A 144,179-nucleotide genomic window follows, 5' to 3' on the forward strand; every position below is an offset into this window, starting at 1 on the left:
GACATATAGATACTTTTGCAAGGGGTTTCTTGAAGTTGGTGATGTGATTATGTTGGTGACGAGGCATTGGCTACCTTAAGAGAGTCATAGTGCTTCCTGCCAGTTGCTCACCCAACTACACATTTTTAGATACTGTGGCCCGTCTGCCTGAAGCGATACGCCACTAGTTGTGTATCTTAAGAGAAACATCGTTACACTTGCCAGCGTTTTCTTGACTTTGAAGATGTGATTATACTGGTGACGAGATATTGGCTACCCTAAGAGAGTCACAGTGTTTCCTGCCAGTTGCTCACCCAAATACACATTCTTTAGATACTGTTTCCAGTGTGCCTGAAGAGATACGCCACTAGTTGTGTATCTTAAGGGACATATAGATACTTTTGCAAGGGGTTTCTTGAAGTTGGTGATGTGATTATGTTGGTGACGAGGCATTGGCTACCTTAAGAGAGTCATAGTGCTTCCTGCCAGTTGCTCACCCAAATACACATTTTTAGATACTGTGGCCAGTCTGCCTGAAGCGATACGCCACTAGTTGTGTATCTTAAGAGAAACATCGTTACTCTTGCCATGCGTTTTCTTGACTTTGAAGATGTGATTATACTGGTGACGAGATATTGGCTACCCCAAGAGAGTCACAGTGTTTCCTGCCAGTTGCTCACCCAAATACACATTCTTTAGATACTGTTTCCAGTGTGCCTGAAGAGATACGCCACTAGTTGTGTATCTTAAGGGACATATAGATACTTTTGCAAGGGGTTTCTTGAAGTTGGTGATGTGATTATGTTGGTGACGAGGCATTGGCTACCTTAAGAGAGTCATAGTGCTTCCTGCCAGTTGCTCACCCAAATACACATTTTTAGATACTGTGGCCAGTCTGCCTGAAGCGATACGCCACTAGTTGTGTATCTTAAGAGAAACATCGTTACTCTTGCCAGCGTTTTCTTGACTTTGAAGATGTGATTATACTGGTGACGAGATATTGGCTACCCTAAGAGAGTCACAGTTTTTCCTGCCAGTTGCTCACCCAAATACACATTCTTTAGATACTGTTTCCAGTGTGCCTGAAGAGATACGCCACTAGTTGTGTATCTTAAGGGACATATAGATACATTTGCAAGGGGTTTCTTGAAGTTGGTGATGTGATTATGTTGGTGACGAGGCATTGACTACCTTAAGAGAGTCATAGTGCTTCCTGCCAGTTGCTCACCCAAATACACATTTTTAGATACTGTGGCCAGTCTGCCTGAAGCGATACGCCACTAGTTGTGTAAACATCGTTACTCTTTCCAGCGTTTTCTTGACTTTGAAGATGTGATTATACTGGTGACGAGATATTGGCTACCCTAAGAGAGTCACAGTGTTTCCTGCCAGTTGCTCACCCAAATACACATTCTTTAGATACTGTTTCCAGTGTGCCTGAAGAGATACGCCACTAGTTGTGTATCTTAAGGGACATATAGATACTTTTGCAAGGGGTTTCTTGAAGTTGGTGATGTGATTATGTTGGTGACGAGGCATTGGCTACCTTAAGAGAGTCATAGTGCTTCCTGCCAGTTGCTCACCCAACTACACATTTTTAGATACTGTGGCCCGTCTGCCTGAAGCGATACGCCACTAGTTGTGTATCTTAAGAGAAACATCGTTACTCTTGCCAGCGTTTTCTTGACTTTGAAGATGTGATTATACTGGTGACGAGATATTGGCTACCCTAAGAGAGTCACAGTGTTTCCTGCCAGTTGCTCACCCAAATACACATTCTTTAGATACTGTTTCCACTGTGCCTGAAGAGATACGCCACTAGTTGTGTATCTTAAGGGACATATAGATACTTTTGCAAGGGGTTTCTTGAAGTTGGTGATGTGATTATATGGTGACGAGGCATTGGCTACCTTAAGAGAGTCATAGTGCTTCCTGCCAGTTGCTCACCCAAATACACATTTTTAGATACTGTGGCCAGTCTGCCTGAAGCGATACGCCACTAGTTGTGTATCTTAAGAGAAACATCGTTACTCTTGCCAGCGTTTTCTTGACTTTGAAGATGTGATTATACTGGTGACGAGATATTGGCTACCCTAAGAGAGTCACAGTGTTTCCTGCCAGTTGCTCACCCAAATACACATTCTTTAGATACCGTTTCCAGTGTGCCTGAAGAGATACGCCACTAGTTGTGTATCTTAAGGGACATATAGATACTTTTGCAAGGGGTTTCTTGAAGTTGGTGATGTGATTATGTTGGTGACGAGGCATTGGCTACCTTAAGAGAGTCATAGTGCTTCCTGCCAGTTGCTCACCCAAATACACATTTTTAGATACTGTGGCCAGTCTGCCTGAAGCGATACGCCACTAGTTGTGTATCTTAAGAGAAACATCGTTACTCTTTCCAGCGTTTTCTTGACTTTGAAGATGTGATTATACTGGTGACGAGATATTGGCTACCCTAAGAGAGTCACAGTGTTTCCTGCCAGTTGCTCACCCAAATACACATTCTTTAGATACTGTTTCCAGTGTGCCTGAAGAGATACGCCACTAGTTGTGTATCTTAAGGGACATATAGATACTTTTGCAAGGGGTTTCTTGAAGTTGGTGATGTGATTATGTTGGTGACGAGGCATTGGCTACCTTAAGAGAGTCATAGTGCTTCCTGCCAGTTGCTCACCCAACTACACATTTTTAGATACTGTGGCCCGTCTGCCTGAAGCGATACGCCACTAGTTGTGTATCTTAAGAGAAACATCGTTACTCTTGCCAGCGTTTTCTTGACTTTGAAGATGTGATTATACTGGTGACGAGATATTGGCTACCCTAAGAGAGTCACAGTGTTTCCTGCCAGTTGCTCACCCAAATACACATTCTTTAGATACTGTTTCCAGTGTGCCTGAAGAGATACGCCACTAGTTGTGTATCTTAAGGGACATATAGATACTTTTGCAAGGGGTTTCTTGAAGTTGGTGATGTGATTATGTTGGTGACGAGGCATTGGCTACCTTAAGAGAGTCATAGTGCTTCCTGCCAGTTGCTCACCCAAATACACATTTTTAGATACTGTGGCCAGTCTGCCTGAAGCGATACGCCACTAGTTGTGTATCTTAAGAGAAACATCGTTACTCTTGCCATGCGTTTTCTTGACTTTGAAGATGTGATTATACTGGTGACGAGATATTGGCTACCCTAAGAGAGTCACAGTGTTTCCTGCCAGTTGCTCACCCAAATACACATTCTTTAGATACTGTTTCCAGTGTGCCTGAAGAGATACGCCACTAGTTGTGTATCTTAAGGGACATATAGATACTTTTGCAAGGGGTTTCTTGAAGTTGGTGATGTGATTATGTTGGTGACGAGGCATTGGCTACCTTAAGAGAGTCATAGTGCTTCCTGCCAGTTGCTCACCCAAATACACATTTTTAGATACTGTGGCCAGTCTGCCTGAAGCGATACGCCACTAGTTGTGTATCTTAAGAGAAACATCGTTACTCTTTCCAGCGTTTTCTTGACTTTGAAGATGTGATTATACTGGTGACGAGATATTGGCTACCCTAAGAGAGTCACAGTGTTTCCTGCCAGTTGCTCACCCAAATACACATTCTTTAGATACTGTTTCCAGTGTGCCTGAAGAGATACGCCACTAGTTGTGTATCTTAAGGGACATATAGATACTTTTGCAAGGGGTTTCTTGAAGTTGGTGATGTGATTATGTTGGTGACGAGGCATTGGCTACCTTAAGAGAGTCATAGTGCTTCCTGCCAGTTGCTCACCCAACTACACATTTTTAGATACTGTGGCCCGTCTGCCTGAAGCGATACGCCACTAGTTGTGTATCTTAAGAGAAACATCGTTACACTTGCCAGCGTTTTCTTGACTTTGAAGATGTGATTATACTGGTGACGAGATATTGGCTACCCTAAGAGAGTCACAGTGTTTCCTGCCAGTTGCTCACCCAAATACACATTCTTTAGATACTGTTTCCAGTGTGCCTGAAGAGATACGCCACTAGTTGTGTATCTTAAGGGACATATAGATACTTTTGCAAGGGGTTTCTTGAAGTTGGTGATGTGATTATGTTGGTGACGAGGCATTGGCTACCTTAAGAGAGTCATAGTGCTTCCTGCCAGTTGCTCACCCAAATACACATTTTTAGATACTGTGGCCAGTCTGCCTGAAGCGATACGCCACTAGTTGTGTATCTTAAGAGAAACATCGTTACTCTTGCCATGCGTTTTCTTGACTTTGAAGATGTGATTATACTGGTGACGAGATATTGGCTACCCCAAGAGAGTCACAGTGTTTCCTGCCAGTTGCTCACCCAAATACACATTCTTTAGATACTGTTTCCAGTGTGCCTGAAGAGATACGCCACTAGTTGTGTATCTTAAGGGACATATAGATACTTTTGCAAGGGGTTTCTTGAAGTTGGTGATGTGATTATGTTGGTGACGAGGCATTGGCTACCTTAAGAGAGTCATAGTGCTTCCTGCCAGTTGCTCACCCAAATACACATTTTTAGATACTGTGGCCAGTCTGCCTGAAGCGATACGCCACTAGTTGTGTATCTTAAGAGAAACATCGTTACTCTTGCCAGCGTTTTCTTGACTTTGAAGATGTGATTATACTGGTGACGAGATATTGGCTACCCTAAGAGAGTCACAGTTTTTCCTGCCAGTTGCTCACCCAAATACACATTCTTTAGATACTGTTTCCAGTGTGCCTGAAGAGATACGCCACTAGTTGTGTATCTTAAGGGACATATAGATACATTTGCAAGGGGTTTCTTGAAGTTGGTGATGTGATTATGTTGGTGACGAGGCATTGACTACCTTAAGAGAGTCATAGTGCTTCCTGCCAGTTGCTCACCCAAATACACATTTTTAGATACTGTGGCCAGTCTGCCTGAAGCGATACGCCACTAGTTGTGTAAACATCGTTACTCTTTCCAGCGTTTTCTTGACTTTGAAGATGTGATTATACTGGTGACGAGATATTGGCTACCCTAAGAGAGTCACAGTGTTTCCTGCCAGTTGCTCACCCAAATACACATTCTTTAGATACTGTTTCCAGTGTGCCTGAAGAGATACGCCACTAGTTGTGTATCTTAAGGGACATATAGATACTTTTGCAAGGGGTTTCTTGAAGTTGGTGATGTGATTATGTTGGTGACGAGGCATTGGCTACCTTAAGAGAGTCATAGTGCTTCCTGCCAGTTGCTCACCCAACTACACATTTTTAGATACTGTGGCCCGTCTGCCTGAAGCGATACGCCACTAGTTGTGTATCTTAAGAGAAACATCGTTACTCTTGCCAGCGTTTTCTTGACTTTGAAGATGTGATTATACTGGTGACGAGATATTGGCTACCCTAAGAGAGTCACAGTGTTTCCTGCCAGTTGCTCACCCAAATACACATTCTTTAGATACTGTTTCCACTGTGCCTGAAGAGATACGCCACTAGTTGTGTATCTTAAGGGACATATAGATACTTTTGCAAGGGGTTTCTTGAAGTTGGTGATGTGATTATATGGTGACGAGGCATTGGCTACCTTAAGAGAGTCATAGTGCTTCCTGCCAGTTGCTCACCCAAATACACATTTTTAGATACTGTGGCCAGTCTGCCTGAAGCGATACGCCACTAGTTGTGTATCTTAAGAGAAACATCGTTACTCTTGCCAGCGTTTTCTTGACTTTGAAGATGTGATTATACTGGTGACGAGATATTGGCTACCCTAAGAGAGTCACAGTGTTTCCTGCCAGTTGCTCACCCAAATACACATTCTTTAGATACCGTTTCCAGTGTGCCTGAAGAGATACGCCACTAGTTGTGTATCTTAAGGGACATATAGATACTTTTGCAAGGGGTTTCTTGAAGTTGGTGATGTGATTATGTTGGTGACGAGGCATTGGCTACCTTAAGAGAGTCATAGTGCTTCCTGCCAGTTGCTCACCCAAATACACATTTTTAGATACTGTGGCCAGTCTGCCTGAAGCGATACGCCACTAGTTGTGTATCTTAAGAGAAACATCGTTACTCTTTCCAGCGTTTTCTTGACTTTGAAGATGTGATTATACTGGTGACGAGATATTGGCTACCCTAAGAGAGTCACAGTGTTTCCTGCCAGTTGCTCACCCAAATACACATTCTTTAGATACTGTTTCCAGTGTGCCTGAAGAGATACGCCACTAGTTGTGTATCTTAAGGGACATATAGATACTTTTGCAAGGGGTTTCTTGAAGTTGGTGATGTGATTATGTTGGTGACGAGGCATTGGCTACCTTAAGAGAGTCATAGTGCTTCCTGCCAGTTGCTCACCCAACTACACATTTTTAGATACTGTGGCCCGTCTGCCTGAAGCGATACGCCACTAGTTGTGTATCTTAAGAGAAACATCGTTACTCTTGCCAGCGTTTTCTTGACTTTGAAGATGTGATTATACTGGTGACGAGATATTGGCTACCCTAAGAGAGTCACAGTGTTTCCTGCCAGTTGCTCACCCAAATACACATTCTTTAGATACTGTTTCCAGTGTGCCTGAAGAGATACGCCACTAGTTGTGTATCTTAAGGGACATATAGATACTTTTGCAAGGGGTTTCTTGAAGTTGGTGATGTGATTATGTTGGTGACGAGGCATTGGCTACCTTAAGAGAGTCATAGTGCTTCCTGCCAGTTGCTCACCCAAATACACATTTTTAGATACTGTGGCCAGTCTGCCTGAAGCGATACGCCACTAGTTGTGTATCTTAAGAGAAACATCGTTACTCTTGCCATGCGTTTTCTTGACTTTGAAGATGTGATTATACTGGTGACGAGATATTGGCTACCCCAAGAGAGTCACAGTGTTTCCTGCCAGTTGCTCACCCAAATACACATTCTTTAGATACTGTTTCCAGTGTGCCTGAAGAGATACGCCACTAGTTGTGTATCTTAAGGGACATATAGATACTTTTGCAAGGGGTTTCTTGAAGTTGGTGATGTGATTATGTTGGTGACGAGGCATTGGCTACCTTAAGAGAGTCATAGTGCTTCCTGCCAGTTGCTCACCCAAATACACATTTTTAGATACTGTGGCCAGTCTGCCTGAAGCGATACGCCACTAGTTGTGTATCTTAAGAGAAACATCGTTACTCTTGCCAGCGTTTTCTTGACTTTGAAGATGTGATTATACTGGTGACGAGATATTGGCTACCCTAAGAGAGTCACAGTTTTTCCTGCCAGTTGCTCACCCAAATACACATTCTTTAGATACTGTTTCCAGTGTGCCTGAAGAGATACGCCACTAGTTGTGTATCTTAAGGGACATATAGATACATTTGCAAGGGGTTTCTTGAAGTTGGTGATGTGATTATGTTGGTGACGAGGCATTGGCTACCTTAAGAGAGTCATAGTGCTTCCTGCCAGTTGCTCACGCAAATACACATTCTTTAGATACTGTTTCCAGTGTGCCTGAAGAGATACGCCACTAGTTGTGTATCTTAAGGGACATATAGATACTTTTGCAAGGGGTTTCTTGAAGTTGGTGATGTGATTATATGGTGACGAGGCATTGGCTACCTTAAGAGAGTCATAGTGCTTCCTGCCAGTTGCTCACCCAAATACACATTTTTAGATACTGTGGCCAGTCTGCCTGAAGCGATACGCCACTAGTTGTGTATCTTAAGAGAAACATCGTTACTCTTGCCAGCGTTTTCTTGACTTTGAAGATGTGATTATACTGGTGACGAGATATTGGCTACCCTAAGAGAGTCACAGTGTTTCCTGCCAGTTGCTCACCCAAATACACATTCTTTAGATATTGTTTCCAGTGTGCCTGAAGAGATACGCCACTAGTTGTGTATCTTAAGGGACATATAGATACTTTTGCAAGGGGTTTCTTGAAGTTGGTGATGTGATTATGTTGGTGACGAGGCATTGGCTACCTTAAGAGAGTCATAGTGCTTCCTGCCAGTTGCTCACCCAAATACACATTTTTAGATACTGTGGCCAGTCTGCCTGAAGCGATACGCCACTAGTTGTGTATCTTAAGAGAAACATCGTTACTCTTTCCAGCGTTTTCTTGACTTTGAAGATGTGATTATACTGGTGACGAGATATTGGCTACCCTAAGAGAGTCACAGTGTTTCCTGCCAGTTGCTCACCCAAATACACATTCTTTAGATACTGTTTCCAGTGTGCCTGAAGAGATACGCCACTAGTTGTGTATCTTAAGGGACATATAGATACTTTTGCAAGGGGTTTCTTGAAGTTGGTGATGTGATTATGTTGGTGACGAGGCATTGGCTACCTTAAGAGAGTCATAGTGCTTCCTGCCAGTTGCTCACCCAACTACACATTTTTAGATACTGTGGCCCGTCTGCCTGAAGCGATACGCCACTAGTTGTGTATCTTAAGAGAAACATCGTTACTCTTGCCAGCGTTTTCTTGACTTTGAAGATGTGATTATACTGGTGACGAGATATTGGCTACCCTAAGAGAGTCACAGTGTTTCCTGCCAGTTGCTCACCCAAATACACATTCTTTAGATACTGTTTCCAGTGTGCCTGAAGAGATACGCCACTAGTTGTGTATCTTAAGGGACATATAGATACTTTTGCAAGGGGTTTCTTGAAGTTGGTGATGTGATTATGTTGGTGACGAGGCATTGGCTACCTTAAGAGAGTCATAGTGCTTCCTGCCAGTTGCTCACCCAAATACACATTTTTAGATACTGTGGCCAGTCTGCCTGAAGCGATACGCCACTAGTTGTGTATCTTAAGAGAAACATCGTTACTCTTGCCATGCGTTTTCTTGACTTTGAAGATGTGATTATACTGGTGACGAGATATTGGCTACCCTAAGAGAGTCACAGTGTTTCCTGCCAGTTGCTCACCCAAATACACATTCTTTAGATACTGTTTCCAGTGTGCCTGAAGAGATACGCCACTAGTTGTGTATCTTAAGGGACATATAGATACTTTTGCAAGGGGTTTCTTGAAGTTGGTGATGTGATTATGTTGGTGACGAGGCATTGGCTACCTTAAGAGAGTCATAGTGCTTCCTGCCAGTTGCTCACCCAAATACACATTTTTAGATACTGTGGCCAGTCTGCCTGAAGCGATACGCCACTAGTTGTGTATCTTAAGAGAAACATCGTTACTCTTTCCAGCGTTTTCTTGACTTTGAAGATGTGATTATACTGGTGACGAGATATTGGCTACCCTAAGAGAGTCACAGTGTTTCCTGCCAGTTGCTCACCCAAATACACATTCTTTAGATACTGTTTCCAGTGTGCCTGAAGAGATACGCCACTAGTTGTGTATCTTAAGGGACATATAGATACTTTTGCAAGGGGTTTCTTGAAGTTGGTGATGTGATTATGTTGGTGACGAGGCATTGGCTACCTTAAGAGAGTCATAGTGCTTCCTGCCAGTTGCTCACCCAACTACACATTTTTAGATACTGTGGCCCGTCTGCCTGAAGCGATACGCCACTAGTTGTGTATCTTAAGAGAAACATCGTTACACTTGCCAGCGTTTTCTTGACTTTGAAGATGTGATTATACTGGTGACGAGATATTGGCTACCCTAAGAGAGTCACAGTGTTTCCTGCCAGTTGCTCACCCAAATACACATTCTTTAGATACTGTTTCCAGTGTGCCTGAAGAGATACGCCACTAGTTGTGTATCTTAAGGGACATATAGATACTTTTGCAAGGGGTTTCTTGAAGTTGGTGATGTGATTATGTTGGTGACGAGGCATTGGCTACCTTAAGAGAGTCATAGTGCTTCCTGCCAGTTGCTCACCCAAATACACATTTTTAGATACTGTGGCCAGTCTGCCTGAAGCGATACGCCACTAGTTGTGTATCTTAAGAGAAACATCGTTACTCTTGCCATGCGTTTTCTTGACTTTGAAGATGTGATTATACTGGTGACGAGATATTGGCTACCCCAAGAGAGTCACAGTGTTTCCTGCCAGTTGCTCACCCAAATACACATTCTTTAGATACTGTTTCCAGTGTGCCTGAAGAGATACGCCACTAGTTGTGTATCTTAAGGGACATATAGATACTTTTGCAAGGGGTTTCTTGAAGTTGGTGATGTGATTATGTTGGTGACGAGGCATTGGCTACCTTAAGAGAGTCATAGTGCTTCCTGCCAGTTGCTCACCCAAATACACATTTTTAGATACTGTGGCCAGTCTGCCTGAAGCGATACGCCACTAGTTGTGTATCTTAAGAGAAACATCGTTACTCTTGCCAGCGTTTTCTTGACTTTGAAGATGTGATTATACTGGTGACGAGATATTGGCTACCCTAAGAGAGTCACAGTTTTTCCTGCCAGTTGCTCACCCAAATACACATTCTTTAGATACTGTTTCCAGTGTGCCTGAAGAGATACGCCACTAGTTGTGTATCTTAAGGGACATATAGATACATTTGCAAGGGGTTTCTTGAAGTTGGTGATGTGATTATGTTGGTGACGAGGCATTGACTACCTTAAGAGAGTCATAGTGCTTCCTGCCAGTTGCTCACCCAAATACACATTTTTAGATACTGTGGCCAGTCTGCCTGAAGCGATACGCCACTAGTTGTGTAAACATCGTTACTCTTTCCAGCGTTTTCTTGACTTTGAAGATGTGATTATACTGGTGACGAGATATTGGCTACCCTAAGAGAGTCACAGTGTTTCCTGCCAGTTGCTCACCCAAATACACATTCTTTAGATACTGTTTCCAGTGTGCCTGAAGAGATACGCCACTAGTTGTGTATCTTAAGGGACATATAGATACTTTTGCAAGGGGTTTCTTGAAGTTGGTGATGTGATTATGTTGGTGACGAGGCATTGGCTACCTTAAGAGAGTCATAGTGCTTCCTGCCAGTTGCTCACCCAACTACACATTTTTAGATACTGTGGCCCGTCTGCCTGAAGCGATACGCCACTAGTTGTGTATCTTAAGAGAAACATCGTTACTCTTGCCAGCGTTTTCTTGACTTTGAAGATGTGATTATACTGGTGACGAGATATTGGCTACCCTAAGAGAGTCACAGTGTTTCCTGCCAGTTGCTCACCCAAATACACATTCTTTAGATACTGTTTCCAGTGTGCCTGAAGAGATACGCCACTAGTTGTGTATCTTAAGGGACATATAGATACTTTTGCAAGGGGTTTCTTGAAGTTGGTGATGTGATTATATGGTGACGAGGCATTGGCTACCTTAAGAGAGTCATAGTGCTTCCTGCCAGTTGCTCACCCAAATACACATTTTTAGATACTGTGGCCAGTCTGCCTGAAGCGATACGCCACTAGTTGTGTATCTTAAGAGAAACATCGTTACTCTTGCCAGCGTTTTCTTGACTTTGAAGATGTGATTATACTGGTGACGAGATATTGGCTACCCTAAGAGAGTCACAGTGTTTCCTGCCAGTTGCTCACCCAAATACACATTCTTTAGATACCGTTTCCAGTGTGCCTGAAGAGATACGCCACTAGTTGTGTATCTTAAGGGACATATAGATACTTTTGCAAGGGGTTTCTTGAAGTTGGTGATGTGATTATGTTGGTGACGAGGCATTGGCTACCTTAAGAGAGTCATAGTGCTTCCTGCCAGTTGCTCACCCAAATACACATTTTTAGATACTGTGGCCAGTCTGCCTGAAGCGATACGCCACTAGTTGTGTATCTTAAGAGAAACATCGTTACTCTTTCCAGCGTTTTCTTGACTTTGAAGATGTGATTATACTGGTGACGAGATATTGGCTACCCTAAGAGAGTCACAGTGTTTCCTGCCAGTTGCTCACCCAAATACACATTCTTTAGATACTGTTTCCAGTGTGCCTGAAGAGATACGCCACTAGTTGTGTATCTTAAGGGACATATAGATACTTTTGCAAGGGGTTTCTTGAAGTTGGTGATGTGATTATGTTGGTGACGAGGCATTGGCTACCTTAAGAGAGTCATAGTGCTTCCTGCCAGTTGCTCACCCAACTACACATTTTTAGATACTGTGGCCCGTCTGCCTGAAGCGATACGCCACTAGTTGTGTATCTTAAGAGAAACATCGTTACTCTTGCCAGCGTTTTCTTGACTTTGAAGATGTGATTATACTGGTGACGAGATATTGGCTACCCTAAGAGAGTCACAGTGTTTCCTGCCAGTTGCTCACCCAAATACACATTCTTTAGATACTGTTTCCAGTGTGCCTGAAGAGATACGCCACTAGTTGTGTATCTTAAGGGACATATAGATACTTTTGCAAGGGGTTTCTTGAAGTTGGTGATGTGATTATGTTGGTGACGAGGCATTGGCTACCTTAAGAGAGTCATAGTGCTTCCTGCCAGTTGCTCACCCAAATACACATTTTTAGATACTGTGGCCAGTCTGCCTGAAGCGATACGCCACTAGTTGTGTATCTTAAGAGAAACATCGTTACTCTTGCCATGCGTTTTCTTGACTTTGAAGATGTGATTATACTGGTGACGAGATATTGGCTACCCCAAGAGAGTCACAGTGTTTCCTGCCAGTTGCTCACCCAAATACACATTCTTTAGATACTGTTTCCAGTGTGCCTGAAGAGATACGCCACTAGTTGTGTATCTTAAGGGACATATAGATACTTTTGCAAGGGGTTTCTTGAAGTTGGTGATGTGATTATGTTGGTGACGAGGCATTGGCTACCTTAAGAGAGTCATAGTGCTTCCTGCCAGTTGCTCACCCAAATACACATTTTTAGATACTGTGGCCAGTCTGCCTGAAGCGATACGCCACTAGTTGTGTATCTTAAGAGAAACATCGTTACTCTTGCCAGCGTTTTCTTGACTTTGAAGATGTGATTATACTGGTGACGAGATATTGGCTACCCTAAGAGAGTCACAGTTTTTCCTGCCAGTTGCTCACCCAAATACACATTCTTTAGATACTGTTTCCAGTGTGCCTGAAGAGATACGCCACTAGTTGTGTATCTTAAGGGACATATAGATACATTTGCAAGGGGTTTCTTGAAGTTGGTGATGTGATTATGTTGGTGACGAGGCATTGGCTACCTTAAGAGAGTCATAGTGCTTCCTGCCAGTTGCTCACGCAAATACACATTCTTTAGATACTGTTTCCAGTGTGCCTGAAGAGATACGCCACTAGTTGTGTATCTTAAGGGACATATAGATACTTTTGCAAGGGGTTTCTTGAAGTTGGTGATGTGATTATATGGTGACGAGGCATTGGCTACCTTAAGAGAGTCATAGTGCTTCCTGCCAGTTGCTCACCCAAATACACATTTTTAGATACTGTGGCCAGTCTGCCTGAAGCGATACGCCACTAGTTGTGTATCTTAAGAGAAACATCGTTACTCTTGCCAGCGTTTTCTTGACTTTGAAGATGTGATTATACTGGTGACGAGATATTGGCTACCCTAAGAGAGTCACAGTGTTTCCTGCCAGTTGCTCACCCAAATACACATTCTTTAGATATTGTTTCCAGTGTGCCTGAAGAGATACGCCACTAGTTGTGTATCTTAAGGGACATATAGATACTTTTGCAAGGGGTTTCTTGAAGTTGGTGATGTGATTATGTTGGTGACGAGGCATTGGCTACCTTAAGAGAGTCATAGTGCTTCCTGCCAGTTGCTCACCCAAATACACATTTTTAGATACTGTGGCCAGTCTGCCTGAAGCGATACGCCACTAGTTGTGTATCTTAAGAGAAACATCGTTACTCTTTCCAGCGTTTTCTTGACTTTGAAGATGTGATTATACTGGTGACGAGATATTGGCTACCCTAAGAGAGTCACAGTGTTTCCTGCCAGTTGCTCACCCAAATACACATTCTTTAGATACTGTTTCCAGTGTGCCTGAAGAGATACGCCACTAGTTGTGTATCTTAAGGGACATATAGATACTTTTGCAAGGGGTTTCTTGAAGTTGGTGATGTGATTATGTTGGTGACGAGGCATTGGCTACCTTAAGAGAGTCATAGTGCTTCCTGCCAGTTGCTCACCCAACTACACATTTTTAGATACTGTGGCCCGTCTGCCTGAAGCGATACGCCACTAGTTGTGTATCTTAAGAGAAACATCGTTACTCTTGCCAGCGTTTTCTTGACTTTGAAGATGTGATTATACTGGTGACGAGATATTGGCTACCCTAAGAGAGTCACAGTGTTTCCTGCCAGTTGCTCACCCAAATACACATTCTTTAGATACTGTTTCCAGTGTGCCTGAAGAGATACGCCACTAGTTGTGTATCTTAAGGGACATATAGATACTTTTGCAAGGGGTTTCTTGAAGTTGGTGATGTGATTATGTTGGTGACGAGGCATTGGCTACCTTAAGAGAGTCATAGTGCTTCCTGCCAGTTGCTCACCCAAATACACATTTTTAGATACTGTGGCCAGTCTGCCTGAAGCGATACGCCACTAGTTGTGTATCTTAAGAGAAACATCGTTACTCTTGCCATGCGTTTTCTTGACTTTGAAGATGTGATTATACTGGTGACGAGATATTGGCTACCCTAAGAGAGTCACAGTGTTTCCTGCCAGTTGCTCACCCAAATACACATTCTTTAGATACTGTTTCCAGTGTGCCTGAAGAGATACGCCACTAGTTGTGTATCTTAAGGGACATATAGATACTTTTGCAAGGGGTTTCTTGAAGTTGGTGATGTGATTATGTTGGTGACGAGGCATTGGCTACCTTAAGAGAGTCATAGTGCTTCCTGCCAGTTGCTCACCCAAATACACATTTTTAGATACTGTGGCCAGTCTGCCTGAAGCGATACGCCACTAGTTGTGTATCTTAAGAGAAACATCGTTACTCTTGCCAGCGTTTTCTTGACTTTGAAGATGTGATTATACTGGTGACGAGATATTGGCTACCCTAAGAGAGTCACAGTTTTTCCTGCCAGTTGCTCACCCAAATACACATTCTTTAGATACTGTTTCCAGTGTGCCTGAAGAGATACGCCACTAGTTGTGTATCTTAAGGGACATATAGATACATTTGCAAGGGGTTTCTTGAAGTTGGTGATGTGATTATGTTGGTGACGAGGCATTGGCTACCTTAAGAGAGTCATAGTGTTTCCTGCCAGTTGCTCACCCAAATACACATTCTTTAGATACTGTTTCCAGTGTGCCTGAAGAGATACGCCACTAGTTGTGTATCTTAAGGGACATATAGATACTTTTGCAAGGGGTTTCTTGAAGTTGGTGATGTGATTATGTTGGTGACGAGGCATTGGCTACCTTAAGAGAGTCATAGTGGTTCCTGCCAGTTGCTCACCCAAATACACATTTTTAGATACTGTGGCCAGTCTGCCTGAAGCGATACGCCACTAGTTGCGTATCTTAAGAGAAACATCGTTACTCTTGCCAGCGTTTTCTTGACTTTGAAGATGTGATTATACTGGTGACGAGATATTGGCTACCCTAAGAGAGTCACAGTTTTTCCTGCAAGTTGCTCACCCAAATACACATTCTTTAGATACTGTTTCCTGTGTGCCTGAAGAGATACGCCACTAGTTGTGTATCTTAAGGGACATATAGATACATTTGCAAGGGGTTTCTTGAAGTTGGTGATGTGATTATGTTGGTGACGAGGCATTGGCTACCTTAAGAGAGTCATAGTGCTTCCTGCCAGTTGCTCACGCAAATACACATTCTTTAGATACTGTTTCCAGTGTGCCTGAAGAGATACGCCACTAGTTGTGTATCTTAAGGGACATATAGATACTTTTGCAAGGGGTTTCTTGAAGTTGGTGATGTGATTATATGGTGACGAGGCATTGGCTACCTTAAGAGAGTCATAGTGCTTCCTGCCAGTTGCTCACCCAAATACACATTTTTAGATACTGTGGCCAGTCTGCCTGAAGCGATACGCCACTAGTTGTGTATCTTAAGAGAAACATCGTTACTCTTGCCAGCGTTTTCTTGACTTTGAAGATGTGATTATACTGGTGACGAGATATTGGCTACCCTAAGAGAGTCACAGTGTTTCCTGCCAGTTGCTCACCCAAATACACATTCTTTAGATACTGTTTCCAGTGTGCCTGAAGAGATACGCCACTAGTTGTGTATCTTAAGGGACATATAGATACTTTTGCAAGGGGTTTCTTGAAGTTGGTGATGTGATTATGTTGGTGACGAGGCATTGGCTACCTTAAGAGAGTCATAGTGCTTCCTGCCAGTTGCTCACCCAAATACACATTTTTAGATACTGTGGCCAGTCTGCCTGAAGCGATACGCCACTAGTTGTGTATATTAAGAGAAACATCGTTACTCTTTCCAGCGTTTTCTTGACTTTGAAGATGTGATTATACTGGTGACGAGATATTGGCTACCCTAAGAGAGTCACAGTGTTTCCTGCCAGTTGCTCACCCAAATACACATTCTTTAGATACTGTTTCCAGTGTGCCTGAAGAGATACGCCACTAGTTGTGTATCTTAAGGGACATATAGATACTTTTGCAAGGGGTTTCTTGAAGTTGGTGATGTGATTATGTTGGTGACGAGGCATTGGCTACCTTAAGAGAGTCATAGTGCTTCCTGCCAGTTGCTCACCCAACTACACATTTTTAGATACTGTGGCCCGTCTGCCTGAAGCGATACGCCACTAGTTGTGTATCTTAAGAGAAACATCGTTACTCTTGCCAGCGTTTTCTTGACTTTGAAGATGTGATTATACTGGTGACGAGATATTGGCTACCCTAAGAGAGTCACAGTGTTTCCTGCCAGTTGCTCACCCAAATACACATTCTTTAGATACTGTTTCCAGTGTGCCTGAAGAGATACGCCACTAGTTGTGTATCTTAAGGGACATATAGATACTTTTGCAAGGGGTTTCTTGAAGTTGGTGATGTGATTATGTTGGTGACGAGGCATTGGCTACCTTAAGAGAGTCATAGTGCTTCCTGCCAGTTGCTCACCCAAATACACATTTTTAGATACTGTGGCGTCTGCCTGAAGCGATACGCCACTAGTTGTGTATCTTAAGAGAAACATCGTTACTCTTGCCATGCGTTTTCTTGACTTTGAAGATGTGATTATACTGGTGACGAGATATTGGCTACCCTAAGAGAGTCACAGTGTTTCCTGCCAGTTGCTCACCCAAATACACATTCTTTAGATACTGTTTCCAGTGTGCCTGAAGAGATACGCCACTAGTTGTGTATCTTAAGGGACATATAGATACTTTTGCAAGGGGTTTCTTGAAGTTGGTGATGTGATTATGTTGGTGACGAGGCATTGGCTACCTTAAGAGAGTCATAGTGCTTCCTGCCAGTTGCTCACCCAAATACACATTTTTAGATACTGTGGCCAGTCTGCCTGAAGCGATACGCCACTAGTTGTGTATCTTAAGAGAAACATCGTTACTCTTGCCAGCGTTTTCTTGACTTTGAAGATGTGATTATACTGGTGACGAGATATTGGCTACCCTAAGAGAGTCACAGTTTTTCCTGCCAGTTGCTCACCCAAATACACATTCTTTAGATACTGTTTCCAGTGTGCCTGAAGAGATACGCCACTAGTTGTGTATCTTAAGGGACATATAGATACATTTGCAAGGGGTTTCTTGAAGTTGGTGATGTGATTATGTTGGTGACGAGGCATTGGCTACCTTAAGAGAGTCATAGTGTTTCCTGCCAGTTGCTCACCCAAATACACATTCTTTAGATACTGTTTCCAGTGTGCCTGAAGAGATACGCCACTAGTTGTGTATCTTAAGGGACATATAGATACTTTTGCAAGGGGTTTCTTGAAGTTGGTGATGTGATTATGTTGGTGACGAGGCATTGGCTACCTTAAGAGAGTCATAGTGCTTCCTGCCAGTTGCTCACCCAAATACACATTTTTAGATACTGTGGCCTGTCTGCCTGAAGCGATACGCCACTAGTTGCGTATCTTAAGAGAAACATCGTTACTCTTGCCAGCGTTTTCTTGACTTTGAAGATGTGATTATACTGGTGACGAGATATTGGCTACCCTAAGAGAGTCACAGTTTTTCCTGCAAGTTGCTCACCCAAATACACATTCTTTAGATACTGTTTCCTGTGTGCCTGAAGAGATACGCCACTAGTTGTGTATCTTAAGGGACATATAGATACATTTGCAAGGGGTTTCTTGAAGTTGGTGATGTGATTATGTTGGTGACGAGGCATTGGCTACCTTAAGAGAGTCATAGTGCTTCCTGCCAGTTGCTCACGCAAATACACATTCTTTAGATACTGTTTCCAGTGTGCCTGAAGAGATACGCCACTAGTTGTGTATCTTAAGGGACATATAGATACTTTTGCAAGGGGTTTCTTGAAGTTGGTGATGTGATTATATGGTGACGAGGCATTGGCTACCTTAAGAGAGTCATAGTGCTTCCTGCCAGTTGCTCACCCAAATACACATTTTTAGATACTGTGGCGTCTGCCTGAAGCGATACGCCACTAGTTGTGTATCTTAAGAGAAACATCGTTACTCTTGCCATGCGTTTTCTTGACTTTGAAGATGTGATTATACTGGTGACGAGATATTGGCTACCCTAAGAGAGTCACAGTGTTTCCTGCCAGTTGCTCACCCAAATACACATTCTTTAGATACTGTTTCCAGTGTGCCTGAAGAGATACGCCACTAGTTGTGTATCTTAAGGGACATATAGATACTTTTGCAAGGGGTTTCTTGAAGTTGGTGATGTGATTATGTTGGTGACGAGGCATTGGCTACCTTAAGAGAGTCATAGTGCTTCCTGCCAGTTGCTCACCCAAATACACATTTTTAGATACTGTGGCCAGTCTGCCTGAAGCGATACGCCACTAGTTGTGTATCTTAAGAGAAACATCGTTACTCTTGCCAGCGTTTTCTTGACTTTGAAGATGTGATTATACTGGTGACGAGATATTGGCTACCCTAAGAGAGTCACAGTTTTTCCTGCCAGTTGCTCACCCAAATACACATTCTTTAGATACTGTTTCCAGTGTGCCTGAAGAGATACGCCACTAGTTGTGTATCTTAAGGGACATATAGATACATTTGCAAGGGGTTTCTTGAAGTTGGTGATGTGATTATGTTGGTGACGTGGCATTGGCTACCTTAAGAGAGTCATAGTGTTTCCTGCCAGTTGCTCACCCAAATACACATTCTTTAGATACTGTTTCCAGTGTGCCTGAAGAGATACGCCACTAGTTGTGTATCTTAAGGGACATATAGATACTTTTGCAAGGGGTTTCTTGAAGTTGGTGATGTGATTATGTTGGTGACGAGGCATTGGCTACCTTAAGAGAGTCATAGTGCTTCCTGCCAGTTGCTCACCCAAATACACATTTTTAGATACTGTGGCCTGTCTGCCTGAAGCGATACGCCACTAGTTGCGTATCTTAAGAGAAACATCGTTACTCTTGCCAGCGTTTTCTTGACTTTGAAGATGTGATTATACTGGTGACGAGATATTGGCTACCCTAAGAGAGTCACAGTTTTTCCTGCAAGTTGCTCACCCAAATACACATTCTTTAGATACTGTTTCCTGTGTGCCTGAAGAGATACGCCACTAGTTGTGTATCTTAAGGGACATATAGATACATTTGCAAGGGGTTTCTTGAAGTTGGTGATGTGATTATGTTGGTGACGAGGCATTGGCTACCTTAAGAGAGTCATAGTGCTTCCTGCCAGTTGCTCACGCAAATACACATTCTTTAGATACTGTTTCCAGTGTGCCTGAAGAGATACGCCACTAGTTGTGTATCTTAAGGGACATATAGATACTTTTGCAAGGGGTTTCTTGAAGTTGGTGATGTGATTATATGGTGACGAGGCATTGGCTACCTTAAGAGAGTCATAGTGCTTCCTGCCAGTTGCTCACCCAAATACACATTTTTAGATACTGTGGCCAGTCTGCCTGAAGCGATACGCCACTAGTTGTGTATCTTAAGAGAAACATCGTTACTCTTGAGAGGCGTTTTCTTGACTTTGAAGATGTGATTATACTGGTGACGAGATATTGGCTACCCTAAGAGAGTCACAGTGTTTCCTGCCAGTTGCTCACCCAAATACACATTCTTTAGATACTGTTTCCAGTGTGCCTGAAGAGATACGCCACTAGTTGTGTATCTTAAGGGACATATAGATACTTTTGCAAGGGGTTTCTTGAAGTTGGTGATGTGATTATGTTGGTGACGAGGCATTGGCTACCTTAAGAGAGTCATAGTGCTTCCTGCCAGTTGCTCACCCAAATACACATTTTTAGATACTGTGGCCAGTCTGCCTGAAGCGATACGCCACTAGTTGTGTATCTTAAGAGAAACATCGTTACTCTTGCCAGCGTTTTCTTGACTTTGAAGATGTGATTATACTGGTGACGAGATATTGGCTACCCTAAGAGAGTCACAGTTTTTCCTGCCAGTTGCTCACCCAAATACACATTCTTTAGATACTGTTTCCAGTGTGCCTGAAGAGATACGCCACTAGTTGTGTATCTTAAGGGACATATAGATACATTTGCAAGGGGTTTCTTGAAGTTGGTGATGTGATTATGTTGGTGACGAGGCATTGGCTACCTTAAGAGAGTCATAGTGTTTCCTGCCAGTTGCTCACCCAAATACACATTCTTTAGATACTGTTTCCAGTGTGCCTGAAGAGATACGCCACTAGTTGTGTATCTTAAGGGACATATAGATACTTTTGCAAGGGGTTTCTTGAAGTTGGTGATGTGATTATGTTGGTGACGAGGCATTGGCTACCTTAAGAGAGTCATAGTGCTTCCTGCCAGTTGCTCACCCAAATACACATTTTTAGATACTGTGGCCAGTCTGCCTGAAGCGATACGCCACTAGTTGCGTATCTTAAGAGAAACATCGTTACTCTTGCCAGCGTTTTCTTGACTTTGAAGATGTGATTATACTGGTGACGAGATATTGGCTACCCTAAGAGAGTCACAGTTTTTCCTGCCAGTTGCTCACCCAAATACACATTCTTTAGATACTGTTTCCAGTGTGCCTGAAGAGATACGCCACTAGTTGTGTATCTTAAGGGACATATAGATACATTTGCAAGGGGTTTCTTGAAGTTGGTGATGTGATTATGTTGGTGACGAGGCATTGGCTACCTTAAGAGAGTCATAGTGCTTCCTGCCAGTTGCTCACGCAAATACACATTCTTTAGATACTGTTTCCAGTGTGCCTGAAGAGATACGCCACTAGTTGTGTATCTTAAGGGACATATAGATACTTTTGCAAGGGGTTTCTTGAAGTTGGTGATGTGATTATATGGTGACGAGGCATTGGCTACCTTAAGAGAGTCATAGTGCTTCCTGCCAGTTGCTCACCCAAATACACATTTTTAGATACTGTGGCCAGTCTGCCTGAAGCGATACGCCACTAGTTGTGTATCTTAAGAGAAACATCGTTACTCTTGCCAGCGTTTTCTTGACTTTGAAGATGTGATTATACTGGTGACGAGATATTGGCTACCCTAAGAGAGTCACAGTGTTTCCTGCCAGTTGCTCACCCAAATACACATTCTTTAGATACTGTTTCCAGTGTGCCTGAAGAGATACGCCACTAGTTGTGTATCTTAAGGGACATATAGATACTTTTGCAAGGGGTTTCTTGAAGTTGGTGATGTGATTATGTTGGTGACGAGGCATTGGCTACCTTAAGAGAGTCATAGTGCTTCCTGCCAGTTGCTCACCCAAATACACATTTTTAGATACTGTGGCCAGTCTGCCTGAAGCGATACGCCACTAGTTGTGTATCTTAAGAGAAACATCGTTACTCTTGCCAGCGTTTTCTTGACTTTGAAGATGTGATTATACTGGTGACGAGATATTGGCTACCCTAAGAGAGTCACAGTGTTTCCTGCCAGTTGCTCACCCAAATACACATTCTTTAGATACTGTTTCCAGTGTGCCTGAAGAGATACGCCACTAGTTGTGTATCTTAAGGGACATAAGATACTTTTGCAAGGGGTTTCTTGAAGTTGGTGATGTGATTATGTTGGTGACGAGGCATTGGCTACCTTAAGAGAGTCATAGTGCTTCCTGCCAGTTGCTCACCCAACTACAAATTTTTAGATACTGTGGCCCGTCTGCCTGAAGCGATACGCCACTAGTTGTGTATCTTAAGAGAAACATCGTTACTCTTGCCAGCGTTTTCTTGACTTTGAAGATGTGATTATACTGGTGACGAGATATTGGCTACCCTAAGAGAGTCACAGTGTTTCCTGCCAGTTGCTCACCCAAATACACATTCTTTAGATACTGTTTCCAGTGTGCCTGAAGAGATACGCCACTAGTTGTGTATCTTAAGGGACATATAGATACTTTTGCAAGGGGTTTCTTGAAGTTGGTGATGTGATTATGTTGGTGACGAGGCATTGGCTACCTTAAGAGAGTCATAGTGCTTCCTGCCAGTTGCTCACCCAAATACACATTTTTAGATACTGTGGCCAGTCTGCCTGAAGCGATACGCCACTAGTTGTGTATCTTAAGAGAAACATCGTTACTCTTGCCATGCGTTTTCTTGGCTTTGAAGATGTGATTATACTGGTGACGAGATATTGGCTACCCTAAGAGAGTCACAGTGTTTCCTGCCAGTTGCTCACCCAAATACACATTCTTTAGATACTGTTTCCAGTGTGCCTGAAGAGATACGCCACTAGTTGTGTATCTTAAGGGACATATAGATACTTTTGCAAGGGGTTTCTTGAAGTTGGTGATGTGATTATGTTGGTGACGAGGCATTGGCTACCTTAAGAGAGTCATAGTGCTTCCTGCCAGTTGCTCACCCAAATACACATTTTTAGATACTGTGGCCAGTCTGCCTGAAGCGATACGCCACTAGTTGTGTATCTTAAGAGAAACATCGTTACTCTTGCCAGCGTTTTCTTGACTTTGAAGATGTGATTATACTGGTGACGAGATATTGGCTACCCTAAGAGAGTCACAGTTTTTCCTGCCAGTTGCTCACCCAAATACACATTCTTTAGATACTGTTTCCAGTGTGCCTGAAGAGATACGCCACTAGTTGTGTATCTTAAGGGACATATAGATACATTTGCAAGGGGTTTCTTGAAGTTGGTGATGTGATTATGTTGGTGACGAGGCATTGGCTACCTTAAGAGAGTCATAGTGCTTCCTGCCAGTTGCTCACGCAAATACACATTCTTTAGATACTGTTTCCAGTGTGCCTGAAGAGATACGCCACTAGTTGTGTATCTTAAGGGACATATAGATACTTTTGCAAGGGGTTTCTTGAAGTTGGTGATGTGATTATGTTGGTGACGAGGCATTGGCTACCTTAAGAGAGTCATAGTGCTTCCTGCCAGTTGCTCACCCTAATACACATTTTTAGATACTGTGGCCAGTCTGCCTGAAGCGATACGCCACTAGTTGTGTATCTTAAGAGAAACATCGTTACTCTTGCCAGCGTTTTCTTGACTTTGAAGATGTGATTATACTGGTGACGAGATATTGGCTACCCTAAGAGAGTCACAGTGTTTCCTGCCAGTTGCTCACCCAAATACACATTCTTTAGATACTGTTTCCAGTGTGCCTGAAGAGATACGCCACTAGTTGTGTATCTTAAGGGACATATAGATACTTTTGCAAGGGGTTTCTTGAAGTTGGTGATGTGATTATGTTGGTGACGAGGCATTGGCTACCTTAAGAGAGTCATAGTGCTTCCTGCCAGTTGCTCACACAAATACACATTTTTAAATACTGTGGCCAGTCTGCCTGAAGCGATACGCCACTAGTTGTGTATCTTAAGAGAAACATCGTTACTCTTGCCAGGGTTTTCATGACATTGAAGATGTGATTATACTGGTGACGAGATATTGGCTACCCTAAGAGAGTCACAGTGTTTCCTGCCAGTTGCTCACCCAAATACACATTCTTTAGATACTGTTTCCAGTGTGCCTGAAGAGATACGTTACTAGTTGTGTATCTTAAGGGACATATAGATACTTTTGCAAGGGGTTTCTTGAAGTTGGTGATGTGATTATGTTGGTGACGAGGCATTGGCTACCTTAAGAGAGTCATAGTGCTTCCTGCCAGTTGCTCACCCAAATACACATTTTTAGATACTGTGGCCAGTCTGCCTGAAGCGATACGCCACTAGTTGTGTATCTTAAGAGAAACATCGTTACTCTTGCCATGCGTTTTCTTGACTTTGAAGATGTGATTATACTGGTGACGAGATATTGGCTACCCTAAGAGAGTCACAGTGTTTCCTGCCAGTTGCTCACCCAAATACACATTCTTTAGATACTGTTTCCAGTGTGCCTGAAGAGATACGCCACTAGTTGTGTATCTTAAGGGACATATAGATACTTTTGCAAGGGGTTTCTTGAAGTTGGTGATGTGATTATGTTGGTGACGAGGCATTGGCTACCTTAAGAGAGTCATAGTGCTTCCTGCCAGTTGCTCACCCAAATACACATTTTTAGATACTGTGGCCAGTCTGCCTGAAGCGATACGCCACTAGTTGTGTATCTTAAGAGAAACATCGTTACTCTTGCCAGCGTTTTCTTGACTTTGAAGATGTGATTATACTGGTGACGAGATATTGGCTACCCTAAGAGAGTCACAGTTTTTCCTGCCAGTTGCTCACCCAAATACACATTCTTTAGATACTGTTTCCAGTGTGCCTGAAGAGATACGCCACTAGTTGTGTATCTTAAGGGACATATAGATACATTTGCAAGGGGTTTCTTGAAGTTGGTGATGTGATTATGTTGGTGACGAGGCATTGGCTACCTTAAGAGAGTCATAGTGCTTCCTGCCAGTTGCTCACGCAAATACACATTCTTTAGATACTGTTTCCAGTGTGCCTGAAGAGATACGCCACTAGTTGTGTATCTTAAGGGACATATAGATACTTTTGCAAGGGGTTTCTTGAAGTTGGTGATGTGATTATGTTGGTGACGAGGCATTGGCTACCTTAAGAGAGTCATAGTGCTTCCTGCCAGTTGCTCACCCTAATACACATTTTTAGATACTGTGGCCAGTCTGCCTGAAGCGATACGCCACTAGTTGTGTATCTTAAGAGAAACATCGTTACTCTTGCCAGCGTTTTCTTGACTTTGAAGAAGTGATTATACTGGTGACGAGATATTGGCTACCCTAAGAGAGTCACAGTGTTTCCTGCCAGTTGCTCACCCAAATACACATTCTTTAGATACTGTTTCCAGTGTGCCTGAAGAGATACGCCACTAGTTGTGTATCTTAAGGGACATATAGATACTTTTGCAAGGGGTTTCTTGAAGTTGGTGATGTGATTATGTTGGTGACGAGGCATTGGCTACCTTAAGAGAGTCATAGTGCTTCCTGCCAGTTGCTCACACAAATACACATTTTTAAATACTGTGGCCAGTCTGCCTGAAGCGATACGCCACTAGTTGTGTATCTTAAGAGAAACATCGTTACTCTTGCCAGGGTTTTCATGACATTGAAGATGTGATTATACTGGTGACGAGATATTGGCTACCCTAAGAGAGTCACAGTGTTTCCTGCCAGTTGCTCACCCAAATACACATTCTTTAGATACTGTTTCCAGTGTGCCTGAAGAGATACGCCACTAGTTGTGTATCTTAAGGGACATATAGATACTTTTGCAAGGGGTTTCTTGAAGTTGGTGATGTGATTATGTTGGTGACGAGGCATTGGCTACCTTAAGAGAGTCATAGTGCTTCCTGCCAGTTGCTCACACAAATACACATTTTTAAATACTGTGGCCAGTCTGCCTGAAGCGATACGCCACTAGTTGTGTATCTTAAGAGAAACATCGTTACTCTTGCCAGGGTTTTCATGACTTTGAAGATGTGTTTATACTGGTGACGAGATATTGGCTACCCTAAGAGAGTCACAGTGTTTCCTGCCAGTTGCTCACCCAAATACACATTCTTTAGATACTGTTTCCAGTGTGCCTGAAGAGATACGCCACTAGTTGTGTATCTTAAGGGACATATAGACACATTTGCAAGGGGTTTCTTGAAGTTGGTGATGTGATTATGTTGGTGACGAGGCATTGGCTACCTTAAGAGAGTCATAGTGCTTCCTGCCAGTTGCTCACCCAAATACACATTCTTTAGATACTGTTTCCAGTGTGCCTGAAGAGATACGCCACTAGTTGTGTATCTTAAGGGACATATAGATACTTTTGCAAGGGGTTTCTTGAAGTTGCTGATGTGATTCTGCTGGTGACGATTTATTGGCTACCTTAAGAGAGTCATAGTGGTTCCTGCCAGTTGCTCACCCAAATACACATTTTTAGATACTGTGGCCAGTCTGCCTGAAGCGATACGCCACTAGTTGTGTATCTTAAGAGAAACATCGTTACTCCTGCCAGCGTTTTCTTGACTTTGAAGATGTGATTATACTGGTGACGAGATATTGGCTACCCTAAGAGAGTCACAGTGTTTCCTGCCAGTTGCTCACCCAAATACACATTTTTAGATACTGTTTCCAGTGTGCCTGAAGAGATACGCCACTAGTTGTGTATCTTAAGGGACATATAGATACTTTTGCAAGGGGTTTCTTGAAGTTGGTGATGTGATTATGTTGGTGACGAGGCATTGGCTACCTTAAGAGAGTCATAGTGCTTCCTGCCAGTTGCTCACCCAAATACACATTTTTAGATACTGTGGCCAGTCTGCCTGAAGCGATACGCCACTAGTTGTGTATCTTAAGAGAAACATCGTTACTCTTGCCAGCGTTTTCTTGACTTTGAAGATGTGATTATACTGGTGACGAGATATTGGCTACCCTAAGAGAGTCACAGTGTTTCCTGCCAGTTGCTCACCCAAATACACATTCTTTAGATACTGTTTCCAGTGTGCCTGAAGAGATACGCCACTAGTTGTGTATCTTAAGGGACATATAGACACATTTGCAAGGGGTTTCTTGAAGTTGGTGATGTGATTATGTTGGTGACGAGGCATTGGCTACCTTAAGAGAGTCATAGTGCTTCCTGCCAGTTGCTCACCCAAATACACATTCTTTAGATACTGTTTCCAGTGTGCCTGAAGAGATACGCCACTAGTTGTGTATCTTAAGGGACATATAGATACTTTTGCAAGGGGTTTCTTGAAGTTGCTGATGTGATTCTGCTGGTGACGATTTATTGGCTACCTTAAGAGAGTCATAGTGGTTCCTGCCAGTTGCTCACCCAAATACACATTTTTAGATACTGTGGCCAGTCTGCCTGAAGCGATACGCCACTAGTTGTGTATCTTAAGAGAAACATCGTTACTCCTGCCAGCGTTTTCTTGACTTTGAAGATGTGATTATACTGGTGACGAGATATTGGCTACCCTAAGAGAGTCACAGTGTTTCCTGCCAGTTGCTCACCCAAATACACATTTTTAGATACTGTTTCCAGTGTGCCTGAAGAGATACGCCACTAGTTGTGTATCTTAAGGGACATATAGATACTTTTGCAAGGGGTTTCTTGAAGTTGGTGATGTGATTATGTTGGTGACGAGGCATTGGCTACCTTAAGAGAGTCATAGTGCTTCCTGCCAGTTGCTCACACAAATACACATTTTTAAATACTGTGGCCAGTCTGCCTGAAGCGATACGCCACTAGTTGTGTATCTTAAGAGAAACATCGTTACTCTTGCCAGGGTTTTCATGACATTGAAGATGTGATTATACTGGTGACGAGATATTGGCTACCCTAAGAGAGTCACAGTGTTTCCTGCCAGTTGCTCACCCAAATACACATTCTTTAGATACTGTTTCCAGTGTGCCTGAAGAGATACGCCACTAGTTGTGTATCTTAAGGGACATATAGATACTTTTGCAAGGGGTTTCTTGAAGTTGGTGATGTGATTATGTTGGTGACGAGGCATTGGCTACCTTAAGAGAGTCATAGTGCTTCCTGCCAGTTGCTCACCCAAATACACATTTTTAGATACTGTGGCCAGTCTGCCTGAAGCGATACGCCACTAGTTGTGTATCTTAAGAGAAACATCGTTACTCTTGCCAGCGTTTTCTTGACTTTGAAGATGTGATTATACTGGTGACGAGATATTGGCTACCCTAAGAGAGTCACAATGTTTCCTGCCAGTTGCTCACACAAATACACATTCTTTAGATACTGTTTCCAGTGTGCCTGAAGAGATACGCCACTAGTTGTGTATCTTAAGGGACATATAGATACTTTTGCAAGGGGTTTCTTGAAGTTAGTGATGTGATTATGTTGGTGACGAGGCATTGGCTACCTTAAGAGAGTCATAGTGCTTCCTGCCAGTTGCTCACACAAATACACATTTTTAAATACTGTGGCCAGTCTGCCTGAAGCGATACGCCACTAGTTGTGTATCTTAAGAGAAACATCGTTACTCTTGCAGGGTTTTCATGACTTTGAAGATGTGATTATACTGGTGACGAGATATTGGCTACCCTAAGAGAGTCACAGTGTTTCCTGCCAGTTGCTCACCCAAATACACATTCTTTAGATACTGTTTCCAGTGTGCCTGAAGAGATACGCCACTAGTTGTGTATCTTAAGGGACATATAGATACATTTGCAAGGGGTTTCTTGAAGTTGGTGATGTGATTATGTTGGTGACGAGGCATTGGCTACCTTAAGAGAGTCATAGTGCTTCCTGCCAGTTGCTCACCCAAATACACATTCTTTAGATACTGTTTCCAGTGTGCCTGAAGAGATACGCCACTAGTTGTGTATCTTAAGGGACATATAGACACATTTGCAAGGGGTTTCTTGAAGTTGGTGATGTGATTATGTTGGTGACGAGGCATTGGCTACCTTAAGAGAGTCATAGTGCTTCCTGCCAGTTGCTCACCCAAATACACATTCTTTAGATACTGTTTCCAGTGTGCCTGAAGAGATACGCCACTAGTTGTGTATCTTAAGGGACATATAGATACTTTTGCAAGGGGTTTCTTGAAGTTGCTGATGTGATTCTGCTGGTGACGATTTATTGGCTACCTTAAGAGAGTCATAGTGGTTCCTGCCAGTTGCTCACCCAAATACACATTTTTAGATACTGTGGCCAGTCTGCCTGAAGCGATACGCCACTAGTTGTGTATCTTAAGAGAAACATCGTTACTCCTGCCAGCGTTTTCTTGACTTTGAAGATGTGATTATACTGGTGACGAGATATTGGCTACCCTAAGAGAGTCACAGTGTTTCCTGCCAGTTGCTCACCCAAATACACATTTTTAGATACTGTTTCCAGTGTGCCTGAAGAGATACGCCACTAGTTGTGTATCTTAAGGGACATATAGATACTTTTGCAAGGGGTTTCTTGAAGTTGGTGATGTGATTATGTTGGTGACGAGGCATTGGCTACCTTAAGAGAGTCATAGTGCTTCCTGCCAGTTGCTCACCCAAATACACATTTTTAGATACTGTGGCCAGTCTGCCTGAAGCGATACGCCACTAGTTGTGTATCTTAAGAGAAACATCGTTACTCTTGCCAGCGTTTTCTTGACTTTGAAGATGTGATTATACTGGTGACGAGATATTGGCTACCCTAAGAGAGTCACAGTGTTTCCTGCCAGTTGCTCACCCAAATACACATTCTTTAGATACTGTTTCCAGTGTGCCTGAAGAGATACGCCACTAGTTGTGTATCTTAAGGGACATATAGACACATTTGCAAGGGGTTTCTTGAAGTTGGTGATGTGATTATGTTGGTGACGAGGCATTGGCTACCTTAAGAGAGTCATAGTGCTTCCTGCCAGTTGCTCACCCAAATACACATTCTTTAGATACTGTTTCCAGTGTGCCTGAAGAGATACGCCACTAGTTGTGTATCTTAAGGGACATATAGATACTTTTGCAAGGGGTTTCTTGAAGTTGCTGATGTGATTCTGCTGGTGACGATTTATTGGCTACCTTAAGAGAGTCATAGTGGTTCCTGCCAGTTGCTCACCCAAATACACATTTTTAGATACTGTGGCCAGTCTGCCTGAAGCGATACGCCACTAGTTGTGTATCTTAAGAGAAACATCGTTACTCCTGCCAGCGTTTTCTTGACTTTGAAGATGTGATTATACTGGTGACGAGATATTGGCTACCCTAAGAGAGTCACAGTGTTTCCTGCCAGTTGCTCACCCAAATACACATTTTTAGATACTGTTTCCAGTGTGCCTGAAGAGATACGCCACTAGTTGTGTATCTTAAGGGACATATAGATACTTTTGCAAGGGGTTTCTTGAAGTTGGTGATGTGATTATGTTGGTGACGAGGCATTGGCTACCTTAAGAGAGTCATAGTGCTTCCTGCCAGTTGCTCACACAAATACACATTTTTAAATACTGTGGCCAGTCTGCCTGAAGCGATACGCCACTAGTTGTGTATCTTAAGAGAAACATCGTTACTCTTGCCAGGGTTTTCATGACATTGAAGATGTGATTATACTGGTGACGAGATATTGGCTACCCTAAGAGAGTCACAGTGTTTCCTGCCAGTTGCTCACCCAAATACACATTCTTTAGATACTGTTTCCAGTGTGCCTGAAGAGATACGCCACTAGTTGTGTATCTTAAGGGACATATAGATACTTTTGCAAGGGGTTTCTTGAAGTTGGTGATGTGATTATGTTGGTGACGAGGCATTGGCTACCTTAAGAGAGTCATAGTGCTTCCTGCCAGTTGCTCACCCAAATACACATTTTTAGATACTGTGGCCAGTCTGCCTGAAGCGATACGCCACTAGTTGTGTATCTTAAGAGAAACATCGTTACTCTTGCCAGCGTTTTCTTGACTTTGAAGATGTGATTATACTGGTGACGAGATATTGGCTACCCTAAGAGAGTCACAATGTTTCCTGCCAGTTGCTCACACAAATACACATTCTTTAGATACTGTTTCCAGTGTGCCTGAAGAGATACGCCACTAGTTGTGTATCTTAAGGGACATATAGATACTTTTGCAAGGGGTTTCTTGAAGTTAGTGATGTGATTATGTTGGTGACGAGGCATTGGCTACCTTAAGAGAGTCATAGTGCTTCCTGCCAGTTGCTCACACAAATACACATTTTTAAATACTGTGGCCAGTCTGCCTGAAGCGATACGCCACTAGTTGTGTATCTTAAGAGAAACATCGTTACTCTTGCAGGGTTTTCATGACTTTGAAGATGTGATTATACTGGTGACGAGATATTGGCTACCCTAAGAGAGTCACAGTGTTTCCTGCCAGTTGCTCACCCAAATACACATTCTTTAGATACTGTTTCCAGTGTGCCTGAAGAGATACGCCACTAGTTGTGTATCTTAAGGGACATATAGATACATTTGCAAGGGGTTTCTTGAAGTTGGTGATGTGATTATGTTGGTGACGAGGCATTGGCTACCTTAAGAGAGTCATAGTGCTTCCTGCCAGTTGCTCACCCAAATACACATTCTTTAGATACTGTTTCCAGTGTGCCTGAAGAGATACGCCACTAGTTGTGTATCTTAAGGGACATATAGACACATTTGCAAGGGGTTTCTTGAAGTTGGTGATGTGATTATGTTGGTGACGAGGCATTGGCTACCTTAAGAGAGTCATAGTGCTTCCTGCCAGTTGCTCACCCAAATACACATTCTTTAGATACTGTTTCCAGTGTGCCTGAAGAGATACGCCACTAGTTGTGTATCTTAAGGGACATATAGATACTTTTGCAAGGGGTTTCTTGAAGTTGCTGATGTGATTCTGCTGGTGACGATTTATTGGCTACCTTAAGAGAGTCATAGTGGTTCCTGCCAGTTGCTCACCCAAATACACATTTTTAGATACTGTGGCCAGTCTGCCTGAAGCGATACGCCACTAGTTGTGTATCTTAAGAGAAACATCGTTACTCCTGCCAGCGTTTTCTTGACTTTGAAGATGTGATTATACTGGTGACGAGATATTGGCTACCCTAAGAGAGTCACAGTGTTTCCTGCCAGTTGCTCACCCAAATACACATTTTTAGATACTGTTTCCAGTGTGCCTGAAGAGATACGCCACTAGTTGTGTATCTTAAGGGACATATAGATACTTTTGCAAGGGGTTTCTTGAAGTTGGTGATGTGATTATGTTGGTGACGAGGCATTGGCTACCTTAAGAGAGTCATAGTGCTTCCTGCCAGTTGCTCACCCAAATACACATTTTTAGATACTGTGGCCAGTCTGCCTGAAGCGATACGCCACTAGTTGTGTATCTTAAGAGAAACATCGTTACTCTTGCCAGCGTTTTCTTGACTTTGAAGATGTGATTATACTGGTGACGAGATATTGGCTACCCTAAGAGAGTCACAGTGTTTCCTGCCAGTTGCTCACCCAAATACACATTCTTTAGATACTGTTTCCAGTGTGCCTGAAGAGATACGCCACTAGTTGTGTATCTTAAGGGACATATAGATACATTTGCAAGTGGTTTCTTGAAGTTGGTGATGTGATTATGTTGGTGACGAGGCATTGGCTACCTTAAGAGAGTCATAGTGCTTCCTGCCAGTTGCTCACCCAAATACACATTCTTTAGATACTGTTTCCAGTGTGCCTGAAGAGATACGCCACTAGTTGTGTATCTTAAGGGACATATAGATACTTTTGCAAGGGGTTTCTTGAAGTTGCTGATGTGATTCTGCTGGTGACGATTTATTGGCTACCTTAAGAGAGTCATAGTGGTTCCTGCCAGTTGCTCACCCAAATACACATTTTTAGATACTGTGGCCAGTCTGCCTGAAGCGATACGCCACTAGTTGTGTATCTTAAGAGAAACATCGTTACTCCTGCCAGCGTTTTCTTGACTTTGAAGATGTGATTATACTGGTGACGAGATATTGGCTACCCTAAGAGAGTCACAGTGTTTCCTGCCAGTTGCTCACCCAAATACACATTTTTAGATACTGTTTCCAGTGTGCCTGAAGAGATACGCCACTAGTTGTGTATCTTAAGGGACATATAGATACTTTTGCAAGGGGTTTCTTGAAGTTGGTGATGTGATTATGTTGGTGACGAGGCATTGGCTACCTTAAGAGAGTCATAGTGCTTCCTGCCAGTTGCTCACACAAATACACATTTTTAAATACTGTGGCCAGTCTGCCTGAAGCGATACGCCACTAGTTGTGTATCTTAAGAGAAACATCGTTACTCTTGCCAGGGTTTTCATGACATTGAAGATGTGATTATACTGGTGACGAGATATTGGCTACCCTAAGAGAGTCACAGTGTTTCCTGCCAGTTGCTCACCCAAATACACATTCTTTAGATACTGTTTCCAGTGTGCCTGAAGAGATACGCCACTAGTTGTGTATCTTAAGGGACATATAGATACTTTTGCAAGGGGTTTCTTGAAGTTGGTGATGTGATTATGTTGGTGACGAGGCATTGGCTACCTTAAGAGAGTCATAGTGCTTCCTGCCAGTTGCTCACCCAAATACACATTTTTAGATACTGTGGCCAGTCTGCCTGAAGCGATACGCCACTAGTTGTGTATCTTAAGAGAAACATCGTTACTCTTGCCAGCGTTTTCTTGACTTTGAAGATGTGATTATACTGGTGACGAGATATTGGCTACCCTAAGAGAGTCACAATGTTTCCTGCCAGTTGCTCACACAAATACACATTCTTTAGATACTGTTTCCAGTGTGCCTGAAGAGATACGCCACTAGTTGTGTATCTTAAGGGACATATAGATACTTTTGCAAGGGGTTTCTTGAAGTTGGTGATGTGATTATGTTGGTGACGAGGCATTGGCTACCTTAAGAGAGTCATAGTGCTTCCTGCCAGTTGCTCACACAAATACACATTTTTAAATACTGTGGCCAGTCTGCCTGAAGCGATACGCCACTAGTTGTGTATCTTAAGAGAAACATCGTTACTCTTGCCAGGGTTTTCATGACTTTGAAGATGTGTTTATACTGGTGACGAGATATTGGCTACCCTAAGAGAGTCACAGTGTTTCCTGCCAGTTGCTCACCCAAATACACATTCTTTAGATACTGTTTCCAGTGTGCCTGAAGAGATACGCCACTAGTTGTGTATCTTAAGGGACATATAGACACATTTGCAAGGGGTTTCTTGAAGTTGGTGATGTGATTATGTTGGTGACGAGGCATTGGCTACCTTAAGAGAGTCATAGTGCTTCCTGCCAGTTGCTCACACAAATACACATTTTTAAATACTGTGGCCAGTCTGCCTGAAGCGATACGCCACTAGTTGTGTATCTTAAGAGAAACATCGTTACTCTTGCCAGGGTTTTCATGACTTTGAAGATGTGTTTATACTGGTGACGAGATATTGGCTACCCTAAGAGAGTCACAGTGTTTCCTGCCAGTTGCTCACCCAAATACACATTCTTTAGATACTGTTTCCAGTGTGCCTGAAGAGATACGCCACTAGTTGTGTATCTTAAGGGACATATAGACACATTTGCAAGGGGTTTCTTGAAGTTGGTGATGTGATTATGTTGGTGACGAGGCATTGGCTACCTTAAGAGAGTCATAGTGCTTCCTGCCCGTTGCTCACCCAAATACACATTCTTTAGATACTGTTTCCAGTGTGCCTGACGAGATACGCCACTAGTTGTGTATCTTAAGGGACATATAGATACTTTTGCAAGGGGTTTCTTGAAGTTGCTGATGTGATTCTGCTGGTGACGATTTATTGGCTACCTTAAGAGAGTCATAGTGGTTCCTGCCAGTTGCTCACCCAAATACACATTTTTAGATACTGTGGCCAGTCTGCCTGAAGCGATACGCCACTAGTTGTGTATCTTAAGAGAAACATCGTTACTCCTGCCAGCGTTTTCTTGACTTTGAAGATGTGATTATACTGGTGACGAGATATTGGCTACCCTAAGAGAGTCACAGTGTTTCCTGCCAGTTGCTCACCCAAATACACATTTTTAGATACTGTTTCCAGTGTGCCTGAAGAGATACGCCACTAGTTGTGTATCTTAAGGGACATATAGATACTTTTGCAAGGGGTTTCTTGAAGTTGGTGATGTGATTATGTTGGTGACGAGGCATTGGCTACCTTAAGAGAGTCATAGTGCTTCCTGCCAGTTGCTCACCCAAATACACATTTTTAGATACTGTGGCCAGTCTGCCTGAAGCGATACGCCACTAGTTGTGTATCTTAAGAGAAACATCGTTACTCTTGCCAGCGTTTTCTTGACTTTGAAGATGTGATTATACTGGTGACGAGATATTGGCTACCCTAAGAGAGTCACAGTGTTTCCTGCCAGTTGCTCACCCAAATACACATTCTTTAGATACTGTTTCCAGTGTGCCTGAAGAGATACGCCACTAGTTGTGTATCTTAAGGGACATATAGACACATTTGCAAGGGGTTTCTTGAAGTTGGTGATGTGATTATGTTGGTGACGAGGCATTGGCTACCTTAAGAGAGTCATAGTGCTTCCTGCCAGTTGCTCACCCAAATACACATTCTTTAGATACTGTTTCCAGTGTGCCTGAAGAGATACGCCACTAGTTGTGTATCTTAAGGGACATATAGATACTTTTGCAAGGGGTTTCTTGAAGTTGCTGATGTGATTCTGCTGGTGACGATTTATTGGCTACCTTAAGAGAGTCATAGTGGTTCCTGCCAGTTGCTCACCCAAATACACATTTTTAGATACTGTGGCCAGTCTGCCTGAAGCGATACGCCACTAGTTGTGTATCTTAAGAGAAACATCGTTACTCCTGCCAGCGTTTTCTTGACTTTGAAGATGTGATTATACTGGTGACGAGATATTGGCTACCCTAAGAGAGTCACAGTGTTTCCTGCCAGTTGCTCACCCAAATACACATTTTTAGATACTGTTTCCAGTGTGCCTGAAGAGATACGCCACTAGTTGTGTATCTTAAGGGACATATAGATACTTTTGCAAGGGGTTTCTTGAAGTTGGTGATGTGATTATGTTGGTGACGAGGCATTGGCTACCTTAAGAGAGTCATAGTGCTTCCTGCCAGTTGCTCACACAAATACACATTTTTAAATACTGTGGCCAGTCTGCCTGAAGCGATACGCCACTAGTTGTGTATCTTAAGAGAAACATCGTTACTCTTGCCAGGGTTTTCATGACATTGAAGATGTGATTATACTGGTGACGAGATATTGGCTACCCTAAGAGAGTCACAGTGTTTCCTGCCAGTTGCTCACCCAAATACACATTCTTTAGATACTGTTTCCAGTGTGCCTGAAGAGATACGCCACTAGTTGTGTATCTTAAGGGACATATAGATACTTTTGCAAGGGGTTTCTTGAAGTTGGTGATGTGATTATGTTGGTGACGAGGCATTGGCTACCTTAAGAGAGTCATAGTGCTTCCTGCCAGTTGCTCACCCAAATACACATTTTTAGATACTGTGGCCAGTCTGCCTGAAGCGATACGCCACTAGTTGTGTATCTTAAGAGAAACATCGTTACTCTTGCCAGCGTTTTCTTGACTTTGAAGATGTGATTATACTGGTGACGAGATATTGGCTACCCTAAGAGAGTCACAATGTTTCCTGCCAGTTGCTCACACAAATACACATTCTTTAGATACTGTTTCCAGTGTGCCTGAAGAGATACGCCACTAGTTGTGTATCTTAAGGGACATATAGATACTTTTGCAAGGGGTTTCTTGAAGTTGGTGATGTGATTATGTTGGTGACGAGGCATTGGCTACCTTAAGAGAGTCATAGTGCTTCCTGCCAGTTGCTCACACAAATACACATTTTTAAATACTGTGGCCAGTCTGCCTGAAGCGATACGCCACTAGTTGTGTATCTTAAGAGAAACATCGTTACTCTTGCCAGGGTTTTCATGACTTTGAAGATGTGTTTATACTGGTGACGAGATATTGGCTACCCTAAGAGAGTCACAGTGTTTCCTGCCAGTTGCTCACCCAAATACACATTCTTTAGATACTGTTTCCAGTGTGCCTGAAGAGATACGCCACTAGTTGTGTATCTTAAGGGACATATAGACACATTTGAAGGGGTTTCTTGAAGTTGGTGATGTGATTATGTTGGTGACGAGGCATTGGCTACCTTAAGAGAGTCATAGTGCTTCCTGCCAGTTGCTCACCCAAATACACATTTTTAAATACTGTGGCCAGTCTGCCTGAAGCGATACGCCACTAGTTGTGTATCTTAAGAGAAACATCGTTACTCTTGCCAGGGTTTTCATGACTTTGAAGATGTGTTTATACTGGTGACGAGATATTGGCTACCCTAAGAGAGTCACAGTGTTTCCTGCCAGTTGCTCACCCAAATACACATTCTTTAGATACTGTTTCCAGTGTGCCTGAAGAGATACGCCACTAGTTGTGTATCTTAAGGGACATATAGACACATTTGCAAGGGGTTTCTTGAAGTTGGTGATGTGATTATGTTGGTGACGACGCATTGGCTACCTTAAGAGAGTCATAGTGCTTCCTGCCAGTTGCTCACCCAAATACACATTCTTTAGATACTGTTTCCAGTGTGCCTGAAGAGATACGCCACTAGTTGTGTATCTTAAGGGACATATAGATACTTTTACAAGGGGTTTCTTGAAGTTGCTGATGTGATTCTGCTGGTGACGATTTATTGGCTACCTTAAGAGAGTCATAGTGGTTCCTGCCAGTTGCTCACCCAAATACACATTTTTAGATACTGTGGCCAGTCTGCCTGAAGCGATACGCCACTAGTTGTGTATCTTAAGAGAAACATCGTTACTCCTGCCAGCGTTTTCTTGACTTTGAAGATGTGATTATACTGGTGACGAGATATTGGCTACCCTAAGAGAGTCACAGTGTTTCCTGCCAGTTGCTCACCCAAATACACATTTTTAGATACTGTTTCCAGTGTGCCTGAAGAGATACGCCACTAGTTGTGTATCTTAAGGGACATATAGATACTTTTGCAAGGGGTTTCTTGAAGTTGGTGATGTGATTATGTTGGTGACGAGGCATTGGCTACCTTAAGAGAGTCATAGTGCTTCCTGCCAGTTGCTCACCCAAATACACATTTTTAGATACTGTGGCCAGTCTGCCTGAAGCGATACGCCACTAGTTGTGTATCTTAAGAGAAACATCGTTACTCTTGCCAGCGTTTCCTTGACTTTGAAGATGTGATTATACTGGTGACGAGATATTGGCTACCCTAAGAGAGTCACAGTGTTTCCTGCCAGTTGCTCACCCAAATACACATTCTTTAGATACTGTTTCCAGTGTGCCTGAAGAGATACGCCACTAGTTGTGTATCTTAAGGGACATATAGATACTTTTGCAAGGGGTTTCTTGAAGTTGGTGATGTGATTATATGGTGACGAGGCATTGGCTACCTTAAGAGAGTCATAGTGCTTCCTGCCAGTTGCTCACCCAAATACACATTTTTAGATACTGTGGCCAGTCTGCCTGAAGCGATACGCCACTAGTTGTGTATCTTAAGAGAAACATCGTTACTCTTGCCAGCGTTTTCTTGACTTTGAAGATGTGATTATACTGGTGACGAGATATTGGCTACCCTAAGAGAGTCACAGTTTTTCCTGCCAGTTGCTCACCCAAATACACATTCTTTAGATACTGTTTCCAGTGTGCCTGAAGAGATACGCCACTAGTTGTGTATCTTAAGGGACATATAGATACATTTGCAAGGGGTTTCTTGAAGTTGGTGATGTGATTATGTTGGTGACGAGGCATTGGCTACCTTAAGAGAGTCATAGTGCTTCCTGCCAGTTGCTCACGCAAATACACATTCTTTAGATACTGTTTCCAGTGTGCCTGAAGAGATACGCCACTAGTTGTGTATCTTAAGGGACATATAGATACTTTTGCAAGGGGTTTCTTGAAGTTGGTGATGTGATTATGTTGGTGACGAGGCATTGGCTACCTTAAGAGAGTCATAGTGCTTCCTGCCAGTTGCTCACCCTAATACACATTTTTAGATACTGTGGCCAGTCTGCCTGAAGCGATACGCCACTAGTTGTGTATCTTAAGAGAAACATCGTTACTCTTGCCAGCGTTTTCTTGACTTTGAAGATGTGATTATACTGGTGACGAGATATTGGCTACCCTAAGAGAGTCACAGTGTTTCCTGCCAGTTGCTCACCCAAATACACATTCTTTAGATACTGTTTCCAGTGTGCCTGAAGAGATACGCCACTAGTTGTGTATCTTAAGGGACATATAGATACTTTTGCAAGGGGTTTCTTGAAGTTGGTGATGTGATTATGTTGGTGACGAGGCATTGGCTACCTTAAGAGAGTCATAGTGCTTCCTGCCAGTTGCTCACACAAATACACATTTTTAAATACTGTGGCCAGTCTGCCTGAAGCGATACGCCACTAGTTGTGTATCTTAAGAGAAACATCGTTACTCTTGCCAGGGTTTTCATGACATTGAAGATGTGATTATACTGGTGACGAGATATTGGCTACCCTAAGAGAGTCACAGTGTTTCCTGCCAGTTGCTCACCCAAATACACATTCTTTAGATACTGTTTCCAGTGTGCCTGAAGAGATACGCCACTAGTTGTGTATCTTAAGGGACATATAGATACTTTTGCAAGGGGTTTCTTGAAGTTGGTGATGTGATTATGTTGGTGACGAGGCATTGGCTACCTTAAGAGAGTCATAGTGCTTCCTGCCAGTTGCTCACCCAAATACACATTTTTAGATACTGTGGCCAGTCTGCCTGAAGCGATACGCCACTAGTTGTGTATCTTAAGAGAAACATCGTTACTCTTGCCAGCGTTTTCTTGACTTTGAAGATGTGATTATACTGGTGACGAGATATTGGCTACCCTAAGAGAGTCACAGTGTATCCTGCCAGTTGCTCACCCAAATACACATTCTTTAGATACTGTTTCCAGTGTGCCTGAAGAGATACGCCACTAGTTGTGTATCTTAAGGGACATATAGATACTTTTGCAAGGGGTTTCTTGAAGTTGGTGATGTGATTATATGGTGACAAGGCATTGGCTACCTTAAGAGAGTCATAGTGCTTCCTGCCAGTTGCTCACCCAAATACACATTTTTAGATACTGTGGCCAGTCTGCCTGAAGCGATACGCCACTAGTTGTGTATCTTAAGAGAAACATCGTTACTCTTGCCAGCGTTTTCTTGACTTTGAAGATGTGATTATACTGGTGACGAGATATTGGCTACCCTAAGAGAGTCACAGTTTTTCCTGCCAGTTGCTCACCCAAATACACATTCTTTAGATACTGTTTCCAGTGTGCCTGAAGAGATACGCCACTAGTTGTGTATCTTAAGGGACATATAGATACATTTGCAAGGGGTTTCTTGAAGTTGGTGATGTGATTATGTTGGTGACGAGGCATTGGCTACCTTAAGAGAGTCATAGTGCTTCCTGCCAGTTGCTCACGCAAATACACATTCTTTAGATACTGTTTCCAGTGTGCCTGAAGAGATACGCCACTAGTTGTGTATCTTAAGGGACATATAGATACTTTTGCAAGGGGTTTCTTGAAGTTGGTGATGTGATTATGTTGGTGACGAGGCATTGGCTACCTTAAGAGAGTCATAGTGCTTCCTGCCAGTTGCTCACCCTAATACACATTTTTAGATACTGTGGCCAGTCTGCCTGAAGCGATACGCCACTAGTTGTGTATCTTAAGAGAAACATCGTTACTCTTGCCAGCGTTTTCTTGACTTTGAAGATGTGATTATACTGGTGACGAGATATTGGCTACCCTAAGAGAGTCACAGTGTTTCCTGCCAGTTGCTCACCCAAATACACATTCTTTAGATACTGTTTCCAGTGTGCCTGAAGAGATACGCCACTAGTTGTGTATCTTAAGGGACATATAGATACTTTTGCAAGGGGTTTCTTGAAGTTGGTGATGTGATTATGTTGGTGACGAGGCATTGGCTACCTTAAGAGAGTCATAGTGCTTCCTGCCAGTTGCTCACCCAAATACACATTTTTAGATACTGTGGCCAGTCTGCCTGAAGCGATACGCCACTAGTTGTGTATCTTAAGAGAAACATCGTTACTCTTGCCAGCGTTTCCTTGACTTTGAAGATGTGATTATACTGGTGACGAGATATTGGCTACCCTAAGAGAGTCACAGTGTTTCCTGCCAGTTGCTCACCCAAATACACATTCTTTAGATACTGTTTCCAGTGTGCCTGAAGAGATACGCCACTAGTTGTGTATCTTAAGGGACATATAGATACTTTTGCAAGGGGTTTCTTGAAGTTGGTGATGTGATTATATGGTGACGAGGCATTGGCTACCTTAAGAGAGTCATAGTGCTTCCTGCCAGTTGCTCACCCAAATACACATTTTTAGATACTGTGGCCAGTCTGCCTGAAGCGATACGCCACTAGTTGTGTATCTTAAGAGAAACATCGTTACTCTTGCCAGCGTTTTCTTGACTTTGAAGATGTGATTATACTGGTGACGAGATATTGGCTACCCTAAGAGAGTCACAGTTTTTCCTGCCAGTTGCTCACCCAAATACACATTCTTTAGATACTGTTTCCAGTGTGCCTGAAGAGATACGCCACTAGTTGTGTATCTTAAGGGACATATAGATACATTTGCAAGGGGTTTCTTGAAGTTGGTGATGTGATTATGTTGGTGACGAGGCATTGGCTACCTTAAGAGAGTCATAGTGCTTCCTGCCAGTTGCTCACGCAAATACACATTCTTTAGATACTGTTTCCAGTGTGCCTGAAGAGATACGCCACTAGTTGTGTATCTTAAGGGACATATAGATACTTTTGCAAGGGGTTTCTTGAAGTTGGTGATGTGATTATGTTGGTGACGAGGCATTGGCTACCTTAAGAGAGTCATAGTGCTTCCTGCCAGTTGCTCACCCTAATACACATTTTTAGATACTGTGGCCAGTCTGCCTGAAGCGATACGCCACTAGTTGTGTATCTTAAGAGAAACATCGTTACTCTTGCCAGCGTTTTCTTGACTTTGAAGATGTGATTATACTGGTGACGAGATATTGGCTACCCTAAGAGAGTCACAGTGTTTCCTGCCAGTTGCTCACCCAAATACACATTCTTTAGATACTGTTTCCAGTGTGCCTGAAGAGATACGCCACTAGTTGTGTATCTTAAGGGACATATAGATACTTTTGCAAGGGGTTTCTTGAAGTTGGTGATGTGATTATGTTGGTGACGAGGCATTGGCTACCTTAAGAGAGTCATAGTGCTTCCTGCCAGTTGCTCACACAAATACACATTTTTAAATACTGTGGCCAGTCTGCCTGAAGCGATACGCCACTAGTTGTGTATCTTAAGAGAAACATCGTTACTCTTGCCAGGGTTTTCATGACATTGAAGATGTGATTATACTGGTGACGAGATATTGGCTACCCTAAGAGAGTCACAGTGTTTCCTGCCAGTTGCTCACCCAAATACACATTCTTTAGATACTGTTTCCAGTGTGCCTGAAGAGATACGCCACTAGTTGTGTATCTTAAGGGACATATAGATACTTTTGCAAGGGGTTTCTTGAAGTTGGTGATGTGATTATGTTGGTGACGAGGCATTGGCTACCTTAAGAGAGTCATAGTGCTTCCTGCCAGTTGCTCACCCAAATACACATTTTTAGATACTGTGGCCAGTCTGCCTGAAGCGATACGCCACTAGTTGTGTATCTTAAGAGAAACATCGTTACTCTTGCCAGCGTTTTCTTGACTTTGAAGATGTGATTATACTGGTGACGAGATATTGGCTACCCTAAGAGAGTCACAGTGTATCCTGCCAGTTGCTCACCCAAATACACATTCTTTAGATACTGTTTCCAGTGTGCCTGAAGAGATACGCCACTAGTTGTGTATCTTAAGGGACATATAGATACTTTTGCAAGGGGTTTCTTGAAGTTGGTGATGTGATTATATGGTGACAAGGCATTGGCTACCTTAAGAGAGTCATAGTGCTTCCTGCCAGTTGCTCACCCAAATACACATTTTTAGATACTGTGGCCAGTCTGCCTGAAGCGATACGCCACTAGTTGTGTATCTTAAGAGAAACATCGTTACTCTTGCCAGCGTTTTCTTGACTTTGAAGATGTGATTATACTGGTGACGAGATATTGGCTACCCTAAGAGAGTCACAGTTTTTCCTGCCAGTTGCTCACCCAAATACACATTCTTTAGATACTGTTTCCAGTGTGCCTGAAGAGATACGCCACTAGTTGTGTATCTTAAGGGACATATAGATACATTTGCAAGGGGTTTCTTGAAGTTGGTGATGTGATTATGTTGGTGACGAGGCATTGGCTACCTTAAGAGAGTCATAGTGCTTCCTGCCAGTTGCTCACGCAAATACACATTCTTTAGATACTGTTTCCAGTGTGCCTGAAGAGATACGCCACTAGTTGTGTATCTTAAGGGACATATAGATACTTTTGCAAGGGGTTTCTTGAAGTTGGTGATGTGATTATGTTGGTGACGAGGCATTGGCTACCTTAAGAGAGTCATAGTGCTTCCTGCCAGTTGCTCACCCTAATACACATTTTTAGATACTGTGGCCAGTCTGCCTGAAGCGATACGCCACTAGTTGTGTATCTTAAGAGAAACATCGTTACTCTTGCCAGCGTTTTCTTGACTTTGAAGATGTGATTATACTGGTGACGAGATATTGGCTACCCTAAGAGAGTCACAGTGTTTCCTGCCAGTTGCTCACCCAAATACACATTCTTTAGATACTGTTTCCAGTGTGCCTGAAGAGATACGCCACTAGTTGTGTATCTTAAGGGACATATAGATACTTTTGCAAGGGGTTTCTTGAAGTTGGTGATGTGATTATGTTGGTGACGAGGCATTGGCTACCTTAAGAGAGTCATAGTGCTTCCTGCCAGTTGCTCACACAAATACACATTTTTAAATACTGTGGCCAGTCTGCCTGAAGCGATACGCCACTAGTTGTGTATCTTAAGAGAAACATCGTTACTCTTGCCAGGGTTTTCATGACATTGAAGATGTGATTATACTGGTGACGAGATATTGGCTACCCTAAGAGAGTCACAGTGTTTCCTGCCAGTTGCTCACCCAAATACACATTCTTTAGATACTGTTTCCAGTGTGCCTGAAGAGATACGCCACTAGTTGTGTATCTTAAGGGACATATAGATACTTTTGCAAGGGGTTTCTTGAAGTTGGTGATGTGATTATGTTGGTGACGAGGCATTGGCTACCTTAAGAGAGTCATAGTGCTTCCTGCCAGTTGCTCACCCAAATACACATTTTTAGATACTGTGGCCAGTCTGCCTGAAGCGATACGCCACTAGTTGTGTATCTTAAGAGAAACATCGTTACTCTTGCCAGCGTTTTCTTGACTTTGAAGATGTGATTATACTGGTGACGAGATATTGGCTACCCTAAGAAAGTCACAATGTTTCCTGCCAGTTGCTCACACAAATACACATTCTTTAGATACTGTTTCCAGTGTGCCTGAAGAGATACGCCACTAGTTGTGTATCTTAAGGGACATATAGATACTTTTGCAAGGGGTTTCTTGAAGTTGGTGATGTGATTATGTTGGTGACGAGGCATTGGCTACCTTAAGAGAGTCATAGTGCTTCCTGCCAGTTGCTCACACAAATACACATTTTTAAATACTGTGGCCAGTCTGCCTGAAGCGATACGCCACTAGTTGTGTATCTTAAGAGAAACATCGTTACTCTTGCCAGGGTTTTCATGACTTTGAAGATGTGTTTATACTGGTGACGAGATATTGGCTACCCTAAGAGAGTCACAGTGTTTCCTGCCAGTTGCTCACCCAAATACACATTCTTTAGATACTGTTTCCAGTGTGCCTGAAGAGATACGCCACTAGTTGTGTATCTTAAGGGACATATAGACACATTTGCAAGGGGTTTCTTGAAGTTGGTGATGTGATTATGTTGGTGACGAGGCATTGGCTACCTTAAGAGAGTCATAGTGCTTCCTGCCAGTTGCTCACACAAATACACATTTTTAAATACTGTGGCCAGTCTGCCTGAAGCGATACGCCACTAGTTGTGTATCTTAAGAGAAACATCGTTACTCTTGCCAGGGTTTTCATGACTTTGAAGATGTGTTTATACTGGTGACGAGATATTGGCTACCCTAAGAGAGTCACAGTGTTTCCTGCCAGTTGCTCACCCAAATACACAATCTTTAGATACTGTTTCCAGTGTGCCTGAAGAGATACGCCACTAGTTGTGTATCTTAAGGGACATATAGACACATTTGCAAGGGGTTTCTTGAAGTTGGTGATGTGATTATGTTGGTGACGAGGCATTGGCTACCTTAAGAGAGTCATAGTGCTTCCTGCCAGTTGCTCACCCAAATACACATTCTTTAGATACTGTTTCCAGTGTGCCTGAAGAGATACGCCACTAGTTGTGTATCTTAAGGGACATATAGATACTTTTGCAAGGGGTTTCTTGAAGTTGCTGATGTGATTCTGCTGGTGACGATTTATTGGCTACCTTAAGAGAGTCATAGTGGTTCCTGCCAGTTGCTCACCCAAATACACATTTTTAGATACTGTGGCCAGTCTGCCTGAAGCGATACGCCACTAGTTGTGTATCTTAAGAGAAACATCGTTACTCCTGCCAGCGTTTTCTTGACTTTGAAGATGTGATTATACTGGTGACGAGATATTGGCTACCCTAAGAGAGTCACAGTGTTTCCTGCCAGTTGCTCACCCAAATACACATTTTTAGATACTGTTTCCAGTGTGCCTGAAGAGATACGCCACTAGTTGTGTATCTTAAGGGACATATAGATACTTTTGCAAGGGGTTTCTTGAAGTTGGTGATGTGATTATGTTGGTGACGAGGCATTGGCTACCTTAAGAGAGTCATAGTGCTTCCTGCCAGTTGCTCACCCAAATACACATTTTTAGATACTGTGGCCAGTCTGCCTGAAGCGATACGCCACTAGTTGTGTATCTTAAGAGAAACATCGTTACTCTTGCCAGCGTTTTCTTGACTTTGAAGATGTGATTATACTGGTGACGAGATATTGGCTACCCTAAGAGAGTCACAGTGTTTCCTGCCAGTTGCTCACCCAAATACACATTCTTTAGATACTGTTTCCAGTGTGCCTGAAGAGATACGCCACTAGTTGTGTATCTTAAGGGACATATAGACACATTTGCAAGGGGTTTCTTGAAGTTGGTGATGTGATTATGTTGGTGACGAGGCATTGACTACCTTAAGAGAGTCATAGTGCTTCCTGCCAGTTGCTCACCCAAATACACATTCTTTAGATACTGTTTCCAGTGTGCCTGAAGAGATACGCCACTAGTTGTGTATCTTAAGGGACATATAGATACTTTTGCAAGGGGTTTCTTGAAGTTGCTGATGTGATTCTGCTGGTGACGATTTATTGGCTACCTTAAGAGAGTCATAGTGGTTCCTGCCAGTTGCTCACCCAAATACACATTTTTAGATACTGTGGCCAGTCTGCCTGAAGCGATACGCCACTAGTTGTGTATCTTAAGAGAAACATCGTTACTCCTGCCAGCGTTTTCTTGACTTTGAAGATGTGATTATACTGGTGACGAGATATTGGCTACCCTAAGAGAGTCACAGTGTTTCCTGCCAGTTGCTCACCCAAATACACATTTTTAGATACTGTTTCCAGTGTGCCTGAAGAGATACGCCACTAGTTGTGTATCTTAAGGGACATATAGATACTTTTGCAAGGGGTTTCTTGAAGTTGGTGATGTGATTATGTTGGTGACGAGGCATTGGCTACCTTAAGAGAGTCATAGTGCTTCCTGCCAGTTGCTCACCCAAATACACATTTTTAGATACTGTGGCCAGTCTGCCTGAAGCGATACGCCACTAGTTGTGTATCTTAAGAGAAACATCGTTACTCTTGCCAGCGTTTTCTTGACTTTGAAGATGTGATTATACTGGTGACGAGATATTGGCTACCCTAAGAGAGTCACAGTGTTTCCTGCCAGTTGCTCACCCAAATACACATTCTTTAGATACTGTTTCCAGTGTGCCTGAAGAGATACGCCACTAGTTGTGTATCTTAAGGGACATATAGATACTTTTGCAAGGGGTTTCTTGAAGTTGGTGATGTGATTATATGGTGACGAGGCATTGGCTACCTTAAGAGAGTCATAGTGCTTCCTGCCAGTTGCTCACCCAAATACACATTTTTAGATACTGTGGCCAGTCTGGCTGAAGCGATACGCCACTAGTTGTGTATCTTAATAGAAACATCGTTACTCTTGCCAGGGTTTTCATGACTTTGAAGATGTGATTATACTGGTGACGAGATATTGCCTACCCTAAGAGAGTCACAGTGTTTCCTGCCAGTTGCTCACCCAAATACACATTCTTTAGATACTGTTTCCAGTGTGCCTGAAGAGATACGCCACTAGTTGTGTATCTTAAGGGACATATAGATACATTTGCAAGGGGTTTCTTGAAGTTGGTGATGTGATTATGTTGGTGACGAGGCATTGGCTACCTTAAGAGAGTCATAGTGCTTCCTGCCAGTTGCTCACCCAAATACACATTCTTTAGATACTGTTTCCAGTGTGCCTGAAGAGATACGCCACTAGTTGTGTATCTTAAGGGACATATAGATACTTTTGCAAGGGGTTTCTTGAAGTTGGTGATGTGATTATATGGTGACGAGGCATTGGCTACCTTAAGAGAGTCATAGTGCTTCCTGCCAGTTGCTCACCCAAATACACATTCTTTAGATACTGTTTCCAGTGTGCCTGAAGAGATACGCCACTAGTTGTGTATCTTAAGGGACATATAGATACTTTTGCAAGGGGTTTCTTGAAGTTGCTGATGTGATTCTGCTGGTGACGATTTATTGGCTACCTTAAGAGAGTCATAGTGGTTCCTGCCAGTTGCTCACCCAAATACACATTTTTAGATACTGTGGCCAGTCTGCCTGAAGCGATACGCCACTAGTTGTGTATCTTAAGAGAAACATCGTTACTCCTGCCAGCGTTTTCTTGACTTTGAAGATGTGATTATACTGGTGACGAGATATTGGCTACCCTAAGAGAGTCACAGTGTTTCCTGCCAGTTGCTCACCCAAATACACATTTTTAGATACTGTTTCCAGTGTGCCTGAAGAGATAGGCCACTAGTTGTGTATCTTAAGGGACATATAGATACTTTTGCAAGGGGTTTCTTGAAGTTGGTGATGTGATTATGTTGGTGACGAGGCATTGGCTACCTTAAGAGAGTCATAGTGCTTCCTGCCCGTTGCTCACCCAAATACACATTTTTAGATACTGTGGCCAGTCTGCCTGAAGCGATAGCCACTAGTTGTGTATCTTAAGAGAAACATCGTTACTCTTGCCAGCGTTTTCTTGACTTTGAAGATGTGATTATACTGGTGACGAGATATTGGCTACCCTAAGAGAGTCACAGTGTTTCCTGCCAGTTGCTCACCCAAATACACATTCTTTAGATACTGTTTCCAGTGTGCCTGAAGAGATACGCCACTAGTTGTGTATCTTAAGGGACATATAGATACTTTTGCAAGGGGTTTCTTGAAGTTGGTGATGTGATTATGTTGGTGACGAGGCATTGGCTACCTTAAGAGAGTCATAGTGCTTCCTGCCAGTTGCTCACCCAAATATACATTTTTAGATACTGTGGCTAGTCTGCCTGAAGCGATACGCCACTAGTTGTGTATCTTAAGAGAAACATCGTTACTCTTGCCAGCGTTTTCTTGACTTTGAAGCTGTGATTATACTGGTGACGAGATATTGGCTACCCTAAGAGAGTCACAGTGTTTCCTGCAAGTTGCTCACCCAAATACACATTCTTTAGATACTGTTTCCAGTGTGCCTGAAGAGATACGCCACTAGTTGTGTATCTTAAGGGACATATAGACACATTTGCAAGGGGTTTCTTGAAGTTGGTGATGTGATTATGTTGGTGACGAGGCATTGGCTACCTTAAGAGAGTCATAGTGCTTCCTGCCAGTTGCTCACCCAAATACACATTCTTTAGATACTGTTTCCAGTGTGCCTGAAGAGATACGCCACTAGTTGTGTATCTTAAGGGACATATAGATACTTTTGCAAGGGGTTTCTTGAAGTTGCTGATGTGATTCTGCTGGTGACGATTTATTGGCTACCTTAAGAGAGTCATAGTGGTTCCTGCCAGTTGCTCACCCAAATACACATTTTTAGATACTGTGGCCAGTCTGCCTGAAGCGATACGCCACTAGTTGTGTATCTTAAGAGAAACATCGTTACTCCTGCCAGCGTTTTCTTGACTTTGAAGATGTGATTATACTGGTGACGAGATATTGGCTACCCTAAGTGAGTCACAGTGTTTCCTGCCAGTTGCTCACCCAAATACACATTTTTAGATACTGTTTCCAGTGTGCCTGAAGAGATACGCCACTAGTTGTGTATCTTAAGGGACATATAGATACTTTTGCAAGGGGTTTCTTGAAGTTGGTGATGTGATTATGTTGGTGACGAGGCATTGGCTACCTTAAGAGAGTCATAGTGCTTCCTGCCAGTTGCTCACCCAAATACACATTTTTAGATACTGTGGCCAGTCTGCCTGAAGCGATACGCCACTAGTTGTGTATCTTAAGAGAAACATCGTTACTCTTGCCAGCGTTTTCTTGACTTTGAAGATGTGATTATACTGGTGACGAGATATTGGCTACCCTAAGAGAGTCACAGTGTTTCCTGCCAGTTGCTCACCCAAATACACATTCTTTAGATACTGTTTCCAGTGTGCCTGAAGAGATACGCCACTAGTTGTGTATCTTAAGGGACATATAGATACTTTTGCAAGGGGTTTCTTGAAGTTGGTGATGTGATTATATGGTGACGAGGCATTGGCTACCTTAAGAGAGTCATAGTGCTTCCTGCCAGTTGCTCACCCAAATACACATTCTTTAGATACTGTTTCCAGTGTGCCTGAAGAGATACGCCACTAGTTGTGTATCTTAAGGGACATATAGATACTTTTGCAAGGGGTTTCTTGAAGTTGCTGATGTGATTCTGCTGGTGACGATTTATTGGCTACCTTAAGAGAGTCATAGTGGTTCCTGCCAGTTGCTCACCCAAATACACATTTTTAGATACTGTGGCCAGTCTGCCTGAAGCGATACGCCACTAGTTGTGTATCTTAAGAGAAACATCGTTACTCCTGCCAGCGTTTTCTTGACTTTGAAGATGTGATTATACTGGTGACGAGATATTGGCTACCCTAAGAGAGTCACAGTGTTTCCTGCCAGTTGCTCACCCAAATACACATTTTTAGATACTGTTTCCAGTGTGCCTGAAGAGATACGCCACTAGTTGTGTATCTTAAGGGACATATAGATACTTTTGCAAGGGGTTTCTTGAAGTTGGTGATGTGATTATGTTGGTGACAAGGCATTGGCTACCTTAAGAGAGTCATAGTGCTTCCTGCCAGTTGCTCACCCAAATACACATTTTTAGATACTGTGGCCAGTCTGCCTGAAGCGATACGCCACTAGTTGTGTATCTTAAGAGAAACATCGTTACTCTTGGCAGCGTTTTCTTGACTTTGAAGATGTGATTATACTGGTGACGAGATATTGGCTACCCTAAGAGAGTCACAGTGTTTCCTGCCAGTTGCTCACCCAAATACACATTTTTAGATACTGTTTCCAGTGTGCCTGAAGAGATACGCCACTAGTTGTGTATCTTAAGGGACATATAGATACTTTTGCAAGGGGTTTCTTGAAGTTGGTGATGTGATTATGTTGGTGACGAGGCATTGGCTACCTTAAGAGAGTCATAGTGCTTCCTGCCAGTTGCTCACCCAAATACACATTTTTAGATACTGTGGCTAGTCTGCCTGAAGCGATACGCCACTAGTTGTGTATCTTAAGAGAAACATCGTTACTCTTGCCAGCGTTTTCTTGACTTTGAAGATGTGATTATACTGGTGACGAGATATTGGCTACCCTAAGAGAGTCACAGTGTTTCCTGCCAGTTGCTCACCCAAATACACATTCTTTAGATACTGTTTCCAGTGTGCCTGAAGAGATACGCCACTAGTTGTGTATCTTAAGGGACATATAGACACATTTGCAAGGGGTTTCTTGAAGTTGGTGATGTGATTATGTTGGTGACGAGGCATTGGCTACCTTAAGAGAGTCATAGTGCTTCCTGCCAGTTGCTCACCCAAATACACATTCTTAGATACTGTGGCCAGTCTGCCTGAAGCGATACGCCACTAGTTGTGTATCTTAAGAGAAACATCGTTACTCTTGCCAGCGTTTTCTTGACTTTGAAGATGTGATTATACTGGTGACGAGATATTGGCTACCCTAAGAGAGTCACAGTGTTTCCTGCCAGTTGCTCACCCAAATACACATTCTTTAGATACTGTTTCCAGTGTGCCTGAAGAGATACGCCACTAGTTGTGTATCTTAAGGGACATATAGACACATTTGCAAGGGGTTTCTTGAAGTTGGTGATGTGATTATGTTGGTGACGAGGCATTGGCTACCTTAAGAGAGTCATAGTGCTTCCTGCCAGTTGCTCACCCAAATACACATTCTTTAGATACTGTTTCCAGTGTGCCTGAAGAGATACGCCACTAGTTGTGTATCTTAAGGGACATATAGATACTTTTGCAAGGGGTTTCTTGAAGTTGCTGATGTGATTCTGCTGGTGACGATTTATTGGCTACCTTAAGAGAGTCATAGTGGTTCCTGCCAGTTGCTCACCCAAATACACATTTTTAGATACTGTGGCCAGTCTGCCTGAAGCGATACGCCACTAGTTGTGTATCTTAAGAGAAACATCGTTACTCCTGCCAGCGTTTTCTTGACTTTGAAGATGTGATTATACTGGTGACGAGATATTGGCTACCCTAAGAGAGTCACAGTGTTTCCTGCCAGTTGCTCACCCAAATACACATTTTTAGATACTGTTTCCAGTGTGCCTGAAGAGATACGCCACTAGTTGTGTATCTTAAGGGACATATAGATACTTTTGCAAGGGGTTTCTTGAAGTTGGTGATGTGATTATGTTGGTGACGAGGCATTGGCTACCTTAAGAGAGTCATAGTGCTTCCTGCCAGTTGCTCACCCAAATACACATTTTTAGATACTGTGGCCAGTCTGCCTGAAGCGATACGCCACTAGTTGTGTATCTTAAGAGAAACATCGTTACTCTTTCCAGCGTTTTCTTGACTTTGAAGATGTGATTATACTGGTGACGAGATATTGGCTACCCTAAGAGAGTCACAGTGTTTCCTGCCAGTTGCTCACCCAAATACACATTCTTTAGATACTGTTTCCAGTGTGCCTGAAGAGATACGCCACTAGTTGTGTATCTTAAGGGACATATAGATACTTTTGCAAGTGGTTTCTTGAAGTTGGTGATGTGATTATGTTGGTGACGAGGCATTGGCTACCTTAAGAGAGTCATAGTGCTTCCTGCCAGTTGCTCACCCAACTACAAATTTTTAGATACTGTGGCCCGTCTGCCTGAAGCGATACGCCACTAGTTGTGTATCTTAAGAGAAACATCGTTACTCTTTCCAGCGTTTTCTTGACTTTGAAGATGTGATTATACTGGTGACGAGATATTGGCTACCCTAAGAGAGTCACAGTGTTTCCTGCCAGTTGCTCACCCAAATACACATTCTTTAGATACTGTTTACAGTGTGCCTGAAGAGATACGCCACTAGTTGTGTATCTTAAGGGACATATAGATACTTTTGCAAGGGGTTTCTTGAAGTTGGTGATGTGATTATGTTGGTGACGAGGCATTGGCTACCTTAAGAGAGTCATAGTGCTTCCTGCCAGTTGCTCACCCAAATACACATTTTTAGATACTGTGGCCAGTCTGCCTGAAGCGATACGCCACTAGTTGTGTATCTTAAGAGAAACATCGTTACTCTTGCCATGCGTTTTCTTGACTTTGAAGATGGGATTATACTGGTGACGAGATATTGGCTACCCTAAGAGAGTCACAGTGTTTCCTGCCAGTTGCTCACCCAAATACACATTCTTTAGATACTGTTTCCAGTGTGCCTGAAGAGATACGCCACTAGTTGTGTATCTTAAGGGACATATAGATACTTTTGCAAGGGGTTTCTTGAAGTTGGTGATGTGATTATGTTGGTGACGAGGCATTGGCTACCTTAAGAGAGTCATAGTGCTTCCTGCCAGTTGCTCACCCAAATACACATTTTTAGATACTGTGGCCAGTCTGCCTGAAGCGATACGCCACTAGTTGTGTATCTTAAGAGAAACATCGTTACTCTTGCCAGCGTTTTCTTGACTTTGAAGATGTGATTATACTGGTGACGAGATATTGGCTACCCTAAGAGAGTCACAGTTTTTCCTGCCAGTTGCTCACCCAAATACACATTCTTTAGATACTGTTTCCAGTGTGCCTGAAGAGATACGCCACTAGTTGTGTATCTTAAGGGACATATAGATACATTTGCAAGGGGTTTCTTGAAGTTGGTGATGTGATTATGTTGGTGACGAGGCATTGGCTACCTTAAGAGAGTCATAGTGCTTCCTGCCAGTTGCTCACGCAAATACACATTCTTTAGATACTGTTTCCAGTCTGCCTGAAGAGATACGCCACTAGTTGTGTATCTTAAGGGACATATAGATACTTTTGCAAGGGGTTTCTTGAAGTTGGTGATGTGATTATGTTGGTGACGAGGCATTGGCTACCTTAAGAGAGTCATAGTGCTTCCTGCCAGTTGCTCACCCTAATACACATTCTTTAGATACTGTTTCCAGTGTGCCTGAAGAGATACGCCACTAGTTGTGTATCTTAAGGGACATATAGATACTTTTGCAAGGGGTTTCTTGAAGTTGCTGATGTGATTCTGCTGGTGACGATTTATTGGCTACCTTAAGAGAGTCATAGTGGTTCCTGCCCGTTGCTCACCCAAATACACATTTTTAGATACTGTGGCCAGTCTGCCTGAAGCGATACGCCACTAGTTGTGTATCTTAAGAGAAACATCGTTACTCCTGCCAGCGTTTTCTTGACTTTGAAGATGTGATTATACTGGTGACGAGATATTGGCTACCCTAAGAGAGTCACAGTGTTTCCTGCCAGTTGCTCACCCAAATACACATTTTTAGATACTGTTTCCAGTGTGCCTGAAGAGATACGCCACTATTTGTGTATCTTAAGGGACATATAGATACTTTTGCAAGGGGTTTCTTGAAGTTGGTGATGTGATTATGTTGGTGACGAGGCATTGGCTACCTTAAGAGAGTCATAGTGCTTCCTGCCCGTTGCTCACCCAAATACACATTTTTAGATACTGTGGCCAGTCTGCCTGAAGCGATACGCCACTAGTTGTGTATCTTAAGAGAAACATCGTTACTCTTGGCAGCGTTTTCTTGACTTTGAAGATGTGATTATACTGGTGACGAGATATTGGCTACCCTAAGAGAGTCACAGTGTTTCCTGCCAGTTGCTCACCCAAATACACATTTTTAGATACTGTTTCCAGTGTGCCTGAAGAGATACGCCACTAGTTGTGTATCTTAAGGGACATATAGATACTTTTGCAAGGGGTTTCTTGAAGTTGGTGATGTGATTATGTTGGTGACGAGGCATTGGCTACCTTAAGAGAGTCATAGTGCTTCCTGCCAGTTGCTCACCCAAATATACATTTTTAGATACTGTGGCTAGTCTGCCTGAAGCGATACGCCACTAGTTGTGTATCTTAAGAGAAACATCGTTACTCTTGCCAGCGTTTTCTTGACTTTGAAGCTGTGATTATACTGCTGACGAGATATTGGCTACCCTAAGAGAGTCACAGTGTTTCCTGCAAGTTGCTCACCCAAATACACATTCTTTAGATACTGTTTCCAGTGTGCCTGAAGAGATACGCCACTAGTTGTGTATCTTAAGGGACATATAGACACATTTGCAAGGGGTTTCTTGAAGTTGGTGATGTGATTATGTTGGTGACGAGGCATTGGCTACCTTAAGAGAGTCATAGTGCTTCCTGCCAGTTGCTCACCCAAATACACATTCTTTAGATACTGTTTCCAGTGTGCCTGAAGAGATACGCCACTAGTTGTGTATCTTAAGGGACATATAGATACTTTTGCAAGGGGTTTCTTGAAGTTGCTGATGTGATTCTGCTGGTGACGATTTATTGGCTACCTTAAGAGAGTCATAGTGGTTCCTGCCAGTTGCTCACCCAAATACACATTTTTAGATACTGCGGCCAGTCTGCCTGAAGCGATACGCCACTAGTTGTGTATCTTAAGAGAAACATCGTTACTCCTGCCAGCGTTTTCTTGACTTTGAAGATGTGATTATACTGGTGACGAGATATTGGCTACCCTAAGTGAGTCACAGTGTTTCCTGCCAGTTGCTCACCCAAATACACATTTTTAGATACTGTTTCCAGTGTGCCTGAAGAGATACGCCACTAGTTGTGTATCTTAAGGGACATATAGATACTTTTGCAAGGGGTTTCTTGAAGTTGGTGAGGTGATTATGTTGGTGACGAGGCATTGGCTACCTTAAGAGAGTCATAGTGCTTCCTGCCAGTTGCTCACCCAAATACACATTTTTAGATACTGTGGCCAGTCTGCCTGAAGCGATACGCCACTAGTTGTGTATCTTAAGAGAAACATCGTTACTCTTGCCAGCGTTTTCTTGACTTTGAAGATGTGATTATACTGGTGACGAGATATTGGCTACCCTAAGAGAGTCACAGTGTTTCCTGCCAGTTGCTCACCCAAATACACATTCTTTAGATACTGTTTCCAGTGTGCCTGAAGAGATACGCCACTAGTTGTGTATCTTAAGGGACATATAGATACTTTTGCAAGGGGTTTCTTGAAGTTGGTGATGTGATTATATGGTGACGAGGCATTGGCTACCTTAAGAGAGTCATAGTGCTTCCTGCCAGTTGCTCACCCAAATACACATTCTTTAGATACTGTTTCCAGTGTGCCTGAAGAGATACGCCACTAGTTGTGTATCTTAAGGGACATATAGATACTTTTGCAAGGGGTTTCTTGAAGTTGCTGATGTGATTCTGCTGGTGACGATTTATTGGCTACCTTAAGAGAGTCATAGTGGTTCCTGCCAGTTGCTCACCCAAATACACATTTTTAGATACTGTGGCCAGTCTGCCTGAAGCGATACGCCACTAGTTGTGTATCTTAAGAGAAACATCGTTACTCCTGCCAGCGTTTTCTTGACTTTGAAGATGTGATTATACTGGTGACGAGATATTGGCTACCCTAAGAGAGTCACAGTGTTTCCTGCCAGTTGCTCACCCAAATACACATTTTTAGATACTGTTTCCAGTGTGCCTGAAGAGATACGCCACTAGTTGTGTATCTTAAGGGACATATAGATACTTTTGCAAGGGGTTTCTTGAAGTTGGTGATGTGATTATGTTGGTGACGAGGCATTGGCTACCTTAAGAGAGTCATAGTGCTTCCTGCCAGTTGCTCACCCAAATACACATTTTTAGATACTGTGGCCAGTCTGCCTGAAGCGATACGCCACTAGTTGTGTATCTTAAGAGAAACATCGTTACTCTTGGCAGCGTTTTCTTGACTTTGAAGATGTGATTATACTGGTGACGAGATATTGGCTACCCTAAGAGAGTCACAGTGTTTCCTGCCAGTTGCTCACCCAAATACACATTTTTAGATACTGTTTCCAGTGTGCCTGAAGAGATACGCCACTAGTTGTGTATCTTAAGGGACATATAGATACTTTTGCAAGGGGTTTCTTGAAGTTGGTGATGTGATTATGTTGGTGACGAGGCATTGGCTACCTTAAGAGAGTCATAGTGCTTCCTGCCAGTTGCTCACCCAAATACACATTTTTAGATACTGTGGCTAGTCTGCCTGAAGCGATACGCCACTAGTTGTGTAGCTTAAGAGAAACATCGTTACTCTTGCCAGCGTTTTCTTGACTTTGAAGATGTGATTATACTGGTGACGAGATATTGGCTACCCTAAGAGAGTCACAGTGTTTCCTGCCAGTTGCTCACCCAAATACACATTCTTTAGATACTGTTTCCAGTGTGCCTGAAGAGATACGCCACTAGTTGTGTATCTTAAGGGACATATAGATACTTTTGCAAGGGGTTTCTTGAAGTTGCTGATGTGATTCTGCTGGTGACGATTTATTGGCTACCTTAAGAGAGTCATAGTGGTTCCTGCCAGTTGCTCACCCAAATACACATTTTTAGATACTGTAGCCAGTCTGCCTGAAGCGATACGCCACTAGTTGTGTATCTTAAGAGAAACATCGTTACTCCTGCCAGCGTTTTCTTGACTTTGAAGATGTGATTATACTGGTGACGAGATATTGGCTACCCTAAGAGAGTCACAGTGTTTCCTGCCAGTTGCTCACCCAAATACACATTTTTAGATACTGTTTCCAGTGTGCCTGAAGAGATACGCCACTAGTTGTGTATCTTAAGGGACATATAGATACTTTTGCAAGGGGTTTCTTGAAGTTGGTGATGTGATTATGTTGGTGACGAGGCATTGGCTACCTTAAGAGAGTCATAGTGCTTCCTGCCAGTTGCTCACCCAAATACACATTTTTAGATACTGTGGCCAGTCTGCCTGAAGCGATACGCCACTAGTTGTGTATCTTAAGAGAAACATCGTTACTCTTGGCAGCGTTTTCTTGACTTTGAAGATGTGATTATACTGGTGACGAGATATTGGCTACCCTAAGAGAGTCACAGTGTTTCCTGCCAGTTGCTCACCCAAATACACATTCTTTAGATACTGTTTCCAGTGTGCCTGAAGAGATACGCCACTAGTTGTGTATCTTAAGGGACATATAGACACATTTGCAAGGGGTTTCTTGAAGTTGGTGATGTGATTATGTTGGTGACGAGGCATTGGCTACCTTAAGAGAGTCATAGTGCTTCCTGCCAGTTGCTCACCCAAATACACATTCTTTAGATACTGTTTCCAGTGTGCCTGAAGAGATACGCCACTAGTTGTGTATCTTAAGGGACATATAGATACTTTTGCAAGGGGTTTCTTGAAGTTGCTGATGTGATTCTGCTGGTGACGATTTATTGGCTACCTTAAGAGAGTCATAGTGGTTCCTGCCAGTTGCTCACCCAAATACACATTTTTAGATACTGTGGCCAGTCTGCCTGAAGCGATACGCCACTAGTTGTGTATCTTAAGAGAAACATCGTTACTCCTGCCAGCGTTTTCTTGACTTTGAAGATGTGATTATACTGGTGACGAGATATTGGCTACCCTAAGAGAGTCACAGTGTTTCCTGCCAGTTGCTCACCCAAATACACATTTTTAGATACTGTTTCCAGTGTGCCTGAAGAGATACGCCACTAGTTGTGTATCTTAAGGGACATATAGATACTTTTGCAAGGGGTTTCTTGAAGTTGGTGATGTGATTATGTTGGTGACGAGGCATTGGCTACCTTAAGAGAGTCATAGTGCTTCCTGCCAGTTGCTCACCCAAATACACATTTTTAGATACTGTGGCCAGTCTGCCTGAAGCGATACGCCACTAGTTGTGTATCTTAAGAGAAACATCGTTACTCTTTCCAGCGTTTTCTTGACTTTGAAGATGTGATTATACTGGTGACGAGATATTGGCTACCCTAAGAGAGTCACAGTGTTTCCTGCCAGTTGCTCACCCAAATACACATTCTTTAGATACTGTTTCCAGTGTGCCTGAAGAGATACGCCACTAGTTGTGTATCTTAAGGGACATATAGATACTTTTGCAAGTGGTTTCTTGAAGTTGGTGATGTGATTATGTTGGTGACGAGGCATTGGCTACCTTAAGAGAGTCATAGTGCTTCCTGCCAGTTGCTCACCCAACTACAAATTTTTAGATACTGTGGCCCGTCTGCCTGAAGCGATACGCCACTAGTTGTGTATCTTAAGAGAAACATCGTTACTCTTGCCAGCGTTTTCTTGACTTTGAAGATGTGATTATACTGGTGACGAGATATTGGCTACCCTAAGAGAGTCACAGTGTTTCCTGCCAGTTGCTCACCCAAATACACATTCTTTAGATACTGTTTCCAGTGTGCCTGAAGAGATACGCCACTAGTTGTGTATCTTAAGGGACATATAGATACTTTTGCAAGGGGTTTCTTGAAGTTGGTGATGTGATTATGTTGGTGACGAGGCATTGGCTACCTTAAGAGAGTCATAGTGCTTCCTGCCAGTTGCTCACCCAAATACACATTTTTAGATACTGTGGCCAGTCTGCCTGAAGCGATACGCCACTAGTTGTGTATCTTAAGAGAAACATCGTTACTCTTGCCAGCGTTTTCTTGACTTTGAAGATGTGATTATACTGGTGACGAGATATTGGCTACCCTAAGAGAGTCACAGTTTTTCCTGCCAGTTGCTCACCCAAATACACATTCTTTAGATACTGTTTCCAGTGTGCCTGAAGAGATACGCCACTAGTTGTGTATCTTAAGGGACATATAGATACATTTGCAAGGGGTTTCTTGAAGTTGGTGATGTGATTATGTTGGTGACGAGGCATTGGCTACCTTAAGAGAGTCATAGTGCTTCCTGCCAGTTGCTCACGCAAATACACATTCTTTAGATACTGTTTCCAGTGTGCCTGAAGAGATACGCCACTAGTTGTGTATCTTAAGGGACATATAGATACTTTTGCAAGGGGTTTCTTGAAGTTGGTGATGTGATTATGTTGGTGACGAGGCATTGGCTACCTTAAGAGAGTCATAGTGCTTCCTGCCAGTTGCTCACCCAAATACACATTTTTAGATACTGTGGCCAGTCTGCCTGAAGCGATACGCCACTAGTTGTGTATCTTAAGAGAAACATCGTTACTCTTGCCAGCGTTTTCTTGACTTTGAAGATGTGATTATACTGGTGACGAGATATTGGCTACCCTAAGAGAGTCACAGTTTTTCCTGCCAGTTGCTCACCCAAATACACATTCTTTAGATACTGTTTCCAGTGTGCCTGAAGAGATACGCCACTAGTTGTGTATCTTAAGGGACATATAGATACATTTGCAAGGGGTTTCTTGAAGTTGGTGATGTGATTATGTTGGTGACGAGGCATTGGCTACCTTAAGAGAGTCATAGTGCTTCCTGCCAGTTGCTCACGCAAATACACATTCTTTAGATACTGTTTCCAGTGTGCCTGAAGAGATACGCCACTAGTTGTGTATCTTAAGGGACATATAGATACTTTTGCAAGGGGTTTCTTGAAGTTGGTGATGTGATTATGTTGGTGACGAGGCATTGGCTACCTTAAGAGAGTCATAGTGCTTCCTGCCAGTTGCTCACCCTAATACACATTTTTAGATACTGTGGCCAGTCTGCCTGAAGCGATACGCCACTAGTTGTGTATCTTAAGAGAAACATCGTTACTCTTGCCAGCGTTTTCTTGACTTTGAAGATGTGATTATACTGGTGACGAGATATTGGCTACCCTAAGAGAGTCACAGTGTTTCCTGCCAGTTGCTCACCCAAATACACATTCTTTAGATACTGTTTCCAGTGTGCCTGAAGAGATACGCCACTAGTTGTGTATCTTAAGGGACATATAGATACTTTTGCAAGGGGTTTCTTGAAGTTGGTGATGTGATTATGTTGGTGACGAGGCATTGGCTACCTTAAGAGAGTCATAGTGCTTCCTGCCAGTTGCTCACACAAATACACATTTTTAAATACTGTGGCCAGTCTGCCTGAAGCGATACGCCACTAGTTGTGTATCTTAAGAGAAACATCGTTACTCTTGCCAGGGTTTTCATGACATTGAAGATGTGATTATACTGGTGACGAGATATTGGCTACCCTAAGAGAGTCACAGTGTTTCCTGCCAGTTGCTCACCCAAATACACATTCTTTAGATACTGTTTCCAGTGTGCCTGAAGAGATACGCCACTAGTTGTGTATCTTAAGGGACATATAGATACTTTTGCAAGGGGTTTCTTGAAGTTGGTGATGTGATTATGTTGGTGACGAGGCATTGGCTACCTTAAGAGAGTCATAGTGCTTCCTGCCAGTTGCTCACCCAAATACACATTTTTAGATACTGTGGCCAGTCTGCCTGAAGCGATACGCCACTAGTTGTGTATCTTAAGAGAAACATCGTTACTCTTGCCAGCGTTTTCTTGACTTTGAAGATGTGATTATACTGGTGACGAGATATTGGCTACCCTAAGAGAGTCACAATGTTTCCTGCCAGTTGCTCACACAAATACACATTCTTTAGATACTGTTTCCAGTGTGCCTGAAGAGATACGCCACTAGTTGTGTATCTTAAGGGACATATAGATACTTTTGCAAGGGGTTTCTTGAAGTTGGTGATGTGATTATGTTGGTGACGAGGCATTGGCTACCTTAAGAGAGTCATAGTGCTTCCTGCCAGTTGCTCACACAAATACACATTTTTAAATACTGTGGCCCGTCTGCCTGAAGCGATACGCCACTAGTTGTGTATCTTAAGAGAAACATCGTTACTTTTGCCAGGGTTTTCATGACTTTGAAGATGTGTTTATACTGGTGACGAGATATTGGCTACCCTAAGAGAGTCACAGTGTTTCCTGCCAGTTGCTCACCCAAATACACATTCTTTAGATACTGTTTCCCGTGTGCCTGAAGAGATACGCCACTAGTTGTGAATCTTAAGGGACATATAGACACATTTGCAAGGGGTTTCTTGAAGTTGGTGATGTGATTATGTTGGTGACGAGGCATTGGCTACCTTAAGAGAGTCATAGTGCTTCCTGCCAGTTGCTCACGCAAATACACATTCTTTAGATACTGTTTCCAGTGTGCCTGAAGAGATACGCCACTAGTTGTGTATCTTAAGGGACATATAGATACTTTTGCAAGGGGTTTCTTGAAGTTGGTGATGTGATTATGTTGGTGACGAGGCATTGGCTACCTTAAGAGAGTCATAGTGCTTCCTGCCAGTTGCTCACCCAAATACACATTTTTAGATACTGTGGCCAGTCTGCCTGAAGCGATACGCCACTAGTTGTGTATCTTAAGAGAAACATCGTTACTCTTGCCAGCGTTTTCTTGACTTTGAAGATGTGATTATACTGGTGACGAGATATTGGCTACCCTAAGAGAGTCACAGTTTTTCCTGCCAGTTGCTCACCCAAATACACATTCTTTAGATACTGTTTCCAGTGTGCCTGAAGAGATACGCCACTAGTTGTGTATCTTAAGGGACATATAGATACATTTGCAAGGGGTTTCTTGAAGTTGGTGATGTGATTATGTTGGTGACGAGGCATTGGCTACCTTAAGAGAGTCATAGTGCTTCCTGCCAGTTGCTCACGCAAATACACATTCTTTAGATACTGTTTCCAGTGTGCCTGAAGAGATACGCCACTAGTTGTGTATCTTAAGGGACATATAGATACTTTTGCAAGGGGTTTCTTGAAGTTGGTGATGTGATTATGTTGGTGACGAGGCATTGGCTACCTTAAGAGAGTCATAGTGCTTCCTGCCAGTTGCTCACCCTAATACACATTTTTAGATACTGTGGCCAGTCTGCCTGAAGCGATACGCCACTAGTTGTGTATCTTAAGAGAAACATCGTTACTCTTGCCAGCGTTTTCTTGACTTTGAAGATGTGATTATACTGGTGACGAGATATTGGCTACCCTAAGAGAGTCACAGTGTTTCCTGCCAGTTGCTCACCCAAATACACATTCTTTAGATACTGTTTCCAGTGTGCCTGAAGAGATACGCCACTAGTTGTGTATCTTAAGGGACATATAGATACTTTTGCAAGGGGTTTCTTGAAGTTGGTGATGTGATTATGTTGGTGACGAGGCATTGGCTACCTTAAGAGAGTCATAGTGCTTCCTGCCAGTTGCTCACACAAATACACATTTTTAAATACTGTGGCCAGTCTGCCTGAAGCGATACGCCACTAGTTGTGTATCTTAAGAGAAACATCGTTACTCTTGCCAGGGTTTTCATGACATTGAAGATGTGATTATACTGGTGACGAGATATTGGCTACCCTAAGAGAGTCACAGTGTTTCCTGCCAGTTGCTCACCCAAATACACATTCTTTAGATACTGTTTCCAGTGTGCCTGAAGAGATACGCCACTAGTTGTGTATCTTAAGGGACATATAGATACTTTTGCAAGGGGTTTCTTGAAGTTGGTGATGTGATTATGTTGGTGACGAGGCATTGGCTACCTTAAGAGAGTCATAGTGCTTCCTGCCAGTTGCTCACCCAAATACACATTTTTAGATACTGTGGCCAGTCTGCCTGAAGCGATACGCCACTAGTTGTGTATCTTAAGAGAAACATCGTTACTCTTGCCAGCGTTTTCTTGACTTTGAAGATGTGATTATACTGGTGACGAGATATTGGCTACCCTAAGAGAGTCACAGTTTTTCCTGCCAGTTGCTCACCCAAATACACATTCTTTAGATACTGTTTCCAGTGTGCCTGAAGAGATACGCCACTAGTTGTGTATCTTAAGGGACATATAGATACATTTGCAAGGGGTTTCTTGAAGTTGGTGATGTGATTATGTTGGTGACGACGCATTGGCTACCTTAAGAGAGTCATAGTGCTTCCTGCCAGTTGCTCACGCAAATACACATTCTTTAGATACTGTTTCCAGTGTGCCTGAAGAGATACGCCACTAGTTGTGTATCTTAAGGGACATATAGATACTTTTGCAAGGGGTTTCTTGAAGTTGGTGATGTGATTATGTTGGTGACGAGGCATTGGCTACCTTAAGAGAGTCATAGTGCTTCCTGCCAGTTGCTCACCCTAATACACATTTTTAGATACTGTGGCCAGTCTGCCTGAAGCGATACGCCACTAGTTGTGTATCTTAAGAGAAACATCGTTACTCTTGCCAGCGTTTTCTTGACTTTGAAGATGTGATTATACTGGTGACGAGATATTGGCTACCCTAAGAGAGTCACAGTGTTTCCTGCCAGTTGCTCACCCAAATACACATTCTTTAGATACTGTTTCCAGTGTGCCTGAAGAGATACGCCACTAGTTGTGTATCTTAAGGGACATATAGATACTTTTGCAAGGGGTTTCTTGAAGTTGGTGATGTGATTATGTTGGTGACGAGGCATTGGCTACCTTAAGAGAGTCATAGTGCTTCCTGCCAGTTGCTCACACAAATACACATTTTTAAATACTGTGGCCAGTCTGCCTGAAGCGATACGCCACTAGTTGTGTATCTTAAGAGAAACATCGTTACTCTTGCCAGGGTTTTCATGACATTGAAGATGTGATTATACTGGTGACGAGATATTGGCTACCCTAAGAGAGTCACAGTGTTTCCTGCCAGTTGCTCACCCAAATACACATTCTTTAGATACTGTTTCCAGTGTGCCTGAAGAGATACGCCACTAGTTGTGTATCTTAAGGGACATATAGATACTTTTGCAAGGGGTTTCTTGAAGTTGGTGATGTGATTATGTTGGTGACGAGGCATTGGCTACCTTAAGAGAGTCATAGTGCTTCCTGCCAGTTGCTCACCCAAATACACATTTTTAGATACTGTGGCCAGTCTGCCTGAAGCGATACGCCACTAGTTGTGTATCTTAAGAGAAACATCGTTACTCTTGCCAGCGTTTTCTTGACTTTGAAGATGTGATTATACTGGTGACGAGATATTGGCTACCCTAAGAGAGTCACAATGTTTCCTGCCAGTTGCTCACACAAATACACATTCTTTAGATACTGTTTCCAGTGTGCCTGAAGAGATACGCCACTAGTTGTGTATCTTAAGGGACATATAGATACTTTTGCAAGGGGTTTCTTGAAGTTGGTGATGTGATTATGTTGGTGACGAGGCATTGGCTACCTTAAGAGAGTCATAGTGCTTCCTGCCAGTTGCTCACACAAATACACATTTTTAAATACTGTGGCCCGTCTGCCTGAAGCGATACGCCACTAGTTGTGTATCTTAAGAGAAACATCGTTACTTTTGCCAGGGTTTTCATGACTTTGAAGATGTGTTTATACTGGTGACGAGATATTGGCTACCCTAAGAGAGTCACAGTGTTTCCTGCCAGTTGCTCACCCAAATACACATTCTTTAGATACTGTTTCCCGTGTGCCTGAAGAGATACGCCACTAGTTGTGAATCTTAAGGGACATATAGACACATTTGCAAGGGGTTTCTTGAAGTTGGTGATGTGATTATGTTGGTGACGAGGCATTGGCTACCTTAAGAGAGTCATAGTGCTTCCTGCCAGTTGCTCACCCAAATACACATTCTTTAGATACTGTTTCCAGTGTGCCTGAAGAGATACGCCACTAGTTGTGTATCTTAAGGGACATATAGATACTTTTGCAAGGGGTTTCTTGAAGTTGCTGATGTGATTCTGCTGGTGACGATTTATTGGCTACCTTAAGAGAGTCATAGTGCTTCCTGCCAGTTGCTCACGCAAATACACATTCTTTAGATACTGTTTCCCGTGTGCCTGAAGAGATACGCCACTAGTTGTGTATCTTAAGGGACATATAGACACATTTGCAAGGGGTTTCTTGAAGTTGGTGATGTGATTATGTTGGTGACGAGGCATTGGCTACCTTAAGAGAGTCATAGTGCTTCCTGCCAGTTGCTCACCCAAATACACATTTTTAGATACTGTGGCCAGTCTGCCTGAAGCGATACGCCACTAGTTGTGTATCTTAAGAGAAACATCGTTACTCTTGCCAGCGTTTTCTTGACTTTGAAGATGTGATTATACTGGTGACGAGATATTGGCTACCCTAAGAGAGTCACAGTGTTTCCTGCCAGTTGCTCACCCAAATACACATTCTTTAGATACTGTTTCCAGTGTGCCTGAAGAGATACGCCACTAGTTGTGTATCTTAAGGGACATATAGACACATTTGCAAGTGGTTTCTTGAAGTTGGTGATGTGATTATGTTGGTGACGAGGCATTGGCTACCTTAAGAGAGTCATAGTGCTTCCTGCCAGTTGCTCACCCAACTACAAATTTTTAGATACTGTGGCCCGTCTGCCTGAAGCGATACGCCACTAGTTGTGTATCTTAAGAGAAACATCGTTACTCTTGCCAGCGTTTTCTTGACTTTGAAGATGTGATTATACTGGTGACGAGATATTGGCTACCCTAAGAGAGTCACAGTGTTTCCTGCCAGTTGCTCACCCAAATACACATTCTTTAGATACTGTTTCCAGTGTGCCTGAAGAGATACGCCACTAGTTGTGTATCTTAAGGGACATATAGATACTTTTGCAAGGGGTTTCTTGAAGTTGGTGATGTGATTATGTTGGTGACGAGGCATTGGCTACCTTAAGAGAGTCATAGTGCTTCCTGCCAGTTGCTCACCCAAATACACATTTTTAGATACTGTGGCCAGTCTGCCTGAAGCGATACGCCACTAGTTGTGTATCTTAAGAGAAACATCGTTACTCTTGCCAGCGTTTTCTTGACTTTGAAGATGTGATTATACTGGTGACGAGATATTGGCTACCCTAAGAGAGTCACAGTTTTTCCTGCCAGTTGCTCACCCAAATACACATTCTTTAGATACTGTTTCCAGTGTGCCTGAAGAGATACGCCACTAGTTGTGTATCTTAAGGGACATATAGATACATTTGCAAGGGGTTTCTTGAAGTTGGTGATGTGATTATGTTGGTGACGAGGCATTGGCTACCTTAAGAGAGTCATAGTGCTTCCTGCCAGTTGCTCACGCAAATACACATTCTTTAGATACTGTTTCCAGTGTGCCTGAAGAGATACGCCACTAGTTGTGTATCTTAAGGGACATATAGATACTTTTGCAAGGGGTTTCTTGAAGTTGGTGATGTGATTATGTTGGTGACGAGGCATTGGCTACCTTAAGAGAGTCATAGTGCTTCCTGCCAGTTGCTCACCCTAATACACATTTTTAGATACTGTGGCCAGTCTGCCTGAAGCGATACGCCACTAGTTGTGTATCTTAAGAGAAACATCGTTACTCTTGCCAGCGTTTTCTTGACTTTGAAGATGTGATTATACTGGTGACGAGATATTGGCTACACTAAGAGAGTCACAGTGTTTCCTGCCAGTTGCTCACCCAAATACACATTCTTTAGATACTGTTTCCAGTGTGCCTGAAGAGATACGCCACTAGTTGTGTATCTTAAGGGACATATAGATACTTTTGCAAGGGGTTTCTTGAAGTTGGTGATGTGATTATGTTGGTGACGAGGCATTGGCTACCTTAAGAGAGTCATAGTGCTTCCTGCCAGTTGCTCACACAAATACACATTTTTAAATACTGTGGCCAGTCTGCCTGAAGCGATACGCCACTAGTTGTGTATCTTAAGAGAAACATCGTTACTCTTGCCAGGGTTTTCATGACATTGAAGATGTGATTATACTGGTGACGAGATATTGGCTACCCTAAGAGAGTCACAGTGTTTCCTGCCAGTTGCTCACCCAAATACACATTCTTTAGATACTGTTTCCAGTGTGCCTGAAGAGATACGCCACTAGTTGTGTATCTTAAGGGACATATAGATACTTTTGCAAGGGGTTTCTTGAAGTTGGTGATGTGATTATGTTGGTGACGAGGCATTGGCTACCTTAAGAGAGTCATAGTGCTTCCTGCCAGTTGCTCACCCAAATACACATTTTTAGATACTGTGGCCAGTCTGCCTGAAGCGATACGCCACTAGTTGTGTATCTTAAGAGAAACATCGTTACTCTTGCCAGCGTTTTCTTGACTTTGAAGATGTGATTATACTGGTGACGAGATATTGGCTACCCTAAGAGAGTCACAATGTTTCCTGCCAGTTGCTCACACAAATACACATTCTTTAGATACTGTTTCCAGTGTGCCTGAAGAGATACGCCACTAGTTGTGTATCTTAAGGGACATATAGATACTTTTGCAAGGGGTTTCTTGAAGTTGGTGATGTGATTATGTTGGTGACGAGGCATTGGCTACCTTAAGAGAGTCATAGTGCTTCCTGCCAGTTGCTCACACAAAAACACATTTTTAAATACTGTGGCCCGTCTGCCTGAAGCGATACGCCACTAGTTGTGTATCTTAAGAGAAACATCGTTACTTTTGCCAGGGTTTTCATGACTTTGAAGATGTGTTTATACTGGTGACGAGATATTGGCTACCCTAAGAGAGTCACAGTGTTTCCTGCCAGTTGCTCACCCAAATACACATTCTTTAGATACTGTTTCCCGTGTGCCTGAAGAGATACGCCACTAGTTGTGTATCTTAAGGGACATATAGACACATTTGCAAGGGGTTTCTTGAAGTTGGTGATGTGATTATGTTGGTGTCGAGGCATTGGCTACCTTAAGAGAGTCATAGTGCTTCCTGCCAGTTGCTCACCCAAATACACATTCTTTAGATACTGTTTCCAGTGTGCCTGAAGAGATACGCCACTAGTTGTGTATCTTAAGGGACATATAGATACTTTTGCAAGGGGTTTCTTGAAGTTGCTGATGTGATTCTGCTGGTGACGATTTATTGGCTACCTTAAGAGAGTCATAGTGCTTCCTGCCAGTTGCTCACGCAAATACACATTCTTTAGATACTGTTTCCCGTGTGCCTGAAGAGATACGCCACTAGTTGTGTATCTTAAGGGACATATAGACACATTTGCAAGGGGTTTCTTGAAGTTGGTGATGTGATTATGTTGGTGACGAGGCATTGGCTACCTTAAGAGAGTCATAGTGCTTCCTGCCAGTTGCTCACCCAAATACACATTTTTAGATAGTGTGGCCAGTCTGCCTGAAGCGATACGCCACTAGTTGTGTATCTTAAGAGAAACATCGTTACTCTTGCCAGCGTTTTCTTGACTTTGAAGATGTGATTATACTGGTGACGAGATATTGGCTACCCTAAGAGAGTCACAGTGTTTCCTGCCAGTTGCTCACCCAAATACACATTCTTTAGATACTGTTTCCAGTGTGCCTGAAGAGATACGCCACTAGTTGTGTATCTTAAGGGACATATAGACACATTTGCAAGGGGTTTCTTGAAGTTGGTGATGTGATTATGTTGGTGACGAGGCATTGGCTACCTTAAGAGAGTCATAGTGCTTCCTGCCAGTTGCTCACCCAAATACACATTCTTTAGATACTGTTTCCAGTGTGCCTGAAGAGATACGCCACTAGTTGTGTATCTTAAGGGACATATAGATACTTTTGCAAGGGGTTTCTTGAAGTTGCTGATGTGATTCTGCTGGTGACGATTTATTGGCTACCTTAAGAGAGTCATAGTGGTTCCTGCCAGTTGCTCACCCAAATACACATTTTTAGATACTGTGGCCAGTCTGCCTGAAGCGATACGCCACTAGTTGTGTATCTTAAGAGAAACATCGTTACTCCTGCCAGCGTTTTCTTGACTTTGAAGATGTGATTATACTGGTGACGAGATATTGGCTACCCTAAGAGAGTCACAGTGTTTCCTGCCAGTTGCTCACCCAAATACACATTCTTTAGATACTGTTTCCAGTGTGCCTGAAGAGATACGCCACTAGTTGTGTATCTTAAGGGACATATAGATACTTTTGCAAGTGGTTTCTTGAAGTTGGTGATGTGATTATGTTGGTGACGAGGCATTGGCTACCTTAAGAGAGTCATAGTGCTTCCTGCCAGTTGCTCACCCAACTACAAATTTTTAGATACTGTGGCCCGTCTGCCTGAAGCGATACGCCACTAGTTGTGTATCTTAAGAGAAACATCGTTACTCTTGCCAGCGTTTTCTTGACTTTGAAGATGTGATTATACTGGTGACGAGATATTGGCTACCCTAAGAGAGTCACAGTGTTTCCTGCCAGTTGCTCACCCAAATACACATTCTTTAGATACTGTTTCCAGTGTGCCTGAAGAGATACGCCACTAGTTGTGTATCTTAAGGGACATATAGATACTTTTGCAAGGGGTTTCTTGAAGTTGGTGATGTGATTATGTTGGTGACGAGGCATTGGCTACCTTAAGAGAGTCATAGTGCTTCCTGCCAGTTGCTCACCCAAATACACATTTTTAGATACTGTGGCCAGTCTGCCTGAAGCGATACGCCACTAGTTGTGTATCTTAAGAGAAACATCGTTACTCTTGCCATGCGTTTTCTTGACTTTGAAGATGTGATTATACTGGTGACGAGATATTGGCTACCCTAAGAGAGTCACAGTGTTTCCTGCCAGTTGCTCACCCAAATACACATTCTTTAGATACTGTTTCCAGTGTGCCTGAAGAGATACGCCACTAGTTGTGTATCTTAAGGGACATATAGATACTTTTGCAAGGGGTTTCTTGAAGTTGGTGATGTGATTATGTTGGTGACGAGGCATTGGCTACCTTAAGAGAGTCATAGTGCTTCCTGCCAGTTGCTCACGCAAATACACATTCTTTAGATACTGTTTCCAGTGTGCCTGAAGAGATACGCCACTAGTTGTGTATCTTAAGGGACATATAGATACTTTTGCAAGGGGTTTCTTGAAGTTGGTGATGTGATTATGTTGGTGACGAGGCATTGGCTACCTTAAGAGAGTCATAGTGCTTCCTGCCAGTTGCTCACCCTAATACACATTTTTAGATACTGTGGCCAGTCTGCCTGAAGCGATACGCCACTAGTTGTGTATCTTAAGAGAAACATCGTTACTCTTGCCAGCGTTTTCTTGACTTTGAAGATGTGATTATACTGGTGACGAGATATTGGCTACCCTAAGAGAGTCACAGTGTTTCCTGCCAGTTGCTCACCCAAATACACATTCTTTAGATACTGTTTCCAGTGTGCCTGAAGAGATACGCCACTAGTTGTGTATCTTAAGGGACATATAGATACTTTTGCAAGGGGTTTCTTGAAGTTGGTGATGTGATTATGTTGGTGACGAGGCATTGGCTACCTTAAGAGAGTCATAGTGCTTCCTGCCAGTTGCTCACACAAATACACATTTTTAAATACTGTGGCCAGTCTGCCTGAAGCGATACGCCACTAGTTGTGTATCTTAAGAGAAACATCGTTACTCTTGCCAGGGTTTTCATGACATTGAAGATGTGATTATACTGGTGACGAGATATTGGCTACCCTAAGAGAGTCACAGTGTTTCCTGCCAGTTGCTCACCCAAATACACATTCTTTAGATACTGTTTCCAGTGTGCCTGAAGAGATACGCCACTAGTTGTGTATCTTAAGGGACATATAGATACTTTTGCAAGGGGTTTCTTGAAGTTGGTGATGTGATTATGTTGGTGACGAGGCATTGGCTACCTTAAGAGAGTCATAGTGCTTCCTGCCAGTTGCTCACCCAAATACACATTTTTAGATACTGTGGCCAGTCTGCCTGAAGCGATACGCCACTAGTTGTGTATCTTAAGAGAAACATCGTTACTCTTGCCAGCGTTTTCTTGACTTTGAAGATGTGATTATACTGGTGACGAGATATTGGCTACCCTAAGAGAGTCACAGTGTTTCCTGCCAGTTGCTCACCCAAATACACATTCTTTAGATACTGTTTCCAGTGTGCCTGAAGAGATACGCCACTAGTTGTGTATCTTAAGGGACATATAGATACTTTTGCAAGGGGTTTCTTGAAGTTGGTGATGTGATTATGTTGGTGACGAGGCATTGGCTACCTTAAGAGAGTCATAGTGCTTCCTGCCAGTTGCTCACCCAAATACACATTTTTAGATACTGTGGCCAGTCTGCCTGAAGCGATACGCCACTAGTTGTGTATCTTAAGAGAAACATCGTTACTCTTGCCATGCGTTTTCTTGACTTTGAAGATGTGATTATACTGGTGACGAGATATTGGCTACCCTAAGAGAGTCACAGTGTTTCCTGCCAGTTGCTCACCCAAATACACATTCTTTAGATACTGTTTCCAGTGTGCCTGAAGAGATACGCCACTAGTTGTGTATCTTAAGGGACATATAGATACTTTTGCAAGGGGTTTCTTGAAGTTGGTGATGTGATTATGTTGGTGACGAGGCATTGGCTACCTTAAGAGAGTCATAGTGCTTCCTGCCAGTTGCTCACCCAAATACACATTTTTAGATACTGTGGCCAGTCTGCCTGAAGCGATACGCCACTAGTTGTGTATCTTAAGAGAAACATCGTTACTCTTGCCAGCGTTTTCTTGACTTTGAAGATGTGATTATACTGGTGACGAGATATTGGCTACCCTAAGAGAGTCACAGTTTTTCCTGCCAGTTGCTCACCCAAATACACATTCTTTAGATACTGTTTCCAGTGTGCCTGAAGAGATACGCCACTAGTTGTGTATCTTAAGGGACATATAGATACATTTGCAAGGGGTTTCTTGAAGTTGGTGATGTGATTATGTTGGTGACGAGGCATTGGCTACCTTAAGAGAGTCATAGTGCTTCCTGCCAGTTGCTCACGCAAATACACATTCTTTAGATACTGTTTCCAGTGTGCCTGAAGAGATACGCCACTAGTTGTGTATCTTAAGGGACATATAGATACTTTTGCAAGGGGTTTCTTGAAGTTGGTGATGTGATTATGTTGGTGACGAGGCATTGGCTACCTTAAGAGAGTCATAGTGCTTCCTGCCAGTTGCTCACCCTAATACACATTTTTAGATACTGTGGCCAGTCTGCCTGAAGCGATACGCCACTAGTTGTGTATCTTAAGAGAAACATCGTTACTCTTGCCAGCGTTTTCTTGACTTTGAAGATGTGATTATACTGGTGACGAGATATTGGCTACCCTAAGAGAGTCACAGTGTTTCCTGCCAGTTGCTCACCCAAATACACATTCTTTAGATACTGTTTCCAGTGTGCCTGAAGAGATACGCCACTAGTTGTGTATCTTAAGGGACATATAGATACTTTTGCAAGGGGTTTCTTGAAGTTGGTGATGTGATTATGTTGGTGACGAGGCATTGGCTACCTTAAGAGAGTCATAGTGCTTCCTGCCAGTTGCTCACACAAATACACATTTTTAAATACTGTGGCCAGTCTGCCTGAAGCGATACGCCACTAGTTGTGTATCTTAAGAGAAACATCGTTACTCTTGCCAGGGTTTTCATGACATTGAAGATGTGATTATACTGGTGACGAGATATTGGCTACCCTAAGAGAGTCACAGTGTTTCCTGCCAGTTGCTCACCCAAATACACATTCTTTAGATACTGTTTCCAGTGTGCCTGAAGAGATACGCCACTAGTTGTGTATCTTAAGGGACATATAGATACTTTTGCAAGGGGTTTCTTGAAGTTGGTGATGTGATTATGTTGGTGACGAGGCATTGGCTACCTTAAGAGAGTCATAGTGCTTCCTGCCAGTTGCTCACCCAAATACACATTTTTAGATACTGTGGCCAGTCTGCCTGAAGCGATACGCCACTAGTTGTGTATCTTAAGAGAAACATCGTTACTCTTGCCAGCGTTTTCTTGACTTTGAAGATGTGATTATACTGGTGACGAGATATTGGCTACCCTAAGAGAGTCACAATGTTTCCTGCCAGTTGCTCACACAAATACACATTCTTTAGATACTGTTTCCAGTGTGCCTGAAGAGATACGCCACTAGTTGTGTATCTTAAGGGACATATAGATACTTTTGCAAGGGGTTTCTTGAAGTTGGTGATGTGATTATGTTGGTGACGAGGCATTGGCTACCTTAAGAGAGTCATAGTGCTTCCTGCCAGTTGCTCACACAAATACACATTTTTAAATACTGTGGCCCGTCTGCCTGAAGCGATACGCCACTAGTTGTGTATCTTAAGAGAAACATCGTTACTTTTGCCAGGGTTTTCATGACTTTGAAAATGTGTTTATACTGGTGACGAGATATTGGCTACCCTAAGAGAGTCACAGTGTTTCCTGCCAGTTGCTCACCCAAATACACATTCTTTAGATACTGTTTCCCGTGTGCCTGAAGAGATACGCCACTAGTTGTGTATCTTAAGGGACATATAGACACATTTGCAAGGGGTTTCTTGAAGTTGGTGATGTGATTATGTTGGTGACGAGGCATTGGCTACCTTAAGAGAGTCATAGTGCTTCCTGCCAGTTGCTCACCCAAATACACATTCTTTAGATACTGTTTCCAGTGTGCCTGAAGAGATACGCCACTAGTTGTGTATCTTAAGGGACATATAGATACTTTTGCAAGGGGTTTCTTGAAGTTGGTGATGTGATTATGTTGGTGACGAGGCATTGGCTACCTTAAGAGAGTCATAGTGCTTCCTGCCAGTTGCTCACACAAATACACATTTTTAAATACTGTGGCCAGTCTGCCTGAAGCGATACGCCACTAGTTGTGTATCTTAAGAGAAACATCGTTACTCTTGCCAGGGTTTTCATGACATTGAAGATGTGATTATACTGGTGACGAGATATTGGCTACCCTAAGAGAGTCACAGTGTTTCCTGCCAGTTGCTCACCCAAATACACATTCTTTAGATACTGTTTCCAGTGTGCCTGAAGAGATACGCCACTAGTTGTGTATCTTAAGGGACATATAGATACTTTTGCAAGGGGTTTCTTGAAGTTGGTGATGTGATTATGTTGGTGACGAGGCATTGGCTACCTTAAGAGAGTCATAGTGCTTCCTGCCAGTTGCTCACCCAAATACACATTTTTAGATACTGTGGCCAGTCTGCCTGAAGCGATACGCCACTAGTTGTGTATCTTAAGAGAAACATCGTTACTCTTGCCAGCGTTTTCTTGACTTTGAAGATGTGATTATACTGGTGACGAGATATTGGCTACCCTAAGAGAGTCACAGTGTTTCCTGCCAGTTGCTCACCCAAATACACATTCTTTAGATACTGTTTCCAGTGTGCCTGAAGAGATACGCCACTAGTTGTGTATCTTAAGGGACATATAGATACTTTTGCAAGGGGTTTCTTGAAGTTGGTGATGTGATTATGTTGGTGACGAGGCATTGGCTACCTTAAGAGAGTCATAGTGCTTCCTGCCAGTTGCTCACCCAAATACACATTTTTAGATACTGTGGCCAGTCTGCCTGAAGCGATACGCCACTAGTTGTGTATCTTAAGAGAAACATCGTTACTCTTGCCATGCGTTTTCTTGACTTTGAAGATGTGATTATACTGGTGACGAGATATTGGCTACCCTAAGAGAGTCACAGTGTTTCCTGCCAGTTGCTCACCCAAATACACATTCTTTAGATACTGTTTCCAGTGTGCCTGAAGAGATACGCCACTAGTTGTGTATCTTAAGGGACATATAGATACTTTTGCAAGGGGTTTCTTGAAGTTGGTGATGTGATTATGTTGGTGACGAGGCATTGGCTACCTTAAGAGAGTCATAGTGCTTCCTGCCAGTTGCTCACCCAAATACACATTTTTAGATACTGTGGCCAGTCTGCCTGAAGCGATACGCCACTAGTTGTGTATCTTAAGAGAAACATCGTTACTCTTGCCAGCGTTTTCTTGACTTTGAAGATGTGATTATACTGGTGACGAGATATTGGCTACCCTAAGAGAGTCACAGTTTTTCCTGCCAGTTGCTCACCCAAATACACATTCTTTAGATACTGTTTCCAGTGTGCCTGAAGAGATACGCCACTAGTTGTGTATCTTAAGGGACATATAGATACATTTGCAAGGGGTTTCTTGAAGTTGGTGATGTGATTATGTTGGTGACGAGGCATTGGCTACCTTAAGAGAGTCATAGTGCTTCCTGCCAGTTGCTCACGCAAATACACATTCTTTAGATACTGTTTCCAGTGTGCCTGAAGAGATACGCCACTAGTTGTGTATCTTAAGGGACATATAGATACTTTTGCAAGGGGTTTCTTGAAGTTGGTGATGTGATTATGTTGGTGACGAGGCATTGGCTACCTTAAGAGAGTCATAGTGCTTCCTGCCAGTTGCTCACCCTAATACACATTTTTAGATACTGTGGCCAGTCTGCCTGAAGCGATACGCCACTAGTTGTGTATCTTAAGAGAAACATCGTTACTCTTGCCAGCGTTTTCTTGACTTTGAAGATGTGATTATACTGGTGACGAGATATTGGCTACCCTAAGAGAGTCACAGTGTTTCCTGCCAGTTGCTCACCCAAATACACATTCTTTAGATACTGTTTCCAGTGTGCCTGAAGAGATACGCCACTAGTTGTGTATCTTAAGGGACATATAGATACTTTTGCAAGGGGTTTCTTGAAGTTGGTGATGTGATTATGTTGGTGACGAGGCATTGGCTACCTTAAGAGAGTCATAGTGCTTCCTGCCAGTTGCTCACACAAATACACATTTTTAAATACTGTGGCCAGTCTGCCTGAAGCGATACGCCACTAGTTGTGTATCTTAAGAGAAACATCGTTACTCTTGCCAGGGTTTTCATGACATTGAAGATGTGATTATACTGGTGACGAGATATTGGCTACCCTAAGAGAGTCACAGTGTTTCCTGCCAGTTGCTCACCCAAATACACATTCTTTAGATACTGTTTCCAGTGTGCCTGAAGAGATACGCCACTAGTTGTGTATCTTAAGGGACATATAGATACTTTTGCAAGGGGTTTCTTGAAGTTGGTGATGTGATTATGTTGGTGACGAGGCATTGGCTACCTTAAGAGAGTCATAGTGCTTCCTGCCAGTTGCTCACCCAAATACACATTTTTAGATACTGTGGCCAGTCTGCCTGAAGCGATACGCCACTAGTTGTGTATCTTAAGAGAAACATCGTTACTCTTGCCAGCGTTTTCTTGACTTTGAAGATGTGATTATACTGGTGACGAGATATTGGCTACCCTAAGAGAGTCACAATGTTTCCTGCCAGTTGCTCACACAAATACACATTCTTTAGATACTGTTTCCAGTGTGCCTGAAGAGATACGCCACTAGTTGTGTATCTTAAGGGACATATAGATACTTTTGCAAGGGGTTTCTTGAAGTTGGTGATGTGATTATGTTGGTGACGAGGCATTGGCTACCTTAAGAGAGTCATAGTGCTTCCTGCCAGTTGCTCACACAAATACACATTTTTAAATACTGTGGCCCGTCTGCCTGAAGCGATACGCCACTAGTTGTGTATCTTAAGAGAAACATCGTTACTTTTGCCAGGGTTTTCATGACTTTGAAAATGTGTTTATACTGGTGACGAGATATTGGCTACCCTAAGAGAGTCACAGTGTTTCCTGCCAGTTGCTCACCCAAATACACATTCTTTAGATACTGTTTCCCGTGTGCCTGAAGAGATACGCCACTAGTTGTGTATCTTAAGGGACATATAGACACATTTGCAAGGGGTTTCTTGAAGTTGGTGATGTGATTATGTTGGTGACGAGGCATTGGCTACCTTAAGAGAGTCATAGTGCTTCCTGCCAGTTGCTCACCCAAATACACATTCTTTAGATACTGTTTCCAGTGTGCCTGAAGAGATACGCCACTAGTTGTGTATCTTAAGGGACATATAGATACTTTTGCAAGGGGTTTCTTGAAGTTGCTGATGTGATTCTGCTGGTGACGATTTATTGGCTACCTTAAGAGAGTCATAGTGCTTCCTGCCAGTTGCTCACCCAAATACACATTCTTTAGATACTGTTTCCCGTGTGCCTGAAGAGATACGCCACTAGTTGTGTATCTTAAGGGACATATAGACACATTTGCAAGGGGTTTCTTGAAGTTGGTGATGTGATTATGTTGGTGACGAGGCATTGGCTACCTTAAGAGAGTCATAGTGCTTCCTGCCAGTTGCTCACCCAAATACACATTTTTAGATACTGTGGCCAGTCTGCCTGAAGCGATACGCCACTAGTTGTGTATCTTAAGAGAAACATCGTTACTCTTGCCAGCGTTTTCTTGACTTTGAAGATGTGATTATACTGGTGACGAGATATTGGCTACCCTAAGAGAGTCACAGTGTTTCCTGCCAGTTGCTCACACAAATACACATTCTTTAGATACTGTTTCCAGTGTGCCTGAAGAGATACGCCACTAGTTGTGTATCTTAAGGGACATATAGACACATTTGCAAGGGGTTTCTTGAAGTTGGTGATGTGATTATGTTGGTGACGAGGCATTGGCTACCTTAAGAGAGTCATAGTGCTTCCTGCCAGTTGCTCACCCAAATACACATTCTTTAGATACTGTTTCCAGTGTGCCTGAAGAGATACGCCACTAGTTGTGTATCTTAAGGGACATATAGATACTTTTGCAAGGGGTTTCTTGAAGTTGCTGATGTGATTCTGCTGGTGACGATTTATTGGCTACCTTAAGAGAGTCATAGTGGTTCCTGCCAGTTGCTCACCCAAATACACATTTTTAGATACTGTGGCGTCTGCCTGAAGCGATACGCCACTAGTTGTGTATCTTAAGAGAAACATCGTTACTCCTGCCAGCGTTTTCTTGACTTTGAAGATGTGATTATACTGGTGACGAGATATTGGCTACCCTAAGAGAGTCACAGTGTTTCCTGCCAGTTGCTCACCCAAATACACATTTTTAGATACTGTTTCCAGTGTGCCTGAAGAGATACGCCACTAGTTGTGTATCTTAAGGGACATATAGATACTTTTGCAAGGGGTTTCTTGAAGTTGGTGATGTGATTATGTTGGTGACGAGGCATTGGCTACCTTAAGAGAGTCATAGTGCTTCCTGCCAGTTGCTCACCCTAATACACACTTTTAGATACTGTGGCCAGTCTGCCTGAAGCGATACGCCACTAGTTGTGTATCTTAAGAGAAACATCGTTACTCTTGCCAGCGTTTTCTTGACTTTGAAGATGTGATTATACTGGTGACGAGATATTGGCTACCCTAAGAGAGTCACAGTGTTTCCTGCCAGTTGCTCACCCAAATACACATTCTTTAGATACTGTTTCCAGTGTGCCTGAAGAGATACGCCACTAGTTGTGTATCTTAAGGGACATATAGATACTTTTGCAAGGGGTTTCTTGAAGTTGGTGATGTGATTATGTTGGTGACGAGGCATTGGCTACCTTAAGAGAGTCATAGTGCTTCCTGCCAGTTGCTCACACAAATACACATTTTTAAATACTGTGGCCAGTCTGCCTGAAGCGATACGCCACTAGTTGTGTATCTTAAGAGAAACATCGTTACTCTTGCCAGCGTTTTCTTGACTTTGAAGATGTGATTATACTGGTGACGAGATATTGGCTACCCTAAGAGAGTCACAGTGTTTCCTGCCAGTTGCTCACCCAAATACACATTCTTTAGATACTGTTTCCAGTGTGCCTGAAGAGATACGCCACTAGTTGTGTATCTTAAGGGACATATAGATACTTTTGCAAGGGGTTTCTTGAAGTTGGTGATGTGATTATGTTGGTGACGAGGCATTGGCTACCTTAAGAGAGTCATAGTGCTTCCTGCCAGTTGCTCACCCAAATACACATTTTTAGATACTGTGGCCAGTCTGCCTGAAGCGATACGCCACTAGTTGTGTATCTTAAGAGAAACATCGTTACTCTTGCCATGCGTTTTCTTGACTTTGAAGATGTGATTATACTGGTGACGAGATATTGGCTACCCTAAGAGAGTCACAGTGTTTCCTGCCAGTTGCTCACCCAAATACACATTCTTTAGATACTGTTTCCAGTGTGCCTGAAGAGATACGCCACTAGTTGTGTATCTTAAGGGACATATAGATACTTTTGCAAGGGGTTTCTTGAAGTTGGTGATGTGATTATGTTGGTGACGAGGCATTGGCTACCTTAAGAGAGTCATAGTGCTTCCTGCCAGTTGCTCACCCAAATACACATTTTTAGATACTGTGGCCAGTCTGCCTGAAGCGATACGCCACTAGTTGTGTATCTTAAGAGAAACATCGTTACTCTTGCCAGCGTTTTCTTGACTTTGAAGATGTGATTATACTGGTGACGAGATATTGGCTACCCTAAGAGAGTCACAGTTTTTCCTGCCAGTTGCTCACCCAAATACACATTCTTTAGATACTGTTTCCAGTGTGCCTGAAGAGATACGCCACTAGTTGTGTATCTTAAGGGACATATAGATACATTTGCAAGGGGTTTCTTGAAGTTGGTGATGTGATTATGTTGGTGACGAGGCATTGGCTACCTTAAGAGAGTCATAGTGCTTCCTGCCAGTTGCGCACGCAAATACACATTCTTTAGATACTGTTTCCAGTGTGCCTGAAGAGATACGCCACTAGTTGTGTATCTTAAGGGACATATAGATACTTTTGCAAGGGGTTTCTTGAAGTTGGTGATGTGATTATGTTGGTGACGAGGCATTGGCTACCTTAAGAGAGTCATAGTGCTTCCTGCCAGTTGCTCACCCTAATACACATTTTTAGATACTGTGGCCAGTCTGCCTGAAGCGATACGCCACTAGTTGTGTATCTTAAGAGAAACATCGTTACTCTTGCCAGCGTTTTCTTGACTTTGAAGATGTGATTATACTGGTGACGAGATATTGGCTACCCTAAGAGAGTCACAGTGTTTCCTGCCAGTTGCTCACCCAAATACACATTCTTTAGATACTGTTTCCAGTGTGCCTGAAGAGATACGCCACTAGTTGTGTATCTTAAGGGACATATAGATACTTTTGCAAGGGGTTTCTTGAAGTTGGTGATGTGATTATGTTGGTGACGAGGCATTGGCTACCTTAAGAGAGTCATAGTGCTTCCTGCCAGTTGCTCACACAAATACACATTTTTAAATACTGTGGCCAGTCTGCCTGAAGCGATACGCCACTAGTTGTGTATCTTAAGAGAAACATCGTTACTCTTGCCAGGGTTTTCATGACATTGAAGATGTGATTATACTGGTGACGAGATATTGGCTACCCTAAGAGAGTCACAGTGTTTCCTGCCAGTTGCTCACCCAAATACACATTCTTTAGATACTGTTTCCAGTGTGCCTGAAGAGATACGCCACTAGTTGTGTATCTTAAGGGACATATAGATACTTTTGCAAGGGGTTTCTTGAAGTTGGTGATGTGATTATGTTGGTGACGAGGCATTGGCTACCTTAAGAGAGTCATAGTGCTTCCTGCCAGTTGCTCACCCAAATACACATTTTTAGATACTGTGGCCAGTCTGCCTGAAGCGATACGCCACTAGTTGTGTATCTTAAGAGAAACATCGTTACTCTTGCCAGCGTTTTCTTGACTTTGAAGATGTGATTATACTGGTGACGAGATATTGGCTACCCTAAGAGAGTCACAATGTTTCCTGCCAGTTGCTCACACAAATACACATTCTTTAGATACTGTTTCCAGTGTGCCTGAAGAGATACGCCACTAGTTGTGTATCTTAAGGGACATATAGATACTTTTGCAAGGGGTTTCTTGAAGTTGGTGATGTGATTATGTTGGTGACGAGGCATTGGCTACCTTAAGAGAGTCATAGTGCTTCCTGCCAGTTGCTCACACAAATACACATTTTTAAATACTGTGGCCCGTCTGCCTGAAGCGATACGCCACTAGTTGTGTATCTTAAGAGAAACATCGTTACTTTTGCCAGGGTTTTCATGACTTTGAAGATGTGTTTATACTGGTGACGAGATATTGGCTACCCTAAGAGAGTCACAGTGTTTCCTGCCAGTTGCTCACCCAAATACACATTCTTTAGATACTGTTTCCCGTGTGCCTGAAGAGATACGCCACTAGTTGTGTATCTTAAGGGACATATAGACACATTTGCAAGGGGTTTCTTGAAGTTGGTGATGTGATTATGTTGGTGACGAGGCATTGGCTACCTTAAGAGAGTCATAGTGCTTCCTGCCAGTTGCTCACCCAAATACACATTCTTTAGATACTGTTTCCAGTGTGCCTGAAGAGATACGCCACTAGTTGTGTATCTTAAGGGACATATAGATACATTTGCAAGGGGTTTCTTGAAGTTGGTGATGTGATTATGTTGGTGACGAGGCATTGGCTACCTTAAGAGAGTCATAGTGCTTCCTGCCAGTTGCGCACGCAAATACACATTCTTTAGATACTGTTTCCAGTGTGCCTGAAGAGATACGCCACTAGTTGTGTATCTTAAGGGACATATAGATACTTTTGCAAGGGGTTTCTTGAAGTTGGTGATGTGATTATGTTGGTGACGAGGCATTGGCTACCTTAAGAGAGTCATAGTGCTTCCTGCCAGTTGCTCACCCTAATACACATTTTTAGATACTGTGGCCAGTCTGCCTGAAGCGATACGCCACTAGTTGTGTATCTTAAGAGAAACATCGTTACTCTTGCCAGCGTTTTCTTGACTTTGAAGATGTGATTATACTGGTGACGAGATATTGGCTACCCTAAGAGAGTCACAGTGTTTCCTGCCAGTTGCTCACCCAAATACACATTCTTTAGATACTGTTTCCAGTGTGCCTGAAGAGATACGCCACTAGTTGTGTATCTTAAGGGACATATAGATACTTTTGCAAGGGGTTTCTTGAAGTTGGTGATGTGATTATGTTGGTGACGAGGCATTGGCTACCTTAAGAGAGTCATAGTGCTTCCTGCCAGTTGCTCACACAAATACACATTTTTAAATACTGTGGCCAGTCTGCCTGAAGCGATACGCCACTAGTTGTGTATCTTAAGAGAAACATCGTTACTCTTGCCAGGGTTTTCATGACATTGAAGATGTGATTATACTGGTGACGAGATATTGGCTACCCTAAGAGAGTCACAGTGTTTCCTGCCAGTTGCTCACCCAAATACACATTCTTTAGATACTGTTTCCAGTGTGCCTGAAGAGATACGCCACTAGTTGTGTATCTTAAGGGACATATAGATACTTTTGCAAGGGGTTTCTTGAAGTTGGTGATGTGATTATGTTGGTGACGAGGCATTGGCTACCTTAAGAGAGTCATAGTGCTTCCTGCCAGTTGCTCACCCAAATACACATTTTTAGATACTGTGGCCAGTCTGCCTGAAGCGATACGCCACTAGTTGTGTATCTTAAGAGAAACATCGTTACTCTTGCCAGCGTTTTCTTGACTTTGAAGATGTGATTATACTGGTGACGAGATATTGGCTACCCTAAGAGAGTCACAATGTTTCCTGCCAGTTGCTCACACAAATACACATTCTTTAGATACTGTTTCCAGTGTGCCTGAAGAGATACGCCACTAGTTGTGTATCTTAAGGGACATATAGATACTTTTGCAAGGGGTTTCTTGAAGTTGGTGATGTGATTATGTTGGTGACGAGGCATTGGCTACCTTAAGAGAGTCATAGTGCTTCCTGCCAGTTGCTCACACAAATACACATTTTTAAATACTGTGGCCCGTCTGCCTGAAGCGATACGCCACTAGTTGTGTATCTTAAGAGAAACATCGTTACTTTTGCCAGGGTTTTCATGACTTTGAAGATGTGTTTATACTGGTGACGAGATATTGGCTACCCTAAGAGAGTCACAGTGTTTCCTGCCAGTTGCTCACCCAAATACACATTCTTTAGATACTGTTTCCCGTGTGCCTGAAGAGATACGCCACTAGTTGTGTATCTTAAGGGACATATAGACACATTTGCAAGGGGTTTCTTGAAGTTGGTGATGTGATTATGTTGGTGACGAGGCATTGGCTACCTTAAGAGAGTCATAGTGCTTCCTGCCAGTTGCTCACCCAAATACACATTCTTTAGATACTGTTTCCAGTGTGCCTGAAGAGATACGCCACTAGTTGTGTATCTTAAGGGACATATAGATACTTTTGCAAGGGGTTTCTTGAAGTTGCTGATGTGATTCTGCTGGTGACGATTTATTGGCTACCTTAAGAGAGTCATAGTGCTTCCTGCCAGTTGCTCACGCAAATACACATTCTTTAGATACTGTTTCCCGTGTGCCTGAAGAGATACGCCACTAGTTGTGTATCTTAAGGGACATATAGACACATTTGCAAGGGGTTTCTTGAAGTTGGTGATGTGATTATGTTGGTGACGAGGCATTGGCTACCTTAAGAGAGTCATAGTGCTTCCTGCCAGTTGCTCACCCAAATACACATTTTTAGATACTGTGGCCAGTCTGCCTGAAGCGATACGCCACTAGTTGTGTATCTTAAGAGAAACATCGTTACTCTTGCCAGCGTTTTCTTGACTTTGAAGATGTGATTATACTGGTGACGAGATATTGGCTACCCTAAGAGAGTCACAGTGTTTCCTGCCAGTTGCTCACCCAAATACACATTCTTTAGATACTGTTTCCAGTGTGCCTGAAGAGATACGCCACTAGTTGTGTATCTTAAGGGACATATAGACACATTTGCAAGGGGTTTCTTGAAGTTGGTGATGTGATTATGTTGGTGACGAGGCATTGGCTACCTTAAGAGAGTCATAGTGCTTCCTGCCAGTTGCTCACCCAAATACACATTCTTTAGATACTGTTTCCAGTGTGCCTGAAGAGATACGCCACTAGTTGTGTATCTTAAGGGACATATAGATACTTTTGCAAGGGGTTTCTTGAAGTTGCTGATGTGATTCTGCTGGTGACGATTTATTGGCTACCTTAAGAGAGTCATAGTGGTTCCTGCCAGTTGCTCACCCAAATACACATTTTTAGATACTGTGGCCAGTCTGCCTGAAGCGATACGCCACTAGTTGTGTATCTTAAGAGAAACATCGTTACTCCTGCCAGCGTTTTCTTGACTTTGAAGATGTGATTATACTGGTGACGAGATATTGGCTACCCTAAGAGAGTCACAGTGTTTCCTGCCAGTTGCTCACCCAAATACACATTCTTTAGATACTGTTTCCAGTGTGCCTGAAGAGATACGCCACTAGTTGTGTATCTTAAGGGACATATAGATACTTTTGCAAGTGGTTTCTTGAAGTTGGTGATGTGATTATGTTGGTGACGAGGCATTGGCTACCTTAAGAGAGTCATAGTGCTTCCTGCCAGTTGCTCACCCAACTACAAATTTTTAGATACTGTGGCCCGTCTGCCTGAAGCGATACGCCACTAGTTGTGTATCTTAAGAGAAACATCGTTACTCTTGCCAGCGTTTTCTTGACTTTGAAGATGTGATTATACTGGTGACGAGATATTGGCTACCCTAAGAGAGTCACAGTGTTTCCTGCCAGTTGCTCACCCAAATACACATTCTTTAGATACTGTTTCCAGTGTGCCTGAAGAGATACGCCACTAGTTGTGTATCTTAAGGGACATATAGATACTTTTGCAAGGGGTTTCTTGAAGTTGGTGATGTGATTATGTTGGTGACGAGGCATTGGCTACCTTAAGAGAGTCATAGTGCTTCCTGCCAGTTGCTCACCCAAATACACATTTTTAGATACTGTGGCCAGTCTGCCTGAAGCGATACGCCACTAGTTGTGTATCTTAAGAGAAACATCGTTACTCTTGCCATGCGTTTTCTTGACTTTGAAGATGTGATTATACTGGTGACGAGATATTGGCTACCCTAAGAGAGTCACAGTGTTTCCTGCCAGTTGCTCACCCAAATACACATTCTTTAGATACTGTTTCCAGTGTGCCTGAAGAGATACGCCACTAGTTGTGTATCTTAAGGGACATATAGATACTTTTGCAAGGGGTTTCTTGAAGTTGGTGATGTGATTATGTTGGTGACGAGGCATTGGCTACCTTAAGAGAGTCATAGTGCTTCCTGCCAGTTGCTCACGCAAATACACATTCTTTAGATACTGTTTCCAGTGTGCCTGAAGAGATACGCCACTAGTTGTGTATCTTAAGGGACATATAGATACTTTTGCAAGGGGTTTCTTGAAGTTGGTGACGTGATTATGTTGGTGACGAGGCATTGGCTACCTTAAGAGAGTCATAGTGCTTCCTGCCAGTTGCTCACCCTAATACACATTTTTAGATACTGTGGCCAGTCTGCCTGAAGCGATACGCCACTAGTTGTGTATCTTAAGAGAAACATCGTTACTCTTGCCAGGGTTTTCATGACATTGAAGATGTGATTATACTGGTGACGAGATATTGGCTACCCTAAGAGAGTCACAGTGTTTCCTGCCAGTTGCTCACCCAAATACACATTCTTTAGATACTGTTTCCAGTGTGCCTGAAGAGATACGCCACTAGTTGTGTATCTTAAGGGACATATAGATACTTTTGCAAGGGGTTTCTTGAAGTTGGTGATGTGATTATGTTGGTGACGAGGCATTGGCTACCTTAAGAGAGTCATAGTGCTTCCTGCCAGTTGCTCACCCAAATACACATTTTTAGATACTGTGGCCAGTCTGCCTGAAGCGATACGCCACTAGTTGTGTATCTTAAGAGAAACATCGTTACTCTTGCCAGCGTTTTCTTGACTTTGAAGATGTGATTATACTGGTGACGAGATATTGGCTACCCTAAGAGAGTCACAGTGTTTCCTGCCAGTTGCTCACCCAAATACACATTCTTTAGATACTGTTTCCAGTGTGCCTGAAGAGATACGCCACTAGTTGTGTATCTTAAGGGACATATAGATACTTTTGCAAGGGGTTTCTTGAAGTTGGTGATGTGATTATGTTGGTGACGAGGCATTGGCTACCTTAAGAGAGTCATAGTGCTTCCTGCCAGTTGCTCACCCAAATACACATTTTTAGATACTGTGGCCAGTCTGCCTGAAGCGATACGCCACTAGTTGTGTATCTTAAGAGAAACATCGTTACTCTTGCCATGCGTTTTCTTGACTTTGAAGATGAGATTATACTGGTGACGAGATATTGGCTACCCTAAGAGAGTCACAGTGTTTCCTGCCAGTTGCTCACCCAAATACACATTCTTTAGATACTGTTTCCAGTGTGCCTGAAGAGATACGCCACTAGTTGTGTATCTTAAGGGACATATAGATACTTTGCAAGGGGTTTCTTGAAGTTGGTGATGTGATTATGTTGGTGACGAGGCATTGGCTACCTTAAGAGAGTCATAGTGCTTCCTGCCAGTTGCTCACCCAAATACACATTTTTAGATACTGTGGCCAGTCTGCCTGAAGCGATACGCCACTAGTTGTGTATCTTAAGAGAAACATCGTTACTCTTGCCAGCGTTTTCTTGACTTTGAAGATGTGATTATACTGGTGACGAGATATTGGCTACCCTAAGAGAGTCACAGTTTTTCCTGCCAGTTGCTCACCCAAATACACATTCTTTAGATACTGTTTCCAGTGTGCCTGAAGAGATACGCCACTAGTTGTGTATCTTAAGGGACATATAGATACATTTGCAAGGGGTTTCTTGAAGTTGGTGATGTGATTATGTTGGTGACGAGGCATTGGCTACCTTAAGAGAGTCATAGTGCTTCCTGCCAGTTGCTCACGCAAATACACATTCTTTAGATACTGTTTCCAGTGTGCCTGAAGAGATACGCCACTAGTTGTGTATCTTAAGGGACATATAGATACTTTTGCAAGGGGTTTCTTGAAGTTGGTGATGTGATTATGTTGGTGACGAGGCATTGGCTACCTTAAGAGAGTCATAGTGCTTCCTGCCAGTTGCTCACCCTAATACACATTTTTAGATACTGTGGCCAGTCTGCCTGAAGCGATACGCCACTAGTTGTGTATCTTAAGAGAAACATCGTTACTCTTGCCAGCGTTTTCTTGACTTTGAAGATGTGATTATACTGGTGACGAGATATTGGCTACCCTAAGAGAGTCACAGTGTTTCCTGCCAGTTGCTCACCCAAATACACATTCTTTAGATACTGTTTCCAGTGTGCCTGAAGAGATACGCCACTAGTTGTGTATCTTAAGGGACATATAGATACTTTTGCAAGGGGTTTCTTGAAGTTGGTGATGTGATTATGTTGGTGACGAGGCATTGGCTACCTTAAGAGAGTCATAGTGCTTCCTGCCAGTTGCTCACACAAATACACATTTTTAAATACTGTGGCCAGTCTGCCTGAAGCGATACGCCACTAGTTGTGTATCTTAAGAGAAACATCGTTACTCTTGCCAGGGTTTTCATGACATTGAAGATGTGATTATACTGGTGACGAGATATTGGCTACCCTAAGAGAGTCACAGTGTTTCCTGCCAGTTGCTCACCCAAATACACATTCTTTAGATACTGTTTCCAGTGTGCCTGAAGAGATACGCCACTAGTTGTGTATCTTAAGGGACATATAGATACTTTTGCAAGGGGTTTCTTGAAGTTGGTGATGTGATTATGTTGGTGACGAGGCATTGGCTACCTTAAGAGAGTCATAGTGCTTCCTGCCAGTTGCTCACCCAAATACACATTTTTAGATACTGTGGCCAGTCTGCCTGAAGCGATACGCCACTAGTTGTGTATCTTAAGAGAAACATCGTTACTCTTGCCAGCGTTTTCTTGACTTTGAAGATGTGATTATACTGGTGACGAGATATTGGCTACCCTAAGAGAGTCACAATGTTTCCTGCCAGTTGCTCACACAAATACACATTCTTTAGATACTGTTTCCAGTGTGCCTGAAGAGATACGCCACTAGTTGTGTATCTTAAGGGACATATAGACACATTTGCAAGGGGTTTCTTGAAGTTGGTGATGTGATTATGTTGGTGACGAGGCATTGGCTACCTTAAGAGAGTCATAGTGCTTCCTGCCAGTTGCTCACCCAAATACACATTTTTAGATACTGTGGCCAGTCTGCCTGAAGCGATACGCCACTAGTTGTGTATCTTAAGAGAAACATCGTTACTCTTGCCAGCGTTTTCTTGACTTTGAAGATGTGATTATACTGGTGACGAGATATTGGCTACCCTAAGAGAGTCACAGTTTTTCCTGCCAGTTGCTCACCCAAATACACATTCTTTAGATACTGTTTCCAGTGTGCCTGAAGAGATACGCCACTAGTTGTGTATCTTAAGGGACATATAGATACATTTGCAAGGGGTTTCTTGAAGTTGGTGATGTGATTATGTTGGTGACGAGGCATTGGCTACCTTAAGAGAGTCATAGTGCTTCCTGCCAGTTGCTCACGCAAATACACATTCTTTAGATACTGTTTCCAGTGTGCCTGAAGAGATACGCCACTAGTTGTGTATCTTAAGGGACATATAGATACTTTTGCAAGGGGTTTCTTGAAGTTGGTGATGTGATTATGTTGGTGACGAGGCATTGGCTACCTTAAGAGAGTCATAGTGCTTCCTGCCAGTTGCTCACCCTAATACACATTTTTAGATACTGTGGCCAGTCTGCCTGAAGCGATACGCCACTAGTTGTGTATCTTAAGAGAAACATCGTTACTCTTGCCAGCGTTTTCTTGACTTTGAAGATGTGATTATACTGGTGACGAGATATTGGCTACCCTAAGAGAGTCACAGTGTTTCCTGCCAGTTGCTCACCCAAATACACATTCTTTAGATACTGTTTCCAGTGTGCCTGAAGAGATACGCCACTAGTTGTGTATCTTAAGGGACATATAGATACTTTTGCAAGGGGTTTCTTGAAGTTGGTGATGTGATTATGTTGGTGACGAGGCATTGGCTACCTTAAGAGAGTCATAGTGCTTCCTGCCAGTTGCTCACACAAATACACATTTTTAAATACTGTGGCCAGTCTGCCTGAAGCGATACGCCACTAGTTGTGTATCTTAAGAGAAACATCGTTACTCTTGCCAGGGTTTTCATGACATTGAAGATGTGATTATACTGGTGACGAGATATTGGCTACCCTAAGAGAGTCACAGTGTTTCCTGCCAGTTGCTCACCCAAATACACATTCTTTAGATACTGTTTCCAGTGTGCCTGAAGAGATACGCCACTAGTTGTGTATCTTAAGGGACATATAGATACTTTTGCAAGGGGTTTCTTGAAGTTGGTGATGTGATTATGTTGGTGACGAGGCATTGGCTACCTTAAGAGAGTCATAGTGCTTCCTGCCAGTTGCTCACCCAAATACACATTTTTAGATACTGTGGCCAGTCTGCCTGAAGCGATACGCCACTAGTTGTGTATCTTAAGAGAAACATCGTTACTCTTGCCAGCGTTTTCTTGACTTTGAAGATGTGATTATACTGGTGACGAGATATTGGCTACCCTAAGAGAGTCACAATGTTTCCTGCCAGTTGCTCACACAAATACACATTCTTTAGATACTGTTTCCAGTGTGCCTGAAGAGATACGCCACTAGTTGTGTATCTTAAGGGACATATAGACACATTTGCAAGGGGTTTCTTGAAGTTGGTGATGTGATTATGTTGGTGACGAGGCATTGGCTACCTTAAGAGAGTCATAGTGCTTCCTGCCAGTTGCTCACCCAAATACACATTTTTAGATACTGTGGCCAGTCTGCCTGAAGCGATACGCCACTAGTTGTGTATCTTAAGAGAAACATCGTTACTCTTGCCAGCGTTTTCTTGACTTTGAAGATGTGATTATACTGGTGACGAGATATTGGCTACCCTAAGAGAGTCACAGTGTTTCCTGCCAGTTGCTCACCCAAATACACATTCTTTAGATACTGTTTCCAGTGTGCCTGAAGAGATACGCCACTAGTTGTGTATCTTAAGGGACATATAGACACATTTGCAAGGGGTTTCTTGAAGTTGGTGATGTGATTATGTTGGTGACGAGGCATTGGCTACCTTAAGAGAGTCATAGTGCTTCCTGCCAGTTGCTCACCCAAATACACATTCTTTAGATACTGTTTCCAGTGTGCCTGAAGAGATACGCCACTAGTTGTGTATCTTAAGGGACATATAGATACTTTTGCAAGGGGTTTCTTGAAGTTGCTGATGTGATTCTGCTGGTGACGATTTATTGGCTACCTTAAGAGAGTCATAGTGGTTCCTGCCAGTTGCTCACCCAAATACACATTTTTAGATACTGTGGCCAGTCTGCCTGAAGCGATACGCCACTAGTTGTGTATCTTAAGAGAAACATCGTTACTCCTGCCAGCGTTTTCTTGACTTTGAAGATGTGATTATACTGGTGACGAGATATTGGCTACCCTAAGAGAGTCACAGTGTTTCCTGCCAGTTGCTCACCCAAATACACATTTTTAGATACTGTTTCCAGTGTGCCTGAAGAGATACGCCACTAGTTGTGTATCTTAAGGGACATATAGATACTTTTGCAAGGGGTTTCTTGAAGTTGGTGATGTGATTATGTTGGTGACGAGGCATTGGCTACCTTAAGAGAGTCATAGTGCTTCCTGCCAGTTGCTCACCCTAATACACATTTTTAGATACTGTGGCCAGTCTGCCTGAAGCGATACGCCACTAGTTGTGTATCTTAAGAGAAACATCGTTACTCTTGCCAGCGTTTTCTTGACTTTGAAGATGTGATTATACTGGTGACGAGATATTGGCTACCCTAAGAGAGTCACAGTGTTTCCTGCCAGTTGCTCACCCAAATACACATTCTTTAGATACTGTTTCCAGTGTGCCTGAAGAGATACGCCACTAGTTGTGTATCTTAAGGGACATATAGATACTTTTGCAAGGGGTTTCTTGAAGTTGGTGATGTGATTATGTTGGTGACGAGGCATTGGCTACCTTAAGAGAGTCATAGTGCTTCCTGCCAGTTGCTCACACAAATACACATTTTTAAATACTGTGGCCAGTCTGCCTGAAGCGATACGCCACTAGTTGTGTATCTTAAGAGAAACATCGTTACTCTTGCCAGCGTTTTCTTGACTTTGAAGATGTGATTATACTGGTGACGAGATATTGGCTACCCTAAGAGAGTCACAGTGTTTCCTGCCAGTTGCTCACCCAAATACACATTCTTTAGATACTGTTTCCAGTGTGCCTGAAGAGATACGCCACTAGTTGTGTATCTTAAGGGACATATAGATACTTTTGCAAGGGGTTTCTTGAAGTTGGTGATGTGATTATGTTGGTGACGAGGCATTGGCTACCTTAAGAGAGTCATAGTGCTTCCTGCCAGTTGCTCACACAAATACACATTTTTAAATACTGTGGCCAGTCTGCCTGAAGCGATACGCCACTAGTTGTGTATCTTAAGAGAAACATCGTTACTCTTGCCAGGGTTTTCATGACATTGAAGATGTGATTATACTGGTGACGAGATATTGGCTACCCTAAGAGAGTCACAGTGTTTCCTGCCAGTTGCTCACCCAAATACACATTCTTTAGATACTGTTTCCAGTGTGCCTGAAGAGATACGCCACTAGTTGTGTATCTTAAGGGACATATAGATACTTTTGCAAGGGGTTTCTTGAAGTTGGTGATGTGATTATGTTGGTGACGAGGCATTGGCTACCTTAAGAGAGTCATAGTGCTTCCTGCCAGTTGCTCACCCAAATACACATTTTTAGATACTGTGGCCAGTCTGCCTGAAGCGATACGCCACTAGTTGTGTATCTTAAGAGAAACATCGTTACTCTTGCCAGCGTTTTCTTGACTTTGAAGATGTGATTATACTGGTGACGAGATATTGGCTACCCTAAGAGAGTCACAATGTTTCCTGCCAGTTGCTCACACAAATACACATTCTTTAGATACTGTTTCCAGTGTGCCTGAAGAGATACGCCACTAGTTGTGTATCTTAAGGGACATATAGATACTTTTGCAAGGGGTTTCTTGAAGTTGGTGATGTGATTATGTTGGTGACGAGGCATTGGCTACCTTAAGAGAGTCATAGTGCTTCCTGCCAGTTGCTCACACAAATACACATTTTTAAATACTGTGGCCCGTCTGCCTGAAGCGATACGCCACTAGTTGTGTATCTTAAGAGAAACATCGTTACTTTTGCCAGGGTTTTCATGACTTTGAAGATGTGTTTATACTGGTGACGAGATATTGGCTACCCTAAGAGAGTCACAGTGTTTCCTGCCAGTTGCTCACCCAAATACACATTCTTTAGATACTGTTTCCCGTGTGCCTGAAGAGATACGCCACTAGTTGTGTATCTTAAGGGACATATAGACACATTTGCAAGGGGTTTCTTGAAGTTGGTGATGTGATTATGTTGGTGACGAGGCATTGGCTACCTTAAGAGAGTCATAGTGCTTCCTGCCAGTTGCTCACCCAAATACACATTCTTTAGATACTGTTTCCAGTGTGCCTGAAGAGATACGCCACTAGTTGTGTATCTTAAGGGACATATAGATACTTTTGCAAGGGGTTTCTTGAAGTTGCTGATGTGATTCTGCTGGTGACGATTTATTGGCTACCTTAAGAGAGTCATAGTGCTTCCTGCCAGTTGCTCACCCAAATACACATTCTTTAGATACTGTTTCCCGTGTGCCTGAAGAGATACGCCACTAGTTGTGTATCTTAAGGGACATATAGACACATTTGCAAGGGGTTTCTTGAAGTTGGTGATGTGATTATGTTGGTGACGAGGCATTGGCTACCTTAAGAGAGTCATAGTGCTTCCTGCCAGTTGCTCACCCAAATACACATTTTTAGATACTGTGGCCAGTCTGCCTGAAGCGATACGCCACTAGTTGTGTATCTTAAGAGAAACATCGTTACTCTTGCCAGCGTTTTCTTGACTTTGAAGATGTGATTATACTGGTGACGAGATATTGGCTACCCTAAGAGAGTCACAGTGTTTCCTGCCAGTTGCTCACCCAAATACACATTCTTTAGATACTGTTTCCAGTGTGCCTGAAGAGATACGCCACTAGTTGTGTATCTTAAGGGACATATAGACACATTTGCAAGGGGTTTCTTGAAGTTGGTGATGTGATTATGTTGGTGACGAGGCATTGGCTACCTTAAGAGAGTCATAGTGCTTCCTGCCAGTTGCTCACCCAAATACACATTCTTTAGATACTGTTTCCAGTGTGCCTGAAGAGATACGCCACTAGTTGTGTATCTTAAGGGACATATAGATACTTTTGCAAGGGGTTTCTTGAAGTTGCTGATGTGATTCTGCTGGTGACGATTTATTGGCTACCTTAAGAGAGTCATAGTGGTTCCTGCCAGTTGCTCACCCAAATACACATTTTTAGATACTGTGGCCAGTCTGCCTGAAGCGATACGCCACTAGTTGTGTATCTTAAGAGAAACATCGTTACTCCTGCCAGCGTTTTCTTGACTTTGAAGATGTGATTATACTGGTGACGAGATATTGGCTACCCTAAGAGAGTCACAGTGTTTCCTGCCAGTTGCTCACCCAAATACACATTTTTAGATACTGTTTCCAGTGTGCCTGAAGAGATACGCCACTAGTTGTGTATCTTAAGGGACATATAGATACTTTTGCAAGGGGTTTCTTGAAGTTGGTGATGTGATTATGTTGGTGACGAGGCATTGGCTACCTTAAGAGAGTCATAGTGCTTCCTGCCAGTTGCTCACCCAAATACACATTTTTAGATACTGTGGCCAGTCTGCCTGAAGCGATACGCCACTAGTTGTGTATCTTAAGAGAAACATCGTTACTCTTTCCAGCGTTTTCTTGACTTTGAAGATGTGATTATACTGGTGACGAGATATTGGCTACCCTAAGAGAGTCACAGTGTTTCCTGCCAGTTGCTCACCCAAATACACATTCTTTAGATACTGTTTCCAGTGTGCCTGAAGAGATACGCCACTAGTTGTGTATCTTAAGGGACATATAGATACTTTTGCAAGTGGTTTCTTGAAGTTGGTGATGTGATTATGTTGGTGACGAGGCATTGGCTACCTTAAGAGAGTCATAGTGCTTCCTGCCAGTTGCTCACCCAACTACAAATTTTTAGATACTGTGGCCCGTCTGCCTGAAGCGATACGCCACTAGTTGTGTATCTTAAGAGAAACATCGTTACTCTTGCCAGCGTTTTCTTGACTTTGAAGATGTGATTATACTGGTGACGAGATATTGGCTACCCTAAGAGAGTCACAGTGTTTCCTGCCAGTTGCTCACCCAAATACACATTCTTTAGATACTGTTTCCAGTGTGCCTGAAGAGATACGCCACTAGTTGTGTATCTTAAGGGACATATAGATACTTTTGCAAGGGGTTTCTTGAAGTTGGTGATGTGATTATGTTGGTGACGAGGCATTGGCTACCTTAAGAGAGTCATAGTGCTTCCTGCCAGTTGCTCACCCAAATACACATTTTTAGATACTGTGGCCAGTCTGCCTGAAGCGATACGCCACTAGTTGTGTATCTTAAGAGAAACATCGTTACTCTTGCCATGCGTTTTCTTGACTTTGAAGATGTGATTATACTGGTGACGAGATATTGGCTACCCTAAGAGAGTCACAGTGTTTCCTGCCAGTTGCTCACCCAAATACACATTCTTTAGATACTGTTTCCAGTGTGCCTGAAGAGATACGCCACTAGTTGTGTATCTTAAGGGACATATAGATACTTTTGCAAGGGGTTTCTTGAAGTTGGTGATGTGATTATGTTGGTGACGAGGCATTGGCTACCTTAAGAGAGTCATAGTGCTTCCTGCCAGTTGCTCACCCAAATACACATTTTTAGATACTGTGGCCCGTCTGCCTGAAGCGATACGCCACTAGTTGTGTATCTTAAGAGAAACATCGTTACTCTTGCCAGCGTTTTCTTGACTTTGAAGATGTGATTATACTGGTGACGAGATATTGGCTACCCTAAGAGAGTCACAGTGTTTCCTGCCAGTTGCTCACCCAAATACACATTCTTTAGATACTGTTTCCAGTGTGCCTGAAGAGATACGCCACTAGTTGTGTATCTTAAGGGACATATAGATACATTTGCAAGGGGTTTCTTGAAGTTGGTGATGTGATTATGTTGGTGACGAGGCATTGGCTACCTTAAGAGAGTCATAGTGCTTCCTGCCAGTTGCTCACGCAAATACACATTCTTTAGATACTGTTTCCAGTGTGCCTGAAGAGATACGCCACTAGTTGTGTATCTTAAGGGACATATAGATACTTTTGCAAGGGGTTTCTTGAAGTTGGTGATGTGATTATGTTGGTGACGAGGCATTGGCTACCTTAAGAGAGTCATAGTGCTTCCTGCCAGTTGCTCACCCTAATACACATTTTTAGATACTGTGGCCAGTCTGCCTGAAGCGATACGCCACTAGTTGTGTATCTTAAGAGAAACATCGTTACTCTTGCCAGCGGTTTCTTGACTTTGAAGATGTGATTATACTGGTGACGAGATATTGGCTACCCTAAGAGAGTCACAATGTTTCCTGCCAGTTGCTCACACAAATACACATTCTTTAGATACTGTTTCCAGTGTGCCTGAAGAGATACGCCACTAGTTGTGTATCTTAAGGGACATATAGATACTTTTGCAAGGGGTTTCTTGAAGTTGGTGATGTGATTATGTTGGTGACGAGGCATTGGCTACCTTAAGAGAGTCATAGTGCTTCCTGCCAGTTGCTCACACAAATACACATTTTTAAATACTGTGGCCCGTCTGCCTGAAGCGATACGCCACTAGTTGTGTATCTTAAGAGAAACATCGTTACTTTTGCCAGGGTTTTCATGACTTTGAAGATGTGTTTATACTGGTGACGAGATATTGGCTACCCTAAGAGAGTCACAGTGTTTCCTGCCAGTTGCTCACCCAAATACACATTCTTTAGATACTGTTTCCCGTGTGCCTGAAGAGATACGCCACTAGTTGTGTATCTTAAGGGACATATAGACTCATTTGCAAGGGGTTTCTTGAAGTTGGTGATGTGATTATGTTGGTGACGAGGCATTGGCTACCTTAAGAGAGTCATAGTGCTTCCTGCCAGTTGCTCACCCAAATACACATTCTTTAGATACTGTTTCCAGTGTGCCTGAAGAGATACGCCACTAGTTGTGTATCTTAAGGGACATATAGATACTTTTGCAAGGGGTTTCTTGAAGTTGGTGATGTGATTCTGCTGGTGACGATTTATTGGCTACCTTAAGAGAGTCATAGTGCTTCCTGCCAGTTGCTCACCCAAATACACATTCTTTAGATACTGTTTCCCGTGTGCCTGAAGAGATACGCCACTAGTTGTGTATCTTAAGGGACATATAGACACATTTGCAAGGGGTTTCTTGAAGTTGGTGATGTGATTATGTTGGTGAAGAGGCATTGGCTACCTTAAGAGAGTCATAGTGCTTCCTGCCAGTTGCTCACCCAAATACACATTTTTAGATACTGTGGCCAGTCTGCCTGAAGCGATACGCCACTAGTTGTGTATCTTAAGAGAAACATCGTTACTCTTGCCAGCGTTTTCTTGACTTTGAAGATGTGATTATACTGGTGACGAGATATTGGCTACCCTAAGAGAGTCACAGTGTTTCCTGCCAGTTGCTCACCCAAATACACATTCTTTAGATACTGTTTCCAGTGTGCCTGAAGAGATACGCCACTAGTTGTGTATCTTAAGGGACATATAGATACATTTGCAAGGGGTTTCTTGAAGTTGGTGATGTGATTATGTTGGTGACGAGGCATTGGCTACCTTAAGAGAGTCATAGTGCTTCCTGCCAGTTGCTCACGCAAATACACATTCTTTAGATACTGTTTCCAGTGTGCCTGAAGAGATACGCCACTAGTTGTGTATCTTAAGGGACATATAGATACTTTTGCAAGGGGTTTCTTGAAGTTGGTGATGTGATTATGTTGGTGACGAGGCATTGGCTACCTTAAGAGAGTCATAGTGCTTCCTGCCAGTTGCTCACCCAAATACACATTTTTAGATACTGTGGCCAGTCTGCCTGAAGCGATACGCCACTAGTTGTGTATCTTAAGAGAAACATCGTTACTCCTGCCAGCGTTTTCTTGACTTTGAAGATGTGATTATACTGGTGACGAGATATTGGCTACCCTAAGAGAGTCACAGTGTTTCCTGCCAGTTGCTCACCCAAATACACATTTTTAGATACTGTTTCCAGTGTGCCTGAAGAGATACGCCACTAGTTGTGTATCTTAAGGGACATATAGATACTTTTGCAAGGGGTTTCTTGAAGTTGGTGATGTGATTATGTTGGTGACGAGGCATTGGCTACCTTAAGAGAGTCATAGTGCTTCCTGCCAGTTGCTCACCCAAATACACATTTTTAGATACTGTGGCCAGTCTGCCTGAAGCGATACGCCACTAGTTGTGTATCTTAAGAGAAACATCGTTACTCTTTCCAGCGTTTTCTTGACTTTGAAGATGTGATTATACTGGTGACGAGATATTGGCTACCCTAAGAGAGTCACAGTGTTTCCTGCCAGTTGCTCACCCAAATACACATTCTTTAGATACTGTTTCCAGTGTGCCTGAAGAGATACGCCACTAGTTGTGTATCTTAAGGGACATATAGATACTTTTGCAAGTGGTTTCTTGAAGTTGGTGATGTGATTATGTTGGTGACGAGGCATTGGCTACCTTAAGAGAGTCATAGTGCTTCCTGCCAGTTGCTCACCCAACTACAAATTTTTAGATACTGTGGCCCGTCTGCCTGAAGCGATACGCCACTAGTTGTGTATCTTAAGAGAAACATCGTTACTCTTGCCAGCGTTTTCTTGACTTTGAAGATGTGATTATACTGGTGACGAGATATTGGCTACCCTAAGAGAGTCACAGTGTTTCCTGCCAGTTGCTCACCCAAATACACATTCTTTAGATACTGTTTCCAGTGTGCCTGAAGAGATACGCCACTAGTTGTGTATCTTAAGGGACATATAGATACTTTTGCAAGGGGTTTCTTGAAGTTGGTGATGTGATTATGTTGGTGACGAGGCATTGGCTACCTTAAGAGAGTCATAGTGCTTCCTGCCAGTTGCTCACCCAAATACACATTTTTAGATACTGTGGCCAGTCTGCCTGAAGCGATACGCCACTAGTTGTGTATCTTAAGAGAAACATCGTTACTCTTGCCATGCGTTTTCTTGACTTTGAAGATGTGATTATACTGGTGACGAGATATTGGCTACCCTAAGAGAGTCACAGTGTTTCCTGCCAGTTGCTCACCCAAATACACATTCTTTAGATACTGTTTCCAGTGTGCCTGAAGAGATACGCCACTAGTTGTGTATCTTAAGGGACATATAGATACTTTTGCAAGGGGTTTCTTGAAGTTGGTGATGTGATTATGTTGGTGACGAGGCATTGGCTACCTTAAGAGAGTCATAGTGCTTCCTGCCAGTTGCTCACCCAAATACACATTTTTAGATACTGTGGCCCGTCTGCCTGAAGCGATACGCCACTAGTTGTGTATCTTAAGAGAAACATCGTTACTCTTGCCAGCGTTTTCTTGACTTTGAAGATGTGATTATACTGGTGACGAGATATTGGCTACCCTAAGAGAGTCACAGTGTTTCCTGCCAGTTGCTCACCCAAATACACATTCTTTAGATACTGTTTCCAGTGTGCCTGAAGAGATACGCCACTAGTTGTGTATCTTAAGGGACATATAGATACATTTGCAAGGGGTTTCTTGAAGTTGGTGATGTGATTATGTTGGTGACGAGGCATTGGCTACCTTAAGAGAGTCATAGTGCTTCCTGCCAGTTGCTCACGCAAATACACATTCTTTAGATACTGTTTCCAGTGTGCCTGAAGAGATACGCCACTAGTTGTGTATCTTAAGGGACATATAGATACTTTTGCAAGGGGTTTCTTGAAGTTGGTGATGTGATTATGTTGGTGACGAGGCATTGGCTACCTTAAGAGAGTCATAGTGCTTCCTGCCAGTTGCTCACCCTAATACACATTTTTAGATACTGTGGCCAGTCTGCCTGAAGCGATACGCCACTAGTTGTGTATCTTAAGAGAAACATCGTTACTCTTGCCAGCGGTTTCTTGACTTTGAAGATGTGATTATACTGGTGACGAGATATTGGCTACCCTAAGAGAGTCACAATGTTTCCTGCCAGTTGCTCACACAAATACACATTCTTTAGATACTGTTTCCAGTGTGCCTGAAGAGATACGCCACTAGTTGTGTATCTTAAGGGACATATAGATACTTTTGCAAGGGGTTTCTTGAAGTTGGTGATGTGATTATGTTGGTGACGAGGCATTGGCTACCTTAAGAGAGTCATAGTGCTTCCTGCCAGTTGCTCACACAAATACACATTTTTAAATACTGTGGCCCGTCTGCCTGAAGCGATACGCCACTAGTTGTGTATCTTAAGAGAAACATCGTTACTTTTGCCAGGGTTTTCATGACTTTGAAGATGTGTTTATACTGGTGACGAGATATTGGCTACCCTAAGAGAGTCACAGTGTTTCCTGCCAGTTGCTCACCCAAATACACATTCTTTAGATACTGTTTCCCGTGTGCCTGAAGAGATACGCCACTAGTTGTGTATCTTAAGGGACATATAGACTCATTTGCAAGGGGTTTCTTGAAGTTGGTGATGTGATTATGTTGGTGACGAGGCATTGGCTACCTTAAGAGAGTCATAGTGCTTCCTGCCAGTTGCTCACCCAAATACACATTCTTTAGATACTGTTTCCAGTGTGCCTGAAGAGATACGCCACTAGTTGTGTATCTTAAGGGACATATAGATACTTTTGCAAGGGGTTTCTTGAAGTTGGTGATGTGATTCTGCTGGTGACGATTTATTGGCTACCTTAAGAGAGTCATAGTGCTTCCTGCCAGTTGCTCACCCAAATACACATTCTTTAGATACTGTTTCCCGTGTGCCTGAAGAGATACGCCACTAGTTGTGTATCTTAAGGGACATATAGACACATTTGCAAGGGGTTTCTTGAAGTTGGTGATGTGATTATGTTGGTGAAGAGGCATTGGCTACCTTAAGAGAGTCATAGTGCTTCCTGCCAGTTGCTCACCCAAATACACATTTTTAGATACTGTGGCCAGTCTGCCTGAAGCGATACGCCACTAGTTGTGTATCTTAAGAGAAACATCGTTACTCTTGCCAGCGTTTTCTTGACTTTGAAGATGTGATTATACTGGTGACGAGATATTGGCTACCCTAAGAGAGTCACAGTGTTTCCTGCCAGTTGCTCACCCAAATACACATTCTTTAGATACTGTTTCCAGTGTGCCTGAAGAGATACGCCACTAGTTGTGTATCTTAAGGGACATATAGATACATTTGCAAGGGGTTTCTTGAAGTTGGTGATGTGATTATGTTGGTGACGAGGCATTGGCTACCTTAAGAGAGTCATAGTGCTTCCTGCCAGTTGCTCACGCAAATACACATTCTTTAGATACTGTTTCCAGTGTGCCTGAAGAGATACGCCACTAGTTGTGTATCTTAAGGGACATATAGATACTTTTGCAAGGGGTTTCTTGAAGTTGGTGATGTGATTATGTTGGTGACGAGGCATTGGCTACCTTAAGAGAGTCATAGTGCTTCCTGCCAGTTGCTCACCCTAATACACATTTTTAGATACTGTGGCCAGTCTGCCTGAAGCGATACGCCACTAGTTGTGTATCTTAAGAGAAACATCGTTACTCTTGCCAGCGTTTTCTTGACTTTGAAGATGTGATTATACTGGTGACGAGATATTGGCTACCCTAAGAGAGTCACAGTGTTTCCTGCCAGTTGCTCACCCAAATACACATTCTTTAGATACTGTTTCCAGTGTGCCTGAAGAGATACGCCACTAGTTGTGTATCTTAAGGGACATATAGATACTTTTGCAAGGGGTTTCTTGAAGTTGGTGATGTGATTATGTTGGTGACGAGGCATTGGCTACCTTAAGAGAGTCATAGTGCTTCCTGCCAGTTGCTCACACAAATACACATTTTTAAATACTGTGGCCAGTCTGCCTGAAGCGATACGCCACTAGTTGTGTATCTTAAGAGAAACATCGTTACTCTTGCCAGGGTTTTCATGACATTGAAGATGTGATTATACTGGTGACGAGATATTGGCTACCCTAAGAGAGTCACAGTGTTTCCTGCCAGTTGCTCACCCAAATACACATTCTTTAGATACTGTTTCCAGTGTGCCTGAAGAGATACGCCACTAGTTGTGTATCTTAAGGGACATATAGATACTTTTGCAAGGGGTTTCTTGAAGTTGGTGATGTGATTATGTTGGTGACGAGGCATTGGCTACCTTAAGAGAGTCATAGTGCTTCCTGCCAGTTGCTCACCCAAATACACATTTTTAGATACTGTGGCCAGTCTGCCTGAAGCGATACGCCACTAGTTGTGTATCTTAAGAGAAACATCGTTACTCTTGCCAGCGTTTTCTTGACTTTGAAGATGTGATTATACTGGTGACGAGATATTGGCTACCCTAAGAGAGTCACAATGTTTCCTGCCAGTTGCTCACACAAATACACATTCTTTAGATACTGTTTCCAGTGTGCCTGAAGAGATACGCCACTAGTTGTGTATCTTAAGGGACATATAGATACTTTTGCAAGGGGTTTCTTGAAGTTGGTGATGTGATTATGTTGGTGACGAGGCATTGGCTACCTTAAGAGAGTCATAGTGCTTCCTGCCAGTTGCTCACACAAATACACATTTTTAAATACTGTGGCCCGTCTGCCTGAAGCGATACGCCACTAGTTGTGTATCTTAAGAGAAACATCGTTACTTTTGCCAGGGTTGTCATGACTTTGAAGATGTGTTTATACTGGTGACGAGATATTGGCTACCCTAAGAGAGTCACAGTGTTTCCTGCCAGTTGCTCACCCAAATACACATTCTTTAGATACTGTTTCCCGTGTGCCTGAAGAGATACGCCACTAGTTGTGTATCTTAAGGGACATATAGACTCATTTGCAAGGGGTTTCTTGAAGTTGGTGATGTGATTATGTTGGTGACGAGGCATTGGCTACCTTAAGAGAGTCATAGTGCTTCCTGCCAGTTGCTCACCCAAATACACATTCTTTAGATACTGTTTCCAGTGTGCCTGAAGAGATACGCCACTAGTTGTGTATCTTAAGGGACATATAGATACTTTTGCAAGGGGTTTCTTGAAGTTGCTGATGTGATTCTGCTGGTGACGATTTATTGGCTACCTTAAGAGAGTCATAGTGCTTCCTGCCAGTTGCTCACCCAAATACACATTCTTTAGATACTGTTTCCCGTGTGCCTGAAGAGATACGCCACTAGTTGTGTATCTTAAGGGACATATAGACACATTTGCAAGGGGTTTCTTGAAGTTGGTGATGTGATTATGTTGGTGACGAGGCATTGGCTACCTTAAGAGAGTCATAGTGCTTCCTGCCAGTTGCTCACCCAAATACACATTTTTAGATACTGTGGCCAGTCTGCCTGAAGCGATACGCCACTAGTTGTGTATCTTAAGAGAAACATCGTTACTCTTGCCAGCGTTTTCTTGACTTTGAAGATGTGATTATACTGGTGACGAGATATTGGCTACCCTAAGAGAGTCACAGTGTTTCCTGCCAGTTGCTCACCCAAATACACATTCTTTAGATACTGTTTCCAGTGTGCCTGAAGAGATACGCCACTAGTTGTGTATCTTAAGGGACATATAGACACATTTGCAAGGGGTTTCTTGAAGTTGGTGATGTGATTATGTTGGTGACGAGGCATTGGCTACCTTAAGAGAGTCATAGTGCTTCCTGCCAGTTGCTCACCCAAATACACATTCTTTAGATACTGTTTCCAGTGTGCCTGAAGAGATACGCCACTAGTTGTGTATCTTAAGGGACATATAGATACTTTTGCAAGGGGTTTCTTGAAGTTGCTGATGTGATTCTGCTGGTGACGATTTATTGGCTACCTTAAGAGAGTCATAGTGCTTCCTGCCAGTTGCTCACACAAATACACATTTTTAAATACTGTGGCCAGTCTGCCTGAAGCGATACGCCACTAGTTGTGTATCTTAAGAGAAACATCGTTACTCTTGCCAGGGTTTTCATGACATTGAAGATGTGATTATACTGGTGACGAGATATTGGCTACCCTAAGAGAGTCACAGTGTTTCCTGCCAGTTGCTCACCCAAATACACATTCTTTAGATACTGTTTCCAGTGTGCCTGAAGAGATACGCCACTAGTTGTGTATCTTAAGGGACATATAGATACTTTTGCAAGGGGTTTCTTGAAGTTGGTGATGTGATTATGTTGGTGACGAGGCATTGGCTACCTTAAGAGAGTCATAGTGCTTCCTGCCAGTTGCTCACCCAAATACACATTTTTAGATACTGTGGCCAGTCTGCCTGAAGCGATACGCCACTAGTTGTGTATCTTAAGAGAAACATCGTTACTCTTGCCAGCGGTTTCTTGACTTTGAAGATGTGATTATACTGGTGACGAGATATTGGCTACCCTAAGAGAGTCACAATGTTTCCTGCCAGTTGCTCACACAAATACACATTCTTTAGATACTGTTTCCAGTGTGCCTGAAGAGATACGCCACTAGTTGTGTATCTTAAGGGACATATAGATACTTTTGCAAGGGGTTTCTTGAAGTTGGTGATGTGATTATGTTGGTGACGAGGCATTGGCTACCTTAAGAGAGTCATAGTGCTTCCTGCCAGTTGCTCACACAAATACACATTTTTAAATACTGTGGCCCGTCTGCCTGAAGCGATACGCCACTAGTTGTGTATCTTAAGAGAAACATCGTTACTTTTGCCAGGGTTTTCATGACTTTGAAGATGTGTTTATACTGGTGACGAGATATTGGCTACCCTAAGAGAGTCACAGTGTTTCCTGCCAGTTGCTCACCCAAATACACATTCTTTAGATACTGTTTCCCGTGTGCCTGAAGAGATACGCCACTAGTTGTGTATCTTAAGGGACATATAGACTCATTTGCAAGGGGTTTCTTGAAGTTGGTGATGTGATTATGTTGGTGACGAGGCATTGGCTACCTTAAGAGAGTCATAGTGCTTCCTGCCAGTTGCTCACCCAAATACACATTCTTTAGATACTGTTTCCAGTGTGCCTGAAGAGATACGCCACTAGTTGTGTATCTTAAGGGACATATAGATACTTTTGCAAGGGGTTTCTTGAAGTTGGTGATGTGATTCTGCTGGTGACGATTTATTGGCTACCTTAAGAGAGTCATAGTGCTTCCTGCCAGTTGCTCACCCAAATACACATTCTTTAGATACTGTTTCCCGTGTGCCTGAAGAGATACGCCACTAGTTGTGTATCTTAAGGGACATATAGACACATTTGCAAGGGGTTTCTTGAAGTTGGTGATGTGATTATGTTGGTGACGAGGCATTGGCTACCTTAAGAGAGTCATAGTGCTTCCTGCCAGTTGCTCACCCAAATACACATTTTTAGATACTGTGGCCAGTCTGCCTGAAGCGATACGCCACTAGTTGTGTATCTTAAGAGAAACATCGTTACTCTTGCCAGCGTTTTCTTGACTTTGAAGATGTGATTATACTGGTGACGAGATATTGGCTACCCTAAGAGAGTCACAGTGTTTCCTGCCAGTTGCTCACCCAAATACACATTCTTTAGATACTGTTTCCAGTGTGCCTGAAGAGATACGCCACTAGTTGTGTATCTTAAGGGACATATAGATACATTTGCAAGGGGTTTCTTGAAGTTGGTGATGTGATTATGTTGGTGACGAGGCATTGGCTACCTTAAGAGAGTCATAGTGCTTCCTGCCAGTTGCTCACGCAAATACACATTCTTTAGATACTGTTTCCAGTGTGCCTGAAGAGATACGCCACTAGTTGTGTATCTTAAGGGACATATAGATACTTTTGCAAGGGGTTTCTTGAAGTTGGTGATGTGATTATGTTGGTGACGAGGCATTGGCTACCTTAAGAGAGTCATAGTGCTTCCTGCCAGTTGCTCACCCTAATACACATTTTTAGATACTGTGGCCAGTCTGCCTGAAGCGATACGCCACTAGTTGTGTATCTTAAGAGAAACATCGTTACTCTTGCCAGCGTTTTCTTGACTTTGAAGATGTGATTATACTGGTGACGAGATATTGGCTACCCTAAGAGAGTCACAGTGTTTCCTGCCAGTTGCTCACCCAAATACACATTCTTTAGATACTGTTTCCAGTGTGCCTGAAGAGATACGCCACTAGTTGTGTATCTTAAGGGACATATAGATACTTTTGCAAGGGGTTTCTTGAAGTTGGTGATGTGATTATGTTGGTGACGAGGCATTGGCTACCTTAAGAGAGTCATAGTGCTTCCTGCCAGTTGCTCACACAAATACACATTTTTAAATACTGTGGCCAGTCTGCCTGAAGCGATACGCCACTAGTTGTGTATCTTAAGAGAAACATCGTTACTCTTGCCAGGGTTTTCATGACATTGAAGATGTGATTATACTGGTGACGAGATATTGGCTACCCTAAGAGAGTCACAGTGTTTCCTGCCAGTTGCTCACCCAAATACACATTCTTTAGATACTGTTTCCAGTGTGCCTGAAGAGATACGCCACTAGTTGTGTATCTTAAGGGACATATAGATACTTTTGCAAGGGGTTTCTTGAAGTTGGTGATGTGATTATGTTGGTGACGAGGCATTGGCTACCTTAAGAGAGTCATAGTGCTTCCTGCCAGTTGCTCACCCAAATACACATTTTTAGATACTGTGGCCAGTCTGCCTGAAGCGATACGCCACTAGTTGTGTATCTTAAGAGAAACATCGTTACTCTTGCCAGCGTTTTCTTGACTTTGAAGATGTGATTATACTGGTGACGAGATATTGGCTACCCTAAGAGAGTCACAATGTTTCCTGCCAGTTGCTCACACAAATACACATTCTTTAGATACTGTTTCCAGTGTGCCTGAAGAGATACGCCACTAGTTGTGTATCTTAAGGGACATATAGATACTTTTGCAAGGGGTTTCTTGAAGTTGGTGATGTGATTATGTTGGTGACGAGGCATTGGCTACCTTAAGAGAGTCATAGTGCTTCCTGCCAGTTGCTCACACAAATACACATTTTTAAATACTGTGGCCCGTCTGCCTGAAGCGATACGCCACTAGTTGTGTATCTTAAGAGAAACATCGTTACTTTTGCCAGGGTTGTCATGACTTTGAAGATGTGTTTATACTGGTGACGAGATATTGGCTACCCTAAGAGAGTCACAGTGTTTCCTGCCAGTTGCTCACCCAAATACACATTCTTTAGATACTGTTTCCCGTGTGCCTGAAGAGATACGCCACTAGTTGTGTATCTTAAGGGACATATAGACTCATTTGCAAGGGGTTTCTTGAAGTTGGTGATGTGATTATGTTGGTGACGAGGCATTGGCTTCCTTAAGAGAGTCATAGTGCTTCCTGCCAGTTGCTCACCCAAATACACATTCTTTAGATACTGTTTCCAGTGTGCCTGAAGAGATACGCCACTAGTTGTGTATCTTAAGGGACATATAGATACTTTTGCAAGGGGTTTCTTGAAGTTGCTGATGTGATTCTGCTGGTGACGATTTATTGGCTACCTTAAGAGAGTCATAGTGCTTCCTGCCAGTTGCTCACCCAAATACACATTCTTTAGATACTGTTTCCCGTGTGCCTGAAGAGATACGCCACTAGTTGTGTATCTTAAGGGACATATAGACACATTTGCAAGGGGTTTCTTGAAGTTGGTGATGTGATTATGTTGGTGACGAGGCATTGGCTACCTTAAGAGAGTCATAGTGCTTCCTGCCAGTTGCTCACCCAAATACACATTTTTAGATACTGTGGCCAGTCTGCCTGAAGCGATACGCCACTAGTTGTGTATCTTAAGAGAAACATCGTTACTCTTGCCAGCGTTTTCTTGACTTTGAAGATGTGATTATACTGGTGACGAGATATTGGCTACCCTAAGAGAGTCACAGTGTTTCCTGCCAGTTGCTCACCCAAATACACATTCTTTAGATACTGTTTCCAGTGTGCCTGAAGAGATACGCCACTAGTTGTGTATCTTAAGGGACATATAGACACATTTGCAAGGGGTTTCTTGAAGTTGGTGATGTGATTATGTTGGTGACGAGGCATTGGCTACCTTAAGAGAGTCATAGTGCTTCCTGCCAGTTGCTCACCCAAATACACATTCTTTAGATACTGTTTCCAGTGTGCCTGAAGAGATACGCCACTAGTTGTGTATCTTAAGGGACATATAGATACTTTTGCAAGGGGTTTCTTGAAGTTGCTGATGTGATTCTGCTGGTGACGATTTATTGGCTACCTTAAGAGAGTCATAGGGGTTCCTGCCAGTTGCTCACCCAAATACACATTTTTAGATACTGTGGCCAGTCTGCCTGAAGCGATACGCCACTAGTTGTGTATCTTAAGAGAAACATCGTTACTCCTGCCAGCGTTTTCTTGACTTTGAAGATGTGATTATACTGGTGACGAGATATTGGCTACCCTAAGAGAGTCACAGTGTTTCCTGCCAGTTGCTCACCCAAATACACATTTTTAGATACTGTTTCCAGTGTGCCTGAAGAGATACGCCACTAGTTGTGTATCTTAAGGGACATATAGATACTTTTGCAAGGGGTTTCTTGAAGTTGGTGATGTGATTATGTTGGTGACGAGGCATTGGCTACCTTAAGAGAGTCATAGTGCTTCCTGCCAGTTGCTCACCCAAATACACATTTTTAGATACTGTGGCCAGTCTGCCTGAAGCGATACGCCACTAGTTGTGTATCTTAAGAGAAACATCGTTACTCTTTCCAGCGTTTTCTTGACTTTGAAGATGTGATTATACTGGTGACGAGATATTGGCTACCCTAAGAGAGTCACAGTGTTTCCTGCCAGTTGCTCACCCAAATACACATTCTTTAGATACTGTTTCCAGTGTGCCTGAAGAGATACGCCACTAGTTGTGTATCTTAAGGGACATATAGATACTTTTGCAAGTGGTTTCTTGAAGTTGGTGATGTGATTATGTTGGTGACGAGGCATTGGCTACCTTAAGAGAGTCATAGTGCTTCCTGCCAGTTGCTCACCCAACTACAAATTTTTAGATACTGTGGCCCGTCTGCCTGAAGCGATACGCCACTAGTTGTGTATCTTAAGAGAAACATCGTTACTCTTGCCAGCGTTTTCTTGACTTTGAAGATGTGATTATACTGGTGACGAGATATTGGCTACCCTAAGAGAGTCACAGTGTTTCCTGCCAGTTGCTCACCCAAATACACATTCTTTAGATACTGTTTCCAGTGTGCCTGAAGAGATACGCCACTAGTTGTGTATCTTAAGGGACATATAGATACTTTTGCAAGGGGTTTCTTGAAGTTGGTGATGTGATTATGTTGGTGACGAGGCATTGGCTACCTTAAGAGAGTCATAGTGCTTCCTGCCAGTTGCTCACCCAAATACACATTTTTAGATACTGTGGCCAGTCTGCCTGAAGCGATACGCCACTAGTTGTGTATCTTAAGAGAAACATCGTTACTCTTGCCATGCGTTTTCTTGACTTTGAAGATGTGATTATACTGGTGACGAGATATTGGCTACCCTAAGAGAGTCACAGTGTTTCCTGCCAGTTGCTCACCCAAATACACATTCTTTAGATACTGTTTCCAGTGTGCCTGAAGAGATACGCCACTAGTTGTGTATCTTAAGGGACATATAGATACTTTTGCAAGGGGTTTCTTGAAGTTGGTGATGTGATTATGTTGGTGACGAGGCATTGGCTACCTTAAGAGAGTCATAGTGCTTCCTGCCAGTTGCTCACCCAAATACACATTTTTAGATACTGTGGCCAGTCTGCCTGAAGCGATACGCCACTAGTTGTGTATCTTAAGAGAAACATCGTTACTCTTGCCAGCGTTTTCTTGACTTTGAAGATGTGATTATACTGGTGACGAGATATTGGCTACCCTAAGAGAGTCACAGTTTTTCCTGCCAGTTGCTCACCCAAATACACATTCTTTAGATACTGTTTCCAGTGTGCCTGAAGAGATACGCCACTAGTTGTGTATCTTAAGGGACATATAGATACATTTGCAAGGGGTTTCTTGAAGTTGGTGATGTGATTATGTTGGTGACGAGGCATTGGCTACCTTAAGAGAGTCATAGTGCTTCCTGCCAGTTGCTCACGCAAATACACATTCTTTAGATACTGTTTCCAGTGTGCCTGAAGAGATACGCCACTAGTTGTGTATCTTAAGGGACATATAGATACTTTTGCAAGGGGTTTCTTGAAGTTGGTGATGTGATTATGTTGGTGACGAGGCATTGGCTACCTTAAGAGAGTCATAGTGCTTCCTGCCAGTTGCTCACACAAATACACATTTTTAAATACTGTGGCCCGTCTGCCTGAAGCGATACGCCACTAGTTGTGTATCTTAAGAGAAACATCGTTACTTTTGCCAGGGTTTTCATGACTTTGAAGATGTGTTTATACTGGTGACGAGATATTGGCTACCCTAAGAGAGTCACAGTGTTTCCTGCCAGTTGCTCACCCAAATACACATTCTTTAGATACTGTTTCCCGTGTGCCTGAAGAGATACGCCACTAGTTGTGTATCTTAAGGGACATATAGACACATTTGCAAGGGGTTTCTTGAAGTTGGTGATGTGATTATGTTGGTGACGAGGCATTGGCTACCTTAAGAGAGTCATAGTGCTTCCTGCCAGTTGCTCACCCAAATACACATTCTTTAGATACTGTTTCCAGTGTGCCTGAAGAGATACGCCACTAGTTGTGTATCTTAAGGGACATATAGATACTTTTGCAAGGGGTTTCTTGAAGTTGCTGATGTGATTCTGCTGGTGACGATTTATTGGCTACCTTAAGAGAGTCATAGTGGTTCCTGCCAGTTGCTCACCCAAATACACATTTTTAGATACTCTGGCCAGTCTGCCTGAAGCGATACGCCACTAGTTGTGTATCTTAAGAGAAACATCGTTACTCCTGCCAGCGTTTTCTTGACTTTGAAGATGTGATTATACTGGTGACGAGATATTGGCTACCCTAAGAGAGTCACAGTGTTTCCTGCCAGTTGCTCACCCAAATACACATTTTTAGATACTGTTTCCAGTGTGCCTGAAGAGATACGCCACTAGTTGTGTATCTTAAGGGACATATAGATACTTTTGCAAGGGGTTTCTTGAAGTTGGTGATGTGATTATGTTGGTGACGAGGCATTGGCTACCTTAAGAGAGTCATAGTGCTTCCTGCCAGTTGCTCACCCAAATACACATTTTTAGATACTGTGGCCAGTCTGCCTGAAGCGATACGCCACTAGTTGTGTATCTTAAGAGAAACATCGTTACTCTTGCCAGCGTTTTCTTGACTTTGAAGATGTGATTATACTGGTGACGAGATATTGGCTACCCTAAGAGAGTCACAGTGTTTCCTGCCAGTTGCTCACCCAAATACACATTCTTTAGATACTGTTTCCAGTGTGCCTGAAGAGATACGCCACTAGTTGTGTATCTTAAGGGACATATAGATACTTTTGCAAGGGGTTTCTTGAAGTTGGTGATGTGATTATATGGTGACGAGGCATTGGCTACCTTAAGAGAGTCATAGTGCTTCCTGCCAGTTGCTCACCCAAATACACATTTTTAGATACTGTGGCCAGTCTGCCTGAAGCGATACGCCACTAGTTGTGTATCTTAAGAGAAACATCGTTACTCTTGCCAGCGTTTTCTTGACTTTGAAGATGTGATTATACTGGTGACGAGATATTGGCTACCCTAAGAGAGTCACAGTTTTTCCTGCCAGTTGCTCACCCAAATACACATTCTTTAGATACTGTTTCCAGTGTGCCTGAAGAGATACGCCACTAGTTGTGTATCTTAAGGGACATATAGATACATTTGCAAGGGGTTTCTTGAAGTTGGTGATGTGATTATGTTGGTGACGAGGCATTGGCTACCTTAAGAGAGTCATAGTGCTTCCTGCCAGTTGCTCACGCAAATACACATTCTTTAGATACTGTTTCCAGTGTGCCTGAAGAGATACGCCACTAGTTGTGTATCTTAAGGGACATATAGATACTTTTGCAAGGGGTTTCTTGAAGTTGGTGATGTGATTATGTTGGTGACGAGGCATTGGCTACCTTAAGAGAGTCATAGTGCTTCCTGCCAGTTGCTCACACAAATACACATTTTTAAATACTGTGGCCCGTCTGCCTGAAGCGATACGCCACTAGTTGTGTATCTTAAGAGAAACATCGTTACTTTTGCCAGGGTTGTCATGACTTTGAAGATGTGTTTATACTGGTGACGAGATATTGGCTACCCTAAGAGAGTCACAGTGTTTCCTGCCAGTTGCTCACCCAAATACACATTCTTTAGATACTGTTTCCCGTGTGCCTGAAGAGATACGCCACTAGTTGTGTATCTTAAGGGACATATAGACTCATTTGCAAGGGGTTTCTTGAAGTTGGTGATGTGATTATGTTGGTGACGAGGCATTGGCTTCCTTAAGAGAGTCATAGTGCTTCCTGCCAGTTGCTCACCCAAATACACATTCTTTAGATACTGTTTCCAGTGTGCCTGAAGAGATACGCCACTAGTTGTGTATCTTAAGGGACATATAGATACTTTTGCAAGGGGTTTCTTGAAGTTGCTGATGTGATTCTGCTGGTGACGATTTATTGGCTACCTTAAGAGAGTCATAGTGCTTCCTGCCAGTTGCTCACCCAAATACACATTCTTTAGATACTGTTTCCCGTGTGCCTGAAGAGATACGCCACTAGTTGTGTATCTTAAGGGACATATAGACACATTTGCAAGGGGTTTCTTGAAGTTGGTGATGTGATTATGTTGGTGACGAGGCATTGGCTACCTTAAGAGAGTCATAGTGCTTCCTGCCAGTTGCTCACCCAAATACACATTTTTAGATACTGTGGCCAGTCTGCCTGAAGCGATACGCCACTAGTTGTGTATCTTAAGAGAAACATCGTTACTCTTGCCAGCGTTTTCTTGACTTTGAAGATGTGATTATACTGGTGACGAGATATTGGCTACCCTAAGAGAGTCACAGTGTTTCCTGCCAGTTGCTCACCCAAATACACATTCTTTAGATACTGTTTCCAGTGTGCCTGAAGAGATACGCCACTAGTTGTGTATCTTAAGGGACATATAGACACATTTGCAAGGGGTTTCTTGAAGTTGGTGATGTGATTATGTTGGTGACGAGGCATTGGCTACCTTAAGAGAGTCATAGTGCTTCCTGCCAGTTGCTCACCCAAATACACATTCTTTAGATACTGTTTCCAGTGTGCCTGAAGAGATACGCCACTAGTTGTGTATCTTAAGGGACATATAGATACTTTTGCAAGGGGTTTCTTGAAGTTGCTGATGTGATTCTGCTGGTGACGATTTATTGGCTACCTTAAGAGAGTCATAGTGGTTCCTGCCAGTTGCTCACCCAAATACACATTTTTAGATACTGTGGCCAGTCTGCCTGAAGCGATACGCCACTAGTTGTGTATCTTAAGAGAAACATCGTTACTCCTGCCAGCGTTTTCTTGACTTTGAAGATGTGATTATACTGGTGACGAGATATTGGCTACCCTAAGAGAGTCACAGTGTTTCCTGCCAGTTGCTCACCCAAATACACATTTTTAGATACTGTTTCCAGTGTGCCTGAAGAGATACGCCACTAGTTGTGTATCTTAAGGGACATATAGATACTTTTGCAAGGGGTTTCTTGAAGTTGGTGATGTGATTATGTTGGTGACGAGGCATTGGCTACCTTAAGAGAGTCATAGTGCTTCCTGCCAGTTGCTCACCCAAATACACATTTTTAGATACTGTGGCCAGTCTGCCTGAAGCGATACGCCACTAGTTGTGTATCTTAAGAGAAACATCGTTACTCTTTCCAGCGTTTTCTTGACTTTGAAGATGTGATTATACTGGTGACGAGATATTGGCTACCCTAAGAGAGTCACAGTGTTTCCTGCCAGTTGCTCACCCAAATACACATTCTTTAGATACTGTTTCCAGTGTGCCTGAAGAGATACGCCACTAGTTGTGTATCTTAAGGGACATATAGATACTTTTGCAAGTGGTTTCTTGAAGTTGGTGATGTGATTATGTTGGTGACGAGGCATTGGCTACCTTAAGAGAGTCATAGTGCTTCCTGCCAGTTGCTCACCCAACTACAAATTTTTAGATACTGTGGCCCGTCTGCCTGAAGCGATACGCCACTAGTTGTGTATCTTAAGAGAAACATCGTTACTCTTGCCAGCGTTTTCTTGACTTTGAAGATGTGATTATACTGGTGACGAGATATTGGCTACCCTAAGAGAGTCACAGTGTTTCCTGCCAGTTGCTCACCCAAATACACATTCTTTAGATACTGTTTCCAGTGTGCCTGAAGAGATACGCCACTAGTTGTGTATCTTAAGGGACATATAGATACTTTTGCAAGGGGTTTCTTGAAGTTGGTGATGTGATTATGTTGGTGACGAGGCATTGGCTACCTTAAGAGAGTCATAGTGCTTCCTGCCAGTTGCTCACCCAAATACACATTTTTAGATACTGTGGCCAGTCTGCCTGAAGCGATACGCCACTAGTTGTGTATCTTAAGAGAAACATCGTTACTCTTGCCATGCGTTTTCTTGACTTTGAAGATGTGATTATACTGGTGACGAGATATTGGCTACCCTAAGAGAGTCACAGTGTTTCCTGCCAGTTGCTCACCCAAATACACATTCTTTAGATACTGTTTCCAGTGTGCCTGAAGAGATACGCCACTAGTTGTGTATCTTAAGGGACATATAGATACTTTTGCAAGGGGTTTCTTGAAGTTGGTGATGTGATTATGTTGGTGACGAGGCATTGGCTACCTTAAGAGAGTCATAGTGCTTCCTGCCAGTTGCTCACCCAAATACACATTTTTAGATACTGTGGCCAGTCTGCCTGAAGCGATACGCCACTAGTTGTGTATCTTAAGAGAAACATCGTTACTCTTGCCAGCGTTTTCTTGACTTTGAAGATGTGATTATACTGGTGACGAGATATTGGCTACCCTAAGAGAGTCACAGTTTTTCCTGCCAGTTGCTCACCCAAATACACATTCTTTAGATACTGTTTCCAGTGTGCCTGAAGAGATACGCCACTAGTTGTGTATCTTAAGGGACATATAGATACATTTGCAAGGGGTTTCTTGAAGTTGGTGATGTGATTATGTTGGTGACGAGGCATTGGCTACCTTAAGAGAGTCATAGTGCTTCCTGCCAGTTGCTCACGCAAATACACATTCTTTAGATACTGTTTCCAGTGTGCCTGAAGAGATACGCCACTAGTTGTGTATCTTAAGGGACATATAGATACTTTTGCAAGGGGTTTCTTGAAGTTGGTGATGTGATTATGTTGGTGACGAGGCATTGGCTACCTTAAGAGAGTCATAGTGCTTCCTGCCAGTTGCTCACACAAATACACATTTTTAAATACTGTGGCCCGTCTGCCTGAAGCGATACGCCACTAGTTGTGTATCTTAAGAGAAACATCGTTACTTTTGCCAGGGTTTTCATGACTTTGAAGATGTGTTTATACTGGTGACGAGATATTGGCTACCCTAAGAGAGTCACAGTGTTTCCTGCCAGTTGCTCACCCAAATACACATTCTTTAGATACTGTTTCCCGTGTGCCTGAAGAGATACGCCACTAGTTGTGTATCTTAAGGGACATATAGACACATTTGCAAGGGGTTTCTTGAAGTTGGTGATGTGATTATGTTGGTGACGAGGCATTGGCTACCTTAAGAGAGTCATAGTGCTTCCTGCCAGTTGCTCACCCAAATACACATTCTTTAGATACTGTTTCCAGTGTGCCTGAAGAGATACGCCACTAGTTGTGTATCTTAAGGGACATATAGATACTTTTGCAAGGGGTTTCTTGAAGTTGCTGATGTGATTCTGCTGGTGACGATTTATTGGCTACCTTAAGAGAGTCATAGTGGTTCCTGCCAGTTGCTCACCCAAATACACATTTTTAGATACTCTGGCCAGTCTGCCTGAAGCGATACGCCACTAGTTGTGTATCTTAAGAGAAACATCGTTACTCCTGCCAGCGTTTTCTTGACTTTGAAGATGTGATTATACTGGTGACGAGATATTGGCTACCCTAAGAGAGTCACAGTGTTTCCTGCCAGTTGCTCACCCAAATACACATTTTTAGATACTGTTTCCAGTGTGCCTGAAGAGATACGCCACTAGTTGTGTATCTTAAGGGACATATAGATACTTTTGCAAGGGGTTTCTTGAAGTTGGTGATGTGATTATGTTGGTGACGAGGCATTGGCTACCTTAAGAGAGTCATAGTGCTTCCTGCCAGTTGCTCACCCAAATACACATTTTTAGATACTGTGGCCAGTCTGCCTGAAGCGATACGCCACTAGTTGTGTATCTTAAGAGAAACATCGTTACTCTTGCCAGCGTTTTCTTGACTTTGAAGATGTGATTATACTGGTGACGAGATATTGGCTACCCTAAGAGAGTCACAGTGTTTCCTGCCAGTTGCTCACCCAAATACACATTCTTTAGATACTGTTTCCAGTGTGCCTGAAGAGATACGCCACTAGTTGTGTATCTTAAGGGACATATAGATACTTTTGCAAGGGGTTTCTTGAAGTTGGTGATGTGATTATATGGTGACGAGGCATTGGCTACCTTAAGAGAGTCATAGTGCTTCCTGCCAGTTGCTCACCCAAATACACATTTTTAGATACTGTGGCCAGTCTGCCTGAAGCGATACGCCACTAGTTGTGTATCTTAAGAGAAACATCGTTACTCTTGCCAGCGTTTTCTTGACTTTGAAGATGTGATTATACTGGTGACGAGATATTGGCTACCCTAAGAGAGTCACAGTTTTTCCTGCCAGTTGCTCACCCAAATACACATTCTTTAGATACTGTTTCCAGTGTGCCTGAAGAGATACGCCACTAGTTGTGTATCTTAAGGGACATATAGATACATTTGCAAGGGGTTTCTTGAAGTTGGTGATGTGATTATGTTGGTGACGAGGCATTGGCTACCTTAAGAGAGTCATAGTGCTTCCTGCCAGTTGCTCACGCAAATACACATTCTTTAGATACTGTTTCCAGTGTGCCTGAAGAGATACGCCACTAGTTGTGTATCTTAAGGGACATATAGATACTTTTGCAAGGGGTTTCTTGAAGTTGGTGATGTGATTATGTTGGTGACGAGGCATTGGCTACCTTAAGAGAGTCATAGTGCTTCCTGCCAGTTGCTCACACAAATACACATTTTTAAATACTGTGGCCCGTCTGCCTGAAGCGATACGCCACTAGTTGTGTATCTTAAGAGAAACATCGTTACTTTTGCCAGGGTTTTCATGACTTTGAAGATGTGTTTATACTGGTGACGAGATATTGGCTACCCTAAGAGAGTCACAGTGTTTCCTGCCAGTTGCTCACCCAAATACACATTCTTTAGATACTGTTTCCCGTGTGCCTGAAGAGATACGCCACTAGTTGTGTATCTTAAGGGACATATAGACACATTTGCAAGGGGTTTCTTGAAGTTGGTGATGTGATTATGTTGGTGACGAGGCATTGGCTACCTTAAGAGAGTCATAGTGCTTCCTGCCAGTTGCTCACCCAAATACACATTCTTTAGATACTGTTTCCAGTGTGCCTGAAGAGATACGCCACTAGTTGTGTATCTTAAGGGACATATAGATACTTTTGCAAGGGGTTTCTTGAAGTTGCTGATGTGATTCTGCTGGTGACGATTTATTGGCTACCTTAAGAGAGTCATAGTGGTTCCTGCCAGTTGCTCACCCAAATACACATTTTTAGATACTCTGGCCAGTCTGCCTGAAGCGATACGCCACTAGTTGTGTATCTTAAGAGAAACATCGTTACTCCTGCCAGCGTTTTCTTGACTTTGAAGATGTGATTATACTGGTGACGAGATATTGGCTACCCTAAGAGAGTCACAGTGTTTCCTGCCAGTTGCTCACCCAAATACACATTTTTAGATACTGTTTCCAGTGTGCCTGAAGAGATACGCCACTAGTTGTGTATCTTAAGGGACATATAGATACTTTTGCAAGGGGTTTCTTGAAGTTGGTGATGTGATTATGTTGGTGACGAGGCATTGGCTACCTTAAGAGAGTCATAGTGCTTCCTGCCAGTTGCTCACCCAAATACACATTTTTAGATACTGTGGCCAGTCTGCCTGAAGCGATACGCCACTAGTTGTGTATCTTAAGAGAAACATCGTTACTCTTGCCAGCGTTTTCTTGACTTTGAAGATGTGATTATACTGGTGACGAGATATTGGCTACCCTAAGAGAGTCACAGTGTTTCCTGCCAGTTGCTCACCCAAATACACATTCTTTAGATACTGTTTCCAGTGTGCCTGAAGAGATACGTCACTAGTTGTGTATCTTAAGGGACATATAGATACTTTTGCAAGGGGTTTCTTGAAGTTGGTGATGTGATTATATGGTGACGAGGCATTGGCTACCTTAAGAGAGTCATAGTGCTTCCTGCCAGTTGCTCACCCAAATACACATTTTTTGATACTGTGGCCAGTCTGCCTGAAGCGATACGCCACTAGTTGTGTATCTTAATAGAAACATCGTTACTCTTGCCAGGGTTTTCATGACTTTGAAGATGTGATTATACTGGTGACGAGATATTGGCTACCCTAAGAGAGTCACAGTGTTTCCTGCCAGTTGCTCACCCAAATACACATTCTTTAGATACTGTTTCCAGTGTGCCTGAAGAGATACGCCACTAGTTGTGTACCTTAAGGGACATATAGATACATTTGCAAGGGGTTTCTTGAAGTTGGTGATGTGATTATGTTGGTGACGAGGCATTGGCTACCTTAAGAGAGTCATAGTGCTTCCTGCCAGTTGCTCACCCAAATACACATTCTTTAGATACTGTTTCCAGTGTGCCTGAAGAGATACGCCACTAGTTGTGTATCTTAAGGGACATATAGATACTTTTGCAAGGGGTTTCTTGAAGTTGCTGATGTGATTCTGCTGGTGACGATTTATTGGCTACCTTAAGAGAGTCATAGTGGTTCCTGCCAGTTGCTCACCCAAATACACATTTTTAGATACTGTGGCCAGTCTGCCTGAAGCGATACGCCACTAGTTGTGTATCTTAAGAGAAACATCGTTACTCTTGGCAGCGTTTTCTAGACTTTGAAGATGTGATTATACTGGTGACGAGATATTGGCTACCCTAAGAGAGTCACAGTGTTTCCTGCCAGTTGCTCACCCAAATACACATTTTTAGATACTGTTTCCAGTGTGCCTGAAGAGATACGCCACTAGTTGTGTATCTTAAGGGACATATAGATACTTTTGCAAGGGGTTTCTTGAAGTTGGTGATGTGATTATGTTGGTGACGAGGCATTGGCTACCTTAAGAGAGTCATAGTGCTTCCTGCCAGTTGCTCACCCAAATACACATTTTTAGATACTGTGGCTAGTCTGCCTGAAGCGATACGCCACTAGTTGTGTATCTTAAGAGAAACATCGTTACTCTTGCCAGCGTTTTCTTGACTTTGAAGATGTGATTATACTGGTGACGAGATATTGGCTACCCTAAGAGAGTCACAGTGTTTCCTGCCAGTTGCTCACCCAAATACACATTCTTTAGATACTGTTTCCAGTGTGCCTGAAGAGATACGCCACTAGTTGTGTATCTTAAGGGACATATAGACACATTTGCAAGGGGTTTCTTGAAGTTGGTGATGTGATTATGTTGGTGACGAGGCATTGGCTACCTTAAGAGAGTCATAGTGCTTCCTGCCAGTTGCTCACCCAAATACACATTCTTTAGATACTGTTTCCAGTGTGCCTGAAGAGATACGCCACTAGTTGTGTATCTTAAGGGACATATAGATACTTTTGCAAGGGGTTTCTTGAAGTTGCTGATGTGATTCTGCTGGTGACGATTTATTGGCTACCTTAAGAGAGTCATAGTGGTTCCTGCCAGTTGCTCACCCAAATACACATTTTTAGATACTGTGGCCAGTCTGCCTGAAGCGATACGCCACTAGTTGTGTATCTTAAGAGAAACATCGTTACTCCTGCCAGCGTTTTCTTGACTTTGAAGATGTGATTATACTGGTGACGAGATATTGGCTACCCTAAGAGAGTCACAGTGTTTCCTGCCAGTTGCTCACCCAAATACACATTTTTAGATACTGTTTCCAGTGTGCCTGAAGAGATACGCCACTAGTTGTGTATCTTAAGGGACATATAGATACTTTTGCAAGGGGTTTCTTGAAGTTGGTGATGTGATTATGTTGGTGACGAGGCATTGGCTACCTTAAGAGAGTCATAGTGCTTCCTGCCCGTTGCTCACACAAATACACATTTTTAGATACTGTGGCCAGTCTGCCTGAAGCGATACGCCACTAGTTGTGTATCTTAAGAGAAACATCGTTACTCTTGGCAGCGTTTTCTTGACTTTGAAGATGTGATTATACTGGTGACGAGATATTGGCTACCCTAAGAGAGTCACAGTGTTTCCTGCCAGTTGCTCACCCAAATACACATTTTTAGATACTGTTTCCAGTGTGCCTGAAGAGATACGCCACTAGTTGTGTATCTTAAGGGACATATAGATACTTTTGCAAGGGGTTTCTTGAAGTTGGTGATGTGATTATGTTGGTGACGAGGCATTGGCTACCTTAAGAGAGTCATAGTGCTTCCTGCCAGTTGCTCACCCAAATATACATTTTTAGATACTGTGGCTAGTCTGCCTGAAGCGATACGCCACTAGTTGTGTATCTTAAGAGAAACATCGTTACTCTTGCCAGCGTTTTCTTGACTTTGAAGCTGTGATTATACTGGTGACGAGATATTGGCTACCCTAAGAGAGTCACAGTGTTTCCTGCAAGTTGCTCACCCAAATACACATTCTTTAGATACTGTTTCCAGTGTGCCTGAAGAGATACGCCACTAGTTGTGTATCTTAAGGGACATATAGACACATTTGCAAGGGGTTTCTTGAAGTTGGTGATGTGATTATGTTGGTGACGAGGCATTGGCTACCTTAAGAGAGTCATAGTGCTTCCTGCCAGTTGCTCACCCAAATACACATTCTTTAGATACTGTTTCCAGTGTGCCTGAAGAGATACGCCACTAGTTGTGTATCTTAAGGGACATATAGATACTTTTGCAAGGGGTTTCTTGAAGTTGCTGATGTGATTCTGCTGGTGACGATTTATTGGCTACCTTAAGAGAGTCATAGTGGTTCCTGCCAGTTGCTCACCCAAATACACATTTTTAGATACTGTGGCCAGTCTGCCTGAAGCGATACGCCACTAGTTGTGTATCTTAAGAGAAACATCGTTACTCCTGCCAGCGTTTTCTTGACTTTGAAGATGTGATTATACTGGTGACGAGATATTGGCTACCCTAAGAGAGTCACAGTGTTTCCTGCCAGTTGCTCACCCAAATACACATTTTTAGATACTGTTTCCAGTGTGCCTGAAGAGATACGCCACTAGTTGTGTATCTTAAGGGACATATAGATACTTTTGCAAGGGGTTTCTTGAAGTTGGTGATGTGATTATGTTGGTGACGAGGCATTGGCTACCTTAAGAGAGTCATAGTGCTTCCTGCCAGTTGCTCACCCAAATACACATTATTAGATACTGTGGCCAGTCTGCCTGAAGCGATACGCCACTAGTTGTGTATCTTAAGAGAAACATCGTTACTCTTGGCAGCGTTTTCTTGACTTTGAAGATGTGATTATACTGGTGACGAGATGTTGGCTACCCTAAGAGAGTCACAGTGTTTCCTGCAAGTTGCTCACCCAAATACACATTTTTAGATACTGTTTCCAGTGTGCCTGAAGAGATACGCCACTAGTTGTGTATCTTAAGGGACATATAGATACTTTTGCAAGGGGTTTCTTGAAGTTGGTGATGTGATTATGTTGGTGACGAGGCATTGGCTACCTTAAGAGAGTCATAGTGCTTCCTGCCAGTTGCTCACCCAAATACACATTTTTAGATACTGTGGCCAGTCTGCCTGAAGCGATACGCCACTAGTTGTGTATCTTAAGAGAAACATCGTTACTCTTGCCATGCGTTTTCTTGACTTTGAAGATGTGATTATACTGGTGACGAGATATTGGCTACCCTAAGAGAGTCACAGTGTTTCCTGCCAGTTGCTCACCCAAATACACATTCTTTAGATACTGTTTCCAGTGTGCCTGAAGAGATACGCCACTAGTTGTGTATCTTAAGGGACATATAGATACTTTTGCAAGGGGTTTCTTGAAGTTGGTGATGTGATTATGTTGGTGACGAGGCATTGGCTACCTTAAGAGAGTCATAGTGCTTCCTGCCAGTTGCTCACCCAAATACACATTTTTAGATACTGTGGCCAGTCTGCCTGAAGCGATACGCCACTAGTTGTGTATCTTAAGAGAAACATCGTTACTCTTGCCAGCGTTTTCTTGACTTTGAAGATGTGATTATACTGGTGACGAGATATTGGCTACCCTAAGAGAGTCACAGTTTTTCCTGCCAGTTGCTCACCCAAATACACATTCTTTAGATACTGTTTCCAGTGTGCCTGAAGAGATACGCCACTAGTTGTGTATCTTAAGGGACATATAGATACATTTGCAAGGGGTTTCTTGAAGTTGGTGATGTGATTATGTTGGTGACGAGGCATTGGCTACCTTAAGAGAGTCATAGTGCTTCCTGCCAGTTGCTCACGCAAATACACATTCTTTAGATACTGTTTCCAGTGTGCCTGAAGAGATACGCCACTAGTTGTGTATCTTAAGGGACATATAGATACTTTTGCAAGGGGTTTCTTGAAGTTGGTGATGTGATTATGTTGGTGACGAGGCATTGGCTACCTTAAGAGAGTCATAGTGCTTCCTGCCAGTTGCTCACCCTAATACACATTTTTAGATACTGTGGCCAGTCTGCCTGAAGCGATACGCCACTAGTTGTGTATCTTAAGAGAAACATCGTTACTCTTGCCAGCGTTTTCTTGACTTTGAAGATGTGATTATACTGGTGACGAGATATTGGCTACCCTAAGAGAGTCACAGTGTTTCCTGCCAGTTGCTCACCCAAATACACATTCTTTAGATACTGTTTCCAGTGTGCCTGAAGAGATACGCCACTAGTTGTGTATCTTAAGGGACATATAGATACTTTTGCAAGGGGTTTCTTGAAGTTGGTGATGTGATTATGTTGGTGACGAGGCATTGGCTACCTTAAGAGAGTCATAGTGCTTCCTGCCAGTTGCTCACACAAATACACATTTTTAAATACTGTGGCCAGTCTGCCTGAAGCGATACGCCACTAGTTGTGTATCTTAAGAGAAACATCGTTACTCTTGCCAGGGTTTTCATGACATTGAAGATGTGATTATACTGGTGACGAGATATTGGCTACCCTAAGAGAGTCACAGTGTTTCCTGCCAGTTGCTCACCCAAATACACATTCTTTAGATACTGTTTCCAGTGTGCCTGAAGAGATACGCCACTAGTTGTGTATCTTAAGGGACATATAGATACTTTTGCAAGGGGTTTCTTGAAGTTGGTGATGTGATTATGTTGGTGACGAGGCATTGGCTACCTTAAGAGAGTCATAGTGCTTCCTGCCAGTTGCTCACCCAAATACACATTTTTAGATACTGTGGCCAGTCTGCCTGAAGCGATACGCCACTAGTTGTGTATCTTAAGAGAAACATCGTTACTCTTGCCAGCGTTTTCTTGACTTTGAAGATGTGATTATACTGGTGACGAGATATTGGCTACCCTAAGAGAGTCACAATGTTTCCTGCCAGTTGCTCACACAAATACACATTCTTTAGATACTGTTTCCAGTGTGCCTGAAGAGATACGCCACTAGTTTTGTATCTTAAGGGACATATAGATACTTTTGCAAGGGGTTTCTTGAAGTTGGTGATGTGATTATGTTGGTGACGAGGCATTGGCTACCTTAAGAGAGTCATAGTGCTTCCTGCCAGTTGCTCACACAAATACACATTTTTAAATACTGTGGCCAGTCTGCCTGAAGCGATACGCCACTAGTTGTGTATCTTAAGAGAAACATCGTTACTCTTGCCAGGGTTTTCATGACTTTGAAGATGTGTTTATACTGGTGACGAGATATTGGCTACCCTAAGAGAGTCACAGTGTTTCCTGCCAGTTGCTCACCCAAATACACATTCTTTAGATACTGTTTCCAGTGTGCCTGAAGAGATACGCCACTAGTTGTGTATCTTAAGGGACATATAGACACATTTGCAAGGGGTTTCTTGAAGTTGGTGATGTGATTATGTTGGTGACGAGGCATTGGCTACCTTAAGAGAGTCATAGTGCTTCCTGCCAGTTGCTCACCCAAATACACATTCTTTAGATACTGTTTCCAGTGTGCCTGAAGAGATACGCCACTAGTTGTGTATCTTAAGGGACATATAGATACTTTTGCAAGGGGTTTCTTGAAGTTGCTGATGTGATTCTGCTGGTGACGATTTATTGGCTACCTTAAGAGAGTCATAGTGGTTCCTGCCAGTTGCTCACCCAAATACACATTTTTAGATACTGTGGCCAGTCTGCCTGAAGCGATACGCCACTAGTTGTGTATCTTAAGAGAAACATCGTTACTCCTGCCAGCGTTTTCTTGACTTTGAAGATGTGATTATACTGGTGACGAGATATTGGCTACCCTAAGAGAGTCACAGTGTTTCCTGCCAGTTGCTCACCCAAATACACATTTTTAGATACTGTTTCCAGTGTGCCTGAAGAGATACGCCTCTAGTTGTGTATCTTAAGGGACATATAGATACTTTTGCAAGGGGTTTCTTGAAGTTGGTGATGTGATTATGTTGGTGACGAGGCATTGGCTACCTTAAGAGAGTCATAGTGCTTCCTGCCAGTTGCTCACCCAAATACACATTTTTAGATACTGTGGCCAGTCTGCCTGAAGCGATACGCCACTAGTTGTGTATCTTAAGAGAAACATCGTTACTCTTGCCAGCGTTTTCTTGACTTTGAAGATGTGATTATACTGGTGACGAGATATTGGCTACCCTAAGAGAGTCACAGTGTTTCCTGCCAGTTGCTCACCCAAATACACATTCTTTAGATACTGTTTCCAGTGTGCCTGAAGAGATACGCCACTAGTTGTGTATCTTAAGGGACATATAGATACTTTTGCAAGGGGTTTCTTGAAGTTGGTGATGTGATTATGTTGGTGACGAGGCATTGGCTACCTTAAGAGAGTCATAGTGCTTCCTGCCAGTTGCTCACCCAAATACACATTTTTAGATACTGTGGCCAGTCTGCCTGAAGCGATACGCCACTAGTTGTGTATCTTAAGAGAAACATCGTTACTCTTGCCAGGGTTTTCATGACATTGAAGATGTGATTATACTGGTGACGAGATATTGGCTACCCTAAGAGAGTCACAGTGTTTCCTGCCAGTTGCTCACCCAAATACACATTCTTTAGATACTGTTTCCAGTGTGCCTGAAGAGATACGCCACTAGTTGTGTATCTTAAGGGACATATAGATACTTTTGCAAGGGGTTTCTTGAAGTTGGTGATGTGATTATGTTGGTGACGAGGCATTGGCTACCTTAAGAGAGTCATAGTGCTTCCTGCCAGTTGCTCACCCAAATACACATTTTTAGATACTGTGGCCAGTCTGCCTGAAGCGATACGCCACTAGTTGTGTATCTTAAGAGAAACATCGTTACTCTTGCCAGGGTTTTCATGACATTGAAGATGTGATTATACTGGTGACGAGATATTGGCTACCCTAAGAGAGTCACAGTGTTACCTGCCAGTTGCTCACCCAAATACACATTCTTTAGATACTGTTTCCAGTGTGCCTGAAGAGATACGCCACTAGTTGTGTATCTTAAGGGACATATAGATACTTTTGCAAGGGGTTTCTTGAAGTTGGTGATGTGATTATGTTGGTGACGAGGCATTGGCTACCTTAAGAGAGTCATAGTGCTTCCTGCCAGTTGCTCACCCAAATACACATTTTTAGATACTGTGGCCAGTCTGCCTGAAGCGATACGCCACTAGTTGTGTATCTTAAGAGAAACATCGTTACTCTTGCCAGCGTTTTCTTGACTTTGAAGATGTGATTATACTGGTGACGAGATATTGGCTACCCTAAGAGAGTCACAATGTTTCCTGCCAGTTGCTCACACAAATACACATTCTTTAGATACTGTTTCCAGTGTGCCTGAAGAGATACGCCACTAGTTGTGTATCTTAAGGGACATATAGATACTTTTGCAAGGGGTTTCTTGAAGTTGGTGATGTGATTATGTTGGTGACGAGGCATTGGCTACCATAAGAGAGTCATAGTGCTTCCTGCCAGTTGCTCACACAAATACACATTTTTAAATACTGTGGCCAGTCTGCCTGAAGCGATACGCCACTAGTTGTGTATCTTAAGAGAAACATCGTTACTCTTGCCAGGGTTTTCATGACTTTGAAGATGTGTTTATACTGGTGACGAGATATTGGCTACCCTAAGAGAGTCACAGTGTTTCCTGCCAGTTGCTCACCCAAATACACATTCTTTAGATACTGTTTCCAGTGTGCCTGAAGAGATACGCCACTAGTTGTGTATCTTAAGGGACATATAGACACATTTGCAAGGGGTTTCTTGAAGTTGGTGATGTGATTATGTTGGTGACGAGGCATTGGCTACCTTAAGAGAGTCATAGTGCTTCCTGCCAGTTGCTCACCCAAATACACATTCTTTAGATACTGTTTCCAGTGTGCCTGAAGAGATACGCCACTAGTTGTGTATCTTAAGGGACATATAGATACTTTTGCAAGGGGTTTCTTGAAGTTGGTGATGTGATTATATGGTGACGAGGCATTGGCTACCTTAAGAGAGTCATAGTGCTTCCTGCCAGTTGCTCACCCAAATACACATTTTTAGATACTGTGGCCAGTCTGCCTGAAGCGATACGCCACTAGTTGTGTATCTTAATAGAAACATCGTTACTCTTGCCAGGGTTTTCATGACTTTGAAGATGTGATTATACTGGTGACGAGATATTGGCTACCCTAAGAGAGTCACAGTGTTTCCTGCCAGTTGCTCACCCAAATACACATTCTTTAGATACTGTTTCCAGTGTGCCTGAAGAGATACGCCACTAGTTGTGTATCTTAAGGGATATATAGATACATTTGCAAGGGGTTTCTTGAAGTTGGTGATGTGATTATGTTGGTGACGAGGCATTGGCTACCTTAAGAGAGTCATAGTGCTTCCTGCCAGTTGCTCACCCAAATACACATTCTTTAGATACTGTTTCCAGTGTGCCTGAAGAGATACGCCACTAGTTGTGTATCTTAAGGGACATATAGATACTTTTGCAAGGGGTTTCTTGAAGTTGCTGATGTGATTCTGCTGGTGACGATTTATTGGCTACCTTAAGAGAGTCATAGTGGTTCCTGCCAGTTGCTCACCCAAATACACATTTTTAGATACTGTGGCCAGTCTGCCTGAAGCGATACGCCACTAGTTGTGTATCTTAAGAGAAACATCGTTACTCTTGGCAGCGTTTTCTTGACTTTGAAGATGTGATTATACTGGTGACGAGATATTGGCTACCCTAAGAGAGTCACAGTGTTTCCTGCCAGTTGCTCACCCAAATACACATTTTTAGATACTGTTTCCAGTGTGCCTGAAGAGATACGCCACTAGTTGTGTATCTTAAGGGACATATAGATACTTTTGCAAGGGGTTTCTTGAAGTTGCTGATGTGATTCTGCTGGTGACGATTTATTGGCTACCTTAAGAGAGTCATAGTGGTTCCTGCCAGTTGCTCACCCAAATACACATTTTTAGATACTGTGGCCAGTCTGCCTGAAGCGATACGCCACTAGTTGTGTATCTTAAGAGAAACATCGTTACTCCTGCCAGCGTTTTCTTGACTTTGAAGATGTGATTATACTGGTGACGAGATATTGGCTACCCTAAGAGAGTCACAGTGTTTCCTGCCAGTTGCTCACCCAAATACACATTTTTAGATACTGTTTCCAGTGTGCCTGAAGAGATACGCCACTAGTTGTGTATCTTAAGGGACATATAGATACTTTTGCAAGGGGTTTCTTGAAGTTGGTGATGTGATTATGTTGGTGACGAGGCATTGGCTACCTTAAGAGAGTCATAGTGCTTCCTGCCAGTTGCTCACCCAAATACACATTTTTAGATACTGTGGCCAGTCTGCCTGAAGCGATACGCCACTAGTTGTGTATCTTAAGAGAAACATCGTTACTCTTGCCAGCGTTTTCTTGACTTTGAAGATGTGATTATACTGGTGACGAGATATTGGCTACCCTAAGAGAGTCACAGTGTTTCCTGCCAGTTGCTCACCCAAATACACATTCTTTAGATACTGTTTCCAGTGTGCCTGAAGAGATACGCCACTAGTTGTGTATCTTAAGGGACATATAGATACTTTTGCAAGGGGTTTCTTGAAGTTGGTGATGTGATTATATGGTGACGAGGCATTGGCTACCTTAAGAGAGTCATAGTGCTTCCTGCCAGTTGCTCACCCAAATACACATTTTTAGATACTGTGGCCAGTCTGCCTGAAGCGATACGCCACTAGTTGTGTATCTTAATAGAAACATCGTTACTCTTGCCAGGGTTTTCATGACTTTGAAGATGTGATTATACTGGTGACGAGATATTGGCTACCCTAAGAGAGTCACAGTGTTTCCTGCCAGTTGCTCACCCAAATACACATTCTTTAGATACTGTTTCCAGTGTGCCTGAAGAGATACGCCACTAGTTGTGTATCTTAAGGGATATATAGATACATTTGCAAGGGGTTTCTTGAAGTTGGTGATGTGATTATGTTGGTGACGAGGCATTGGCTACCTTAAGAGAGTCATAGTGCTTCCTGCCAGTTGCTCACCCAAATACACATTCTTTAGATACTGTTTCCAGTGTGCCTGAAGAGATACGCCACTAGTTGTGTATCTTAAGGGACATATAGATACTTTTGCAAGGGGTTTCTTGAAGTTGCTGATGTGATTCTGCTGGTGACGATTTATTGGCTACCTTAAGAGAGTCATAGTGGTTCCTGCCAGTTGCTCACCCAAATACACATTTTTAGATACTGTGGCCAGTCTGCCTGAAGCGATACGCCACTAGTTGTGTATCTTAAGAGAAACATCGTTACTCTTGGCAGCGTTTTCTTGACTTTGAAGATGTGATTATACTGGTGACGAGATATTGGCTACCCTAAGAGAGTCACAGTGTTTCCTGCCAGTTGCTCACCCAAATACACATTTTTAGATACTGTTTCCAGTGTGCCTGAAGAGATACGCCACTAGTTGTGTATCTTAAGGGACATATAGATACTTTTGCAAGGGGTTTCTTGAAGTTGGTGATGTGATTATGTTGGTGACGAGGCATTGGCTACCTTAAGAGAGTCATAGTGTTTCCTGCCAGTTGCTCACCCAAATACACATTCTTTAGATACTGTTTCCAGTGTGCCTGAAGAGATACGCCACTAGTTGTGTATCTTAAGGGATATATAGATACATTTGCAAGGGGTTTCTTGAAGTTGGTGATGTGATTATGTTGGTGACGAGGCATTGGCTACCTTAAGAGAGTCATAGTGCTTCCTGCCAGTTGCTCACCCAAATACACATTCTTTAGATACTGTTTCCAGTGTGCCTGAAGAGATACGCCACTAGTTGTGTATCTTAAGGGACATATAGATACTTTTGCAAGGGGTTTCTTGAAGTTGCTGATGTGATTCTGCTGGTGACGATTTATTGGCTACCTTAAGAGAGTCATAGTGGTTCCTGCCAGTTGCTCACCCAAATACACATTTTTAGATACTGTGGCCAGTCTGCCTGAAGCGATACGCCACTAGTTGTGTATCTTAAGAGAAACATCGTTACTCTTGGCAGCGTTTTCTTGACTTTGAAGATGTGATTATACTGGTGACGAGATATTGGCTACCCTAAGAGAGTCACAGTGTTTCCTGCCAGTTGCTCACCCAAATACACATTTTTAGATACTGTTTCCAGTGTGCCTGAAGAGATACGCCACTAGTTGTGTATCTTAAGGGACATATAGATACTTTTGCAAGGGGTTTCTTGAAGTTGGTGATGTGATTATGTTGGTGACGAGGCATTGGCTACCTTAAGAGAGTCATAGTGCTTCCTGCCAGTTGCTCACCCAAATACACATTTTTAGATACTGTGGCTAGTCTGCCTGAAGCGATACGCCACTAGTTGTGTATCTTAAGAGAAACATCGTTACTCTTGCCAGCGTTTTCTTGACTTTGAAGATGTGATTATACTGGTGACGAGATATTGGCTACCCTAAGAGAGTCACAGTGTTTCCTGCCAGTTGCTCACCCAAATACACATTCTTTAGATACTGTTTCCAGTGTGCCTGAAGAGATACGCCACTAGTTGTGTATCTTAAGGGACATATAGACACATTTGCAAGGGGTTTCTTGAAGTTGGTGATGTTATTATGTTGGTGACGAGGCATTGGCTACCTTAAGAGAGTCATAGTGCTTCCTGCCAGTTGCTCACCCAAATACACATTCTTTAGATACTGTTTCCAGTGTGCCTGAAGAGATACGCCACTAGTTGTGTATCTTAAGGGACATATAGATACTTTTGCAAGGGGTTTCTTGAAGTTGCTGATGTGATTCTGCTGGTGACGATTTATTGGCTACCTTAAGAGAGTCATAGTGGTTCCTGCCAGTTGCTCACCCAAATACACATTTTTAGATACTGTGGCCAGTCTGCCTGAAGCGATACGCCACTAGTTGTGTATCTTAAGAGAAACATCGTTACTCCTGCCAGCGTTTTCTTGACTTTGAAGATGTGATTATACTGGTGACGAGATATTGGCTACCCTAAGAGAGTCACAGTGTTTCCTGCCAGTTGCTCACCCAAATACACATTTTTAGATACTGTTTCCAGTGTGCCTGAAGAGATACGCCACTAGTTGTGTATCTTAAGGGACATATAGATACTTTTGCAAGGGGTTTCTTGAAGTTGGTGATGTGATTATGTTGGTGACGAGGCATTGGCTACCTTAAGAGAGTCATAGTGCTTCCTGCCAGTTGCTCACCCAAATACACATTTTTAGATACTGTGGCCAGTCTGCCTGAAGCGATACGCCACTAGTTGTGTATCTTAAGAGAAACATCGTTACTCTTGGCAGCGTTTTCTTGACTTTGAAGATGTGATTATACTGGTGACGAGATATTGGCTACCCTAAGAGAGTCACAGTGTTTCCTGCCAGTTGCTCACCCAAATACACATTCTTTAGATACTGTTTCCAGTGTGCCTGAAGAGATACGCCACTAGTTGTGTATCTTAAGGGACATATAGATACTTTTGCAAGGGGTTTCTTGAAGTTGGTGATGTGATTATATGGTGACGAGGCATTGGCTACCTTAAGAGAGTCATAGTGCTTCCTGCCAGTTGCTCACCCAAATACACATTCTTTAGATACTGTTTCCAGTGTGCCTGAAGAGATACGCCACTAGTTGTGTATCTTAAGGGACATATAGATACTTTTGCAAGGGGTTTCTTGAAGTTGCTGATGTGATTCTGCTGGTGACGATTTATTGACTACCTTAAGAGAGTCATAGTGGTTCCTGCCAGTTGCTCACCCAAATACACATTTTTAGATACTGTGGCCAGTCTGCCTGAAGCGATACGCCACTAGTTGTGTATCTTAAGAGAAACATCGTTACTCCTGCCAGCGTTTTCTTGACTTTGAAGATGTGATTATACTGGTGACGAGATATTGGCTACCCTAAGAGAGTCACAGTGTTTCCTGCCAGTTGCTCACCCAAATACACGTTTTTAGATACTGTTTCCAGTGTGCCTGAAGAGATACGCCACTAGTTGTGTATCTTAAGGGACATATAGATACTTTTGCAAGGGGTTTCTTGAAGTTGGTGATGTGATTATGTTGGTGACGAGGCATTGGCTACCTTAAGAGAGTCATAGTGCTTCCTGCCAGTTGCTCACCCAAATACACATTTTTAGATACTGTGGCCAGTCTGCCTGAAGCGATACGCCACTAGTTGTGTATCTTAAGAGAAACATCGTTACTCTTGGCAGCGTTTTCTTGACTTTGAAGATGTGATTATACTGGTGACGAGATATTGGCTACCCTAAGAGAGTCACAGTGTTTCCTGCCAGTTGCTCACCCAAATACACATTCTTTAGATACTGTTTCCAGTGTGCCTGAAGAGATACGCCACTAGTTGTGTATCTTAAGGGACATATAGACACATTTGCAAGGGGTTTCTTGAAGTTGGTGATGTGATTATGTTGGTGACGAGGCATTGGCTACCTTAAGAGAGTCATAGTGCTTCCTGCCAGTTGCTCACCCAAATACACATTTTTAGATACTGTGGCTAGTCTGCCTGAAGCGATACGCCACTAGTTGTGTATCTTAAGAGAAACATCGTTACTCTTGCCAGCGTTTTCTTGACTTTGAAGATGTGATTATACTGGTGACGAGATATTGGCTACCCTAAGAGAGTCACAGTGTTTCCTGCCAGTTGCTCACCCAAATACACATTCTTTAGATACTGTTTCCAGTGTGCCTGAAGAGATACGCCACTAGTTGTGTATCTTAAGGGACATATAGACACATTTGCAAGGGGTTTCTTGAAGTTGGTGATGTTATTATGTTGGTGACGAGGCATTGGCTACCTTAAGAGAGTCATAGTGCTTCCTGCCAGTTGCTCACCCAAATACACATTCTTTAGATACTGTTTCCAGTGTGCCTGAAGAGATACGCCACTAGTTGTGTATCTTAAGGGACATATAGATACTTTTGCAAGGGGTTTCTTGAAGTTGCTGATGTGATTCTGCTGGTGACGATTTATTGGCTACCTTAAGAGAGTCATAGTGGTTCCTGCCAGTTGCTCACCCAAATACACATTTTTAGATACTGTGGCCAGTCTGCCTGAAGCGATACGCCACTAGTTGTGTATCTTAAGAGAAACATCGTTACTCCTGCCAGCGTTTTCTTGACTTTGAAGATGTGATTATACTGGTGACGAGATATTGGCTACCCTAAGAGAGTCACAGTGTTTCCTGCCAGTTGCTCACCCAAATACACATTTTTAGATACTGTTTCCAGTGTGCCTGAAGAGATACGCCACTAGTTGTGTATCTTAAGGGACATATAGATACTTTTGCAAGGGGTTTCTTGAAGTTGGTGATGTGATTATGTTGGTGACGAGGCATTGGCTACCTTAAGAGAGTCATAGTGCTTCCTGCCAGTTGCTCACCCAAATACACATTTTTAGATACTGTGGCCAGTCTGCCTGAAGCGATACGCCACTAGTTGTGTATCTTAAGAGAAACATCGTTACTCTTGGCAGCGTTTTCTTGACTTTGAAGATGTGATTATACTGGTGACGAGATATTGGCTACCCTAAGAGAGTCACAGTGTTTCCTGCCAGTTGCTCACCCAAATACACATTCTTTAGATACTGTTTCCAGTGTGCCTGAAGAGATACGCCACTAGTTGTGTATCTTAAGGGACATATAGATACTTTTGCAAGGGGTTTCTTGAAGTTGGTGATGTGATTATATGGTGACGAGGCATTGGCTACCTTAAGAGAGTCATAGTGCTTCCTGCCAGTTGCTCACCCAAATACACATTCTTTAGATACTGTTTCCAGTGTGCCTGAAGAGATACGCCACTAGTTGTGTATCTTAAGGGACATATAGATACTTTTGCAAGGGGTTTCTTGAAGTTGCTGATGTGATTCTGCTGGTGACGATTTATTGACTACCTTAAGAGAGTCATAGTGGTTCCTGCCAGTTGCTCACCCAAATACACATTTTTAGATACTGTGGCCAGTCTGCCTGAAGCGATACGCCACTAGTTGTGTATCTTAAGAGAAACATCGTTACTCCTGCCAGCGTTTTCTTGACTTTGAAGATGTGATTATACTGGTGACGAGATATTGGCTACCCTAAGAGAGTCACAGTGTTTCCTGCCAGTTGCTCACCCAAATACACGTTTTTAGATACTGTTTCCAGTGTGCCTGAAGAGATACGCCACTAGTTGTGTATCTTAAGGGACATATAGATACTTTTGCAAGGGGTTTCTTGAAGTTGGTGATGTGATTATGTTGGTGACGAGGCATTGGCTACCTTAAGAGAGTCATAGTGCTTCCTGCCAGTTGCTCACCCAAATACACATTTTTAGATACTGTGGCCAGTCTGCCTGAAGCGATACGCCACTAGTTGTGTATCTTAAGAGAAACATCGTTACTCTTGGCAGCGTTTTCTTGACTTTGAAGATGTGATTATACTGGTGACGAGATATTGGCTACCCTAAGAGAGTCACAGTGTTTCCTGCCAGTTGCTCACCCAAATACACATTCTTTAGATACTGTTTCCAGTGTGCCTGAAGAGATACGCCACTAGTTGTGTATCTTAAGGGACATATAGACACATTTGCAAGGGGTTTCTTGAAGTTGGTGATGTGATTATGTTGGTGACGAGGCATTGGCTACCTTAAGAGAGTCATAGTGCTTCCTGCCAGTTGCTCACCCAAATACACATTTTTAGATACTGTGGCCAGTCTGCCTGAAGCGATACGCCACTAGTTGTGTATCTTAAGAGAAACATCGTTACTCTTGCCAGCGTTTTCTTGACTTTGAAGATGTGATTATACTGGTGACGAGATATTGGCTACCCTAAGAGAGTCACAGTGTTTCCTGCCAGTTGCTCACCCAAATACACATTCTTTAGATACTGTTTCCAGTGTGCCTGAAGAGATACGCCACTAGTTGTGTATCTTAAGGGACATATAGCACATTTGCAAGGGGTTTCTTGAAGTTGGTGATGTGATTATGTTGGTGACGAGGCATTGGCTACCTTAAGAGAGTCATAGTGCTTCCTGCCAGTTGCTCACCCAAATACACATTCTTTAGATACTGTTTCCAGTGTGCCTGAAGAGATACGCCACTAGTTGTGTATCTTAAGGGACATATAGATACTTTTGCAAGGGGTTTCTTGAAGTTGCTGATGTGATTCTGCTGGTGACGATTTATTGGCTACCTTAAGAGAGTCATAGTGGTTCCTGCCAGTTGCTCACCCAAATACACATTTTTAGATACTGTGGCCAGTCTGCCTGAGGCGATACGCCACTAGTTGTGTATCTTAAGAGAAACATCGTTACTCCTGCCAGCGTTTTCTTGACTTTGAAGATGTGATTATACTGGTGACGAGATATTGGCTACCCTAAGAGAGTCACAGTGTTTCCTGCCAGTTGCTCACCCAAATACACATTTTTAGATACTGTTTCCAGTGTGCCTGAAGAGATACGCCACTAGTTGTGTATCTTAAGGGACATATAGATACTTTTGCAAGGGGTTTCTTGAAGTTGGTGATGTGATTATGTTGGTGACGAGGCATTGGCTACCTTAAGCGAGTCATAGTGCTTCCTGCCAGTTGCTCACCCAAATACACATTTTTAGATACTGTGGCCAGTCTGCCTGAAGCGATACGCCACTAGTTGTGTATCTTAAGAGAAACATCGTTACTGTTGCCAGCGTTTTCTTGACTTTGAAGATGTGATTATACTGGTGACGAGATATTGGCTACCCTAAGAGAGTCACAGTGTTTCCTGCCAGTTGCTCACCCAAATACACATTCTTTAGATACTGTTTCCAGTGTGCCTGAAGAGATACGCCACTAGTTGTGTATCTTAAGGGACATATAGATACTTTTGCAAGGGGTTTCTTGAAGTTGGTGATGTGATTATATGGTGACGAGGCATTGGCTACCTTAAGAGAGTCATAGTGCTTCCTGCCAGTTGCTCACCCAAATACACATTTTTAGATACTGTGGCGTCTGCCTGAAGCGATACGCCACTAGTTGTGTATCTTAAGGGACATATAGATACTTTTGCAAGGGGTTTCTTGAAGTTGGTGATGTGATTATGTTGGTGACGAGGCATTGGCTACCTTAAGAGAGTCATAGTGCTTCCTGCCCGTTGCTCACCCAAATACACATTTTTAGATACTGTGGCCAGTCTGCCTGAAGCGATACGCCACTAGTTGTGTATCTTAAGAGAAACATCGTTACTCTTGGCAGCGTTTTCTTGACTTTGAAGATGTGATTATACTGTTGACGAGATATTGGCTACCCTAAGAGAGTCACAGTGTTTCCTGCAAGTTGCTCACCCAAATACACATTCTTTAGATACTGTTTCCAGTGTGCCTGAAGAGATACGCCACTAGTTGTGTATCTTAAGGGACATATAGACACATTTGCAAGGGGTTTCTTGAAGTTGGTGATGTGATTATGTTGGTGACGAGGCATTGGCTACCTTAAGAGAGTCATAGTGCTTCCTGCCAGTTGCTCACCCAAATACACATTCTTTAGATACTGTTTCCAGTGTGCCTGAAGAGATACGCCACTAGTTGTGTATCTTAAGGGACATATAGATACTTTTGCAAGGGGTTTCTTGAAGTTGCTGATGTGATTCTGCTGGTGACGATTTATTGGCTACCTTAAGAGAGTCATAGTGGTTCCTGCCAGTTGCTCACCCAAATACACATTTTTAGATACTGTGGCCAGTCTGCCTGAAGCGATACGCCACTAGTTGTGTATCTTAAGAGAAACATCGTTACTCCTGCCAGCGTTTTCTTGACTTTGAAGATGTGATTATACTGGTGACGAGATATTGGCTACCCTAAGAGAGTCACAGTGTTTCCTGCCAGTTGCTCACCCAAATACACATTTTTAGATACTGTTTCCAGTGTGCCTGAAGAGATACGCCACTAGTTGTGTATCTTAAGGGACATATAGATACTTTTGCAAGGGGTTTCTTGAAGTTGGTGATGTGATTATGTTGGTGACGAGGCATTGGCTACCTTAAGAGAGTCATAGTGCTTCCTGCCAGTTGCTCACCCAAATACACATTTTTAGATACTGTGGCCAGTCTGCCTGAAGCGATACGCCACTAGTTGTGTATCTTAAGAGAAACATCGTTACTCTTGGCAGCGTTTTCTTGACTTTGAAGATGTGATTATACTGGTGACGAGATATTGGCTACCCTAAGAGAGTCACAGTGTTTCCTGCCAGTTGCTCACCCAAATACACATTCTTTAGATACTGTTTCCAGTGTGCCTGAAGAGATACGCCACTAGTTGTGTATCTTAAGGGACATATAGATACTTTTGCAAGGGGTTTCTTGAAGTTGGTGATGTGATTATATGGTGACGAGGCATTGGCTACCTTAAGAGAGTCATAGTGCTTCCTGCCAGTTGCTCACCCAAATACACATTCTTTAGATACTGTTTCCAGTGTGCCTGAAGAGATACGCCACTAGTTGTGTATCTTAAGGGACATATAGATACTTTTGCAAGGGGTTTCTTGAAGTTGCTGATGTGATTCTGCTGGTGACGATTTATTGACTACCTTAAGAGAGTCATAGTGGTTCCTGCCAGTTGCTCACCCAAATACACATTTTTAGATACTGTGGCCAGTCTGCCTGAAGCGATACGCCACTAGTTGTGTATCTTAAGAGAAACATCGTTACTCCTGCCAGCGTTTTCTTGACTTTGAAGATGTGATTATACTGGTGACGAGATATTGGCTACCCTAAGAGAGTCACAGTGTTTCCTGCCAGTTGCTCACCCAAATACACGTTTTTAGATACTGTTTCCAGTGTGCCTGAAGAGATACGCCACTAGTTGTGTATCTTAAGGGACATATAGATACTTTTGCAAGGGGTTTCTTGAAGTTGGTGATGTGATTATGTTGGTGACGAGGCATTGGCTACCTTAAGAGAGTCATAGTGCTTCCTGCCAGTTGCTCACCCAAATACACATTTTTAGATACTGTGGCCAGTCTGCCTGAAGCGATACGCCACTAGTTGTGTATCTTAAGAGAAACATCGTTACTCTTGGCAGCGTTTTCTTGACTTTGAAGATGTGATTATACTGGTGACGAGATATTGGCTACCCTAAGAGAGTCACAGTGTTTCCTGCCAGTTGCTCACCCAAATACACATTCTTTAGATACTGTTTCCAGTGTGCCTGAAGAGATACGCCACTAGTTGTGTATCTTAAGGGACATATAGACACATTTGCAAGGGGTTTCTTGAAGTTGGTGATGTGATTATGTTGGTGACGAGGCATTGGCTACCTTAAGAGAGTCATAGTGCTTCCTGCCAGTTGCTCACCCAAATACACATTTTTAGATACTGTGGCCAGTCTGCCTGAAGCGATACGCCACTAGTTGTGTATCTTAAGAGAAACATCGTTACTCTTGCCAGCGTTTTCTTGACTTTGAAGATGTGATTATACTGGTGACGAGATATTGGCTACCCTAAGAGAGTCACAGTGTTCCTGCCAGTTGCTCACCCAAATACACATTCTTTAGATACTGTTTCCAGTGTGCCTGAAGAGATACGCCACTAGTTGTGTATCTTAAGGGACATATAGCACATTTGCAAGGGGTTTCTTGAAGTTGGTGATGTGATTATGTTGGTGACGAGGCATTGGCTACCTTAAGAGAGTCATAGTGCTTCCTGCCAGTTGCTCACCCAAATACACATTCTTTAGATACTGTTTCCAGTGTGCCTGAAGAGATACGCCACTAGTTGTGTATCTTAAGGGACATATAGATACTTTTGCAAGGGGTTTCTTGAAGTTGCTGATGTGATTCTGCTGGTGACGATTTATTGGCTACCTTAAGAGAGTCATAGTGGTTCCTGCCAGTTGCTCACCCAAATACACATTTTTAGATACTGTGGCCAGTCTGCCTGAGGCGATACGCCACTAGTTGTGTATCTTAAGAGAAACATCGTTACTCCTGCCAGCGTTTTCTTGACTTTGAAGATGTGATTATACTGGTGACGAGATATTGGCTACCCTAAGAGAGTCACAGTGTTTCCTGCCAGTTGCTCACCCAAATACACATTTTTAGATACTGTTTCCAGTGTGCCTGAAGAGATACGCCACTAGTTGTGTATCTTAAGGGACATATAGATACTTTTGCAAGGGGGTTCTTGAAGTTGGTGATGTGATTATGTTGGTGACGAGGCATTGGCTACCTTAAGCGAGTCATAGTGCTTCCTGCCAGTTGCTCACCCAAATACACATTTTTAGATACTGTGGCCAGTCTGCCTGAAGCGATACGCCACTAGTTGTGTATCTTAAGAGAAACATCGTTACTGTTGCCAGCGTTTTCTTGACTTTGAAGATGTGATTATACTGGTGACGAGATATTGGCTACCCTAAGAGAGTCACAGTGTTTCCTGCCAGTTGCTCACCCAAATACACATTCTTTAGATACTGTTTCCAGTGTGCCTGAAGAGATACGCCACTAGTTGTGTATCTTAAGGGACATATAGATACTTTTGCAAGGGGTTTCTTGAAGTTGGTGATGTGATTATATGGTGACGAGGCATTGGCTACCTTAAGAGAGTCATAGTGCTTCCTGCCAGTTGCTCACCCAAATACACATTTTTAGATACTGTGGCCAGTCTGCCTGAAGCGATACGCCACTAGTTGTGTATCTTAAGAGAAACATCGTTACTCTTGGCAGCGTTTTCTTGACTTTGAAGATGTGATTATACTGGTGACGAGATATTGGCTACCCTAAGAGAGTCACAGTGTTTCCTGCCAGTTGCTCACCCAAATACACATTCTTTAGATACTGTTTCCAGTGTGCCTGAAGAGATACGGCACTAGTTGTGTATCTTAAGGGACATATAGACACATTTGCAAGGGGTTTCTTGAAGTTGGTGATGTGATTATGTTGGTGACGAGGCATTGGCTACCTTAAGAGAGTCATAGTGCTTCCTGCCAGTTGCTCACCCAAATACACATTTTTAGATACTGTGGCCAGTCTGCCTGAAGCGATACGCCACTAGTTGTGTATCTTAAGAGAAACATCGTTACTCTTGCCAGCGTTTTCTTGACTTTGAAGATGTGATTATACTGGTGACGAGATATTGGCTACCCTAAGAGAGTCACAGTGTTTCCTGCCAGTTGCTCACCCAAATACACATTCTTTAGATACTGTTTCCAGTGTGCCTGAAGAGATACGCCACTAGTTGTGTATCTTAAGGGACATATAGATACTTTTGCAAGGGGTTTCTTGAAGTTGGTGATGTGATCATATGGTGACGAGGCATTGGCTACCTTAAGAGAGTCATAGTGCTTCCTGCCAGTTGCTCACCCAAATACACATTTTTAGATAATGTGGCCAGTCTGCCTGAAGCGATACGCCACTAGTTGTGTATCTTAATAGAAACATCGTTACTCTTGCCAGGGTTTTCATGACTTTGAAGATGTGATTATACTGGTGACGAGATATTGGCTACCCTAAGAGAGTCACAGTGTTTCCTGCCAGTTGCTCACCCAAATACACATTCTTTAGATACTGTTTCCAGTGTGCCTGAAGAGATACGCCACTAGTTGTGTATCTTAAGGGACATATAGATACATTTGCAAGGGGTTTCTTGAAGTTGGTGATGTGATTATGTTGGTGACGAGGCATTGGCTACCTTAAGAGAGTCATAGTGCTTCCTGCCAGTTGCTCACCCAAATACACATTCTTTAGATACTGTTTCCAGTGTGCCTGAAGAGATACGCCACTAGTTGTGTATCTTAAGGGACATATAGATACTTTTGCAAGGGGTTTCTTGAAGTTGCTGATGTGATTCTGCTGGTGACGATTTATTGGCTACCTTAAGAGAGTCATAGTGGTTCCTGCCAGTTGCTCACCCAAATACACATTTTTAGATACTGTGGCCAGTCTGCCTGAAGCGATACGCCACTAGTTGTGTATCTTAAGAGAAACATCGTTACTCTTGCCAGCGTTTTCTTGACTTTGAAGATGTGATTATACTGGTGACGAGATATTGGCTACCCTAAGAGAGTCACAGTGTTTCCTGCCAGTTGCTCACCCAAATACACATTTTTAGATACTGTTTCCAGTGTGCCTGAAGAGATACGCCACTAGTTGTGTATCTTAAGGGACATATAGATACTTTTGCAAGGGGTTTCTTGAAGTTGGTGATGTGATTATGTTGGTGACGAGGCATTGGCTACCTTAAGAGAGTCATAGTGCTTCCTGCCAGTTGCTCACCCAAATACACATTTTTAGATACTGTGGCCAGTCTGCCTGAAGCGATACGCCACTAGTTGTGTATCTTAAGAGAAACATCGTTACTCTTGCCAGCGTTTTCTTGACTTTGAAGATGTGATTATACTGGTGACGAGATATTGGCTACCCTAAGAGAGTCACAGTGTTTCCTGCCAGTTGCTCACCCAAATACACATTTTTAGATACTGTTTCCAGTGTGCCTGAAGAGATACGCCACTAGTTGTGTATCTTAAGGTACATATAGATACTTTTGCAAGGGGTTTCTTGAAGTTGCTGATGTGATTATGTTGGTGACGAGGCATTGGCTACCTTAAGAGAGTCATAGTGCTTCCTGCCAGTTGCTCACCCAAATACACATTTTTAGATACTGTGGCTAGTCTGCCTGAAGCGATATGCCACTAGTTGTGTATCTTAAGAGAAACATCGTTACTCTTGCCAGCGTTTTCTTGACTTTGAAGATGTGATTATACTGGTGACGAGATATTGGCTACCCTAAGAGAGTCACAGTGTTTCCTGCCAGTTGCTCACCCAAATACACATTCTTTAGATACTGTTTCCAGTGTGCCTGAAGAGATACGCCACTAGTTGTGTATCTTAAGGGACATATAGATACTTTTGCAAGGGGTTTCTTGAAGTTGGTGATGTGATTATATGGTGACGAGGCATTGGCTACCTTAAGAGAGTCATAGTGCTTCCTGCCAGTTGCTAACCAAATACACCTTTTTAGATACTGTGGCCAGTCTGCCTGAAGCGATACGCCACTAGGTGTGTATCTTAAGAGAAACATCGTTACTCTTGCCAGCGGTTTCTTGACTTTGAAGATGTGATTATACTGGTGACGAGATATTGGCTACCCTAAGAGAGTCACAGTGTTTCCTGCCAGTTGCTCACCCAAATACACATTCTTTAGATACTGTTTCCAGTGTGCCTGAAGAGATACGCCACTAGTTGTGTATCTTAAGGGACATATAGATACTTTTGCCAGGGCTTTCTTGAAGTTGCTGATGTGATTCTGCTGGTGACGATTTATTGGCTACCTTAAGAGAGTCATAGTGGTTCCTGCCAGTTGCTCACCCAAATACACATTTTTAGATACTGTGGCCAGTCTGCCTGAAGCGATACGCCACTAGTTGTGTATCTTAAGAGAAACATCGTTACTCCTGCCAGCGTTTTCTTGACTTTGAAGATGTGATTATACTGGTGACGAGATATTGGCTACCCTAAGAGAGTCACAGTGTTTCCTGCCAGTTGCTCACCCAAATACACATTTTTAGATACTGTTTCCAGTGTGCCTGAAGAGATACGCCACTAGTTGTGTATCTTAAGGGACATATAGATACTTTTGCAAGGGGTTTCTTGAAGTTGGTGATGTGATTATGTTGGTGACGAGGCATTGGCTACCTTAAGAGAGTCATAGTGGTTCCTGCCAGTTGCTCACCCAAATACACATTTTTAGATACTGTGGCCAGTCTGCCTGAAGCGATACGCCACTAGTTGTGTATCTTAAGAGAAACATCGTTACTCTTGCCAGCGTTTTCTTGACTTTGAAGATGTGATTATACTGGTGACGAGATATTGGCTACCCTAAGAGAGTCACAGTGTTTCCTGCCAGTTGCTCACCCAAATACACATTCTTTAGATACTGTTTCCAGTGTGCCTGAAGAGATACGCCACTAGTTGTGTATCTTAAGGGACATATAGATACATTTGCAAGGGGTTTCTTGAAGTTGGTGATGTGATTATATGGTGACGAGGCATTGGCTACCTTAAGAGAGTCATAGTGCTTCCTGCCAGTTGCTCACCCAAATACACATTTTTAGATACTGTGGCCAGTCTGCTTGAAGCGATACGCCACTAGTTGTGTATCTTAATAGAAACATCGTTACTCTTGCCAGGGTTTTCATGACTTTGAAGATGTGATTACACTGGTGACGAGATATTGGCTACCCTAAGAGAGTCACAGTGTTTCCTGCCAGTTGCTCACCCAAATACACATTCTTTAGATACTGTTTCCAGTGTGCCTGAAGAGATACGCCACTAGTTGTGTATCTTAATGGACATATAGATACATTTGCAACGGGTTTCTTGAAGTTGGTGATGTGATTATGTTGGTGACGAGGCATTGGCTACCTTAAGAGAGTCATAGTGCTTCCTGCCAGTTGCTCACCCAAATACACATTCTTTAGATACTGTTTCCAGTGTGCCTGAAGAGATACGCCACTAGTTGTGTATCTTAAGGGACATATAGATACTTTTGCAAGGGGTTTCTTGAAGTTGCTGATGTGATTCTGCTGGTGACGATTTATTGGCTACCTTAAGAGAGTCATAGTGGTTCCTGCCAGTTGCTCACCCAAATACACATTTTTAGATACTGTGGCCAGTCTGCCTGAAGCGATACGCCACTAGTTGTGTATCTTAAGAGAAACATCGTTACTCTTGCCAGCGTTTTCTTGACTTTGAAGATGTGATTATACTGGTGACGAGATATTGGCTACCCTAAGAGAGTCACAGTGTTTCCTGCCAGTTGCTCACCCAAATACACATTTTTAGATACTGTTTCCAGTGTGCCTGAAGAGATACACCACTAGTTGTGTATCTTAAGGGACATATAGATACTTTTGCAAGGGGTTTCTTGAAGTTGGTGATGTGATTATGTTGGTGACGAGGCATTGGCTACCTTAAGAGAGTCATAGTGCTTCCTGCCAGTTGCTCACCCAAATACACATTTTTAGATACTGTGGCCAGTCTGCCTGAAGCGATACGCCACTAGTTGTGTATCTTAAGAGAAACATCGTTACTCTTGGCAGCGTTTTCTTGACTTTGAAGATGTGATTATACTGGTGACGAGATATTGGCTACCCTAAGAGAGTCACAGTGTTTCCTGCCAGTTGCTCACCCAAATACACATTTTTAGATACTGTTTCCAGTGTGCCTGAAGAGATACGCCACTAGTTGTGTATCTTAAGGGACATATAGATACTTTTGCAAGGGGTTTCTTGAAGTTGCTGATGTGATTATGTTGGTGACGAGGCATTGGCTACCTTAAGAGAGTCATAGTGCTTCCTGCCAGTTGCTCACCCAAATACACATTTTTAGATACTGTGGCTAGTCTGCCTGAAGCGATACGCCACTAGTTGTGTATCTTAAGAGAAACATCGTTACTCTTGCCAGCGTTTTCTTGACTTTGAAGATGTGATTATACTGGTGACGAGATATTGGCTACCCTAAGAGAGTCACAGTGTTTCCTGCCAGTTGCTCACCCAAATACACATTCTTTAGATACTGTTTCCAGTGTGCCTGAAGAGATACGCCACTAGTTGTGTATCTTAAGGGACATATAGATACTTTTGCAAGGGGTTTCTTGAAGTTGGTGATGTGATTATATGGTGACGAGGCATTGGCTACCTTAAGAGAGTCATAGTGCTTCCTGCCAGTTGCTAACCAAATACACCTTTTTAGATACTGTGGCCAGTCTGCCTGAAGCGATACGCCACTAGTTGTGTATCTTAAGAGAAACATCGTTACTCTTGCCAGCGTTTTCTTGACTTTGAAGATGTGATTATACTGGTGACGAGATATTGGCTACCCTAAGAGAGTCACAGTGTTTCCTGCCAGTTGCTCACCCAAATACACATTCTTTAGATACTGTTTCCAGTGTGCCTGAAGAGATACGCCACTAGTTGTGTATCTTAAGGGACATATAGATACTTTTGCCAGGGCTTTCTTGAAGTTGCTGATGTGATTCTGCTGG

The sequence above is a fragment of the Schistocerca nitens genome, chromosome 11 (genome assembly GCF_023898315.1).
Source record: "Schistocerca nitens isolate TAMUIC-IGC-003100 chromosome 11, iqSchNite1.1, whole genome shotgun sequence".
Classification (NCBI taxonomy): domain Eukaryota; kingdom Metazoa; phylum Arthropoda; class Insecta; order Orthoptera; family Acrididae; genus Schistocerca; species Schistocerca nitens.